At 42.0% G+C, this 144,179-nt stretch overlaps 1 protein-coding gene across 5 annotated transcripts; it reads right to left on the reverse strand.

The window, feature by feature from the left end:
- Window positions 1-51,984: 51,984 nt before the first annotated feature.
- Window positions 51,985-101,010, reverse strand: LOC148010940 (mitogen-activated protein kinase HOG1-like). Of its 5 annotated transcripts, XM_087672262.1 has the most exons (18): window positions 100,721-101,010; window positions 100,506-100,587; window positions 100,320-100,392; window positions 100,049-100,149; window positions 99,840-99,936; window positions 94,692-94,767; window positions 94,476-94,586; window positions 94,294-94,378; window positions 94,124-94,210; window positions 93,966-94,036; window positions 93,814-93,838; window positions 93,640-93,707; window positions 92,401-92,470; window positions 92,165-92,266; window positions 72,837-72,962; window positions 53,524-53,640; window positions 53,232-53,430; window positions 51,985-52,640 (listed from the first exon to the last, which is right to left on the reverse strand). In XM_087672262.1, the coding sequence occupies exons 3-18, from the start codon at window positions 100,384-100,386 to the stop codon at window positions 52,630-52,632; spliced, it is 1,413 nt and encodes a 470-aa protein (XP_087528388.1). In that variant the 5' UTR covers window positions 100,387-100,392; window positions 100,506-100,587; window positions 100,721-101,010; the 3' UTR covers window positions 51,985-52,629. The 5 variants fall into 5 exon arrangements, with proteins under 5 accessions (XP_087528388.1, XP_087528386.1, XP_087528385.1 ...); XM_087672259.1 differs by having other exon boundaries at window positions 51,992-53,430; window positions 100,721-101,005; XM_087672260.1 differs by lacking the exon at window positions 72,837-72,962 and having other exon boundaries at window positions 51,988-53,430; window positions 100,721-101,009.
- Between the last annotated feature and the right edge of the window lie 43,169 nt (window positions 101,011-144,179).

A 144,179-nucleotide genomic window follows, 5' to 3' on the forward strand; every position in this document is an offset into this window, starting at 1 on the left:
GACGACGGACGGGCCAAATGGCAAATTCGAACAAGGTGACTCAGATGGGCCGAATGGCACTTGGGCCGAGGGTCGAATTTGAGGCTCGGACGGGTCGTTTGGACGGGCCGAGGCCGAATGTGCCACGTGGCAAAAAGTTTTGACTCAAACGGCCGAATGGGTTGACTCGGACGGTTTGCTTCGAATGGTTAGCCGAATGGCCGCCGAGTGGCCGGCTGACAAGGGCCGAGGGCCGATTCTAGGACTCGGCCCAGGAAAGGCCACTCGGACGGGCCAAATGCGGCGCACGTAACCCGCACGAACACGATTTTGATCGATTCACCAAATGTAGGCCAGCACCATGGCCATGCACTTCTAGATCCTATCTAGGGGAGTAGAGGGAGAAATTCATATACCTGAACGGGCCGATAAGTGTGTCGGTGATGCGATTGAATCGATGCGGGTTGGAGCTCTCTCTCTCTCTCTCTCTCTCTCTCTCACTGAAATGGCACAAATGAGCTCTCCCTTGGCCTCCTGGCTCTTATACCCCTTCCCAAGTGTGGCATTGATGCCCCCAATCACTCACTTGCCGATCTTAGGCATCACTAGCAAGCATTTTACCCATTTTTGCACGATTTTTGCCCTGTTTTGCCCTGTTTTGAAACAGTAAACCCTACCCTTCTCCGGTTCGATTTCCTAATTCTAACCTACGCTAAATGCAACGAAAATCGAAGGCAAAAAACTGAAATAGATTCTCCATGCTTTCCATCATCAAACAACCAAAATATCCCAAAATACTTACTTGTTTTGAAGATCAAAAACACCCAAACTTTCTACCTATCTCAAGCTCCGTTTCGGGGATGAATCCCCTACTTCGATGCTCGATATGAGGCGCGCAAGTGCTCAAGCTTGAATCCGTTGGTCCCGGCAACGGAACCAAAATGTGGGAGGTTTCGCTCAACCACCAAGACCCACGGACCGCCTATTGCTTCAAGCGTTTCAAGCGAGCTCTAATGGCTATCTCTTACCTAGCCGACGCGCCGTCGATGCTACGAGTGTAGTGAGCTTACCTTGATGCCAATGTGAGTAGCCTCTTCTCTTGCACACCTCGGTAGCTCCACGATTCTCAATGCTAGCTCAAGCATCCTCCATCTCCAAGCTCCATCCTCCATAGCTGCGCGCGCAAGAGAAGAGAGGAGAAGAGAAGAGAAGAAGAAAAGAGGAGATGGTGAAGAGCTTCACCCTCTTGATCCCTCACTCCCACATACTCACTCCCTCACACTCTCACACTCCCTCTTTCAAGAGCACACACAAGCAAGAAGGAGAGAAGAAGAGAGGAAGAAGAAGACTCCTTTTGCCACACACCAAAAGAATGAGTTTCCATTCACTTTTTAAACTTTATATACAAACCCTAAAATCTTATGGGCGCCCATCCCCTTTTTTACATGACCGGCCATTGTGGCAAGGTCCTTTTTCCATTTCCCTCTTCTATCCTTATGCCTCTAGCCTATGCCCATCTAATATTTTACAATTGGCACAGGAGGGAGCCTGGCGCTCTTTTACAAGAGTTTTCCAAGTTTTTTTGAGGCGCCTTTCATTTAAAATCGCGCCTTTGGTCTCGGCTTAGCCTTTAGAGGTCGCCTGCGCGTCTTTGCTCTTCTTCCATGCTTTTTCTAATTTTCCTTCATTTTTCGCCATTTTTTGCCATTTTCCACCATCTCGACTTAGGGTTAACAGGTTGTGGGATGACATCTTCCACGAATCTGTTCACGTCGACTTCGAATTCGGCTTCCTCCCCCTGCTGGTCTTCCTGTGGTGCTCTCTCTTCAAATCCTAGGGCATCCGCTTCCTGGGGGGTTAAGTCGGCCAGCAATAGGTATTTCCGTTGCTCGCCCAGGCTCAGCCTAACCTCTGCAGGTTGAGGTGGCATTTGCAGTCCTGTGCATAGGGCTCTTCATGCAATGTTGAGCTTCCTTTGTGCCACCTCTAATGGCTTTTCTTCCTCTGAGCATGTAGTGTCCATGATGGTGTCGAGGAAGGCTTTTTGTTGGGAATTGAAGGCCACTTGGGCGGCTTCTACTTTGCTCTCTGCAATGATCTTTTCCTTTTCTACCAAAGTGAGGCGCCGTGCCAGTGTCTTCACCCTCTTTTCATTATGCACCGCCCACTCCTCTGCCTTCTTGTTCATGTTCTCCATGCTCTCCCCTTGCTTCAGGGTCAGTATCATAAGCCTTTGCTCTTGGTCCTCCAATTCCCTGATCAGCCTCTCCTATTCTTCTCTTTCAGAGTTCAACTGTCCGGTTAGGCGCTCAATCTCTTCTTGCTGCTCTTCCATGTCTTGCTTCCTTTTCTCATCCTTGGCGTTGAGCTTAGCCATGAGTTCTTCAATTTTAGCAGTTTTTGTAACGAGCTCTTGATATTGCATTATCAAGAGCTTATGTTCTCTTTGCATCTTTACCAGCTCCTATGTTTCGTTCTCGAGCTGCTGCCTCCAGTGCTCCTCTCTGTCATCCTTTGCCTTTATTTCCTATTTGAGATCTACGATCTCCCTTTGTTACATGGCTATCATCGTTGTTTTGTCAAGCTTGAAGGTGGCTATTGATTCCTTCTCAGCTACCAACTCAGCCACCACCGCTACCCTTCGCTCCTCCTTAGCTCTCTCCAACTGCAAGAGTAGCTTAGCAACGTATTCGTCGTAATTAGCCGGCGGTGTCATCATTGTTCGAATGGGTATTGTTGAGGCCTCCACCTTTTGTCACTTGGGATCTTGCCTAGACTCGGCATCTGTGGCCGACCGCTTTTGTCCTGTAGCCATAGTTTCAGTGCTTGTCCCCTGGGCTATCTCCTTGTTAATGAAATACTGCATCCACGCCACAAGATTTGATACGTCTGCACTAGTGGGGATGCTGGGAGTGACGGTGGTCGGCTCGGTGGGAGGCACCAATAGAGTAGGAATTGGGTGGATCGGGGCCTTACCCTTGCCCTCAATGACAGCGGGGCGGCACAATCTCTGGTACCTGTGTGCTTGACCCATGCCTTTCTTCTCTATGTGGGCTCAAACTCCCCAATTCATCAACTCTACATTGTTGTTCTATGGATCGGCGTGTAGCTTCTGCCAGGTCCTCTTCCTCCTTCCTTCTTAGTTCTTCCTCTTCTTCATCAGCCTTCCTTCGCCTTTCCTCTTCTGCTTTTCTCTGCTCTTCCTTCTTCTCTTTTTCTTCCTTTTCCTTTCTTTTTCTCTCCTCTGCCTCCTACTTCGATGCCTTCTTCGCCTTTTTTAATTGCTCCCTTTCCTTTTTTTCTTCCTGTCTTTCCTTCTTCTCCCTCTCTTTGGCCTCCCTAAGGGACTCTCTCTTGGCCTTCTCCAAGTCTTCTTTCTCTTTCTTGCGGCCCTCGTCATCCTTTTTCTTTTTCCTTTGTGATGTCTTCTTCTCGATCTCCTTGACCTGCTTCTTACTTTTCTGTTCCTCCCCTTCGTCCTTGGTCTTCGTCCTATCACTGGACCTCTCCTAGTGTTAATGAGGAGGTGATCTGTCGGGTGTTTCCCCCTCCCCCTCTTCTGTTTCCTTCACGGCCTCCTGGATAAGCACCGTTAAGATGCCCCTGTAGGCGATGAACAAGGATTTGGAGGAGGCCCTCTTTCTTTCTGCGGCCTTCGACACTGGGGATTCTCCTCCTGTTGGCATGCTTCCTAAGGCTAGCGCTCGAGCTGCCTAGTCAATGGTCTCGCGCACGTAGACGTTCCAGTCGACTTCGCGCAGGGTATGGGCCGCTACGTTCTCCCGTATCGGTAAACTGATCCGGTGCATCAATGCATTGTAGCGCTGGCTGGAAAAGAGCGCATGTATGAGTTTCGGTTGCAACCTGGTCTCTGCATTGGGGATGTCCTAGATACTGATGCCATCGTTTGTCAGCACGTCCTCCTTTCTCATCCCCAACATGGCGTATACATCCCTCTTCTGCTTCTTTTCCACCTTCGATTCCAGTCTCAGTGCCTTCTCCACCAAGGCCGGGGTTAGACGAACCAATACTTGCTTAGCATTCTGTCCTCTTCCCACTGTGATAGTGCCGCATTCGCTGTCGGGGTTGTAGGACCTGAGAAATTCCACATAGCTCGTGTGGTCGGGTTCTTGTGCAAAACTTTCCAAGTACTTCTTGAAGTTGCAGCTTTCCACGACTCTCCTGGCCGCCTCTTCCTTGGCCACTAATTCTTCTAAATTGTGAATAGTTCGAAATCTCAATTGATTGTAAGCGCGGCTCTCCAAGTTGATGCTGTACCGCGTTCTCTCCTCTTCCGTGAATGGGAGTCGGTGGGCTTGGTCTTGCTGCGACATTTTTTGTTCCTATCATAAACCGTAATTTTCATTAGTGCTTGCGACATAATAAGTTGCTGAAAAAGAAAAACTCTATGATTTTGAATGAATTCATTAAGATCTAATGCAGATTCCCCTTTTCAGACTTTGACTTTTTGCCCTTTACTTCAAAGTTTTCATGCCCTTTTCCTAACCCATCCGTTTTCCACAATGTATGTCTACGTGCTTCACTGACTTTGATTTGATTTCCTAATTCTGATTTGATTCACCTTACCCCCTCCCCTTCCATCTTGAGAAGAATCCTTCCTAGGATTTATGGTTAAAAGGTGAAGGGCTTTCGGCATGGAGGTGTAGGGGTTACTTGTGAAGGAGCCAAGTATAGAAATTGGGATTGTATTCCAAATGGGCTTCGTGGTCCAGGTCAGAGGGTTTAATCCCCACTTTGGTGCTGTAGGTGAGAACATCGGTTAGGAAGTCACCCGAGTTGACTCGGTTAGCAATGTGTAACTCCTCCTCAGTCAATAAGCGGTCAAGGTAGGGGTGTCCTTTGATGTGTCCTTCTATAGGATGGCCCCGCAGAGTGGTTAACACTTGATATGAGGTTGGCGCGACGTATGTGGGGTCGTACTTTGCTATTTTGATAGCACGCGCTGCTCAACATTGGTCATTATTCGACATCCTTCAACTTCCCATTGCAACCTAAGAGCATACCAATGCCTTAAGAACTGGGATTTCGTCTTAGCAAGTCTTGACAGCTCTGCCACTTCTTGGTGAGTGATGGTAGAAGTGGTTCGCTGATCATACGATGTGATGAGGTGTTGTTTGATTGCTTGCTCTTTGGAGATCTCACTACTGAGCAATTTAGCAGCGGAGGTAGCGACTTTTGTAAATGCGAATTCAAACGTTTCCCAAGAACAAGGCATCGTTTGAACTTCGATTGCGAAGGATTCGTCCAATAGGCCTAAGTCGAGGCGATCGTAGCTCAAAGCTAGTGACACAAAAGTGGTGTCAAGTCGCTTAATGCAATCCACCACGTCATCCCCTATTTCTTCAGCTAAATCAGCTTCTAGGGAGAGAAAGGATTTCCTCTCGTAAGAGGGCCTAAGGCCTGCAGAGGTGGTTGGGGTTTGGTAGGACTTGAGCCTTTGGCGACGAAAAATTGCGGTGATGAGTGTTCTTGAGCTTGCGATTGGGTCGTTGGGACAAAGGCTGGGTTAGCAGCAGCCTCGAGTGACGGCCTGTTGCTTTCAGGATGGATTTGGAAAGTCAGATTGACTCTGGTGGGTGATGACTCTTGGGACGGTGGTTGTCGCTTGGGTCGATAGGCTTGGGTGACTCGCTTGGGTTCGCGCGTGGATGAACTCGATGGTTGCGGGTCATGGAAGCTTTGCGGCTTGTGGTTTTGAGGGTCTACGGTTTTTGGGATGATCAAGCTTGAGGCTAGTGTACGAGTGGTGCCTCTGGCCATGTGGGCTTTAGGTATCCATAGCCAAGGATTGCCCTCATAGTAGCCTTGTGCGTGCAAGAGGGCCTTGGGGACCCATCTTTGATAGATTACACATCTATTCCTGTAACTGCATTTGGGCCTCCTAGGTTTAGAGTTTCTGGTCTTATGAGGGTAGGACCGTCGACTCCTAGGTGGCTGTTGCGGCTGTTTAGGCATCCAGTGAAGGCGAGGCTGTGGGGCCTTAGCTTTGGCTACTATAGGTTGCGGTCTATGAAACTCGGGGAGTGGCGGCTGCGCACTACCCCCTCCTCAGACTTGCCTACATATAATTTTATTGGTGGCTTTGTGGCCCGGATGAGGTTGTGCAGCCCTTGGCTGAAAGATGTAACAATGCGAACGTTGCCTATTGCGAGGTGGATGTGCTGCGATGCGTAGTCAACATTGCAGTGGGTCTGCTTTTTGAAGGTTTGCCCCAGCAGTGACTCTGTGCCTGCGTTTTTAGCATTTGGCAACACGTAAAAAATCATTGCAACAGACTCAGACTCGATAGAAACGGCTACTTTGCACTTGCCGAGTAGTGCGTAGGAATGGGCCCCATATGGGCTTAATTTGGCAGTGGTGGGTTGAAGTTGTGGTTTGCTAAGTTGAGTCCAATGATCGTGGGTTAAGATATTGAAGTCTTCTCTCTCGTCGATCAAGGCGTTGAAAGCACATGTTTGTGTTGCTGTGACCGTGATACGGAGGTATGCGTGTTCTACAGCTTCCTCATCCTCGTCGTCGATTTCAGTGATTGTGGCTACTCGTACTTTGACAAGCGGTTCTAACATCGGTGGCTCATGCAAAGGATGCGTAGGAGGGTAGTACTTCTTGACACGACTGCCATTGAAGAAGCCTATTCCTTCACTGTTTAGGGTCTCAAGTTCGACATTGCCTGTTTGGCTGATCGCACGAACTTTGAAGAGTCCAAGACCTCTAAATTTCATTTTTTGCTTATGCCCCTTAACTGAGTAAAGGAGCACTAAGTCACCATGTTCGAACTCGCGCTGCTTGACGTGCTGGTCAAACCAGCTCTTGCGTCAGGCTTTCTCACAGATCAGTGCATGGGTGGCTAGAAGACGAGTCTCCGAGAGGCGTTCGAGCTCAACTAGGCATTGCGTCCATGCCTCCTTCCCTTCCCACCATTCTTGAAGCGCTATTCTCATGCTAGGAACGAAGAATTCTAATTGTAGAATCGCTTCTGTTCCATATGTCAGCCTAAAGGGGGTTTTACCGACATCCGTTTTATAAGCTGTTCGGTAAGCCCACAGAGCTGCCATCAACTTGTTGTCCCAGTCGCTGCATGAAGCAGAGACAACCTTGGTTAGGACATTGACAAGAATCTTATTCGTTGATTCGGCCTGGCCGTTTGCCTGAGGGTAGTATGGCGAGGATTTGTGATGGATAATGAGGAAGGTGGACAGGAGATGCGCGATCACTTCATTGATGAAGTGCGTGCCTTGGTCACTGACCAATTCGATGGGGCAGTCGAATCGTGAAATCACTTGCTCCCATAAAAACTTAGCCGTCGTTCTAGCATCGATTTTTCGTGTCGCTCGCGCTTTTGCCCATTTAGTGATGTAATCCATGGCCACAATGATATACTTGGCCTGCGAATATTGTGCCACAGGACTGATGGGTCCAATGAAATCAATTTTCCATTTTTCGAAGGGTTGTCGAGCAATAACTAGGGTTAATTCCATTTGATCCTTGCAAATTGGGACCTTCGTCCGCCGCTGGCACTCGTCACAGTGCTTGACGAATCATGCTGCATTGCAGAAAAGCGTGGGCCACCACAGTTGAGATGCAACACTTTTTGTGCTATCGTGTCTCTGCTAAAGTGCCCTTCGGCAATGCCGCCGTGCGCTTCTGAGAGCACATCGTGCATCTCATATTTGCACATGCATCTACGCAACAATCCGTCTTGCCCCAACCTATAGAGTTGGCCTGCAATCAGCTGATAGGGCTGGATCTTAAGGATTAATCGCCTAAGTCGATCTTTTTCTATCGATTGGTCAGCCAGTCCATGCTCAAGCACTTGGACTATGTCATCTGCCCAATACGCCGTTAGATTAGCCTTAAATAGATCTCTCTCGTCGCTGGAAAGGTTAAACAGATGGGCGTCGGGCAGTTCATCAACAACATCTTGTCCAATGGCTTCTCCGGTGGGAATGCGCGACATGTGATCAGCCATGTAATGCCGTTTTCCCTTTCGTACCACCATGGAGAAGTCAAACTCTAAAAGCAGAAGGAGCCATCGAGCTATGCGTCCTGTAGCGCAAGGTTTGTTTACTAGATAGAGCAAGGCTTGATGGTCCACAAAGAAGGTAAAGGGCGTGGCCAAAAGATAATGCCAGAATTTCTTCAGTGCGAATACCATGGCTAATCCCTCTCTTTCCGTCGTCGAGTAGTTCATTTCCATCTCAGTGAGTTGCCTGCTAGCAAAGCTCACTGGATAGTCTAAATTGTGTTCACCAGGTTGGCACAACACTGCCCCCACGGCAAACTTAGAAGCATTGATATGCACGTGGAAGGTAATGGTTCAGTCTGGGGCTCGTAGGATTGGTCATGTGGTTAGAGCCTTCTTCAACTCTTCGTATGCCCGTTGACATGCTTCGGTCCATTCGAAGACAATAAGCAGCTTGTACAAGGGTCTGGCGATCAACGCATAATTTAGTACAAACCGCCGATAGTATCCAGTATGGCCTAGGAAGCATTGAACTCCCTTGTAGTTGTTTGGGGGTGGAAGGTCAACAATGACCCTAACCTTCGAGAAGTCAGTGGCAATGCCGTTCTTTGACACTACATGCCCTAGGATGCATCTGTGCTTCACCCAAAATTGGCAGTTTAAGGGGTTCAAGGAGAGACGATATAAGCGACACTGCTCGAAGACTGCTCGGAGTTTGTTTAAGTGTTCGATCCAGGTCGATGGACACAAAGGTCATCGACAAAGACTTCTAACTCCTTGCGAAGCCTGTCCTTAAAGATGGTGCACATGAGGCGTTGGAAAGTGACAGGGGCATTAGTCAACCCGAAGGGCATGACTATGTAAGCAAAGACGCCCCACTCAGTGGCAAAGGCAGTCCGCAGGATGCACTTGCACCTGGTTGTACCCTGAGAAGCCATCCAAAAAATTGTAGGCTTCCTTGCCTGCCACTCTCTCAAGCATGTGCTCAGTGTACGGCAATGGATAGTTGTCCCTCTTGGTAGCAGCATTTACCTTCTTGTAATTGACTCACACTCGGATTTTTCCATTCTTCTTTATCACGATGACTATGGGCGATACCGAGTCTATGTGCTCAATTTTGTAAATGAATCCTGCTCTCATCAGCTTATCAATCTCTTCCTTGACAACATGAGCATGTTTTGGATTCATAGGGTATGGTCGCTGCTTGACCGGAGTTGTGTCTAGCATGATGGGTATGTTGTGAGTCACAACACTCGGATCTACCCCCTTAAGCTCTTCTAAGGACCAGGCGAACACATCTATGTACTCTTGCAAGAGAGCGACAAGACTCGTTTCTTCTTCATTAGTCAAGTCATCGGCAATGAAGACTGGTCGGGGTGTTCCCCCTTCCTGGGCTAGGTCCTGTGCTTGACGTTTGGCAGAGATCCTAGAGTGGTTTGAAATTTGTAGCTGGATTGCCAGCTAGCTTGTCCGTTAGGTATTCCAGTATCTCCTAGAGTTCCCTTTTGTTGGTTGGGACTTGGGAGTTGACAGGCTTCGGTTTCCCACGAAGGCTTCCTGTCATCATGCAGACTGGTACGGAGGGTGTGTCGTTAGCCTTGCCGATTATTTTGATGGCTTGCTCATATGCCTCGTGATCAGAGAACGGTAGGTCGATTGTAGCAAGGACATGCATCCAATCCCGCTCGTCCTCTAGGCATGGGATATACTTGGTCAAGGGCCCATAGGACTTCTTGACCTGAGCATTACCCTTGAGCATAGCAAAGATGGCATCTAAGTCGACTGGTGAGGTCTTCTAGGTGTCCATCTCTACTCTCACGGCGTCGTCCTATTGCCAAGGAAGATCAATCCGTTACCCCAATCTTCGATGACTTTAGTGTTGTGCATCCAGGGGCGGCCTAATAAGATGTCATAGTCCACTCCCTTCATGACTATAAAGTCAATGGAGAACTGGACACTTGCGATCTTCACTGGCCAATTCTTAAGCACCCTGAATGGCTTGACTCTCATACTATTTGCTAGTGTGACATTAAACCTATCAGTCTCAACAGGTGGGTTTCCCCAAGTCTGAAGCACTGCGTGGCTAAGCACACTAACCCCAGCCCCCATGTCCACGATTCCCTTCCTCGTTGTATTGCCTAGGGCTAAAACCGGTAAGACCGCATGCATCTTGGAACCTTCCCAGAAGGCATTGACGTGCCAGGACTTAGGCATAGAGTGCAGCGTCAAACTCGGTATTTGTGTCTCTGCATCATGGTCATGAGGGTCTGCCGTGACCTACTCTTGTGACCCTTCAACCCACTGCTTAAGATCTTTCCATAGGGTGGGGTGCTGCCTAAGCAGATCTCCCAGCCTAAGTGTTACAAGGGTAGTCACCAACGTGGTCAGGAGATCGTTGGGTGTTCATCTCTCCCCTAACCTGGATTGTCCTGACTAGTGGCCGTGACTGAACTGCGAACCTGTAGTAGCGCCGAGTCTTGGCCTTAGCGGCACCGCTTGTGGTGCAGTTGCTTCTCTTGACTTTGGTTGTGGGGGCGAGGTTGGTGTACTTATGCTGGAGAGATCATCGATCCCATCCTCTATGATGGGCTCAGCGTCTTTTAGATGCTCTTGGGCTTCCTTCACTTTTTCTATGGCCTCTAGTTGTCGCTTCGAATGTAGGTATTTCCCTACCTTAGCGCTTCCCTTTTCGGCCGTCTTAGGGGCTGACGTCTCTACCTCTGCGTCAGAGACCTTCTTTCCAGCAAGCAGAGTTGTAGCACTCTCCGTTTTTAGTGTGATTTTAGCTTTTGACTTCTTCCTCCTCCGTCTACGGATCTTCTTCCCTATCAAGGCTGCATCGAGATTGCTAGGTCCTGGCAGAGAGATGCCGGCCTGCTCCGTTTGGGCACGGGTCATGACCTGCAGTGGGATAGGCGTGGCCTCCCCGTCGTGGTTCTCGACACCAAACAGCCCCAATGGGACAGATGGCTCATTGGCTGAGCTAGACGACGGCTTTCACCTTGGGCAATCGATGAAGAGATGGGTGATTTCGCACTCAGCACACCTTTGGTTAGCCTTGTCTCTGTTTTGCTGCTCCCTTTCAAGGTAGCATGATGAGACATGGCCTGGGTGGCCACAAGTCCAACAGGTGATTGGATCATGCATCTGCCCTCCTAGGCCTTTACCTCATCCTCTTCCTAATGCCATCACTGGTACGGGGCAATAATCCATGAGGACAGTGTTGCCCTCATCGTCATGCGAGATGTAAGGGCATATGTAAGCTTCTTCCTCGTTTGGTTCTTCCACATAGTGGACAGGAGCGTCACTCGGTGGATGGGTTACGTAAGGACCAGGCGGTCTAGGAATGCCTGTAGGATTTATTTCCATCCTAGGAACAGCCGGCTTAATGTTGTTAGGCGCAGGGAGGGCCAATGGGGCCCTCTTCTGAAAAATGGCTGCGGCCTATTCGCTAGGTAAGGCTGGCTGTATGGTTGTGAGTATGGAAGTCTCCTTGGCAATCTACAATGCGCGACGTCATGACCAAACCTACCCCAATTAACGCAAGGTCTTGACCTAGGATCTTGACACTCGACTGGCAAGTGGTTTCCGCCACAGTACATGCATTGGACGTGTGGGCGCGTTGGTCGTCTCAACATGTCTTGCAACTTGGCTAGTTCCATCTTAACTTCAGCCAAGTCATGGTTCGTTTCGGTGGTTTTCCCTTTATCCTGGGATGATGGGGCTGATCACTCACTCAAGGCTGATGCTCTCTCTGAGGCTCGTGAGTTGGTCTCTTCTAAGTTCGCACTTCTGGAGCTCCGCTCCTTCAGTTGATTGTCAACTCGAATGGCTTCCTCAAAGACCCTGGCTAGTGTGTCTCACTGCAAGCTCGAGTTGCCTACCAAAGCCTTGTATAGTTTCTCGTTCTAAATCCCGCTGATGAATACAGTTGATACTGCTCTTTCAGTCGGTTGCTCTCCAGTAGGGATTCTCTTAAAGAGACTCCGCACCTAGGTCACGTAATCGCGAATGTCCTCCTTCTCTTTCTGCTTGACGTTCATCAAGCAGATTATCGAAGTATCTAGGCTCGGAAAATCTCCTAATGAAGAGCTCCTTGAAGCCATCGAAGTTGGCTCACTCTGCGTTATCTAAGCTCGTATACCGCATCCTACCCTTGTCGCCCAAGCAAAGCCCGAACACTTGAGAGCATTGAGTCAGGTCGTTGAGGCCGTTGGCTTCGCAAACTTGCTCGAACTGCTCAACAAAGCTGTATGGATCGTCATGGGATTGGTACTTATCGAGTTGCTTGGCAACAATAGGGATTTTAGACTAACTCTTTGAGCCCTGGTTTGCTCCTAGTCCTGCGAGAGCAGCGATGTCGCTAGAGCCGTGGCACTTTGCTCTGCAGCCGTGTTGTTGAGCAGCCGCTTCATGAGAAGCTCACTCAGCGTTAAATCTCCTTCTAGTGCTCTCTCATGGTCTGTTCGATTTCTGCCAGCCAAGTTCAGCACCCGCTGTACCTCTCGCAACTCCATGCTTTGCCTTTGGCTCCTAGCATGTTGATCCCTATTGTATTCAGCCATGCTTTGCAATGCTTTGTGGGCCAACTTCCTCTCCTCTTCTAGATCTGCAATGATAGCGTCTATTGTCCTACCGCAGTGCTCATACCGAGCATGAGCATCGCAACTGCTGACCAGCTGTTGAATAGCATCTGGAAAGGCTTCTAAGTCAAATTCCTCGTTAGATCTGCGATCTAAACTTTCTTCTGCCATTGTCGAGTTATCGTGCTCCACCAAGCTATCAATCAGGTTCAGTAGACTAGTCAAATCCACTTCATCGGCGTCCCTCGCTTGGTCCTACTTTTGCGCATTGATGGTTTGTCTATGTATTGGGTTCTCTCCTACTGGTGGGTTCCTTGAGTGGTTTATCTGGGTGAGTTCCTTCAGTTATTTAATACAGTCCTCAATTTATGACCACTCAATGTGTCTTTCCCTGTGCACTTGTGCTCAATCAGACTTTCAGTTTTCTTAAGTGTACTTCAAGCAGAAATTCAAGGTGAGTGCAGCAACCAATTTCTAGGCGTCTTACGCACTCTCGCGTTGTTTTGGCCCTAATAGGCTTTTTGGTCAATTTTCTGGCCGTCTTGGCAGGGTTTAGGTTTTCTCTAATATGTTGCCTCGTTTGTTTTTTGTCAATCAGGCTTTTCAACTCAGCGGTTTGCGTCTAAGCCTCTAGGTCTCGCAACTGCCCGCTTCTAGCTGCTAAGCGGTGGTGCCCTACGATTTTGCCTATTCCGTGTGCCAAAATCAAGTTCTATGAGCGTCCTAAGGGCTTTCGACAGTTTGTGCCGCTGAGTTCTAGCCGGGTCAGGTCAAATTTTTAAAAATTTGGTAAAAATCTACACTCGGCCCAACTGGTCCGAATTGCAGGGTCCGAGTGGGTTACTCGAACGGGCCGAGGCGCATGGACCGAGGGCCGAATTTGGGACTTGGACAGGGTGGACTCGAACGGGCCGAGGAGCGGACTCGGACGAAGTCGCTCGGACGGATTGGCTCGGACGGGCCGAGTGGTTGATTCGGACAAGGTTGCTCGAACGGGCCGAGGCAATTGGGCCAAGGGTCGAGTTTGACACGTGGCAGAGGGCCGAATTTGTCCATGGTCCGAATGGTAGGCTCGGACGGGCCGAGTAGGTTTGGGCCGAGTGGGCCGATTAGGGTTTTGGCCAGATGGGCCAAATGGCAAGGGGTCGAGGGCCGATTCTGGGACTTGGCCCAGAAGTGACCATTTGGACGGGCCAAGCGTGGCGCACGTCAACAGCATGAGTTTGATTTCAATCTTTTCTTGTGATTCACTCAATCGTACCAGGCACAAACCTCCAGATCCTACCTAAGGGGGTAAGAGAAGGGAGTCATATACCTGGATAGAGTGGTGGGCTCGTCGTTGGTGCGATCAAATCGAATCGGGCAATAGCTCTCTTTCTCTCTCTCTCTCTCTCTCTCTCTCTCTCTTTGAAATGGTTGCAAATGAGTCCTTCCTTGGCCTCTTGGCTCTTATACCCCTTCTCGGTTATGGTGTTGATGCCCCCAATGACTCACTTCCCGATCTTAGGCATCACAAGCAAGCTTTTTGCCATTTTTGCACGATTTTTTTGCCCTGTTTTGCAACAATAAACCCTACCCTTCTCCGGTGTGATTTCCTAATCCTATCCTACTCTAAATGCAACAAGAATTGAAAGGAAAACACTGAAATGATTTCTCCATGTTTCCTAATCATCAAACAAACAAAATAACCCAAAATACTTACTTGTTTTGAAGATCAAAAACACCCAAACTTCCTACCTATCTCAAGCTTCATTTCGGGGATGAATTCCTTACTTCGATGCTTGATATGAGGCGCGCAAGTACTCAAGCTTGAATCCGTTGGTCCCAGAAACAGAACCAAAATGTGGGAGCTTTCGCTCAACCACCAAGACCCACGGACCACTTATTGTTTCAAGCGTTCCAAGCAAGCTCTAATGGCTATCTCTCACCTAACCGACGCGCCGTCGATCCTATGAGTGTAGTAAGCTTACCTTAGTGCCGATATGAGTTGCCTCCTCTCTCACACATGCCGGTAGCTCCATGATCCTAGATGCTAGCTCAAGCATCCTCAAGCCTCCTCCACCTCCAAGCTCCATCCTCCATAGCCGTGCGCGCAAGAAGAGAGAAGAGAAGAGAAGAAGAGAAGAGGAGATGGTGAAGAGCTTCACCCTCTTGATCCCTCACGCTCACACACTCACTCCCTCACACTCTCACACCCCCTCTCTCAAGAGCACACACCAACAAGAAGATGAGAAGGAGAGAAGAAGAAGAAGACTCTCTTTGCCACACACCAAAGAATGATCTCTTATTCACTTTTTGAACTTTATATATACAAACCCTAAAATCCCATGGGCACCCATCCCTTTTTTACATGACCGGCCATTGTGGCAAGGTCCTTTTTCCATTTCCCTCTTCTAGCCTTGTGCCTCTAGCCTACACCCATCTAATATTTTACAATTGGTACAGGAGGGAGCCTGGCGCTCTTTTACAAGAGTTTTCTGAGTTTTTTGAGGCGTCTTTTCATTTAAGGTTGTGATTTTTGCCCCGATTCATCTTTAGAGGCCGCTTGCGTGTCTTTGCTCTTTTTCCATCTTCCTTTTGCTTTTTCTCCATTTTTCCGCCATCTCGACTTGGGGTTAACAATACTGTTGAAAGGCTACAAATTCCACCATATTGATTGGGAACACCAATTGGATCAAGTTTGGCAACCAATTCTACTCCTATTTAAGGGAAGTTGAATCTTAGAATTGGGGATTACCACGACCAAGAATCTTTTCTACTTGCACACACAGGTAACTGTGATGTTATCTTAGGCATGCCTTGGCATTACAAGATTAGACCTCTTCTCGATTTTGTTGAGAAGACCCTTGCATTTCAATTCAAGGGTTGGAACATATTATGCATTGTTGATGTTGGAGATTGGCATGTGCCAATGGTTAGTCATGTTAGCATTTCTAAAGAAATGAAGAAAGATATTTCTGTGTATATGATTTTTGTGAGAGAGTCAAAAGAAACTAATGATTCAAGGGCACTTGGTGCCTCTGATGAACACACAATATCAACTAATGTTCCTAAATCTCAGACTTTAAAAGAACCCCTCTCTTTGATTGATCAAGCTAGACATGATTTTATTAAACAATATGAAGATTGTTTTAGTGATTCACTCCTAGGAGAGTTACCTCCTAAGCGCCCGGAAGATCACACAATTGATCTTATTCCAGGCAGTTCACCACCTAACCAACCGCCTTACCAAGTAAGTGTAAGTCAGCAAGAGGAGATCCTAACACAAGTAAATGAATTGTTGAAAAAAGGGTTAGTTCAACCTAGCTCTTCTCCATACTACTCTCTAGTCTTACTTGTTCAAAAGAAAGACGGTTCTTTCCATATGTGCATAGACTACAGATCTTTGAACAAGATCACAATCAAGAATCGTTTTCCTATCCCAAGGATAGATGATATCTTGGATAAGTTGCAAGGGGCTAGTATCTTTAGTCGCATTGCTCTCAAGAGCGGCTATCACCAGATACAGATAGCACTTGAAGATGTTCATAAGACAGCTTTTTGTACAACATTTGGACTATACGAGTTCTTATTCATGCCATTTGGTTTGACTAATGCACCCACCACATTCAATCAAATGATGGAGAGAATTTTCAGACCTCACTCAAAGTTCACAGGTGTCTTCTTTGATGACATTCTAATATTTTCACGGTCTGAAGAAGAGCATAGAAAGCATATATCTATTGTTTTTCAAGAACTTTGCAAGCATAGACTACAGGTCAATGCTAAGAAGAGTGAATTTTTCATTTTGGAAATTCATTACTTCGGCCATATTGTTTGTGGGAGCTTTCACTCAACCGCCAAGACCCTCGAACTGCTTATTGTTTCAAGCGTTCCAAGCCGAGCACTAATGGCTACCTCTCACATAGCCGACGCGCCATCCATATCTACGGGTGTAGTGAGCTTACCTTGATACCGTTAGAGTTACCTCCTCTCCCGCGCACTTCGGTAGCTCCACGATCCAAGTGCAAGCTCCATCCTCAAGCTCCACGATCCAAGTGCAAGCTCCATCCTCAAGCTCCACGCTCCAAGCTCCATTGCCGCGAGCAAGACAAGAGAAGAGAATAGAAGAGAAGAAGAGAGGAGACGATGGAGAGCTTCTCCTCCTCGGTCCCTCACCCTCACACACTCACTTCCTCACACTCTCACACTCCCTCTCTCAAGCACAAGCTCAAGCAAGCAAGAATAAGAAGAAGAAGAAGAAGAAGAAGAGGAGAGCTACTTTTGGCCACACACAAGAATGAGCTTCTCATTCACTTTTCAACTTTATATACAAAACCCTAAATCCCTTTTGGGCGGTCATCTCCTTTTTCCCTTTTTACATGGCCGGCCATAGCCTAGGCCCTTTTTCCCATTGTCCTTCTATCTTCCTAGCTTCCTTTCCACCGCCCGTCTACATTTACAAATTGCACGGGTGAGAGCCCGGCGCTCTTTTACAAGATTTCAGGGTGCGCCTTTTTATTTTAAAATGCGTCTTTTCCCTTTTGCCTTCGCCTTAAACTTTTAAGGTTGCCCTTGCGCTTTTGGCCTTTTCTCCTTTTCTTTCTTCAGTCGAGCTACCTTTTTTCCGCCTTTGCCCTGTGTCTTTTCCACTTCCTTTTGCTTTATTCGTGTTGGGGTTAACATTACCCCCTCCTAGACGAGTCCCAGTCCCATGGCACTCACCGTCGTAGGTGGCAGGTTGATGCCTTCGCCTATAAGGCTTGGGCTTCTTTCGTGGTCTTCTACGATATTTTTGAGTCCAAACCCTATTCTTGGCCTTGTCTCCTAACCTTTTTGTCTCAAGTACGGCCTCACTCACTGGTTCTCTCCGTTCAACCTGCGCTTGTATCAACTCTTTCAACAACTCCTTGCTCTCATTACTAGGCTTGCTTGGTATGTCAGAATGCTCCTTTCCCTTCCTTCGAGGTTTGGTGAGGTCACCCTTGCTAAACGTTGTGATTATCCTCACACCTGGTAGTGTTAGGTGTATCCTCTGTGCTATATAGTCGGCTTCACACTTCGTTGCCTTTTTGAAGGGCCTTCCTAGGAGGATTTCCTTTCCACCATTCTCGCTATTTGGAGGAACATAGAACAGGACTGGCAAGCTTTCTGTTTCAATAGTTACAAGGATTCTGCACTTCCCTAGAAGTGCTTGTGGGTGTTCCCCGTAAGGGTTAAGAGTTGCATCAGTCGGTTTGAGCTCTGGTTGACCTAGTAGAGTCCATGCTTCATAAGTCAAGATATTGAAATCTACTCCTTCATCAATGAGAGCATCAACACTATGCTCTCTTTCTGCGGTGAGTTTGACCCTAAGATAAGCAGGTGGTACTATGTCTTCATCTTCGGGGTCCTGGCTTGTAAATTTAAGCCTTCTGACAGATGCCCTTGAGTTCTCGACTGCACGACCAGATGTGGATTCTCCACTGCTGTCTTGGATCATCAGTGCAGTGCTATTCAAGGTACATCTCTCGTCAAGAGTGTCATATCTAGTCATCTCAACATTTGCAACTTGCTGATGTTGCATTCCGTTCTGACTAGACATGGTATGAACACAATGTCTTTGTGTTCTCATGGTGTGGCCATTTTGCCCTTTTTGGCTAGATGGGCCCATTGAAGTTCTAGGGTCTCTGTTTGTCTCTATTCGGGTACGGGCTTTTGGTTGCTCTTTTGCAAGTGAGCATCCATGCTTGTGTAGATCCATTACTACACTAGGGTCCAATTTGGAGGACCTGTCATGGCGCGCGTCTTCTCTCCAACTTACTTGGGGGAGGTGCGGAGGGGGTAGAGCCCCCTCTGCGGGGGTCCAAGGGGGCAGTCCCCCCCGGCCCGCAGGGCCGTTACGGTAGACACCATATGCAATTTGGAGGACCGTTTATAGCCAAATTTTAAACTAAGTGCTCTAAATTTTAGCCCAGTGATTGATCTATCATGTGCCTTTAGCTGTACGTAGCCTTTGGGGTCAATTTCGGGGTTTAGATACGTCAGATTTTGTGTTCTGGATACCTGTCTGATTTTGACAGTTTTTGGTCTGATTCTAAGATGTCCGATTTTCAGGAGTCCGATTATCAGAATCGGACGTCGATTTTGGGTTTGGTCCGATCGGCCCAGTGGTCCGATTTTGGTCACGTCCGATTCTTGGAATCGGATCAAAAAAGTGGTCCGATTCTGGGAATCGAATCGGATAGGGTGGTCCGATTCTGGCTGGTCCGATTTTGGGAATCGGACGGCCTGGTCCGATTGTGAGTGGTCCGATTATGGCTGGTCCGATTCTGACTGGTCCGATTCTGGGTGGTCCGAGTGGCCGAGTCTGACGGGTTGGTCCGATCGGACGGGTTGGTCCGATCGGACGGTTGTCCGAACGTCCGATTCTCAAAATCGGATGTCTGATTCTGGGACTCGGACGGCCTGGTCCGACGGTGCGGACGACGGCCTGCGAGTTGCACGCGATGCCTCTAGACTGACGTCTACTACACCAAATCGTCCAACGCCTTCCAGATAGGTGCAAGACACTACAAGGGGATGCCAGACATGCCTGGAACCACTGTGGTGCTCGAATCGAATGGCACTCCAAGGATCTGTGCCCCTATTTCCCTGCTTTAGCCTGTTATACAGCAACAGAGCACCCTACTGTTTGTTTCTTTTTCTTTGTTTTTTTCCTATCCTAAATACATCCAAATCACAAAGTAAATACCTATACTACTCCATTCCACAACATAAATCACAGAAAGCAAAAAACCTACTTGCCAAGGAGATCGAATACCCTCTTCAACCCCCTCGCTTCCTACCTATCTACCTCAAGCACCGGTTCGGGGGAAACCCCTTACTTTGATGCTCGATTCGAAGCGCGCAAGCGCTCAAGGCTTGAATCCATTTGTCCCGGCAACGGAACCAAAATGTGGAAGCTCTCACTCAACCGCCAAGACCCTCGGACCGCTTATTGTTTCAAGTGTTCCAAGCCGAGCACTAATGGCTACCTCTCACATAGCCGACGCACCATCCATATCTACGGGTGTAGTGAGCTTACCTTGACGCCGTTCGAGTTACCTCCTCTCCCGCGCACTCCGGTAGCTCCACGATCCAAGTGCAAGCTTCAAGCAAGCTCCATCCTCAAGCTCCACGCTCCAAGCTCCATTGCCGCGAGCAAGAGAAGAGAAAAGAAGAGAAGAGAAGAAGAGAGGAGACGATGGAGAGCTTCTCCTCCTCGGTCCCTCACCCTCACACACTCACTCCCTCACACTCTCACACTCCCTCTCTCAAGCACAAGCTCAAGCAAGCAAGAACAAGAAGAAGAAGAAGAAGAGGAGAGCTACTTTTGGCCACACACAAGAATGAGCTTCTCATTCACTTTTCAACTTTATATACAAAACCCTAAATCCCTTTTGGGCGGTCATCCCCTTTTTCCCTTTTTACATGGCCGGCCATAGCCTAGGCCCTTTTTCCCATTGTCCTTCTATCTTCCTAGCTTCCTTTCCACCGCCCGTCTACATTTACAAATTGCACGGGTGAGAGCCCGGCGCTCTTTTACAAGATTTCAGGGTGCGCCTTTTTATTTTAAAATGCGCCTTTCCCCTTTTGCCTTCGCCTTAAACTTTTAAGGTTGCCCTTGCGCTTTTGGCCTTTTCTCCTTTTCTTTCTTCAGTCGGGCTACCTTTTTTCCGCCTTTGCCCTGCGTCTTTTCCACTTCCTTTTGCTTTATTCGTGTTGGGGTTAACATTGTTTCTCACAATTTGGTGAGAATGGATCCTGAGAAGATTTGAGCCATTGTTGAATGGCCTACACCTACTTCTGTACATGAAGTTAGAAGTTTCTTGGGCCTATGTTCATACTATAGGAGGTTCATACGAGGTTTTGCGTATGTTGCATCTCCTCTACATGACCTTACTAAGAAGCGAATGCCTTTTTGCTAGGGATCAAGGCAACTACAAGCCTTTGAAAGAATTAAGTTTCTTGTGACTCAAGAACCATTTCTCATAGTTCCGGATCTTCAAAAACTTTTTGAAATTCACTGCGATGCTTCTGGGGATTGCATTGGAGTTGTGCTTAACCAAGAGCATCATGCAGTAGCATTTGAGATCCGACGCCTCAAGGACCATGAGCTACATGCTCCAGTATATGAGAAAGATCTTATGGTGGTGGTACATGCTCTTCAAGTATGGAAACACTATTTACTTAGTGCATATTTTGTTATTAAAATAGATCACCAAAGTCTAACATACTTTCTCACTCAGAAGAAGCTCTCAAAGAAACAAATGCGTTGGGAAAATTTCTTATCTATATTTCATTTTCAAATCCTTCACACATCTGGAACTAAGAATGTGGTAGCATATGCTCTGTCACGGCGGCCTCGAGTGAATGCAATCATAACTGTTTACCATAATGAGTTCATGGATTTACCCAAAAATTATGCAACGAATTCTGACTTCTCAACCATATGGGATCAGCTTAACTCAGGTCAGACGATTACACCTTACTCGATTCGAGATGGTTATTTGTATCATCATCAAGCAATTTATGTAGCATTACCATTGCGACACAAGGTAATGGATGAAGCACATGCATCTCCATATGCTGGACATAGGGATATTGCCAAAAAGTAAAGTATGATAGGCATAAACCACCTAGTCTACTGAAGCCATTACCTATTCCCAATGAGCCTTGGGAAAGTATAGCCATGGACTTTATCATGGAGCTTCCTCGCACACAAGCAGGCAATGATGCAATCTGGACTATCATTGATAGATTCAATAAGCAAGCTCACTTTTTACCTATGCGAAAGACAATCAAAGCCGATCATATGGCTAAGCTATTCATTGCTCATATTTTCAAGCATCATGGCATGCCTAAGTCCATTATAAGTGATCGAGATCCCCGCATGACCAGCCTCTTTTCGCAAGCTCTCTTCGAGAACCTCGGGACAAAGTTAAAGTTTTCATCCTCTTATCATCCTCAAACGGATGGGCAGAGTGAAAGTGCTCATTCTATTGTTTTGGACCTTTTGAAATCCTATGCCTCTGATATTCAAAGAGAATGGGAAAAGTATTTGCCTTTAGTAGAGTTTGCATACAATAATACGGTGCACTCTAGTACTGGTAAGGCACCCTTTGAGATCATCTATGGTAAGCCTCATTTATCACCCATTCTTCTTACAAAGGATAAGATCTTTGCAGCAGATGAGTTTGTTAGAGACATTGATACAAATTTCACTCAAGTAAAAGCTGCTATCCAAAGGACACAAGAGAAGCATAAACGCGAAGCAGATAAGCATCGTCGTAAGTTAGATCTCAAGTTGGGATAGTACGTTCTTCTTAAGTTTGAGAAGGCTCGCTTGAAGAAGCAGAAATATCAAAAGGGTAAAGTGGTTAAGCTTTCTCATCGCTATTATGGCCCTTTCAAGATCACAGATAAGATAAACAATGTGACTTTTTGTTTGGATCTACCAAGTCATTAGAACATTCATAATGCTTTCCATATAAGTTTGCTACGTCTCTATATTAGAGAACCTCCAATGGAACCAATCAAGGAAGATTTACCTGACATAGAAGAAACAGAAAAGTTCCTTGTGCCTGAAAGAATTTTACACCATCAGGACAATACTCTAAGGTCAGGTAAGGTATTACGAAAGTATCTGGTTAAGTTTAAGAATTATCCCCCATTGGATGCTCAGTTTACGACTAAGAGAGAACTATAAGACTTTCTAGATCTTCTTAAGGACTATGTATCCCCTCTACAGTTGAGGTCAGCTATTTAGAAGCCAGAGGGATGTCACTAAATTGATTGCTTATTACGCATTCTCTATTTAATAAATTCATATCAATAAATTAATGACTCACTTTTCTTTAAGTGTTGATGATGATCTAGCATGGCCATGAGACCATTTAGAGACCAGTATTCCTAGTGCATCACTTAATGGGGTGATCAGAGCACTGTGATGAGGATATCTAGTACAGGCAGTACAAGTTATGAAGGGGGAAAGCAGTGTCTACCAAGTGTAAGAGTGTACACAAGAACCAAGGAGTTACACATAAATGAAGATGGATTGAGTTCTAAGAAGAGAAAGTGCATTAGCATTGTGTATATGTATTTATGTGTGCATCCAGGGACGGCTGGGAATGTTTACTTGTGTGTAATGAGCATTGCATTCATTTGGGGTCATCCTCTCCCCTACAAGTCAAGGTTTAAGGTCTTTTCTTTCATTAAGAAAGACAAGAGAGGGAATTCTCTCACTAAGAAAGACGACATACGTGATCCTCTGGAAGTGAGGAGAGAAGTGATTTTCTCTTTCTAAGGTCTAAAATGACACAAGCTTTTGTGTGGAATTCAATCTTAAGGTTGAGGCCCAAGGCAATCTAATGAACTCTCCTTATCTATGACTCAAGGTGGTTGCATGGACCACAAGTTAAGAGTACATTTAAAAAGCTATTTTTTTGGAAAATCCATTTTAAAATATCTCGCAATAAAAAAATGATCTATAAAAACGGGCCGCTAGGGTTATCGAAAACAATGAGATCTACAACTTTCGTGTTGGACATTTTTTCATCCAAACAACGCACAAAGAGATATATCGAAATCAGTGCTGCAGAGTGGAACAACCATATCTTGCATGAAGATCAACTCAACTCTCTCTCCAAGAAGAGAAGCTCTTGAAAGCCTATAAAAGAGGAGGCTTTCCTTGGGTGTAAGGGAGAGGTTAAGGAAGCATCACTTTGCATGTAACTTGCATGTATCCAAGAGGAGAAGAGAAGGTGCAAGTGCTATAGAAACCCTACTGAAATCAAGTGCTACGAAAGCCCTGGTGAAATCAAGTTCCAAGAGGAAAAGAGAAGGTGCAAGTGCTGCAGAAACTCTGTTTAAATCAAGTTCCAAGAGGAGAAGAGAAGGTGCATGTGCTGTGGAAGCTCTGCTAAAATCAAGCGCCAAGAGGAGAGCCCTACACATATTGTGTAGGAGAGAAGGAAACTCAAGAAGGATCAAAAGGTGCCAACTCCCAAGTTGTGTGCAAGTGTTAGCCGATTGTATTCCGTGCAAGGAACCGTGATCTTGTTTCCAAGATCTACAAGTATGAACTGGCTTATGTGTAACAGAGGAGGTTGCTCCTTGTCAATAATATAACTCCACAAGGGGGGGGGACTAGCCCATCTTCCAGTCCCTAGTGTGTTGCTGATTTCTCTACCTCTCTCTCTACGTCTTTCTTTTCTCTCATCTATTCTCCCTCTGTGCCAACATAATATTCGCCATATATATTTTAAGTATATAAGAAAGTCGAGCATGTATCTCGAATTCTATAATAATTTCCAACTGTTCTTACATGTTTTTTGAATGTGTTTGTAATCTATTTTCCATGTGAATGCACCTTTTCGATGTTAGAAGTGGAATTTGAGGTGTCCATCCATTTGTCTCATCATCTTATCTAACCTTTCCTTTTTTTGCATTGCCATCCAACTTATGAATTTTTCACCATTAAATTTTTAGTAATTTTATGGGTTTTCATCCAATCACGTTCCCGCATGAACGTTCACATTTTTCCATCTTTTCACAACGTGAGGTGTCCTAGTTTCTCCAACGCTCTGTGCCCATTTGGTATGTACCCTCAATATCATTTTTGCTCCCACTGTTGCAAATTTATTTGCCTCCAACCTGTGCATATACATTAGGAGGGGGCTAGGTGCTTATTTTTTCTTCTTCTTTTCCAATTTTTAAAAAACAAAAAAAAACCCTCAAAGAATAAGAAAATTAAAAAAACACACACACACACAAAACTAGACTTTTCCCAAAGACACAAAAGAAACACAGACAACCCATTAGCACCCCAAACAAGAAAAATACATAAGTAAAGAACCACAAAACAAAGAAACACAAATATTTTTTTAAAAAAACAATTTGTTTTTAACTTAGTTGTTGTGCACCTCTTCATTGCTTCTTCTTCTTCTTCATTTTCCTCCATGTCTCCCACCTCCTCCATTCTTCTTCCCCATTCCTCTTTCCTCTCCGCCCCCCCAAGCCTCGCACCCCCCTAAGCCCTATTCCCCCACAGCAGACCCCCTATCTCTTCGTTAACCCCCTAATAAGTCCCCCTTTACTCCGACCTGCTCCACCATGCATAACACTTCACATGCTTCCACTCCACAAGACCCGCCTTATCCCTCATTTCCATGTTGAACCATCACTACTCACAGCTATTTACATGTGGGTGGCTGACATTTCCTAGTTCATGTGCATCATTGGTGGTTGTGGTAGTTATTGTTCACGTGTAGGTGATGTTGTTGCACCTAGCGCGTGGCTTGTTGACCATTGTTTACATATGGGATGTGCATGTTGACTGACCCATATCATGACGCTACTATTCACAAGCATCGAGTTTGGATAGATGTTGTAATTACCCATAATTCACACAACTTTTTCGCCTAACAACATGAAGACAATACATCCCACAAATAAATTAGAACACAAATTACAAACTTTTTTACAAAAAATTACAAATTCAAAATTTCAAACACAAATCAAAAAATAGAAAAAGAAAGGCATAATCAAAAGATGATGGAAAAAATACTAAACCACATAATTTAAAAAAAGAAAACTAGAAAAACAAATATAAGGACCAAAACATCATAAAAATTGAAACAAAAAAGAGGGGAAATATCCTACAAAAACCACCAAAAATTTCTACTCATGGCCCCATCAAATGCCCCCTTAGAAAAAAAAAATCAAAAAAACACACAAATATCAAAAAGAACATACAAACAATCGCAAAAATCATGTTGATAGGTACACGTCTTATGACAAACAAAAAAGCAACATGAAGGGGGGGGAGGGAACTAAAAGTCGCATAAGAGAGCTATATTTTTTTAAAAATAATACAACTACAAACAAAAACAAACCCAACACTTTTTTTTTTAATGTGTTGTGTATGTTGTGTCTTTTTCCTTATACTCTCTTTCTGCAGATTTTTTTGGGTTGCCATTATGACATGTTCTTGTGGATGCAATTCCCCATCAGTCATTTCCACTATGCTATTCCAATTAAGGTGCATTCACACAACCTTTAGGTTTTTATCCTTACCCTTTTTATTTGCACATCCACACATCCCATTGATTATAAAAAATGAACCAACTATCACATTTTTCACGTGCATTTGCACTAAACTTACACCGTTTAAATAATATAAGATGAACTTGATGTTCACAACTACATGTGCTTCATGCACTAAACACACCATTTTAATTTTTAATAAAATCAACTAGCAATCACTTATGCACATGTTGGCAAAAAATCACTCCACACACAATAAATTGTAAAAAATAAAATTGCATTTCGAAACTGTCAGAGTTGAATACGTGGTCTGGGCTACAAAAATACACTAAGATTACCTAATAAAGGCTTAAGGGGGTAATGAACTAAACTTCTATTTTCATTTTAAGGTTTCTCATCTAATTAAATTTTCACCCATTGTAATAATAATTGATCTTTCACTAATATTTTTGTAGAAGTGGTCAAGATGGTATTTGAAGATTCTGTGATACTTGACACTATGTTAATGTTGTATATATATGTTTGTAGTGACCTTATTCCTGATGAGGGGGATTTTTCATGATATGTGGGGGATGTGGTTCTACATGATGCTTCATATGTCCGCATCTAGAATTGAAGATGGATGATGTCTTTCAAGCTTATTCTTCCAAAGTGGCTACTTGTCCAGGAGTGTCTTGTGACATGCAATGGTGGTGGATTTTATTACCTTCAATCAATGCCAATCAAAAACCTCTCCTCGTATACAAACTATTAACAAATTGAGGATAGATTTATTATCTTATATTTCTCAATATCCTCCTTTTGATCATTATTTCTTTAAAGCATATTCCCATATATCTATTTTGGGTTCTAAAGCTCCATTGTTGATGTATTATCAATAACTTTCCCATAGGCTTGATATATATCTTTCCTTACTTCAATCTAAACCTTATATTATTACCCCTCTTATATTCTAGCCTCAATTTGATCCTCAAATTTCCATTTTTATACATTTCCCTTTTATTCATCATACTTTTTCACCTTCCCCTCCTTTTCCTACATCATCTACCCTAATACTATCTACCTTTCTAGCATATTCCTTAACTCCATTTTTATTCAATTTAGTTCATTTTCCTAATTTTCTCTTTTTAGCCCTTTTCTCCTTTTTATGATTTTTCTTATCCATTGCTTCATCCACTAACCCATGTTCCCCTTCATATTTCCACTTCCCTTATTTTGAATCCACCTTAGTTGGTTAGTTACTGGCCACTCAAGGTTTGCTTCACAGATCCCTAGATGTAGAGGATGGAGCTAGAAAGATTCATTGATGGGTCCTCAAATAAATTGGCATGTCGTTCCAGGAGAATGGGACACTCCTATTTAAAAAATTCACAACTATGTGTGGTTTACTAGAATTTATTGCCAATCTATTGATCCTTCAGTGTGTTTGGTTGCATGTGTTTCTTGGCACTTAGTGTTTATGTATCGACATTCTCATAGTGATTCAAAGTCAGTACTAAAGTTGTGTCTTAATTTGAATGTAGATATTGATTATCAGTAATTGGATATCTTATTTTTCATAACCATTGCTTTCCTAGCCACTATATTGTTCTTGTGGAGAGAGTGTGTTGTTTGTAGTTCTTACGAAATCCTCCCAAAACATTTGTTGATGAAACTCTTTCCCTGGAAAGATTTAGGAATCATCAAGCTTTTAAGCATGACCATCTTCATTGATTTGAATGATTGTATCATTTGATAAACTATAATGGAAATATTTCTTTTTCTCTCATTAGGGATGCCATTCAAATGTCTACTATATATTATGTGTTCTATGTTCTGTGTGAATGTTATGTTTCTGATGGAGTATATTAAGGAGTCAAGTTTACAAGTTAAAGATGATCGAGGTTGCTTGATCCTTGGTTATGGATGGTTGCTAGTTTTTAAGGATTGAAGTCGAAATGAAAAATGTATGATATCCTTTATGAGTTTGTTTTAGAGAGCTCTATATTTTTAAGAATTGGTTAATGGTTAGAGGTATTTTTCTTTCATCAATTTTTTTTAGACATAGGTTGGATAGGGGTGTGGTTTTGACATTTTTGAAGATGATGAGGTGTAGCTATTTTAGAGCTTTTATTCTCTTTTTCCAAGATCACGAGGACCTCCCGAGTTGAATTGTGGGAATATGTTGAGGGTGGAAGAGACTACATTTTTGGCGTTTTTGTTGATTTTTTAGTGTTAATTGGCTATTTAATGCATTAATGATTGATTCTGGTTGTTTTGGAGATTTTTGGTTGTGGTTATACAAGTTTGATTAGCTTATGATGGTTTTTGATTGAGTTGTGTTGTAGTGATATGTTCTATTGATGGTCTGATTGGTTCTAATGTTTCTTGATTATGTTTCTTTGGGTTTGTTTTTGGTTCTATTGAGATCATGAAGATGTGAATAATTAGGTTTGAGTATGATTGAATATGTTTTGGATGATTTTTAATGAGTTGGAATGGTTATGATTGAAGTTGAGAGTTTTTATTGTGTTTTGTTGCCTTTCTATGGTGTTTTGTTGAGCTTGTATATGTCTCTTTAAGCCTATGTATGCTTCTATATATGTTACGTTGGATGACTTTTTAGCTTAGGGATGTGTTTTTACCTTGGAAAGAGAAGAATGGAAGTTCTTTGTAGCTCATTGAAGTGAAAGAAGTAGTAGTTGAAGGCTGAAGTGAAGATTGAGAGTGATAGTGTACTAATGAGCTTTGCAAAGTCGCTATAGTGGCTCTAGTCTTTCGGAATATAACATCTCCATGACCAACAGAAGATATTGATCATCCATTCTATTGTATACTATATTATTCCCATGTATGAGTGATTGAGAGAGAGAGAGAGAGAGAGAGAGAGAGAGAGAGAGAGAGAGAGAGAGAGAGAGAGAGAGAGAGAGAGAGTGTGTGTGTGTGTGTGTGTGTGTGTGTGTGTGTGTGTGTGTGTGTGTGTGTGTGTGTGTGTGTGTGTGTGTGTGTGTGTGTGTGTGTGTGTGTGTGTGTGTGTGTGTGTGTGTGTGTGTGTGTGTGTGTGTGTGTGTGTGTGTGTGTGTGTGTGTGTGTGTGTGTGTGTGTGTGTGTGTGTGTGTGTGTGTGTGTGTGTGTGTGTGTGTGTGTGTGTGTGTGTGTGTGTGTGTGTGTGTGTGTGTGTGTGTGTGATTTTAGAGGCTAAAACAATGTATATATGCATGAGATTGAGAGAAGAAGATTGAATTATGATGAATGAAGTCTATGTGATCATTTTCACTCCATCTTGAGTATTCATTTGTATTCATTTCATTGTTGGTTCATGATAATGAAAATATGTGAAGATCCATTGAAGATAAATATGTGAGAGATTATGTCTATGATGTTGCGTGAAGAAGTTCTTGTTTTTCTTATTGTTTCCTTTCTTTAGTTCTATGAAGATTCCACTTGTAATTTTTAGTTAAATATTATATACCCTTCTTATCATTGTAGGGTAGCTAATTGTTTTTACTTAATTTTCAATAATTAAAGGAATGGCTTGAAAAATAGTATTATTGAGATATCCAATTTGTTTACATAGTGATATTTAAGTGTTTATATATTTATTGTTTTTCTAATAACTTTAAGATTAACTCCTAATATAAGAAAATGATTTTTTTTAATTTCAAATATTTTATGTCAAAAATACTATAAATCAATATTTATTTAAATTATTTTCCTAACTTCCTTTTAATTTATCTATACTCATCAGGTTAAACAATGTAAATGATTGCTAACAAAATTCAATGTTATATGAGCTTTCATACTATTTAAGCTTAGAGGTGTCATGAACACCAAGAAATGTATCTTCTAGAAACTTTTAGAAGATTTAAGAAAGTTTTAGAAGAGTATAAGAAGGTTGTAGGCGATGCTTTTGAAGGTTCTAGAGCAACATCCATATCAATGCTTACATCAGCATTGCTTATGTTAGTGATGCTTATATCATCAATGATGTCATTATCTAGAACCTTTCCCTTAAACTCCTCTCGTAACCTCTTTAACTCTAGTATAAATAGGGTTCTTGGGCTACAAGCCCTTCAATCTTGCCAATGCCAATTGTGAGGCTTCTATGAGGTAAGTCCTAGTTCAAATCTAAGCCTTGTATCTCATCTTCTTGTCTTGTCTTGTTTGGCCTTTGATCTACTATTGTATCCAAGATATTGTCTTGTATCGAGTATCTAGCCTCATTGTAAACACCAATGTATCAATCTTGTATCAAGAATATATTGTTGTAACTTCTTGCAATAAAGAATCAACTTTTTGTTCTTCTACTTCGAGTTAATTTCTTATAAATTGTGAGGTAGAAATCATTGTCCTTACCAAGTTCTTGTTGCCCTCATAACAAGAGGGAGGCTCAAACATATTAGATTAAAGGCTTGGCTTATGAAGAGCTACAAAGGATCATGAGACCACCTACTTTTAACTTCAAGTAAGGACTACAACAAGAGGGTATTGGAGGGGTGCATCTATACTACAATACCATTAAGCATTCTTTCTTGCATGAACACCATGAGAGGAGAGTGCAATGGTTTTGAGCTAGAAGGTGAGTGACTACATGAGATATATTCAACAAACTCTTAAACAAATAAGAGATCTGTCCATGTCCCTTTTGTTGAGTACTCATAGAGCCCAACAAAAGAAATTCCTCATAATGAATCCATGAGAAATTTATTTTCTTTGCAATAATATTGTCTAGAAAGTGCACAAAGCTCAAGATCTCAGAGAAAAACAGATGATCTTAGTATGTATTGTCATAATAACCTCTCTTTATGAGAATTAGATCAAAAATAGCATCATATCCTACTATACATTAAGTTATAGAGCTGATTAATGGATTCTCTATGCCAAGAGGAGAAGATTGGCTACTATAATGACTCCATGCATATTGTCAGCTCATGCCTTATAGCTAAAATCTGCAATTTTTACAATAAAAAATATATGCAAATTTTTGTTTCTCAAATGAGAGAGAGACCCTACATAGCTAGGATCAATGTTCTAAATGAGTAACTAGATCATCCTTGATCAAAACTTTAATTTGATTAAGAAATAATCAATCTTTGGTATATTAGTTATAAGTGAGGTGCTCACTAGACCAAAACTTAAGCAATAGGCCCACCTAACAACTTAAGTGAGCTACCTATTTTTTAAAGCTTTCAAATGATCATTAAAAGTTAGAAAAATTGCATGTTTTCCAGGTTCATTTGGAAATTGCATATTTTTCGAGTTTCTTTTGTCTTACCCTTGTACCATATAGCCTTTACTCTTGTCCACTGCATGGTTAATGTCAAATCCTTCACTATACATGTGATGGTCACCATGCAAAGAGCTAAGGGTCCTAGAATTTGAGCTTCTTTTAATTAAATGGTTAAGTTCATTTTTATTTTGGTGATGATAGCTCTCTTCTTGGCTAGCTAGCACATTTTGACTCCTTTGACCATATTGAACCAGCTTCTTGAAACCTTTTCTATTTTGGGTTAATGATGCACTCCAATCTCTAGAAGAAACCATATCCAGAGTCTCTCTAACCTTGCAAGCAAGATACAATGAAACCAAAAGACCTACATGTAGTACTTTTCCAAATGGCATTTATTTGTAAAAGGCTAGCCCTTACTTGTCTTCAATATAGGGATGGGAAAATTTTCCACCAAATTAAAATTCTCAATGAAGTGGACTATTATGGATGTTTCATAATTGTGGGCTGAACTTTTTTTTTTTCAAACACTTTTTTGGCACCCCACAAATGGTTTGTATCTTCCTCCTTACCATGTTCTAGGCCTTCAATGCCCTATTTCTCTTTTGCACCCCATGATTGGTTTCCAACTTCCTCCTTACCATGCTCTGGGCCTGCAATGTCCTTAATGGAAACAGCATGCTCCTTACCAAGTTGCCCATTAGCAAAGTGTGGTGCCTCCTACTGCTACATCCTCAACTTAATCTTGCACAGCTCTCACTTCCCCAATGGCAACAACCCCCCTCCCCTCCCCTCCCAAACTGACAAGGAAAAGGTAAGGATCAAGGCTAGCCTCGCTTCCACTACAACACCCTCCCATTCAATAATGTCACTTGAAAATGGTGACTTGCTTAGCATGATTATTGAGAAATCCCACTTCATAGAAAACCAAACCATGAACCTACAACCCCAATTCTGATGCACTGGGAGGACAAGGATGCACTCTTTAACTAGAAAAAGTACTATAGAAAGTCTAGCATTGCAATATAAGCCTCACCACATACAACTATGTCCTCTATTTTTGGCTAGAAATGGCTATGCATACCTTGGTCCTCTAGGGTAGAGGAGCCACTTTTAACGAACTGCGTCGACTTTCTTCCAAGATACATCAAATGTGAATTTTTTTAAACATAACTCAAGGAAACAATAGCCCCATCATCCACAACAAAGATCTCAGTAGGCAAGCAATACCTCCATTTGAGCAAGTGATACCAATTTGATCACATAAAAGAAAACGGGCCTTTATCATGTGACAAGGAGGCACAACAAAAAAGTCGCAAAAATGTGTGAGTAATGTGATGGGATCTGGATCCCTTGCCAAGCAATGAAATGACTATTCATGATGCCAAGAGGCATATTCCATGGTGGATTCTGTGAGACCATGATGGATTTCGTGAGTTTTTATTCCATGGTGGATTCCGTGAGGTTTTGCGGTGGATTCCAGAAAACTATATTGTCGGGGCTCGTACACAAGGTGGATTCCTTATGTGAAAAGTTGATGGGGACGCCCATCCTTTTTGGGTGTCACGTTAAATTAATGTGCAAGTGGGTGATTCCGCAAAATACATATTTAAATTAATGGAAGTTTATGAGGTTAGAGTGCACACTCGTATTAAATTAAGGTTAGGACAAAGTTCCAACCTATTTATTTATTTTGTAACTGAAGACTGCTAGGTATTCACTTTTTTCGATTTAATTTTATTATTTTCTAACAATTGTGAATGCTTCAGTTGATGTATAGAGCAGGCGGCATTGGCATTAGGAAGCACTAGGCGATAGCCTGTATTCAAGTTACTTAGAATAAATTATCATTTTTTATGGGCGTGCATCTTATCTGCATGGCACTAATATTTATTTAAGCATGCTTATTTATTGAAGCGCTTGACATATATCTATTATTTTATATGTGCATGGATGCACGGTTTAAATATTCATTATTGGACATTGTATTTGGGCATTGCCCGACTCTTGGGCCTCCCAACCGCTTTATTCTTTATTTGGACAAAAGAAAACACAAAAGCTAAAGCATGCTAATTGTAAAATTGGGCTATTTTTTAGCTTTGAGATGAATAAATTTATAAATACATGCTTTGTGGAGCACTCACACAAGGCATGGGGGGAGATTGTACCCAATTGGTCTTTTTGCTACATGTTGTGTACGTCTATTCTCTTGATTTTTGAGCTTAAAGTAGAGTTCTTTGTTCTTAGGGACCTTCTTTGCTCGCTACGTATGCATACAACATCCGATTTGCACACCAATGGTATTAGAGCAAAGCTGAGATGAAAGGCTTCCAATTGTTAAGAAACATGGATCTAGAGCTAGTTAGCTATGGTGGACGCAAATCAAACACAAGATACATTATCAAAATAAGAGATTGTAACTCAAGTGAATTAGATTCCAAGATAGATTAGCTTGGACTCATAAAGACAGTCTTGAGTAACTCAAACTGATAGTTCTATGCATTGAAATGAGTGTCAAGTACATGCCTTTATAGTTTTGTGGATAGTACCACTTTTTCTCTCTATGCTTATGGGATTTTAGACATCTACTCCTGGAGCATACATCATTGTCTCTCTCTCTCATACAAAGCCACTTATGGGCAAGCCTCTTTTGGGCACACATCCAGCCTCTATGGGCATTCATGTTAAGCATCATTTGCTATTCTCAACACCCCCCCTCAAATGATGAGTCTCTACCCTTGTTGACTTTTGCCCCCCCTGCATGTAAACATGGACCAGGAGACTAGCTCTTTGGCAGCCTAGTCAAGTTAAGGCTTGAAACTTTACATCTTGGTAGGCTTTTTTACATCCATTATGGAAAGTAGATCCACTCAGGGAATTTAAGATCCTTTATGGGATTTTTTTTTTTTTGCAAAACATTTTGTTAGTTTTGTAGCAGCGGAGTATTTTGTCTTCTTCGTTTCCTTCATGCTTCTTTGGCATTCTTTGATCTTCTTCTTGGTCTTTTGCTCCAATCTTCTGGCATTTTGGTCTTCATGGTGAAAGATTTCTTTGTCTTCAGTTGTGCTCTTTATCCCTTTTGTCGATACGTGATACATTCCTTTTTCTCCAATCTTCTTGACACGATCTTTGTGCTTTATAGGTACATGGCTTTCTTTTGACAAGCTTTCTTTGCCATACATAGGATTGGTCTTTGGCTTAGCATGGATGTTGCAATGTTTTTTGCATACAAGATGAACATATTTCTCTTTGGATATCTCTCGGATTTGGAGTACATGGCTTGACATGGCATGGTATAAGTAAATCATTTCGATTTTGGGATATGGGAAGGTCTTACCTAATAGCAGTGTCTAATCCCGATTACAAAAATGCTTCAGAGAAATTGAGAAGCACACAATTCGAGTGTCAAAAGACACTTGATGGTAAATATAAGGAAGTGGGAGATCACCTTAATCTCAATAAGGTTTGGAGAGGTAGATTGTGAAAGGGTTTTAGTGAAGTGGTTTGTACCTTAGTGATAAGTTTCTTTACCTTTTAATCTATCAGAGAGAATATCGAGCTGCTTCAGATGGCACTTTCGAATATAGCCACAGCAGGTCGTGTCCATATGCCCGCCAACAATAGGGTGCATAGCAGTGCTACCCTTGAGATGCACGGCATCTGGCAGAGTGCCATGGGTTACAACCATTACGCCCCTGATCAGACCAGAAAACAGCTTGGTGGTGATCGCACCTTGTTGGCCCCGACTTCCTCTCTGACGCCGAATAGAACACCTACGACATCTTCCAAGGTCTCCTTGCCCTTGCTCGCCTCACAGGCTCCAATGCAGAAGAGGCTCGTGGCTCATGTAAGAAATAACGAGTGTTCAGAAATTAAAAAACTTCTACTCTCTTGCAGGCGACCGACGAGCTACTTTCTCTTCCTCTGGCACTTCTTTGAACCCTAAGCTAGCTATGTGAACCTCTGATTCGATGTGCTTAGTATCACCCACAACTCTCTCTCTTTTCTTCTGCAACAATACTCTTGAGCCAAGAGTAGCTATTGGGTAGTGGAAGGATCTCCTATTTCTAATGAATGCACCAGACAATCTTGAGTTCTTCTTGTAGTATCCTGCTGCCACCGTCGTCATCGTCCCTCGGATTAGGTCGTCTTCATGGATGCCTGATCATTTGACATCAAGCTCCATGATGTCGACGGACAGAGCTTTAGATATTGCATCCGAAAGCTTAATAAAGAGATCATGCCAGACATGTCTCGTGTTTTTGTAAACCCAAATAAGCTGGTGATAACTTTGAAGAAGGCGGAGACCGGTGTGGACTAGTCTGCACTCTATTACAAGGAGGATTTGTCAGAATAGGATGCGACTGAAGATGATGAGGCTCTGCAACTGAAACTTGACACCTTCTTCTTCTTTCTCTTCTCTGTCAAACCAAAAAACACACCCTTTCCTTTTCCTTCAAAGAAAAGCCCTTGTTTGCAATTGAAAGCAAGCCCTCAGCTTGGCCTTAAGCAGGCCCCTCTTCTTCTTCTTCCAAATGACAACTTCTTCTTTCTTGAGCTTCTTTACTTCATACACAACACTGGATGTTGGCTTGAAAATTTCAAAATAGAGACAGGCGTGTACAAGGAGAAGAACGAGATGAAAAGGGTTTAGACTATGCAAGGAAGAAGAGAATGTTAGGAAGCTATGCTCATTCGCTATCTAGTTCAGCCATGGCTCTGATACCATGTTAAGAAACATGGATCTAGAGCTAGTTAGCTATGGTGGACGCAAATCAAACACACGATACATTATCAAAATAAGAGATTGTAGCTCAAGTGAATTAGGTTCCAAGATAGATTAGCTTGGACTCATAAAGACAGTCTTGAGTAACTCAAAGTGATAGTTCTATTGCATTGAAATGAGTGTCAAGTACATGCCTTTATAGTTTTGTGGATAGTACCGCTTTTCCTCTCTATGCTTATGGGATTTTAGACATCTACGCCTAGAGCATACATCATTGTCTCTCTCTCTCATACAAAGCCACTTATGGGCAAGGGCACACATCTAGCCTCTATGGGCATTCATGTTAAGCATCATTTGCTATTCTCAACACCAATCGCTTACCATCTTGCGCGAAGGTGAAGCTCCTGGAATAAATGGGCTCTACAATCAATCCCATGACAATTTGTCAATACCAGCATGTTCCTGGTGGTGAAGAACCCTCTGATGTGCTCTTGGATCGCGAAGGACCAGTCTCTGCTGTGACGAAAGACCACCCAGGAAGATCCTTTGTAAGTCTCTTGGGCATAACAAAGAATAGAGAAAAATCTTCATTAAGTTTAAGTTTATTAAGCTTAAAAAGCTTAAGAAAAGCTTAAGCTTTTCAAAAATTCGACGTCGATGGCAGCAGCATGCACTCCCTGGCGGCAACATCAACGTCAACATCCTCTCATCCTGTCGCAGACCAAATGATTAGTTAAAGACTTTTTCTTTAAAAGCTAAAGCTTAAGGTTTTAAGCTATTGCTAAAGTTTCAAAATTTCAAGCTTAAATCTTCTCCATAGTCGGTGTTCACACTGAGTCAATCCCAAACTCGTTTTCAATCTCCCTGCAAGCCTCTGTTCACACTCATGCTATGACAAAGATAATTTCTAGCAAGCAGATTGCTATACGCAGTCTTCACGGGCAAAGTATTAGTTGAAGAAGGATTTCATCAACTTATGCATCTGCAAAGAAGAAAGATCGTTAAAAGCCTCTTTTTTCTTTTAAGAAGAGCAAGCCTTGTAAACCCAACTTTGAGCTACGCTCATTCTGCTAACAAGATTTCGAGTGTGTGAAGTTGTTTGAAATTTTGCATGATGACCGACCAAAATATGAAAGATTTTATGGCCACGAAAAAGCAATCAAACAGTGGGATCTTCTGCAACAAAGAGATCGCAAGCCTATTTCACAATATACTGAGCATTTCTGGAATGCCTTATTATAACTTCAAATGCTCAAAGATGTACCTGAGGCGACCCATAAGCACAAGTTTATGTCTGGTTTGCTTGGTCACTTCTATGCGGAAGTGAACATGTTCAAGCCAATGACTCTCGAGGATGCAATTTCCTTGGCCCATAATGTTGAAGAAAAAATTCAAGGATGAGAGAAGAGACCACAACAATTCCCAACTAACGGTAACTTTGGTACAAAGTAATTCAATTCTAACTTTCAAAGATTCAATCAAAACCACTTTGTTCCATCTTCATTTTGTAAATCTTGGAAATGACCCCTTGCTTTACCAACAAACACAAATCCAAATCCTAAGCCATCTTTCCAGCCAAATCCCAACATTCCTAAATTCCCCACTATTACCAATAATGTTTCCAAAACCAAATCCATAGTCTACTATAAGTGCCATCAACTTGGACATCTAGCGGTGAATTGTTAATCTAAAAAGGCAACTGTTCACATCAACTACTTGGGAGCGACTGAAGATGAAGACCATGAAGAAATGCCAGATTTCACAAAAGACGATGGTGATATCAGTACTACTTCAGGTACTTTACCAAGTATGTCGAATCCCCATTCTTTATTAACGATGAAATGTCTTGTGCAATGGTAGAGAAAAGATTCTTTTACATGATGACGGGAGCACACACGATTTTATTTCTGTAAAAGTGGTCAAAGAATTGAATTTACATACTATTTTGACTCATTATCGCATCAAGGCTGCATTCCTAGGCATTAGACAATGAAACACAAGAAGTTCATGACTTAGAAATTAAATTTAGTGATTAGGTTGAGCGCATAAATTTTTTAGTTGTGCCTTTGTAATCTAGTGACATTATCTTAGAAATGCCTTGGCATCATCAATATAATCCTAATATAGATTATTCCATGCATTCAATGAAGATTCATTCTAATGGAAAACAAATCACATTGCATGGTATGCACACCCTTGATAATTTTCCATTGCTTAGTCATACACAGGCTAAACGTGCATTTAGAAAAGGTAGCAAATCCTACTTAATATGGGTGAATGAAATTGAAGGTAAGGAAATTCAAATGCATCCTAGGCTCACACAATTTCTTTCACAATTTAAAGATTGTTTTACTGCTGACATACCACCTTGCTTACCACCTACACATCCTAAAGATCATAAAATAGACTTAATTCCAGGTTCTCAACCACCATGTAAAGCACCTTATCGACACAATCAAATTGAACAGAAAGAAATCCAAACCCAAGTTGAAGAATTGTTAACCCGAGGACTCATTAGGTCTAGTAGTTCTCCTTTTGGTGCACCTGTCCTATTAGTTAAAAAGAAAAATAACACCTATAGGATGTGCATTGATTATCGTGTCCTAAATAAGATCACTGTCAAGAATAGATATATGATCCCTAGGGTAGATGACCTCATGGATAAACTACACGGGGCTATAATATTTAGCAAAATAAATCTTAGATCTAGATACCATCAAGTACGATTGGACACATCTGATATTTTTAAAACTGCATTTAGGACTCAATTTGGACATTATGAATTCCTTGTTATGCCTTTTGGTTTAACTAATGCATCAGCCACATTCAGTCATATGATGAATCGCATATTTTTGAAGCATTAGCATTGTGTCATTGTTTTCTTTGATGACATATTGGTTTTTAGTAAAAATGAAAACGAGCATTACGAACATTTATCCTTGGTTTTCAAATTATTGAAATAGAATCAATTATATGCTAATCCTGAAAAGAGTGAATTTTTCCAAACCAACATTGAATATTTAGGGCATATTGTTTCATCTAAAGGTATTAAAGTTGATCCTAAAAAGATAGAAGCAATTTTAAATTGGTCGATACCTAAAAATGTGCATGAATTACATTCTTTCTTAGGTCTTGCTAGCTTTTAGAGAAAATTTGTGAGAAATTTTTCATTGCTTGCATTACCTTTGTTGACAAAGAAAAGTATTGTGTATCATTGGTCTGAAAATCAATAAAAGTCTTTTGATTTACTGAAACATATCTTAACACATGCTCCTGTATTGCAACTACCTGACTTTAATAGACCATTCTTCCTAGTAGTCACTGACACTAGTGGATCTGAAATAGGAGCTGTCCTTATGCAATATTCACATCCCATAGCCTACTCTAGCTGCAAACTTAAACCTTATGAACTCAAGTATTCTACCTATGATAAGGAATTGCTAGCTGTAGTACAAGCTTTACGACAATGGAAACACTATTTAATGGGATCTGAATTCATGATCAAAACTGACTAACAAAGTATCAAAAATCTCCTTACTCAAGCCACAAATCTCTGACCGTCATATTAAATGGATTGCTTTTATTCAAAGTTTCCACCCACTTATCCAATATCAACCCAAAAAAGAAAATGTTGTTGTAGATGCCTTGAGTAGAAGACCAACTATTCATAATATCTCTATGATACCTTTTGATTCCCTTATCTCTATGAAAGATACTTATAACTAAGACCCTAGTTTTCAAGCTAATTGGAATAAATTAATTGCAAATAACTGGATTACAATAGATTCATTGTCTTATTCTTATGGATTTATGTTTTATGAGAAAAGGTTATGTGTAACTGTTCCATTTAGATCATTTGTGTTGCACGAAATTCATCATCCTCCATATCAAGGCCATAGAGGCATTATTTCTACTTTACGTACATTGGTTGAAGATTTTTACTGGCCATAGATGGAATCTGATGTTTCTAACTTTGTATCTGAATGCTTAATTTGTCAAAGAGTTAAGCAACATCATGGTAAGCAATATGGTTTATTAATGTCTTTACCAATTCCAAAACGACCATGGGAACATATTTCAATGGATTTTATTACTGATAAGCTAATCATAATATGATTTGGACTATTGTAGATCGATTTAGCAAACAAACATATTTCATTCCATGCAAGAAAATGTTAACTACATCTCAAGCTGCTCAATTGTTTTTGAAAATTGTTTTCACTAACTATGGTTTGCTAAAAGTTATTATTTCTTATCGTGATTGTAGATTCTGCAATAATTTTTGGACTACTTTGTTTGCTAATTTAGGTACAAAGATTGATTTTTCATCTACATTTCATCCTGAAACAAATGGACAAACATAAGCTATAAACAATACAATTTTGGATCTTTTGCGTGCATATACAATTTCAAAACCACAAACATGATGGGATGCACACTTGCATTTACTTTAGTTTGCATACAATAACACACCACATACAACTACATGGAAAGTACCTTTTGAAATCATTTATGGATATAGATTGCTTACATATGTTACCTCATTGTCAAACAAAGTTAAAGCTACTGTTGATATTGCCAATATGCATGCTATTATTTTGGTTGAAGTTAAAGACATGATTGCGAAAGCCCGGCAATCATACACAAAACAAGCTAACAAGAAAAGAAAAGCTATGAGTTTCACAGTTGATGAGTATGTTTGGTTACGCATTGAAAAGAGAAGATTACAAAGTGTTGAGAAACACCCTGTTGTAAAGTTAGCTCCTAGATTTTATGGACCTTTCAAAATCATTCACAAAATCAATGACAATGCATTTAAATTAGAATTATCCCAACACTAGAAAATCCATAATACTTTTCATAACAGTTTGTTATGACCTTTTAAAGGCCAATTACCTATCCACCCTGTCTACAAAAACCCTCCTTTGTTAAAAGAAGAAACTAAAATCCTTGAACCCAAAACTATTCTAGACACTGATTATATGACCACTAGAACTGGCCGTAGATATTCTAGATATTTGGTAAAGTTTAAAAATCATCATGTTGAAGAGGCCCAATGAATGCATGCCATGATCTAAGTGCTTACCTCTCATTACTCGCTCCACATTGAGCTAATAGCAATTGAGGACAATTGCTATCCCACCCCAGGGGTATGATGCCAGGAGGCATTTCCACGGTGGATTTCGTGAGACCACGGTGGATTCCGTGAGGTTTTGCGGTGGATTCCGTAAAACTATATTGCTGGGGCTCGTACACAAGGTGGATTCCTTGTGTGAAAAGTTGACGGGGTAACGTGATGCCCGTCCTTTTCGGGCATCACGTTAATTTAATGTGCAAGTGGGTGATTTCATAGCGAGTGATTCTGTAAAATACATATTTAAATTAATGGAAGTTTATGAGTTTAGAGTGTGCACTCGTATTAAATTAAGGTTAGGATAGAGTTCCAACCTATTTATTTATTTTATAGCTGAAGAATGCTAGGTATTCACTTTTTTTTATTTAATTTTATTATTTTCTAACAATTGTGAATGCTTCTGTTGATGTGTAGAGAGCAGGCGGCGTTGGCGTTGGGAAACACTAGGCGATAGCGTGTATTCAAGTTACTTAGAAGAAATTATCATTTTTTATAGGCGTGCATCTTATCATTAAAGGCATGGCACTAATATTTATTTAGGCGCGCTTATTTATTGAAGCGCTTGACATATATCTATTGTTTTATATGCGCATGGGTGCATGGTTTAAATATTCATTATTGGACATTTTATTTGGGCATTGCTCGACTCTTGGGCCGCCCAAACCGCTTTATTCTTTATTTGAACAAAAGCAAACACAAATGCTAAAGCATGCTAATTGTAAAATTACGCTACTTTTGAGCTTTGAGATGAATAAATTTATAAATACATGCTTTGTGGAGCGCTCACACAAGGCATAGGGGGAGATTATACCCAATTGGTCTTTTTGCCTCATGTCGTGCAAGTCTATTCTCTTGATTTTTGAGCTTAAAGTAGGGTTCTTTGTTCTTGGGGACCTTCCGCGCTCACTACGTACACATACAGCATCCGATTTGCGAACCAATTCACCCAAGTCACTTTGTCACGTTGATGGTTCGTGCTTGAAACAAAAAAGTATCATATTACTGGGCCTTGTTTTTGTTAGAAATGCGGGATCTAGAGCATGACATAACCGGAAGCTATGGAGGATGGAAGGAGAAGTGTAGACTCATGATGGAATGGACACTGTTTGTTACACAAGTGAATTAGGTTCCAAGATTGAGACTTGGACTCATAAACACAATCTTGTGTATGTGGACAATGACATTGACACTTTACTGAAATGAAAAGAGTACTATCATTGCATTAAGAAAGGAAGCAAGTACAATGCTTTATAGGAAAGTAGGAAACTGCAGTAGGCACTATTGTGCATATGGGATAAGTTAGCCTGCATATCCTTGACCCTGAGATTCCATACAAAGAGGCTGTTTGAGTGTGATTGCTGATTCTCAACACCCCTCCTCAATCACAACTAGGAAAGGCACAAAGTGTGTAGAGGCTGTAATGAGAACCACCTGCAAAGTGTGGGTATACCACAGACATGGCAAAACACCAGAGGCTGTTGCAGAAAAAGCTAAGTGTGGGTACCATAAACATGGTGGACATCCAGAGGCTGTAACAGGGGCCTCACAAAGTGTACAGGGACTGTAATGCCAAGTTACATAAGGAGTTTACAAAGCTTATGGCAGGAAACATTAGGGCAAGGAAAATACAAGGCTATTAAAACAGTCTATCAGAATTATGAGAGTACAAGGACTGATGAGTCTTGTCCTTCCAATCCTGGTGGTCTTCATCTTCATCTTCTTCTTCCTTTGCTCCATTTTCTTCTTCTTCTTTGACTGCGACTAGATAGGCCTTTTGGGATCTCTTTCTTGCGTGGCAGAACTTCTCGGTGTGTCCGGTCCTTTTGCAGAAGTCACAAAAGAGCTGATCTTTCTTGCCTTTGTACCTGTTGCCAACATATAATGCATGCTCATCTCTAGAGGTACTTGGTTCTTCTTTAGTTTTTAGCTTCTTTTCTTCTTCTAACAGTGATGCCTGGATATCAACAAGTTCAGGATTTGGCATGTTGATTAAAGTTGTTGATACGTTATTATATTCAGGAGGCAAGCTCTTAAGTAGAACACCGATGCAAACATCTTCATCCATTTTAATGTTGATTCCTGCAAGTTGGGTTAGGAGTCCTTCCATGTAATTAAGATGTGTGGCAAGTGATGTGCTGGACTTCATTTCAAGCCTGAAGAATTCAATTAGGAGACCATACTTTGATGATTTAGATTGTGCACCGAACAGGGTGTCAAGTCTTTTCCATGTATCCTGTGAGGTCTCACAGTTATCCACGTGATGGATATAACTGTCATCTAGCTCCAATTTGATAATGGCCTGGGCTCTGTCATCATTCTTTTGCCAAGTAGTTGCAAGGTCCGCGTCCCGCGGTTTCTTCTCTTTGCCATTTGTGATGGCCCAGAGACCCTTCTTCATCAGGATGAGCTTGATGCGGGTTTGCCAAGTGTGGAATCCGACTCCTTTGAATCGAGCATTTGGCGAGTCTTTGCCCATGTTAGATTTACGGGAACAGTAGCAAATCAACTTCAGACTTTATGAGATTTGAGCAACAGAAGAATTGATTGAGAGACACAAGTGCTAAAAAGCACTAACTGAGTGTCAATGAATACCAAATCTGCAAAAGTCTTTTACTCCAAGTGATCTTCCCCTTCTTGATTTGATGCTGATGTCTTCAGATCTGAGTGACAGTACTTTAACGAACTTTAGAGAGTATTGCTCAGTGATTAAAATCACTGTGATAACTTTAGTGAGAGAAACAGTGAAAAATGTCAAGATTTTTGAAGCTTTTGGCTATGGTGGATTTAGGGTTTCTGAGACAGGGGCCTGGTTTTTTGCTTATTGCAGGAGCTACAGTGCATCATTTTTAAAACTTTTTACATATCTAGGAAGCTTATGTCATGGGCTACCAAAGCCCCATGAAGATTGTGCAGATCGTGGTCAGTATGAGGCGCGCAGGTGCCGCGAACAGAATCGGCGCAGATCTGGACAGCAACTACGAATTTCTGCAATGCTGGAGCCAGGGAGCATCAATGTCATTGATTATTGTGCCAAGATGAAACGCCTTGAGCAGAGGAACAACTCTCCAGAAGAAATCGTGGGCTGAAATGGCCTGGTTGAAGAGTTATGGAAGCTCCAAGCAAGGTAGGTCCTGTCTGGCTATGGCAGACACAGAACAGAGATTTGGGATTTTCACAATGCTGAGCTCCAGATGGTCCAATGTCCTGGATTGATGTGATACAGAGAAGCTTTATGAGTTGGGGAATACTTTTCCAGAAGGAAGCTGTAAGAGATTTGACCTGTGGAGTGAGATATAAGCAGTTCAATCTGATAGGGTGCTGCTGGCTATGGCTGCCATGGAAGCTTCAGTGAGAGTAGAGTTGAGAAGAGAAGTCATACACTGACACTGAGCTGGATGGAGGTTCAGAAGAATCAAGAGAGGCTGGAGAAGCAATGCCATGCCCAACTGGGCTCTGATACCATGTTAGAAATGCGGGATCTAGAGCATGACATAATCGGAAGCTATGGAGGATGGAAGGAGAAGTGTAGACTCATGATGGAATGGACACTGTTTGTTACACAAGTGAATTAGGTTCCAAGATTGAGACTTGGACTCATAAACACAATCTTGTGTATGTGGACAATGACATTGACACTTTACTGAAATGAAAAGAGTACTATCATTGCATTAAGAAAGGAAGCAAGTACAATGCTTTATAGGAAAGTAGGAAACTGCAGTAGGCACTATTGTGCATATGGGATAAGTTAGCCTGCATATCCTTGACCCTGAGATTCCATACAAAGAGGCTGTTTGAGTGTGATTGCTGATTCTCAACAGTTTTTTATTAGCTCCTCTATCCTATAATATACATGCCCATCTTGGTGGATGGATGCCAACAAGGTTCTCTTTCACCAATATGTATGCCACACCACTCTACCTTGCCAAGGTCCCCCTATCATTGTGGCAACAATGTCTTGCACATCCTCGAAAGGGCTAAAGACGAGCAAAGTTAGCAACCCTACTAATCCACTAAACCATCACAGTCCCTTCCTTAATGCATGCATCATGATGCTTGCCAAATGGAATCCAACATGAATATTTCCACTCAGAACAAAGCAATCAACCCCCCATTAACATTTGTTGTCATGTTTAATACATCTTATATCTAATAGATGGAACATATCTACATCTAACATATGCAAAGTTTTAATACCTATGGATTCCCCAACTTCTATCACATCAATATCATGTTTTGGATTCTTAAGGGTAGTATAATATACATACAAAGGAAGGAAAGTGGGATTTTCTTTACACTTAGCAATTACTAGTTGGTGCTACAATGAGGGTTGCTCATGTGGAAAATTTAGGTTTTAGTTGGGATAATTGTCGTCAAATTCTACATGGCATGCTAGCAAACTAGATGGGATCTATTGCAATCAAGATCCATGGTGGCTTTCTCCAAGTAGTACTTGTAGGGTACTAAGGCATGTGATAGAATCTAATTATAGTCCAATGTATTCACCTTATGTATGATTGTATTGATGAGGAGGGATAATGTCCATTATGTCTTTAAATTGAACACATACTTTCTAAGTGAAGTTGACTATCATATCGGAGTTGGGAAGGTTTGGAGGGATACTGGTAGTAAATTCATTGATTTTATGTAAAAATGGAAAGAATCAATTGATGCTATGATAGAAGTTTCCAAGTTATATGGCAAGACCAAGTCTACATCTATAGGGGAGTTGGGAGACTCCACTTGGAGATGTAGAGAAGATAATCTTAATGCTCTTACTCTTGATTTGTGGGTGATGATGTTTTTCTTATTTGATGCATGCAAGGTATTGAGATTTAAATTAAGGGTCAAGAGAAGTTGGAACTAAGTTATCAAAGTTTGATAGAAAGCTAGATGAGACACAATGGGGGATTCTCAATCAAAATAACTTTTTGATTCCCTTAAGTCAAAACAAAGAAGGGAGACTTTAGTGGCAATAAAAAATGGTGAAGAAAATGGATTCACACATGATGAAGACATTGCTAGGGTCTTCAAATCGTAATTGTCATCTATTTTCAATGAAGAGTATAAAATGGAGCATGGTTTATATGTTAGGAATTAGCATCATGTTATTCATGCACTACATAGGCTAACTAGGATTTAGAATCGATAAACTAAGAGAGGATCCCAACATCTACCTTTGTACATGACAATTCGAGTGATAGTAGCACTTGGCTTTTTTATAGTAGCATGGAAACACAAAATATAATCCCTCATAGAAGAAGTTTTGAAATTTTTCCATATGGGAAAAGGGGCTCTTTTCCCTTGTTTCCCTTTTGTATTCAGCATCATAAGCTTTTTCTCAAGTGGTACCACATACTAGCTAGGTGGTATTAGGGGTAGAAGGATGCTAGCTTGGGGTAATGCTATCATAATTGACACTGTGCGAATTATAGTTGGAATTTTTCTAACACTTCTTCTATCAACTCATCACTAATGAAATTCAAAATAACCAACTTTCCCTAGAGCCCTACTCTTCTCTAGCAATCAACCCAAATGCACCAAAATGAGTGTAAAATGTGTAACTCCCAAACTACATCCATAGGCCAAGTGAAACCCCTAAAAGACACATAGGAGACTATAATCAAAGCACAATATACTTCCACAATAATCAATAGGTGTAAAGGAAAATGCTTTTATAGACTACAAAAATTATTGAGTTGGCACAAATTTTGCTCTGAGCCTCTAGACAGGTCACTCTATGCTTGAAATAGACTAGAGTTATGTATGAACTAAATCTATAGCTTTAAAACGAAACTCCCTCCACTCTCCATTGCATGCTTTATTGCTATCAAAAGATTCATAATGACATCATGGATTTTCCATCATGCCACCACAGACCCATATTTGCACTTATATAGTGCCTTCGATAACATGAATTTAATTCTAAGAACCATAGCTTTTTCCATAACCTTATAGGCCTTGTCAAGCACTACTAAGGGAAATCAATACCATATTATCCTCATCTCAGTTCTTTGGAATGGGGTTGACCATCCTTGCCATTGGCATAACCTTGTTGAACATGGATTGATTAAGCAATTTGCAAAAGTCACCACCACACTCCCTAAAGGCATTAGAAGGACTCTACATGCATCCCATCCATCATATAGGTTCTCCTTGCTTCATCGTATTGGCCACTTCTCCACTAGAAAAGGGTTAGTCTAACAAAATACTTTGCTTAAGGGGGAGATTGTGAGAGACAGTTAGTAGAAAAGGAGCTAGTTTATCATTGTTTAGTTAAATTGGTTTTGTCAAAAGAATATAGATAGGTTGATTCTAATTGGAAAAATGGATTGAGGAGAGTCAATTGCACATTATCCATAAGAACTTTTTCCTAATTCAAGATGAATGAAATATTCCCATAGTTTCAATTTGTAAGAGATGGCAAAGGGAAAGCATTACAATTTTAAAGTTATTCAACTGCAATGCTTGAGAAGGTAGAGATTATGCACTTGTGAACTCTTGAATTGCCTATTATGAATTTCTTCCCAACAAGGTTGTATTTAAGTGATGTTTTGAAAAGAACAAGTGTCTTCTCATGAAGTAATAGTATTTTTTAATGAGATTAGTAGAGGGTTTAACCATGTGGATGGTCATTGGCATAATTTCTAGTGTCTCTGATGGGTTTTCAGCTTTATGGTCAACAAAAGGGAGATTAGGTAGAATCTCTAAGTTGTTTCCATAGAATTGTTTGTCTTTGAGGTGATGCATAACAGAAAAAGTTATGAGTCTGGATTTCTTATTGGTTATTTTTTTTTTTCAATTCTTACGTGCCAATTATTTAATCAATTTTAGTAAAACCCTACATGTATATCGGATTTATTATTTCTCTATTATGTTTCTAAGTTGGAGCATTGAAATGCATCATGAATGCAAAAAGTTCTCTATTTTTTGTGTGAAATTTTATAACCAAAAAAAAAAAGAATGGTGTTAATGATGTCTCATTTCTTATGTAGAAATGAAGTGTGAAAATTCAAAACACAAGAGATACCAATTTTCATGTTTAAGGTGAACTACATGAAAAGGTGTAGCAATTGAAGCATTTCCACAAAAATCATAACTAAATAGCAACACATACATCTCCTCAAGTGAACCCAAACTATTTGTCAAATAACTAGAGCGTGTAAGAGGTACCTTTTTGCCTTCTATGCTCTCTATCAAGTTACTCTATGATACATGGGTTACTTTATTGGCATTTGAGCCTCTATTGGGTTATTATAGAGTACAATGATATCCTCACTTTCTCAAAATTCTTAGATGGTAGATTATTTAAGAGCAAATCAAAACTTCTTAGGATATTTATCAAAGGCTATGCTAAACAGAGTGATGTTTGGATTCATCTAGTTGCAAGAAATTGGAAATGCTTATTGTAATAGTTGCTTATTTGAAACTAAAAATATATCCCAAGCCAATTTCATAAAAATGACCCTTTAGAAAGTTGAAATTGTATCTTGAGTTGATATGTAACCTTTTACTCTATTGGAAAAACTAAGTGGTTGATTCATAAAACCTAAAATTAGCATTTCAATGATTGGCACTTTAGTCTTGAGATCATCAACATCAATTATCTAATGTTTGCTAATGTTCAAGTCTTCTAGCTTGCCTATACATTTTGTGATTAATGGGTCTATGATCGTGAATGTTCAAGTCTTATAGTTTCATTATATGGGAAAAGCAATTTGATCATGACTATTGTTAATCCATAAGCATTTAGATACAATTTGAGTAGTTTCTTTCAAGTATTCATGTTAAGAAATTAAATAGAAATCATGAATTGAAATTCTTGGATTGGGGGACACGATTAGAAAAATGAAGATGGCGAAAGACTTAGTTGTAGTTACACATGGGCTCTTCCAATGGCTTTATGTTGGTTATTCCAAATTGCATAATTGTTGCATAGTGCCAATGTTGTTGGAATTTATACAACCATCTACATGGCAACACAAATAGGAGAACCAGTTGACCTAGAAGTGGAGACCATAGAGAGAGGACAACCATGCACATATAATATCAAAACTATAGATGGAACTAACAATATTGATCTTTGAAGCATAAACTTCTTTGACTTCACATCCTAGAGGCAACAATGAAGTAAATTTTCAATCATCATCGTATATGTTGTGCAAGTTAGAATTTCTCATGGTACGAGCTAAATAGGTCCTTATATACAATCACCTCTTTTCCATGAAGGTCATAGTCATTGTTGAGGGGAGCTTCTCTTAGACTAAGCATCAAAATGGAGTGACACGCATGGAAACAATAGGGTATCATGGGATCAACCAACATAATGTTAATCCAACAATCATGGCAAAATACATGAGTAAGCACACGTTAAAACACACTATGGCATCCTTATTGATGCATTTTTTTAAAGAACTTGTTTAGGATACTCTATTTAGAGTTTGACCCAAAGTCGCCTCAATAGTGACTAAGCGGTTTCTCTTACATGTGTCCACTCTCACCTCATGCCTAAGTTGTATTTGGGTGGTGTTTGCTTGAACATTGTTAATAGTTCACTTTGCAAGCATGTCAGTTTGATGTGGAACAATGACATTAATGAAGTTATCCTTTCTTCCAAAGCTTCTTACAAGACATATCGAAGCTTGTGGATTATTTGAAGCAATTGTTGCATGATCTCCTTTCTACATATCATGATGAGGCATTGCATTGTCATGTGTCTAAACCACCCCTCTCAAAGATAGCAGAAGGAGACCACAAGAAATGTGCATTATTGACCAATGGAAGGATGGAGACTATTCATATCACATGCTTTCCAAGGGATTAAAAATACCCTTGGCTTAACTATCGTAAGGTAATAAAATGACACCCTTTTCCTTAAGAAACTTAGAGGTTTTTGTTTAAATTGCAATACAAAGGCCCCTGATATAAATGTAATCATGTAAATTTGTCCAAATTTTGTTATATAAAATAACCCTTATGATTTGGCATGGTACACTCACATATTTTAATGTGCTTCTCTTATGGATTCAAAAGATCGATTATAGGCCACTCACAATACATAGATTGTAAACTCATATGATACTATATGTCAACTATTTATGTGCTACATAGATTGAAAAATAGAGTTGGTTTGTTCAAAACTTGCAAGGATGTGGGACCATCATCATATTGCTTCAAGATGGTATTCTCAAGTGCTAGGCACTTAATTTTCTTCTTGTTTGATTCATAGATGCTAGAATGTCTGGAATTCACTATCGTAAAGGAAAAGCAAATGTCAATATCAAAGGGGTTGTTCCATCTAACTTGTGATTCTAACATCCTTTACAAGCACTTGAAGCAATTCCAAAGTAGGTTGATTAATGTGAACATCAAGCAATGTGTACTTAATGTATTTCCATAGTCTCCCTTAGATCTATTGTCCACATTCCCATATTGGAACAATCGGCCAAATTTAGGCCAACATGTGCACTATACACAAGCCTAACCACACCAATTGTATGTAACATTACTACATTAGGGTGGGTAGATTACTACACAAGATGACATTGAAATTACATTTTCAAACTGAATATCTAATGATTTATGGATCAATTTTGACATTAAAGAGTGCAAGGAATCTCCCAAATCCTTTGGCACTTGCACTATGGAAACAATTGTATTAAATAAGTTTACTCTCATATTGGTAAACCTTACTAACTACAACTTGATAGCAAACTAAAAGTACACTTATAATACTCATTGTAGCGACCCAATAATAAGCAAAAGTGCATTTGTAGTGACCTATGCTTGTGCAAGTCTCCTAAATGAGCCATGCATACCCATATTTTCAATCATGCCTTCTTAGCATGGAACCAACAAAGAGCTTAGCATGCATGTTGGCACCATCTGTGTTGCATGTCCCACACCCAATTAAATGTCATTGTTGTGGATGGATTTTGTAATTACATTCAACTCAGTGGGGGATTTGTCAATGATGATGACTGATTCAAAAACACCCCCCCCCCCCCCAAAAAAAACAAAACGAGGAAGATCAATGGAAAAGTCACTTCTAGTGCAATGTTCTTTGGATATGTACATGTGCCACTTATGCATAGCATGAACCACAATGGAATCCCAACTCTTAAGATGATTTGGTGTTGCAATGGCAAACAAAAGGTCATACACATCGAAGGTGGAGTCCATATTCCATTGCAAGAGGTAACACTTTCCCATCCAATTTAAAATGCTGCCTCAAGGGGTTCTAGTAATGCTTTGTTCGATTGCTTATTTCAAATCTAGAGTTGTGTTATAATGTGAAAATGCTTGAGCAATCTCCATGACTCTACCTCGAATGTGGGTGAAGTTTAGTCCACTATTGTTATGGAGGACCAACATTCCAAGTCCAATTTTGGCCCAACATTAATATCTTGGTTCCAAAACTACAAAAAATAAGTATGTTCTCCAAGCACAATGTATTTAATACACTTGGGATAAATCGTGATATTGCAACGACTACTTGGCCTTTGACAAAATCTTGGGAACCAATCTAGATGCCTTGACCTTGACCATAAGGCATGCAAAACACTTTTGGCTCTATATTATGGGCACCAGATATATACGACGGTTCATCTACTTTAGTTACGGCATTTTCCAACTAGAATTTCTTGTTGACATATCATAGTAGACTCAACCAGTGACTTGTTAATAAAATTTCCACATCATGTTACCTCTCTCTCGTACAAGTGGTTGCTGCATTGAGAGGCTCACCCAAGATGCTTGGTGTGGAAAAGGTATCTTATGAGTCAAGTATGTTGGAATTGTTATGAAATACTATTACATCAATATTGGACATGTAAATGCCTTCTTTGGATCTTGCCTACAAAATTTTCTTTTGCTTGCTACGATCTTTTTGTTCCCAATCCTAAAGATCACTAAGTATTCATTAAGATGCTAAAGTTCTAACCTGAACCAATGCTTTCTACACTTATAATCTTGAGTGTGGCTATCAAGTTAAAACCTACTAGGTCTAGATTTTGCTCAAGCTCATAAAACCAACATGCCTAGATGTGTGTGTGTGTGTGTGTGTGTGTGTGTGTGTGTGTGTGTGTGTGTGTGTGTGTGTGTGTGTGATTTCATAAACTTGTTAACTCCAACACGCCTACCTAGGGTGGGAGAGGGAAGTGTCAAAGGAGGAAGTTCATTTATCCAACGCCTCACACATGGATTATGTGTTATATCAGTATTTCATGATTCCTAGATAGGTGGCAATGATGCCATCAAGGTGGCAAACAATGGTAAATCACTTTGATTCTTGTTTTCCAACTCACAAAGACAACTTGCTGGTGCATTTCCTGTATTATGACCGAGCCGCTGAATTGCTGTGTCTTAAAATTGGTTAATCCACCTTATTCTGTTCGCAGAAGCCTGTGCAATTAATCAAAAAAGCGATGCACTTGATCTGCTTGCAAAGAGAGGCCTCTTTACAAAGGCCAAATTTTCACTGCAGTGATGCCTTATACACGGATATAGTTATCAATCTTAGCAGACTTACATTCCATCAAATCATCGAAGACCTTATGTCTGTAATTTAACAGGTTAGGACATATACTATATTTTATATAACCCAGAGAACATCCACAGAAGTTTTCCATAGTTGCACATGAGTGCTACAACTGTAAAAGATAAAGGAACTGTGTGAGAGAGAGAGAGAGAGAGAGAGAGAGAGAGAGAGAGAGAGAGAGAGAATCACCAGGGATAACTGAGACAGCAGTTTATCAGCGACTCAATCATTCGCTTCTTCAATATACAATATCCGACTTGAGTACTCAAATGGAAGAAGTAATTCAGCATAACCAGCATATGCTGGCTCTTACAGATTGGAAAAACCAGAATACAGTTAATGATTGCTTCTTCCAAGATGGGTGTCATATCTTTTTTAAGGAGATCTTACAAAGATAATACCTACAAGCACGAACTGCAACTCTTTCCGGCATCTTACATCACACCTGGTAATTAACCAGCAGCACATAAAAGAGATTAGAGGGAGTATACAAGGAGAAACTACCCTGCTTGTGTGCGCGCTCTTTTCCCTGTGAAAGGTGCAACTACGTCAACCCTAAATCGTGGAGACCTTCGTACAAGGCTTTCCTCCTCCACACACTTTCCACTAGCAATGGCAGCCCCATTCGTGGTGATAATGCAACCTGCGATTTTCCCCTTGGGAATGGCAATATCTTGGCAACTGTCGGGCTGTTTTGAATGGCTTGGTCTCAATGTACTTGTCGATGATTGTACTAAAAAAGGAATCTCTTCTGCTGCCACCATACCCCTAGTCACGCGAGCAGTTTGAAGTATCTGAGGTGGACGCTTAGCATCAATCTCTATTCTAAGAGACTGGTCTTGTATGATAACTTTTCGTGCTTTCTTTCTACCTTCATCAGTGTCGTTAGAATGTGAGAAATTAATTTTAGAATCGGTCAAACAAGAGGCACACGAACATGAAGTACTCTCTGGGCCAGTAGTAGTTACAGGCCTAAGCTCAGAGTTACATGATAGAGGCATTAAAATTTTAACTGCATGATGCACAGCCTGCTGACCTGGTGCCATCTCCTCCTCAGGCACCACCAAGCTGGAAGCTAGAGTCTCTCTTGAAGAATCATTATGTGGAGGCCATGTGCATAGAAAACTCCGTTTTAAAAGGTTCTGATAGTACTGCTGATGTATCTCGCTATTTAGAAGCATAATTAGCTTCTCTCTCCCACCATCGTGGTCACTTTCTGATGCCTCCAGCTCACGCTGTAAGATAAACCCAAGTACACATTTAGGCTACTGAAAGACAGTTAAACAAGGAGAAGAATTCAGTCAGAATTTGCCACATGCTGCCACTACCTCCAGTTGTCCCAAAGCAACAGATGGATTCTTGATGTTTGAGAGGGATGCAACAGCAATTAGAGTATGGTCTTCCTCTACTTGTCTCATATCAGTGGGCTTTTTCATGTCCTTGAACTGCGAGATAAAGAGTCAACTAACTCAAATAAGCTTTGAAGGTAGCAGGTAGCATGACAGAAAAATGAATGGGTATCAAATTTTTTATATTCAAAAATTTTCAGCTCCATGTAATAAAAGCATAATCTTGGGATAGAGAATAGTAATCTCTATGTAGGAGCAAAGTCATTACAGAATAAGATCCCACAAACAAGATTCTTTTTTAAAAAGTTCAAATGTCTCACATAAAGACAGATTCTGCAAGTTGCAAATCTGTCGAATTGCATACGCTAAGAGCACCATGCTTGGGTCTTGGACTAACGCTCATGAAAGCCCTTGTATGAGCAAGATCCACATTGAACATGCCCCAATATTGTAGTCCATTCATTTAATATCTGTCACTTGTAACTTGAAGGATATTATAGTCAATCCAGATTGATAATGCTGTGACTAAGATGATTCCTCTTTTGAACATGCACCTTCTCATAATACAAAAACCACCCAAAAGAAGAAAATATAAACTGGAATTTGAGCGGAAACTTATCATTGGCTTTTGAACATGCACCTTCTGAACAAAAAACCCACCCAAAAAATGGGGAAGTACTGGAACTTGAAGCCAACACTTGATATTATCACAAGTCTAAGATTGGCACAAGCTTGAGACAACTGCTGCTGTCTGACTGATTTATGGATTGGCCTGCTTATGCCCATCCCTCCAGCCAAACTACACTGGTGCAGTTCTTGTGCATATGCACTGTTCTGTACTGCCTCTTATATCTGGCCTTATCCTACAAGTCTGTACTAGGTTCAAACTTTTGCACATCAGATAACCCTGGAGATGCGCTCAAGGCAGCTTTCTGTTTCAGATTCCTCCACCATGAAGGATACAAAGATGGAGGAGGTCCATGAGGACTTGGCATCCTTTAGGAAGAATATTTCACCAGAGGATATGGTGGTGACTCTTTTGTCCCATCTGCCCTCACCCAAATATGATGCCTTCTAACCAATCTTCTCACCTCTCGGCTGCTGGAAGCCATCACCTGGGAGAAGCTAGTCCCTATGACCTCGGAGCAAGAGACCCAACATAAGGAGACTGTTTTTGCAGCAGGAAACTCTGGAAATGGACAAAAGCAAAAGAAGAAAGGGAAGAAGGTAAACAGAAGCAGTCTGACAAAGGCAAGGATGAGAAATAAAAGATTTTCCCAAGTAACCTAAGTCAGGAAAACCACTCATGCTGAGAAGAAATAATGGAAGAAGCCCTCACCTTCAATTTGGGACAACAAAGAATGGAGTTAAAAGTATTCAAGTCTGCTACATAGAAGTACAGTGAAATTCATCTTTGTCCAGTTGTCTGGGTGGACAACCACATTCCTAGAGTATCCATCACCATATTTCTTTATCTTTCAAGACACCTAAAGAATATTAACCATCATCAATGGTAAAGTTTTCCCACTTGAATTCACAATGACCATCCCTTGACTTTCCATGGGGGCTGCTAAATTCGCATCAGAGCAGTCGAATATGATACGTGCACATTGTGTCTAGTATGCAAGTATGGTGTTTTGTATGATTAATAAAAAATACATAGAAAACTAAGGGTTCATCTACTAACTACAAGAAATGAAGAAAGTAAAGGTGATAAGAGAGAGGTAGAGAAAAAGGAGGTGAAACCAGCCTTCAGAAGCCTACAGGACAATAGACCATATTTTAGCAAACACTTCAATTCATCTTGACAGTAAGTTCACCAAGAAAGATCCACAGAAAAACGAAGCTAGAGTGCCCCTACACATCACATGATGCCTTTTGGCCCCAAAGCTTGGTGCCCCTTTCAGTTTTCTTTAGATTATTGATGTAACTAGTATACAGCCTATGACAATTGTACAAATCCACGGCTCTATCAAAATGGTACTCATTGCACTAGTAAATAACCAAGCATTACTGTAGAAACACATGTGTCTAGTAGGTCAATCATAGACATACCTCTACCGAATCTAAAAGACTCCAAATAGCCTCTAAATATGTGAGCAAGTCTGTATCAAGGAAGTAGAAGCACTAACCCCCTCTTGAGCATCATGCAATGCATTCTAACACCATGTTTTGAGACAATATGTCCTAAGAAGTGAATCTCTAACATAAAGAATTCACTCTTTTTTGCATTAACAACCAGCTTGTGTTTTCTAAGTTCTTCAAATAAAGTAGTCAAATGCATCTGATGTTTTGCTTCATTCTTTAAGTAGACTATGACGTCATCAAAGAATGTGCCAATGAAAATCAGTAGGGTCAAAAAATTCAATCCATCATGTGATTAAATTTTGTTAATGCATGACCAAGAATTCATATAACCCGAAAGTGGTCCTAAAAGTTGTCTTATGCACATCTTTTGGCGTTATTTGTATTTGATAGTATTCACTTTTAAGGTCTATCCTACTAAAGATGACTCTTCCCTCTAACAAATCAAGGATATGATAAATCCTGGATACAAAGAACCTATTTTTTATGGTGTTCTTGTTCAAGGCACGGTAATCAATACACCTTCGCCATAAATGATCTTCTTTCTATAAAGAGAATACAAGTGAGCAAAAGGGTGATGAACTGGAATGCATCAACCCTTTTCTCAACATCTCACTAACCTGACTTAATATTTTCTGCTATTGGACAACACTCACTCTATAGAGTGGTCGGTTTGCATACAAGTGTACTATCACACACTGGGTCAATAGAATGGTCCTTTGGCCTTTCAAGTAGAAATTCTCTAGGCAAGGAGTCAAAAAAAAAAATCTTGGAATTCATTTAAAAATTATGACAGCTCATTATTCAGCATTGAAACGTTAGACTTAGCATCATCTTTACTAACATCTTTTGCCAAAACCAAGTATGGAGAAGCATCATCTTTACAAACATCCTTTGCAAAAACCAAATACACAGAAATATTATTTTTCATTATTAAATTTTTTGTTAAAGTAGACACGAGGAAATGACTTTCTCCCACTTAACATCAAGAACATGTTGCCTTCCTTTGTAAGAGTGATTTTCTTGTTATATATATCAATCATAGCTTGCACTCTATGACACCATGGAATACCCAGTAATACATTGCATGGCATAATGTAAAAATCCTCACTATCCATATATGATTGCCAATGAATACAGAGTTTTCCAATGATAGGGGTTGACTAGCTCTCATGGTCACTTGGGACACGAGACGGGGGTGGGGATGGGGACAAGGGGGACATGGGGATGGAGGAAAATAGGGGATCAAGATGGGGATGGGGACCTAAAAATTACATGTTTTCTAGACATAACTGAAATACTCTATAAAGAAACTAAACAGATACAATAGCTTAACTCAAAAACCTTCTAAAAATATCCCATAAAACCTTAAAACAACACGTGAGCCACAAAAGCTGAAACCTAAATGAATACTCAATACTCAAATTAAAGAGTATAAGTAATAATTGTCAATGCCAAATGGTGACTAAGAAATGTTGTATGACTTGAAGACTGAAGTCCAACAGTAACATAATGAGTACTCACATTGAAGACTATAGGAAATAGTACAAACTACGAAATATAGTAAAAGTTAAACCGGGGTATGATAAATGCCATATGACATAAAAATTAAAGTTCAACAATAACAACTAAATAATGAGTCCTTGGACTGAAGGCTGTATGAAATAGTACAAGCTAAGAAACAATAAAACTAGTGGACTAAAGACTACAAGAAACAATACAAATAGTATAAATCCTATGACATGTGGCGTCCCGTCCCACACGTCTCCCCCCCGTCCCAAGATACAACCCCTTGTGATGGACCACTACATGGAAACGCACCCTTTCCAAGATGCATTAGAGACGGCGGGTCTCGCATTTCAAGATAGGATCCTTGCATTCCGAGCCCGCATCCCTTGCGTCCCCTGCGACTATGCTAGCTTTGCATGTCCATAGTTGCCAAGAAACACGTTTCAAAAGGTTAGGAAACTTGTTTCATACCTAAGCATTTCATAAATGTATGAAACACCTACTTTAGACTTTCACAAATGCCACACTCTAAATGTCTTGGTGCTGTTGTAATCATCATTTATCATGGATTTACTTAACGTGTTGACATGGATATTGGCTTTGATTGTTGGAAGTTTGTTTTGAGTTGTCATATATCGATCATTTTGGTGATTTGGGCCATTTATTATTGGCGGACTGCATATTTATATTGGTCGTGATTTGGGCTGGTTATTGCTGGCCAATTGCATATTTATGCTACCGGACTTGTTATTTTGTTGGCATTATTCTATACCTATATATTCGGCTCCCTCCTCTTCATTCTTTATTATCATCATCCACTTGTAGATTTCCAATGCACATCTTGTTGGAGAGAGAGAGCCGGTGCTAGTGACTCACTGTTGTACGCAATTGTCTTATGTTTAGTATATGGATTCCATTTCCCAAGCATATCTCTGAGTTCTCCCTTTGCAATGTTCTTTTGTTTTCTTCTGTTTTCTCTTTTCTCGTGTTGTGCAATCTATTACAACGGTCTTCTATGCTTCCATCGATGAATCCACTTCTGACATAGTATTAGGCATCCATGTTCGGGCTCTGGGTGTTGTTTGTTTGTTGTGGGCACTCTGCCGTGTTCTTTTTTTTCCTTTTGTTTTCTCTTTTCTCTTGTGTTGTGCAATCTATTACAATGGTCTTCTAAGCATCCATCACTGCATCCACTTCTGACATAGTATTAGACGTTCATGTTCGGGCTCTAGGTACTCTTTGTTTGTTGTGGACAGTCTACCCCCACACCTATCTGCTGCTGATCAGCTTCATACTGTCTATTGCAGCCCAAGCAACCTGTCCTTGCTGCAAATCCGCCTCATTTTTGCCCTTGAAGCTTGTGTTTCATCTCAGCTGCCTGTGTTTTTTATTTTCTGCATAAATCTAATGTTGACGACTACATTTAATGCCTTACCTATCTGCGTTTTGATCTGAGCTGCTGCATTTTCTGCATTTAATGCTTGTGCAAGCTGGGCAACAAGTTTTCCAGCCTTCTCATAGTATGTTTTGACTGTTTTCACCTTGATTATCTTAAATTTTGCAGTCGTTTACTGATCAATTCCTCTTTACACTGCGTGTGAACTTGACATTTGTGACATCTATGTTGTATCCGACCATACCCTCTCTCTATTATTTATCTTCTCTTCCTATCCTCCTCTAGATGGCTCCTCCTTATTGTTCTACCAATGACAAATTTCACACTGGTTACTTAACATAGAGCGTTGTTATGAACGCATGGTTAGTGCAAAAGCATCTATGGTATGTAGTTTCTGGAGCTGTTGAGCGGCCTCAACCTCCCACTCCTATTCCAGATTATTGGGACCACAACCACCACGAAGAAGCTATGCTTACATGGGATTTCAACGATGGCCGTGCGTATTTGTGAGAATGCGCAACAGAAGAGAACCACGAGCACACAGAGAGAGAGAGAGAGAGAGAGAGAGAGAGAGAGAGAGAGAGAGAGTGTGTGTGTGTGCAGGAGAAGGAGAAGGAAGAAAGAAATCTGCAATGACTGAAAATAATGCTGAATACAAAGGAGTGGACTGATCAGTCCCTACACACAGCATGAGGCATCAATGAGGGCACCGGATCAGGTTGAAATGATACAATGGTAATGGTGATGGAGACAGAATATCCAGCCTACTGTCAATACCAGAGACGGAGGAGACTGCAACAACCAATCGAGCACCTGCCAAGGAAGAGAGAAGAAACGATTTGCCCAGCCCACCCCTCAGCTATAAATAGCTGAAAATCAGCTTAACTAGCAACATGCCAATCTGGGGCTAAAAATGGCCGACTGCATCAATCTAACTGCAATAAATGCAGTCAACAGCAGCAAAAATGGTGACATTCCAAGTGCAATGCTGACATGGCCATCATGGGACAGCTACACACTGGCAGGGGCTAGAAACTAACTGGAAATACAAGAAATGCACACAAAACCGGACTGGAAGAAGAAATGTGTCATGAGGATGTAAAATTTTAGAGATGCTTTGTTTTTGCTAGAAACTTTTGATTAGTTTAATAATCAAAGGTACAATGCTGTAAGGCACATGTGATGCACATGGCAATTATTTCATGGTAATAGGACAAGGACCCCGAGGAAGCAGTGGGTGTCAAAGAAAAAAGTTGTGACAAGTTATGCCAATTGGGTTTTGGGTGTCAATTAGTGTCAGTTTGGCCCTAGGACAATTAATTGGCCAATAAGTGTCACCATTGATACTAGGGACTAGGCAAAAATTGATTAATTTGTACCTATCCAAGCATCAATTAAGGCAGGGGACCACTTGGGGTTGGAAATGGCCTAGCCAATTAAATTGTGGATGGGCACATCTAATTTTGGACAGGGTCACAAGAGCTAAAATTATTTTTCAAAATTAATTTATTTTGAAAATTAACTAAATGGCTGAAAATTGCTAGAAAATGGGATTAGAACACTGCCACTTGGCAAAAATACCCATGCGATTGGGGAGAAGGTATTTGGGGGCTCTAGAGGTCCACTCGGTGGATGCAAGCTGTGTGAGAGAGAGAGGAGGCTGCTGATCACATTTTGCAACAGGAAAGAGCCATTTCCAGCAAGCAACAACAGCCAAAGCTCCCCAGAAGGCATGCGACAACAAGTTGGAGCTTCCCAAGGGCTGGTGACTACATTTCCGGGCACTTTGGCACCATGCAACACCATCTTGGCAATCTCCGACAGGGCAGCAATCATTGTCAAGGGTTTTCTTGCATCAAAACTCAAAAATTTCTCTCCTCAACATTCTCTCATCTTCTCTAGCCCATTCTCCGAATATCTCAGCAAACCTCAGTCATTTGAAGGAGTTCTCAGCCAGATTTGGTGGGCAGCTGTGGAATTTCTGCAGCAAACCCTAATATACAGAAGAAATTAGGGTTCAGCAGCTACTTTGGGACCCATGCCAACAATTGGAGGCATATTTCACTAAAATTGACAGCTTGAATTCAAGGAATAGCCAAGGATTTCAGATGCCAGCCCATCACATTTGATTTGGGGCAGCATTTGGCCAATCAAGGGTCCAATTTGTAGAAGTCCTTGGTGAAGATCAAGGGGTGAATTGCCCAAAAGACTTGCTGATCATTTATGATAGTAAGGGCATTTGGATCAGCGGAGGAGATTAAGAAATCTCAATTTGTACTCCATCCAATTGCAATTAAAGTTAAAGAAATATTGCAAGGGGTGCCAGTTTCGGGGCCAACAAGGTGTCCAATGTCCAAGAATGTTACGATAAAGTGTGTATTTTCAGTTTATTGTATTTGTCAAAGCACATGGCAGACATATCAAAGCTTCTAATGTCCCCATCTAACTCAAGAGGTTCACAAGCAGGAGATGATAGTGCATGACAAACCTGACTGCTAACACCCCCTCTCAAATCCTAGATGTGGCTAGAGACCAAAGAAGATGCAGATCCAAGGGTGACACGAAGAGTGCCAATGCTAATGAAGTCGGTCGATATAGGCCACTAATGAAGAAGCTCCTTACGATCCTAGGAATCCCCTTCTAAAACACTTGGATTCAAGGAATCCACAACCGCATCTCCGATATTTTCCCCCTCCAAAAGGAATGGGTTATGAGGGAACCATCGAAAGAGAGGGTGGGCAATGGGAAGGAACCTATGGAGGAGATGGTGCACAAGCAGGAATGGGTGTAGCAATAGACAAGTACCCTAAAGGACCTTGCATAAGAGAAGGAAAATGGATCCTGTAGAGCTCGCTATCCTACCAACTTATCGCTAAAATAGCTCCAAAAAATGAATCCTCAATAAACACGGCTTGCTCGGTGAAGACAACCTAGGTACCAAGTCTAGTCAGGCCATAAATGAAGAGGAGTGAAAAGCCCAAGTCAGAAACATGTAGAACTTCCAACAAGGAGCTAGAGGAACGGTTTGGCAATAATGGCAAAGTGCCAACACCACCAATAGGCAACAAATAAATGTCACCAACAATGACTAAACTCTCAGATGGATGAAGATACTGTAGCATATCACCTCGAGGAGTCATACGTCTCAAAGCACCACTGTCAACAAGCCAAGGGCTCTCTGAAGATGAGTCAATCACAAAAGAAGGCTCCTCCAACACATGGATATGAAGGAACACGAACTTATAGGTAACATCTGGTGTAGAGGTAGAGAAAGGGCCACATGATGTAGCTCCATCTTTCACTCCCGAATGAAGGTGACCTAGTGAGGATACTTCTTCCGACACTTCTCCTTAGGATGTGTCCCCTTCCCACAATGGGCATCGAAGCTTCTCAGAATCTGTGTCAGAGCTTGAAGAATGCTCCTGTATATGCTTCTTGGGCTTGGCCTTTGTTTGCTCCTCCTCCTTTCCCCCTCTTGTACCTGCAGTAAAAGCTTTCATGGAGTTGGATCCACAAGCCACCTCTTTCAAACGCTCATGCTCCAAGACAAGTGGGGCAAGCTCCTCCCATAGAAGAGTCTTTCAGGTCCTCAAGGTAAGAAGGTTGGTGTAGAGGACATCGTATTTCGGAGAGGGCAACTAAGTCAAAAGAATCATGGCTATATCCTCCGAAGAGATGATCTTGGCAAGGAAAGAAAGTTCATACCTCATATCCTCCAACCTATTGATGTGATTCTTCATGGAAGAAGAGTCATCAATCACTCATGAGCATCCATAATTTCTTCTCAAGAGTAATCCATTGGGAAAACTTCTAATTGTACAAAGAAGCAAGCTTCGTCCACACTTCCACTGCCTGCCACAACCTACATACATGCACTAGGACAAAATCTTGTAAGCTCATAAAGAGGAAAGATCGAGCTTTAAATTGAGCCGATCCCATAGCACCGCACGATCCATCGTCAATCCCACTCTAAGATCCTCCACAAGACAAGGAATAGGATGGGTAATAAACTCCCAAAGATCGAAGGTGTCAAGTATACATCCACCTTACAAGACCAAAGTGAATAATTTGATCTGTCCAAACGGTCTTCTTTGGGAAAAGAAGGAAGAACACACAACAGGCACATGTGCTGACAATGTCATCATAGGCATCCGAGGGCCAAAAGGATGGGGCCCTATGGGAGACATGGAGAGAGGGAGGAGAGGATGGCTACTCTAATCTATCGGACTGTGCAAGAGAGGGTTCCCATTTAGAAGGGGGATACGACCTCCAATCTTTGCGATGATCATGCCGCCTTTCAGAGGAATGATGTGAGATCTCCTCGATACTAGAATTAAAGTTCATTTAAATTAAAAAACTTTATGAAGTTTTAATCAAATCATTAAGTTTATTTCTAGACAGGAAATTGGAGCCTAAGAACTTAAAATGAGAGCTTGTTGAGAGATAAGGATGTGAACCCACTGTATCTAAGGGTGGATAATGATAGACGAGTGTGAATGGACTGGACGGCAGAGAAAACCCTAACCTTAGCCATCCAGAAGCTATTTAAACAGCCCTAAGGGTCACTCTCAAGTGCGTGAGAGCACCCCAATTGTACTTGTGAGCAACTTACTAAGTAAGATTTTGATCTTGTACCTTGAGCTCTCTTCTCCCCCTTGTGCAAGCTTCCCATGCTACAACTCTATTATTTCTTCTGGAGACTTCTTCATTAGGTCCAAGCGCAACATCTCATCACCTCACAAATCAACATTGGGGTCATAGCGGCTCAACATTGCGATTTCCCCCAAAATTAGCGTAGCCTAGACAGCAATACACTTTGTAGTTGCTCATAACCTGTATAGGGCATAATGGAGGCGGCTATTGTGGGGCTTCTATAGCCCCCCAAGGGGGCTATCTACACCTGAAAGGGTTTAAAGAAATTCCTTCTCTATTGCTCATACTAAGCAAAACCCTAACTGTGTTTTTTTATAGCAATCATAGCCAAAGCTTCAAAGCTTGGTTTTTTGAGTTTTCTACTCAATGAAGTCATCAGCAGTGATTTTAATCACTGATTAGATTCTGTGGAGTTTATTGCAGACCTGAAAGCTCTAAACTCAGAGTGTCTTCAACCGAAAGTGACTCCTCAAGCCGGTTACAATCAGGGTAATGTCAAGTGCTTCACCTATGCTTGGCAATGAGTGCTTCTTAGCACTAATAATAAATTTATTTAGCACTACCTGCTGATTATTTTCAAAATTTTGAAAAGTTTCAAACCTTAAGCATGATTCAGTAAGTACTTAAGTGCCATCACCCCATTGACCGTCGTAAGGCTATGTGTTAGTTATAAACGCATAGACCATTGTCATCATCTCTTATCTCATCTTGTAGAACATCACATTTGAGTCTACTACTTATTAATGTAAATATCATTTCATTTGCTTCCGTACTTATTGGCCGTTGTGTAAAGGATTAGACACTACCATTGCCTATTGCAATTGGTAAGACCTTCCTATCATGGCCATAGCCTAAGCCGATGTCAGACCTCAAATCTATAAGTTCGATGAAAAAAACTTTCATCTATGGAAGGTATTAGTGAAGTACAAAATGATGGAATGGGAATACTGGCCCTTCATCGAAGGGACCAAAGTTATTAACCCATCCAATCCTACTGATGTAGAAGATGATAAAAGAGCCCAAGCCATAATCATGCTTCATCTGGATGAATCTTTGATTCATCACATTGACCAGCTCTCCGCTACCAAGGAGAAATGGGATGAGCTTGAAAAGCTTTATGGGGCTAAAGGAAAGAACTCTAAAATTTTCCTCAAGATCGAATTTTTTAGCCTAGAGTATAAGCAAGGAGAAGACTTGGGTAAGTTCATCTCCCATATGAAAGGGCTCATGACACAGCTATCCTCAAATCAAGCTCCAATTCATGACGAAGATACCATTGCTATTCTTTTGAAAGCTGTAAAAAAGGTCTTCCCAATCCTTGTAACTACTCTCACAAATATCCCTAATCTAACCTTAGAAAGCACCATCCAATCTTATTTGGATGAGGAGAAAAGAAATCAAAAGGAAAGCAACACTAGTTAGGCATCTACTTCAACAGCCCGTGATTAACTCTTGGTTCAGACTGTTTCCACGAAATGCTGTTTTTGCAATAAAAATATTGTAAGCAATTATTGGAAAAAATATCCTAACAAGATGAAGTGCAACAAATGTAAGAAGATAGTGCTTATCACCAATAAATGTCCTACCACCCCCGAAGTACCAAAAGAATTGGAGGCCAACTATGTCTCCAAAGCACCTAATGATCAACTCTTCTAAATCTATAAATCCTCTACCTGTAAGCACTCCTGTAGCCTGATTTATAAAGGCATTCCATTTAATTGAGGGGAGGAACATTAACATGTCTTGTAATCCAATGTCACTTTGGCATTGAGAGGGGGTGTTGAGAGATAGGCATGTGAACCCACTGTATCCAGTAGACAAGGGTAGATGAGTGTGAATGAACTAGAGGGCAAGGAAAACCCTAACCCTAGCCATCCAAAGGCTATTTAAACAGCCCTAAGGGTCACTCTCAAGTGTGAGAGTATACCCTAGTTGTACTTGTAAGCGACTTACTAAGCAAGATTTTGTTCTTGCACTTTGAGCTCTCTTCTCCCTCTTGTGCACACTTCCCCATGCTACAACCGTGATATTCTAACAGAGCTTTGAGATGAGAACTTGAGGCTTGAGGTGTGGGAGACAAGTGGGAGGAGTCCATAAGAAAATAGTCAAAAAGCATGCATAAGAAACCCAATTTCAAAACTATATTAATCACTTGTTTTGAAGAAAACATGATCAAATCTTTTAACTATTCAAACCATATGAACCCCAAACGAATCATACAAATCCAAAAGGATGGATCCATCCATAGTAAAAGACAACTATGATTTTCAGTGGCTTTCCATATAATGGAATACATCCTTACATTTTTCTTTCTATGTTTCAAGTAGATAGCTAATGAATTGAGTAAAACTTAATTTAGTTATCATATCCATTCTACTAAGAAAATCTACTACAACATTATATTTCTCTTTCCTATATGTCAATTCATAGTTGAACTCTTGAAGAAAATTCAGCCCATCTGGCCTGACAACCCTTCAAATTTGTTGATTGGTAAGCCATCCAATGCTTTTCTAATCAAACACTATCATCACTTTGACACTATACAAAGAACGTTATCATTTCTTCAAAGCATGTACTATTGCATACACATCTCTTTCATAAACAATGCGCTTTTGTTACACAGCCAAATTTCTTACTTTCAAAAGCTAACTAATCACCCCTCTTGTAACAAGAATACACCTACTCCAAAACCACTTATATCAATTTCAACCAAAAAGGGTTTATTGAATCCCCTATATGTAAAAATGGAGTTGTAGCAATATCTTGAGTTTTCAAAATATTCCTTGTAAGGTGTTCCTCATTGAATGTTTTTCCTTTCTCTCTAAGCTAGTCGGTCATGGAAACACCTACCTTAGCATAATCTCGAATGAATTGTCGATGACATCCAAATACACTGATTCACTACTCTTCCAAGTTATGTGGAAGTGACCACTCTAAAATTGCTCATACTTTTTCTAGATGCATCTTGATTTCCTCTTTCAAAATAATACACCCTACATATTTAACCTTTTCTACAAAGAATTCACACTCAAATTCTTCTACAAAAAGAAAATGGGCTTTTAACAATTGAAATACCTTCCTTAGATGTTCCAAATGTTATTCCTTAGTCTTACTATAGATTAGGATATCATCAAGAAAGACTACAACAAAGTAATGCAAATAAGGCCATAAGACACTATTTATGAGTTTCATGAATACAGCTAGCACATTGGTAAGACCAAATGGCATTACTAAAAATTCATACTATCTGTATATCTGATCCTAAATGCTATTTTGGAAACATCCTCAGTCTTAGTCTTCAGTTAATGATAGCTTGATCTAAATCTACCTTTATAAAGATTTCAGACCCCTTTAATTGATCAAATAAATCCTCTGTTCAAGGCACAAGAAACATAATTCTTTACTGTAATCTTATTTAGTGTCCCACGTTGAGCTAAAAATACATTAACTTCACTCCCATAAGCACCAACCCACTTGGGAGGGCCCAAACTTTCTATAAATAGGTATGCTGCCCTCCATTCAGCCTTACTCTCGTTTTTGCAGATTTAGAGTATTTCAGCTTGCTGCCCACACCCCGAACACGGAGGACATCGTGGTCTAAGCTGGCCATTGCTGCCTATATCAATTTGGCGCTTGTTTCCAACCTACCATACACTGTTCGGAGCTGATTTCAGCATGTTGACTACTGCTACTGGTTTTTCCTGCGTTTTTAGTCTTTCTCTCTCCTACAACCTACGTTTGCTGTTTTCTCTCTCCTACAGCCTACGTTTTTAGTCTTTCTCTCTCCTGCACTGCCATCTACATCAGATTCAGCCTTCCTTGGCTGTGTTTGCTAGTGCTCAACATCCGAAGGCTACCTTGCTACGTTTCGGGATCTGTTTGGAGTACGACACACACTCTAGCTCATTATCCTTGCCTTGATCCTTGAGATATAGAAGTTCGAGATACAATATTCATTCACTACATAGTGTGTTTGTTGCATGAGCATTGTATATTCAATAGTCATATCATTTCATTCATTCTCTGTGTTCATTGTCTCTTACTTACCCTAACCCTAAAGTGTTCTTCTATTAGTCTATGCTTTGTCGTACGGTGTTATTTGTGTTTTTGTATTAGGGTATTTCTTCACATCCCATGGTCCATACAAAGTCGTATAGAGCCATCTTTTCCTTCCCCAATAAAATAGCTGAAGCTTAAGGTGAATTCAAAGGTTTAATAAACCCTTCTCTAAATGCTCTTTAGTTTTTATTTCCACTTCTTGCTATTGAGCTTTCACTCAGCCTATAAGGGGTTTAGAATTGGATGTTATCAAGTGTCAGCCCACAAAGTAAATCAGCAAGAAATAAATCTTCAAATTCATCTAACCATCAAATTAACTCATTTTGAGCATGGTGCAACATGCTTATGTCCTACACGAAATACCCTAGCAGGAAAGGAGGCTAGTGTGGTCGCATATGTAGGATGTAAAGTGCATGCACTCATCGTACCATCAAAGAGTTTGGCCCCCTAGATAGTTTGGCTACGTATAGGTAGTTGGTGCTTGACAAGCATTTCATGGTGTGCCCCACACCCATTACATTAGTTAAAGCCTACCGCCACTTAGAAGTATAACAGCACTTGAAATTAAAGTCCCTCATAATCTGTATCCTATAACTATCTAATGGATACATTGATGAGAAATGAAAGGGAGTCTTACTCAGTAGAGGCAAACAGATTGTTTGCAAGCAGGGTTGTGTCAATTGTTAAGACCCCTTACAAACCCTCTTGTTCTCTAAATATCATCAATCCCTTCTCATTTGGGATGATCTCATAGTACTCTATGATGCATGCCAACAAGGATCTACCCCTTTGCGTGACATTAGTTGCTTTCTAATCCATTTTCAAGAATAAATTCCTTCTGGAAAATAAACTCAAATTAAGCTCAAGTTTGAGGAATCTTGTTGGCATATTTAAAAGTCCACCATTTATACGCCTTACGTCTTAAGGATCGCATCACCTACGTCTTGGGTAGTGCATTGCAAATTTTAGACACAACCCATAGGCCGTGCAGTACCACATTGATCTACACACCAGTGCATCTCTGTGTGCATGGCAATGTCCCTTCCCTTGGATGTGTCTTTAAAAAACCTTACATCTATCCATAGGGATCCATTATTCCATAGTAACATTTTGAAGCTCTCATAGGCCGTGCAGTACCATGCTGGTCTACATTGCTGGATAGGGCACATTGCCCATTTTTCTTCCTTTCTCACCTCTAGAACTTATGGCATGTGCTCCTTTCTATGGCCCACTTGGGCATGCATCAAGTCTTCATCCAAGTACACACTTTCCCCCTTCATGCTTTTCTTAGAGAAGAAGGCCTTCTTTAGTTCCACGTTTGAGAATTTCAAGATCAAGGCACCTGTTTTAATGTTTTCTTTGTTCACTTTCCATAGATCTATGATTGAGGTTGCATTCATCACTTGTATTTTGTTAGTAAGCACAGCCTTGTGCTTTTTTACCACAGAAAGATGGAGACCTGTTTCCAGCCTGTTTGCTTGTGATACAGCTTGCATTTACTGCTGATTACTGCCTGCCAGCCTACATTTACTGCACAACAGCATGCATGGATGCTGATGTCACTTTCTAGCTACCATATAGCCTGCCTGCGTCATCATCTTGCTGCATTTTGCTGATAGCAGCACCGCCCCAGCTGCCAAGTCATCATCATTGCTGCATTTTGCTGATTTTACATCGCCCGGCTCCGTCCAACACTGATCTAGCCATCACTGGCTGTATTTGCTGCTACCAAACATATTTGGAAGCTGTCTATTGTGTTTCACAATCTGTTAGAGTACAACACACTCTCTAGCTCATACTCTCTACCTTAGTCCTTGAGACATAAGAGTTCGACAGTTAGTATTTCACCTTTCATAGTGTGTTTGCTGCATTGAGCTTCATATATAATCAGCATTCAATATCCATTCATTATCTTCTTCAATGTTCATTGTCTCTAAGTTACCCTAACCCTAATTGTGTTCTTTATCAATTTGTACTTTGTCGTACGATTGTGTTTGTTATCTGTAGACTGGTGCTTCTTTACATGGTATCTATGCTAGGTACTCATTGAAGAAACCTAGGCTTTCGATTGGAGAGCTCATCATCAAAAACACGTTCAAAGAGGAAAGATGACTTTGACAGACCTTCACCGCTATAGTCTCTAGAGCCTTCTGTGCTGAGAATGAGAGGAGTGGGCCTTCCAGCTTGCCCCACAAGGGTCTAACTTGTATGGGGAGACATCGGACTGCCATGGAGTCCAAAGACCATATGAGATCAAAAGAGCTGAGTACAACCTCAAACTTATATATCAGGCTCAACAACGACTGGAAGATAAAAATGAGTTTTCCCTTTTAGATTTGGTGTACCAATCTACTAATTATGCAAAAAGGGTAGAACCTCCACGTGGGACTAGCCATCCTATTGGAGACACCATCATGGAGTATAAGACTATCTTTTCTTCTCTTCCATCTACTCTTTTGCCAAGTATGCATACATTTGCCTCTCACTCTTTTTGAAATGGGTAACACTCGGGAAGAAGGAACTCTTCAAAGCCATTATTGGTTCATAACTTTCAAGCTTTACACATGGGACACCCTCCCAAGCTTTCCTAAGTGTGGATCATTTGGTACCACAATTCACTGAGATGGCTTTACTTAGTGGACTGCGACTCGTTATGTCCCTATGACTCAACCTACACTTAGGCAAGGCTACCGAGCCTTAGTGCCTCCTCAAGTGGCAGCTTTTGGGCCATTGCAGCGTATTTCTACGTACCCACCTCCTTCTCTTTACTACCCACATTACCCCTCTTATCCGACACCTCATAGTTCCTCCTCATCAAACAAGCATGCATTCACTGATGACTCATTTTAACAAAGCTAAATACACTACTTAGTCAAACCTGACGAAACATATCTTAAGACTCGCAAAACTTGTGGGACATCATCTAGGGGTTTGAGCCCCAACCAGACCCTCACCTTGTTCCATATAAGGTTGTCCATTCTTGGAAGCCTAGAAACACCTTTGCCATTGTTGAGAAGTTGATGCAAGGACAGCATTTTGACCTTGCATTGAAGCAGTGGGAAAGTAGACTAACCAATATGCGGCTAGGGATAGGACCCATCATATAAATGTCGACCATGAGGTCCAGGAATTTAGAATCACAAACCAAGATGACCTTAAGGTCAAGCTGACTGAATATCGACGCTTACTCGGTGAATTCTCCAACACAAGGGCTCCTAAGTCTCCTAGACGACCAGGTCACATTGTTCCTAAGCTTCCTAAGAAATATTTTAATTTCCGTTAGCAAGTGATTTCACAACCGACTGTACCTACGTTTTATGAGTTTGGGTGTCGACTACTACCTTACACTTGGCTGTTGGATCAGTTCCATAGGATGTCCTCCTTAGAGGGGACTCTTGTCACCACCTCTCAGAGGGGGCAGCAAGAGTAAGGCAAGCAAACACAAAACCAATATCAAAATCAAAATCAATCAGTGAATCGCGAGGGAACACCCAGTGTGCTCCAAAACCCAAGTGGCAAAATGTACCTAAGAAAAATAGGTGTTACCAAGCAAATGCCTTGGGTACTTTGGGGTGGGACACCTTAGGGTAAAAGAAAAATTAGGCTTGAGTTATCTTGACAATCTCTTCATGGCTCCAATTTTGGGCCTAAGAGGGGGTATTGAGCTAACAATGTGGTGAGCCCATTCTGGATTTTGTTTTCTGTTTACCGTTTCATTGGTTTAGCCTGGTTTCCATCTAAGGAGGCAGCCCATTCCCTGGTGTGTTTATGTAATTTTTAAAATTTTATATCTTTAGGAGGCATACAGTGGGTTTTGGGTATATTTTTGGTTCATCGATTACTACAGGTGTGGAGCGACTTCTCAATGCCTGTTCATCTGACATTTCTATAAGGGTTAGTGGATTTTGTTTGTGTTTCCTGTTTCGTTGGTTTAGCACTCAGCACTCACTGTATATAAATGAAATCAAATCAATGTCTGCACTTTTTGTAAGCCCCCTGATCTCCAGCAAGCATAGCAATCTATGCCATACAACCATAATCACAGTTACTGTTTACACCAGGCTCATGATTGTGTTCAGTGTTAGTACACTAACGTTCAAGAGTACAGTCACTGTATACTGCAGGATGTGTCCACTGATTCAGTGTTTGAAATGCATCCACAATTAAGTGCAGTATTAGTTTCAGGGCTGCATCACTGTCAATACCGCATTACAGTGCTATCAGTTTGCGTTAGTTTGCTCTTTTAAGTGTAGTATTACTTTCAGGGCTGCATCACTGTCAATACCACATTACAGTGCTATCAGTTTACATTAGTTTGCTCTTTTAAGTGTAGCATTACATTCAGGGCTGCATCACTGTCAATACCACACTACAATGCTATCAGTTTGCAATAGGAGTCATGTGCAAATTCACTGAAATTACTGAGATTTGGACCATGGCTGTCTTTCAGAGATTCATTGACCACATTCTCAGCATTCACACTGCAGTCACTTGCAGGTCATGCAATCCCAAGACATTTACTGTTTACAGTTGCTCACTCAGTGAATGCAACCAGGACCTGTTAGTTACATCAAAGAGCATTAACATCAGAAAGCATTCACACCAGCACATGAGAAAGCATCCTGTCAGTTGTCAGAGGGCATTCATGCCAGCATCTACATCAGAGTTTCAGAACTGCATCATGTAGCTGCCTTTCATGCCAGCACCACACCACTGCCTTTCATGCGAGCTTCACATCAGTGTCTTTTCAGCTTTAAAAAGTGAAGGAACTTGCTTGATTGTTCAAGGATAGAAAAGCTGTTGAATAAGCTGCTCTTTTATAGGGTCCGAATGCAAGAAGTACGAAGTATTGGTGATACAGATGACCACATGATAAAAGTACATTACTTTAAAACAATTTCAAATATTAGTTTACAACCATAACTTGCTCCCTAGAGTCATTAACACTCCTGGTTTGGTCTCCATTGCCTATCCTCTAAGTGAGGCTCACAACTGGACTGGATATGCCACATGTTGCATGCAATTTAGTGCCATGAAGCAGTTAATTGAGTACTAGGTGCGACATTGCACATGAGCAAGGGGACAAAGGTGGTGGAAGTCAAGGAGAGACTTAGTCTTTAGGGACTCAAACTGGCAACACATCACACAAGAAAAGCAGTCTTCCCCCTAAGCCATATCAACGAACACCAAGAGGTCCAGCTTTTACATCACAACAATATTTATGGTTCCATAATGACTTATTGAGCAAGGTCCTACAATTAGAGCTTCTTTTCCATCACAGGGGGATTACCTTACATTTCTATGACATTATAATATCAACTACATAAAAATTTCAAGGTTTCCCTCCATTTAGATGGAAAATTTTTGTCTCCTAGGCATCCCTGTAAGGTCCTCAATTAAGATGTGTTGAAAGTTTGAAGAGTTGACCCCTCAAAACTGGGCAGCAAGATGCATGAAACTTCAAGGGTCTGCTAGTAATGATTATAATATTATTCTTTGCTGTTAATCATCAACATTTTTGGTGGGCATACGAGACCCATTTTGACTAGTTTAATTTGTTAAACTACAATAGTAAACTGCAAGACCTTACATAAACATGAGCCAAAGCTTCCTCTGCAGTGCAACGACGAGCAGGGTTGAATGCAAGCATTCGTAATAGGAGATCAATGGCTTCATCTTCTACAAAACCTATAAGGTTCTTAGCCAAATTTCCAGCCTGCAAGAAAACAGAAAAGTATTGGTCTCCCTCCTTCCCTCTCCCCCTCCCTCCATGCTTGTGCATGTGTATGCATGCATCCATGCGTATGTGTGTGTGTGAGGGTGCTATCATGAGAACAAAAATGTCATTGTAATGCATCATTACCAGAATACAGTCGTAACTCTGAGTTGCTTATGAGACCAGGAAAGCTGTCGTGAATGCTCAGAATCTGTGTGTGAATGCTCAGGCTCATGCCTATAGTACTATGGTGACCATAATCTGAAGCACTGATGTGAATGCAGCATGTAATGCATTATGCAGCCTGTAATAAGTTGTCAATACAACCAGTAAGGCAGACCTATATGTAACACCTCATGCAATCTTGACACAATCTGAAATCCAGTCGAGACCTCTCCCCCTTCAACGCAGTCATAAATCACTCTGAAAATTGTGGCAGCTGTATCTTGGAGATCACATGCACATTTGGAACACTACTTGGAAGGCTGGCCCTGCTTGTTCTATCAGAGTTTGGAGGGAACATCTACATGGATGCAGATGTGGGAATGCCTCAGCAAGCTGTGCAGAGTAGGAGGGTGGAGATCAATGCAATGATCCCTCAAGAGTTGCTCCCCTCCACCCCCCCCCCCCCCCTCCCCCGCCAAAACAAAAACGACAAAGAGTCTATGCAAGCTAGGCCTTGGCTGGGCAGCCTGTTTTCACCACTAGGCATCCCTATCCAAATAACAACATTTAGGAGTAGCAGTTGTGGATCTGGAAGGGTTGAGCTAGAATGGACCCAGAAGAGACGAGCTCACTTGCTTCTTCAGTTTCGCTATGGTGGTGAACTTCTTTGCCTACATGGCACGTATCAGGAAACAATTTTGATGCAAGATGACATAAACTAGGCTCCCACCCATAGACTACACTAGGACCTAGGCACTACATAGAATCATGGTCCCTTCAAACGACCTTCTAGAAACAACTATGGGATGGCTAGTGGCCGAAGAGGGTCTCGTACTTCCTATGGCTAGTGGCCCATGGAAGTCTAGTAGTAGGTAGCTACTTTATTCAAATTAACAAGACAAGGATTGCCAAATTGCTCAAAGCAATGCCTAGCGACCCAAGACATTGTGGCCATGTGAGGTAGCTCACCTGGCACAAAGAGGAGTTTGCAATATCCTCTATCAAGGAGAGTCTAATCTCTATTCTATAACTTAGGGAGCTTTTTGTTGGTAAGCAATGCCTAGCAGCCCCAAGGCATTGTTTGTGGCCATGTGAGGTAGTTCACCTAGCACAGAGAGGAGTTTGCAAGATCCTCTATCAAGGAGAGTCCAATCTTTATTCTATAACTTGGGGAGCTTTTTGTTGGTAATCAATCACCCAGGGCACCACTTACTCTATGATGTAAAGATGCGTGACACGATCTTCATTATTGAAGTGATTCGTGTGCAATGGTAAGCTTGTAGCCATTGCCTAACTAACACGTGGAGCCCAAAGCCCGGCAAAAGTTGTAATTATGCCTAAGAGATACTAGGTGGTACCCGGTGTTAGATTTGGGCCTAGACCAATTTATTGGCCACTAATATCAATGGTGACACTAGAGACTAGGCATTAATTAATTAATTAATGCTAATCTAAGGGTCAATAACTACTCACGAATCCTTGGAAGACAATTTGGCCTAGCCAATTTAATTATTGGTTGGTGGAATTAATTTTTTTTATACTAGAATAATTATTAAAATATTTTTTAAAATTAATATTCTGAAAATTAATTTAATAAGCTGGATAATGCTGAAATGGGATAAGAAGGCTGTCATTCGGCAAGACTTATCCATGCAAGTGGGAAAAACCTTTATAGGGATTGGCGGAAGTCTATTCCAACCATTATGAGAGAGAAGGAGGCTCTTAGAGAGCAAGGAGAGGCTGCTGATGTGATTTACATCCACCAAGGATAAATCCTACAACATGTGACATCAATTTGGAGCCCTCTAGGAGTAGGTGACAACAACCCAAGGTCCTTCTGGTGCAGATGACAACATACAGAGGGCAGTAGTCTTTCTGGTAGTCCTAAGGTATAGGTGATAGCTTCCATGGCTATTTGAACAGGGCAACAGTAGCTTTTCAATGTCTCTCACCGTGAAACTCTGAAATTTCTCTCTCTACAACATTCTCTCTCATCCCCCAGCCATCTCTCAAGTTATCTCAACATTATACAGCAATTTGAGCCATTAGAGGAAAAGATTTCAGCCAATCTCTACTATTAACTCTAATTTACAAAAAAAGTTAGGTTTCACAACCATCTTAGAATACATACTCAAAATTGAGAACCTAAGACTTGAATTCCAATAGCTGAAATTGAGGAATTTCAAGGAGATTCAAGAGGCTAGCCAATCAATATCTGATTTGGGGTTGAATTTGTCTTTCAAGGAGCACAGTGAAAGCCAATCCCCAAGCAAAGCAAGAGGCAAATTGGTTTGGAGGCTTGTTGGGCAGTTTTGACAACAAGAGACACCTGGATTAGTAAAGGAGATCAAAGGTTCTCAGTTATACTCCTTTCATTTGCAATACAAGATAAAGAAATACCACAAGCAACGCTAGTTTTGGGGCCAACAAGATATCCAATATCCAAGATTAAAGTGGTAAAGTGTGCATTTTAGGTTTACAGGGTTCACACACATAAGCACAGCTCTCAGATTTGTGCATATTTATGCCTAAAAATTCGCGGCTTTCCTAGATTTGATGTTGTTTATGCATAAGAGTAACATTAGAAAGAGAAATTGCAGAAATTGTACACATTGGCCTTGAAAAGATAGGTAAAGAGCTTAAGGCTAGCTGGAACAACAACTCTAACTGGGTGAAAGATGAATGATGGATGGCTGTGAAGGGGTTTAGCTTTTATAGCCCGTGAAGGCCGTTAGGTCAACCTGACCGACCTACCATATGAGCCTTCACTAGTTAGCCAGGGAATATTCCCTTTACCATCGGGTCAGGGGCGATGTCCCCGGACCCCAAAATAGGGACCCCTTTTAACTCCCTTACCCCTCAACTCGATGCAATGCACCTCAAGTTGCTACCAGCTTAACCACTCCATCTAACCCAAAGATTAGACCCACAACGGTCACCTGGTGCACATTTGGACCCGAGAAATTTGAGGCTTTTTCAAAATTTTGCTCAATTTTTTTGTTTTATACTCTCAAGAATATATATTAATGCAATTGGAGCAGATTGGTCAGTGAAATTTTGGGGCTTTTGCTGAAATTTGTGAATTTTGGCAAAATTGATGTGTGAAATGCACATTGGCGATATTGTTGAAGCAATCTTGGTACTGTAAGCAGTGAAATTTGAGTTTATTATCTCCAACTTGTGAGATTTTGAAGAAATTGCAGACAATTTTGGTGTTTTTTTGTGTATTAGAAGTGCTTTTGGGTACATATGTATGCAGTACACATGTTTCGCAGCTCCCATTGAGTTGATGTATTGCTGAATATTCATGGTGCAGCAGTCTTAGTGATCATTTGCAGATCTGGTATTGTTGCAAATGTATTTTTGGTGATATTGCTGAAGTGGGAGTCACCTTGCAGTGGTGTACGCATGGATTGTATGCTGAAATCTCAGTTATATTGATGAAAGTCATCCTTTCTACTACTGTACATGTATTTGGATCAAATCTTGCTCTTATCTCCTAAAATTTTGGGCTGAAATTAGCTGAATATTCAGCCTAATATTTACTATCATAAAATACAGCACTGGTACTTGGCACTTTGCTGAACAATGGCCACTAATGCTTCTAGCAACAGTGACACTAAATCCCTTCTTGAAATCAAGAGGTTTGATGGCATTGGCTTTGATTTGTGGAAGGACAGGATGCAAGGTATTTTGTCTCAAGGGGACTATGATGATGCTCTTTTGGAAATCAAACCTGCAGCTATGACAAATGAGGATTGGGCTAGACTCAACAAGAAGGCCATTGCATACATTAAAATAGTTGTGTCTGATGATATACTTACTGACATTAGCGTCTTGATACAGCTTATGCCATATGGAAAAAGTTGATGAACACTTATGAGAATACAGCTCCAGTGAATCAAGTGCATCTCATATGCAAGCTTGTGAACATGGAGTTGGATGAGTCTAAGCCAGCACCTGAGCATTTGAGTGCTTTCACAAGGATTTTGAGTCTGTTGTAGGACTCTCGTTTGCAGCCCTTCAATGATAAATTGAAGGCTATTTTCTTGTTGATGGCTTTGCCTGATAGCGAGGAGTATTTGATTATTTCACTAAGCAACAACCCTGCTTTAACCTTTGATGGTGTTAGGGGCTCTATTCTCAATGAGGAGATCAAAAGAAAGTCCACTAAAGAAAGCATTGATTCAACCTATCATCTTAGAGGCAGGTCACAAAAGAGGGGTAATGCAAGAAATAAAGGCAAAAGCAGAAGTAAAAGCAAAGACAAACAACAGGATGTTACTTGCTATTAGTATGGGCGTAAAGTGCATAAAAAGCCCGATTGTTGCTACTACAAGAAAGAGCAAGAAAGAAAGAAACAGCAAGGAAAGAAAAGGAAGAATGAGACAAAAGATGATGATGGCTCTCCCTCAAAAGAAGTTGCAAAGGCGAATGTTGCATCTAGTGTGGTTATTGAAGAGCTCTCTAACACTAGAGAGATACTTATTGCAGCCTCATGCAATGATATAGATGTTATGGCAACAGCAGGTGATATGCACATCACCAAAAAGGAGGTGATTGATGCCTTACTTTTAGCTCATGATGGGCTGTCCCAATCATGGATAGTGGACAGCGGTCCCTCTTTTCATGTTACTCCCTCTTTGGAGTCATTTTCTGAATACATTGCACGTTGCCTAGGCAAGGTTTACTTGGGCAACAATTATGCACGTGAGATAGAGGGTGTAGCCACCATTCACTTGGCCCTTGAAAATGACCAAGAGTTGATTTTATAGGATGTCAAATATGTACCTGGCATAAAGAAAAGTCTATTGGCACTTGGGCAGCTTGATGCAAGAGGATATTTTACTACCTTTGGTGGTGGATCTTGGAAGGTCCACAAGGGCTCTATGTTGATTGTTAAAGGCAGCAAAAAGGGGACTTTGTACTATTTGCATTGTAAAGCATCACTTGGCAAGTTTTTGGTTATGGCTAAAGTTCATTCACAGATCAAACTTTGGCACAAAAGACTTAGCCATATGAGCCAAAAAAGCCTTTAGGTTCTCTCCTCTTTAGGGAGATTTGATGTAAAATGCGCTGGTCTCGACTTTTGTAACGATTGCATATATGGAAAACATGTTAAGTCTCCTTATTACTCTCGTGTAGTTAAGAAGTCTAATGCTCTTGATTTAGTACACTCTAATGTGAGCACAATGGCAGTTATTTCATATAGGGATGCACGATACTTTGTTACTAGTATTTATGATTTCAGTAGAAAGTCATGGGTGTATGTGTTAAAGAGCAAAAAGGAAGGGTTGGATGCCTTTTAAAAGGTTTCATGCTTTTGTTACCACATAGAAAGAGCTTAAGTTAAAAGCTATAAAAATGGATAATGGAGGTAAGTATGTTTCTAATGAGTTCAAAAAGTTTTGTGAGATGCATGGCATTAAGAGGGAGTTGACAGTCCCTTATAATCTTGCATCAAATGGTGTGGCTGAAAGATATAATCGCACACTTTGTAAGAGAGTTAGATGCATGCTGTCCACAGCTAATCTCCCGCAACAGTTCTGGGGAGATGCTCTTAAAACTGTAGTTCATGTATGCAATCGCTCTCCCAATCGTGCATTGGAAAATGGCATTCCTGAAGAGGTTTAGTCTGGCAAACCTACTTCATATTGCCATTTGTGTGTCTTTGGTTGTGATGCCTTATGTGCATGTTCCTGTAAATCAAAGGACTAAACTAGACATGAAATCCATCAAGGATATCTTCATGGGATATGGAGATGAGGAAGAGATGGGTTATAGAGTTTGGCTTACTCAGGAAAAGAAGATAGTACGCAGCCGAGACGTAGTATTTAATAAAGCAAAGTTGCTGAAAAATGCTACATAGGATGACCTTGACAAAAAGAAGGTCAAATTTCAGCATGAACAGCCAACCATTCAACAACCATTAGCTAAAGATTCTGTTCCTTTTGATGCTGAAAATGAGCAGCAACCTATTGTGCTACAGCTAGAAGATAATGGACAGCAAATAGATGCATGGGATGGAATAGGAAAGCAAGAAGAACATGCTGAAAACAGGTTACAGTAGTAACAAAATGCTGAAAATCAGCCACCAGGTGATGGTGTGCAAATACCTAAGGATGTAGGCCCATTGTCTAACAATACAGATCATTGGGTAAGAAGGTCGACACGTCAAAAGGCACAGAGGTTTCAGCCATCTTTGGATTGCATTTTATTGACTAATGAAGGTGAGCCTCTGACATTTAGAGAGGCACAGTCATGTGAAAACAAGAGAAAGTGGGAGCTTGCTATGCAAGAAGGGATGAGGTGTCACGAGAACGTGAAAATTTGATGCTTTGCTTATGTTTAATTGACATTTGATTAAAGGATTAATCAAATGTGCAATTAAAAGATGCACATGTGTTACACATGTGAGGTGCAAGCTACTTTTTCACAGTTGAAGGCCAAAGGACCCTGTGAAAAAGATGGGTGTCAAAGGCAAAAGTTGTAACAAGTTACACTTGTTAGATTCTAGGTGAATTTTGGTGTCAGTTTGCCCATAGGACCATTAATTGGCCATTAAGTGTCAGTGGTGACACTAGGGACTAGGCATTAATTAATGGATTAATGCTTGTCCAAGGGTCAATTAACGCATGGGACCACTTTGGGTTGCAAATGACCTAGCCAATTGATTTTTGGATGGGCAAGGTCAATTTTTTGGGCATGGATTAAGGGCTGAATTAATTTTCAAAATTAATTAATTTTGAAAATTAATTAAATGGCTGGAAATTGCTGAAAATGGATTAAGAAAGCTGCCACTTGGCAAAACTTTCCCATGCAAGTGGGGGAAAGGTTAAATAGAGCTGAAGAGAGAGGGAAATCTCGTTTTTTCATTTTGGAGCTGTTGGAAAGAGGTGTTGGACTGTTGCTGCCAGCTTCTGGGGCCATTTCCCAGCCACTGGAGACCATTTTGGTGATGGAGATTGCATATTCTTGACCTTGGGAAGCTGGCAATCGCTGTTGATGCACTTCCTCCTGAAGATCACAGTCTCTGATGCTCCTATTGTTGTTGATGCATCTGTTTGGGGCTTGTATAGCAGGGCAGCAGCTGATTTTGGTCAGTTCTTCGCGACAAATCTCAAAATTTTCTCTCTTTACAGCATTCTCTCATCTCCGTCAGCCTATGCTCAGCCATTTTCAGCAATTCTTAGCCATTTGGAGGAGATCTCAGCCATTTTTTTGGTGGGCAGAAATTAGGGTTTAGCAGCCACCTTGGGATCCGTACCAGAGATTGAAGGCTCAAGGGACTAAAATCAGCAGCTGATAATTGAAGATTATCAAGGGATTTCAGGAGCCAGCCCATCCCAAATTGATTTGGAGTAGCATTTGGCCAGCCAAGGGTCAAATTGGAGAAGAAGTCCTGGGTGAATCAAGGGGCAAATGACCCAAAAGGATTGCTGGTCATTTATGACAGCAGTTGTTGGTCATTTATGACAGCAAGAGCAATTGGTTAGCAGGAGGAGATTGAAGAATCTCAAGTTGTACTCCTTCCAATTGAATGAAAGCTAAAGAAATACCGCAAGGGGCACCAATTTTGGGGCCAACAGAGTGTCTACTGTCCAAGAATGTTATGGTAAAGTGTGTATTTCATTTCATGTGCATTTATTTATTGCTGTAATTAACTCTTAAATCAGGTTATCACCACCCATTCCAAGAAGGAAGGCTGGTTTCATGAGGTCTTTGTATGTGAATAACACATGGGAGCTTGTACCTTTGCCCAAGGATAGGAAAGCTATTCCTAACGATGGGTTTACAAGGTGAAATGTGTTGATGGGAAGCCCAAGTACAAGGCACATTTGGTTGCTAAGGGCTATACACAGAAGGAAGGCATAGACTTCTAAGAGGTTTTTTTCACCAGTGGTGAAGATGACTATGCTCCATGTTTTGTTTGTTCTCACTACATCGTTGGATTTCGAGTTGAATCAAATGGATGTGAAGACTGCTTTTCTTCATGGCGACCTGGATGAAGAGTTGTACATGAAATAGCCTGAAAGTTTTGCTATTCCAAGGAAAGAGCATTTGGTTTGTAAGCTAAAACGCAGCTTATATGGGCTGAAACAAGCTCCTAGACAATGGTATAAAAAGTTTGATACCTTCATGCTCAACCATGGATTTAAACATAGTCATGCAAATCACTGCTTATACACTAAAAAAGGCTGATGATGGAAGCCTTATTGTTTTGTTCTTATATGTGGATGGCATGCTGATTGCAAGACAACATAAGAGTACTTTGAATGCTCTCAAAAGGCAATTAAGTTCAACCTTCTCGATGAAAGATTTGGGAGCAGCCGAACACATTTTGGGCATGCGCATTAAAAGAGATAGAGGGCAGCACTTATTTCTCTCACAAGACTAGTACATCAGCAAAGTACTTGACAGATTTAATTAGGTTGATGCTAAGCCTCTTGATGTGCCTTTACCGCCACATACAAAGCTTAGCAAAGCTAATTGTCCAAAGGATGTTGCAGCTGCTAGTGCTATGAAGGGGATACCTTATGCATCAGCTTGTGACTCTTTGATGTATGCCATGGTTGTAACTCACCGTGACATTGCTCATGCAGTGGGAGTTGGTAGTAGATTCATGTCTAACCCTGGCAAGCCACATTGGAAAGCAATGAAATGTATCTTTAGATACTTAAAAGGTACACAAGAAAAGTGTATATGCTATGGAAAGGGTACACTAGAGTTGTAGGGATTCTGTGATTCGGACATGGCAGGAGATCTTGACACTAGAAAATCTACCAGCGAGTATGTCTTTACTTTGGCTGGTAGGGCTATTTCTTGGTGTTGAATGTTGTAGAAAATTGTGGCACTGAGTACTATAGAGGCTAGATATATTTCAGCCACAGAAGCTTCCAAGGAAGCAATTTGGCTTAGCTGTTAGGTAAAGGATTTTGGTTTCTCTTCACGTACTCCAGTGCTTGGTTGTGATAGCCAAAGTGTCATATGTCTAGCTAAGAATGCCATGTTTCATGCACGTACCAAACACATAGATGTTCAGTACCACTTCATTCGACAGGTCTTGGATGATGGTCTTGTCACACTAACTAAGGTCAAAACCCAAGATAACCCTATAGATGTTCTCACTAAGAGTCTTGCAAAGACTCAGTGTGAGCATTGCATCCGATTAGTGGGAGTTGGCTAGCTTAAAGGTACCACTTTGGGCCTTTAAGTGGGAGGTTGTTGGGTGTAAAGTCCCTTCGCGTGTAAAGTCCCTTAATCTCCGTGTGTATATACTTATACGGGTGTGAACACAACCTTATTTGTACCCTAACATATAAATATATTTTATTCTTTGTGTACCATGACTTTTTTGGGTACATTCATCTTGGGATTCACTCTCACTCTCAACACTGTTCCTGTTCCATTTCTGTCTTGTATTCCATTGCACACTCGCCCCAACAAGAAAGACAACACCCCACCTTCACCTTCTTTAGTTTCTCCTGTTCCAAATTTCAGTCTCATGTCGAAGAAGGAGTTTGAAGAGTACTTGCATATCACGCATAGTTGAACTTACACCTCTTCTACCAGCTTTGCTACTCCATCCAAACCGGTTGGTAAGGCTGGCTACCTCTCCAATCATGGAGGACATCCAACATGTGGGATGGCTAGCGACCCATCTTCATCATCTCAGCTAGGCCCAATGTCAGGTTTGTACAACCCCTTTGTACTCGTATGAATCAAAACCCTCTCCTATTTCTCCTTTTGGTTTGTAGGATCCATATGACTTTTTGTATGTACACTTTAGTAGAGGGGGCTCTCGAAGCAAACATCCTTCATCAGGTATATCCACATCTTCTATTTCATTTGAGCATGTAAGCCACTCTTCTCAAATCCCTCCCATCCCACTATCTTCTAGCCCACAGATCGACTTCCTCTCTTCTTCATTCCAAAACCTTGGATTACACTCCACATCCGCATCTTCCACACTAGGAGTTTGGAACCTCTATTTCCACTCCTAGCACATTTTCATTCTCCATTCCATGCTCAAACTTTCCCACCACCTCACATCACGGAGCATCGTTACAGGGAATCCCACCCTTTAACATTGTCCCATTCACCTACCCTCAAGCCACTTTACACCACGGGGCTTCATTACAAGATGTGTCACCCTCTAACACAGTTCCCTCCACCTTTTCGCAAGTGAGAATATCATTTCCCACCGGGACAGCTGTGATGGGCATCCCCCTCAAGACCCCTAGTCACAAACATCCTTTAACCTCTTAGACACAGGGATTTCCATTCTCTGCTTCACATTCAGATCCACTATGCACAATTTCCACATGCATGGTGGTGGGCACTCTAGGACTAATTGCCAGTGTACTCCACTCCCCCACCCTATCCAGCCTACCCTCATTACACACCTTATCCATCTCCTAGCCCTACCACTCCTAGTGCAACAGCCGAGAATTCCTTTAGGCATAAGACTCATTTTAACGGGTCGGATTTCACCACTTGGTCAAGCTTCATGCAACAAGTGCTTGAATCTCAGGGACTTTGGAATGTCATCATTGGTCTCAAGCCTATGCCAAACCCTCGATTATCTCACCCTAACCACATCTGTCAATGGAGAGCCCACAATGCCACAACCAATATTGAGTTAACGTAGGGGGTGCTTCCTAAGTTCCACTCTCAATTACAACATTTTTCCCTCACATCTAAGCGTTGGAGTCATCTCATCGACCACTATGTGGCGTAAGATCGCACTTGGTGTATCAATCTCGATTTTGAGCTTCAGGAGTTTTCCATTAAGAAAGGGGATGATCTGAAAGTCAAGTTGGCCAAATATCAGCATTTACTCACGGAGTTTGCCACTACTGGCTTCCCGACATCAAACGACAATCAAGTCACCTTCTTCTTGAACAAGTTGCATTGCATTAAGCAAGGCTACATGACGAAGTCCACAAGAAATCTTGCACACATACTTGTTCAAAGAGAGAGCTGATTGCATCTTCTTCGCAAGGTCAAGCTAAAGTGGCAAGAACTCGCAAGATGTGAAGGTAAGCTAAACCAAGGATGACTCCCTTTCTTCAAACGGAACCAAAGAAACAAAACCCATTTGGCAACAACTCCCTAAGAAAAATAGATTTTGCACACACTACTAGAGATCGGACCATGTCAACGAGGAGTGTCGTACCAAGGCTCAAGGTCTTCTACCTAGAAAACCACATCAAACAACTGCAACTACCTCCACTCCAGCTGGCCAGTCCAGTGGAGTTATGTCTCCCGCTACTGCCCCATCTAGTCCTTCAGCCCATGCAATTGCTAGACATGTGGCACACGGACCACCCCGGCATGTAGTCTTTCACAGTCCTTGAGAGATTGGCTAATTGGTCTACGAGTTCTAATCCCATTGCACTTTAGGCATCCCTTCACATCCACCTCCATCTAGGACTACCTCACCACCTTGTCATGTGTTTCATTGGTAGAGCCTTGCTAGTGGGCATGTGTCATGGTGGCCACATCCTTAGATTATCTCCATATTCACACTCTTAGGTCTTTGGGCTATTGAGTTGGGCCCGTAGGATTTTGTCCTTGGATTTTCATTCTTAAGACTTCTATTGCATTTACTCACACACATATATACATTTGCATCATTGCATTGTTCATTGAATTAGCTTCTTTTTTTTTTTTTTGGAGTATCTCGCTATTGACCTCTATGCTTACAGATCTTCATCTCTTTTACAAGGTTTCGTTTTTCAATGTAGAGCTAATATGCAAGTTTACACCAGTCCATCCTAGGCTAGAGAGATGGGGATGCACAAATGTTCCTTTTATGGTTTTATCATCCTAGGGGTTTTACTCTTCTTCTAGCATGGAGACTTCCCCTCCTGAGGCAGATCGTACAACGTCTCTCTTTTGATGCTATTAAGGCCATAACGTCTATCTTGTTCTTCCAGTTGGAATGTTTCCTCACATCATGGTTCTCGGCATCACATGAAGACCGACATCCGCCTTTTCTTCCTCCTTTGGTATCGACATCCAAGGTTGAGAGGAGGTTGCTACCCTTCTTGGTATTCTATAGGTTTCGACACTTGTCTTTGATATCAATCTTTCCCCCTGTTGTATCTCCTCCTTTTGCATTGCATTATTTCATCATCTTTGTAAAGGGTGCTTGGACAAGTGAACAATTTTCCCACAAGGGTGGCACCAAGTGCATGAGCATTTCACAATATATAGCATACTTATTGTGTAGAGTAACAATAGACAAATCCTAAGTTGTTTGCGCTAGCCATTTGTACACCACACCACCATTACTTCATCACCCTTCCTTTGTCCTTACACCCTTGAGTAGATGGGTAACTTGTTTGTTTTGTTATGGGTTTATTGTGTAGAGTAATACTAGACAAATCCTAAGTTGTTTGCATTAGCCGTTTGTACACCACACTATCATTACTTCATCACCCTTCCTTTGTCCTCAACACCCTTGAGTAGATGGGTAACTTGTCTGTTTTATGATGGATTGGACCTAACCATCCCTTCTCATTCTCCCATATGGTACAATTACTTAATCAACCGCAAACCATCTCTCAAAAAAAAACACACACACACATATACAATAACACCACCACCACCGCAAAACACAGTTCATTGTGGTTCCATCCGCCTTTGCAAGACTTGGTAGGCCACTGGATAGTTGACATGCATCCTTTGTCCAATGCCTTGTCCTCTTTGGGGTGACTACTTGAACTCCCTTGGTAAAATAACCATTGCCTCTGTAGTCTTGTGTAGTCTTGGTAGGCCATTGGGCAGCCATTGTGCACCCTTTGTTCGATACCCTAGCTGCTTTGAGGTGGAACGCCTTGGTTTGGTCTTTCTTTGTAGCCCTATTTTTTGCCCGAGAGGGGATATTGAGCTAAGAAATGCATTACATGCTAATTAGCCTCTTAAACAGTCCCAAAGCATGCTTATTTAATGAAAAACGCGAAAAACAGTACATGGTTCAAGAGATGTCGGAAGGGTTTTAGTTGAAAGGTCGTATCCACCTAGGATCAGAGAGAGAAGGAAGTCGAGAATAGAAGATAGAATAGAAGAAAAATAATAGACAAGAGGTACACAAGATAAAAACAAAGCTTAGCAAATCGAAGCACTATGTATTGATAGAACTTGAGAAGATAAACCAAATCCTTGTCTAGGACTACTTGGAAGCAATCTCCAAGCATTAGATCTCCTGGAGCTCCCTGGTAGACCAAAAATGTACACCAAACATTTGCTTCTCCTTTGCTACTTAAACCGCAAATTTGATAGTTCTGTTGGCTCCGAAAGGGGGGGTAAAACCCCAAGAAACCTACTCACAATTCTCCTGAATCGCTCTTTCTTCCTCTTCCCAATTCAGAGTGTTGTTTGCTGTCTGAAAACTACGATTGCGTGCCATGCAAATTCAAAAGCTCCTCCTTTTTTACATGAGATCTCCCAAACTGACTGAAAAGCAACTTGCTTTTTACATGTCACCCTATTCTAGAAGTTTTCTACACCTTTTAAGGATATTTACAAAACATAACATCCAAAATATCAAAAATAAGCTAAACTTATCCAAAAATCTCGTATTTTGAAACTATCCATACTATGGACACTAACACTAATGACTAATATGATATTGACTCTCTAGATTAATAAGAAAGTCGGATGATGATACACTCCAGGGTTTTTCACACTGTTTTCACAATTTCTTCACTCCAACATTGTAACATGGATGTGAAATTTTGAGATGCTTTAATCTATGAGAACGGATCGCAAAAGCCTACCAACAGTACTCTATGGTTGAGCAAGGTAGAAGGATAGCCGAGGAGCATCTGAACCACTGGGATAAAGAGAAAACCCAAATGATGGAAATCTAGAGCGAGCAACAACAAATGGTAATGATATTGTCTCAGGAGATGGAGAGGGGTAAGGAAAACATGGAAGAAAAGACACAGCAGTGGGAGGAACGCAACCTTGAAAGAGTGCAGGGATTGACAAAGCGCCTGGCAGCATCAGAATGTGAGAGGGTGCTCGCAGAGTCCAGAGCTGAGGCCGCTGAAGCATGCTCCAACACACAGAGGCAAGCCTTTTTTAGCACTATGCTTCATGTCACACAAGTTGAAGGCGAGGACTCGGTGGAGAGAATGAGGAGGAAGCTGGAATTGACAACCAGAGCTTTAAGATATGGCCTACAAGAGCGGACACTTCCAACCAACACGGACATAACCAAGGAGCAACAACATAGCTACTTGTGATAAGCCAATCTCTCCACCGATGAGCTCAGGGAACTTGGATTCGAGGAACAAGAGTAGCCCCACCCACCCCCAATCCAACTCTCTATGGAACAAAACACAGAGAAAGAGCCTGACCTTGAGCAAGCATTCAAAGAAGAATGGCAAATCAGATAGGCCAGTCCACCCTTACCTAATCTACCCCCAAAAGAGCCGGAGGGTACCCATGTTCTCGAGCGCATTATTTTTGCAAGAAGAAGAGGACGAGAACTTGTGGAACAAGCCCAACAGAGGGAGCAGGCACAGCCACAGCAGCTTCTTGACGAGCCCATGCGGCCACGCGAGGATCATCACCCCGTTAACTGGCCGAAGAAAAAATGACTATCTGGCAACAAGAGTTCTCCTTTCTCTACCCACGGGCCTTAAACCGAGTCTTACCCCTGGAAATAGTGGAATGAATCATTCGTTTAGGCAATACTATAGCAAACCGATGGGTCGAGGAGCGGAGCATCATTATCACACAATGGAGGCGGGAGCCCACGGAATTCTAGTAGAACAAGGTCCATTAGATTCCCAAAACCGTCCAAGGCTACAAGGCATAGCCAAAGTAGCGGAGGAGGATTTGGGACACCAATTTTGATGCATCGATGGCCTTCTGCGGCACGCTACAGGAAGAACGGAATAATTCCGCCTACATGCCCTACCCTCGCAGACACAGAGTGGATTACGATAGGGGAATGCATGGAAGGTATAACTTTTTGAAGATCTACAATGTCAATGTAGCAACTCCCGAGGAATGCATGACCTTTAGAGTAGGGGACTTGCGCCCTTCTATTAGCCGCTTCTTCGAGGATTTCTCTTCCCCCAAACCCACCCTTCATAACCACTTGTAATTACCTTAGGATCATTAGGTTTCTACTTAAACAAAAGCCAGTTGCTGAGGAAGCCTACCTCCCCCCACTCTTTTTTGACATTAACCTAGGAATAGATAGCTGTTCTATGGCTAGGCTCATGATGAGGGCAACCCTGCTTCCCTTGTTTTGCATGAGGATCCTTAAAGACATGAATGATAGCCACTTTACGAGGTGCAACCACCCTTTTTTGTCAACCACACCTCTCAATGTGAGGGCTAACATCAAGGAATACTTGCAGAGCCATGCCTTCTTGACTAAATCCCTAAGACCACCTCGCGACTCGTCCGAGGAAGATCAAGGGAGAGTGTGAGAGCACCCCTGGTATCCAAAAAAAAAAAACACTTTGCATGCCACAAATCACTGCACCTAGCATTTTCATACCTAGCCCCACCTCCCACGACACATGCTTAGGGCACAACAAGGGCAAGACACATCTAGGGAGGTACCACTCACCTATGGTTAGACCTGTCACCCTACGCTACACGCACTGCACCCTCCATCTACACCAACTAGGTCCTCAAGTGTGGGACACCACCAAGGGCTTGCCCAAGATAGACCCATCTCCCAGTTCCACAAGCATCGGCACCACGCACTCCACGGTCAGGTAGACACACCCCAGGTAGTGCACCTTCTTTTCTTTCCAGGTACAAGCAAAAACCTCACCACCAGCTTCAGAGACCCCATCATCCATGCAATGCACTCCCCATCCAGTGCCCCGTGCCATCCGACAACGCACCCCCAAGCAAGGGGCGGATACAACAGCCCCGATCAGAAAGTGAATGAAGAAGGTCATTTGGGATAGTGTAGGCAAACTCAGCCACGGAGAGTTAAATGATGAATTCGTCTAGCACCATCTTAAATTTCAAAGAAGGATCTGTCCACATGCCATCCTCCAAGCGCGGATCCATCTAACACCATTTTGAATTTCAAAGATGGACCCGCCCCTCAACATCCCTTTAACACCCGGGATCATACCCAACGCCAGGGCCTTTCAGTTCCATAAATCCCTCCAACAGGTCCATAAATCCCTCCAATACCAAGGCTCATTCCAAAGTCAAAAGCCTCCCAATTCCATAAATCCCTCCAATACCACGGCTCATTCCAAACTCACGAGCCTTCCAATTCCAGAAATCCCTCCAACACACCCTCAACACGGCATGTCCACAACCTCAAGGTATCTCTAGCCACCCAGCACCACCGTCCTCCTCACCACCCACAAGTACCATGGAACTGGCACTCGTCTAGGAGGAGGATAATGTTAACCCTCAAACGAACAAGGTGGAAATTTGAAAAACTCTAAAGCAGAGGACAATGCCAAGGCAAAAGTAAAACGGAAGACGAAGGCGCGCCAAGAAAAACATGGAAACACAAGAAGCGCAGAAAAGTCCTAAATCAAGGAGAAAGGTGCACAAGAAAAAACGCAAGTCAATACTTTTGTAAAAGAGCGCAAGGCGGCGCACCATGATTTATTTTAAGAGCGCCAGCCTCTCACCTGTGCAAATTGTAAAAGTAGATGGGCGGTAAGAAAGAAGCTAAGAAAATAGGAGGACAATGGGAAAAATGGTCGAGGCCACGGACGGCCATGTAAAAAAAGGGATAAGGGGATGACCGCCCAAAAGGGATTTACGGCTTTGTATATAAAGTTAAAAAGGGAATGAGAAGCTCATTCTTGTATGTGGCCAAAAGTAGCTCTCTTCTTCTTCTTCTTCTTCTTCTTCTTGCTTGCTTGAGCTTGTGCTTGAGAGAGGGATTGTGAGAGTGTGAGGGAGTGGTGTGTGAGGGTGAGGAACCATGGTGGAGAAGCTCTCCATCTTCTTCTCTCTTTTTCTCTTCTCTTCCCTTCTCTTCTCTTGCTCGCGACAATAGAGCTTGGAGCATGGAGCTTGAGAATGAAACTTGCTTAAAGCTAGCACTTGAATCGTGGAGCTACCGAGAGCTCGGGAGAGGAGGCAACTCGATCAGGCATGGAGGTAAGCTCACTACACTCATAGAGATGGATAGTGCGTTGGCTATGTGAGAGATAGCCATTCATGCTCAGCTTGGAATGCTTGAAACAATAAGCGGTCCATGGATCTTGGCAGTTCGCCTCAACAGTGGTGACACTAGGGACTAGCATTACTTAACTAATTAATGTCAACCTAAGAATCAATATAGGTTAGGGACCACTCCAAGTTGCAAAAGGCCTAGCCAATTTAATTATAAATGGGTACATTTAATTTTGGGAAAGGTTAGAAGGGTTGAAATTAATTTTTAAAATTATTTAATTTTGAAAATTAATTCAATGGCTAGATAATGCTAAAAAATAGGTTTAGAAAAATGCCACTTAGCAAAAATGCCCATACAGACTAAGAAAACGTTTTTGGGGGCTAGGTCTTAGCCATTTAGGCAATTTTTCAATTGGTAGAAGAGACAGAGAGAGAAAGAAAGAGAGAGAGAGAGAGAAAGAGAAGGCTACTGATCATTCTTTGAGAGCAGAGAAATAGCAATTGGCTGCAAGCGACAACCATCTGGGACCTTCCAAGAGCAGATGACAACAGGGAAACACCTTCCGAGGGCCGATGACAATATTGTTAATCAATGCGATAGCATTTTGGGGGTGCCTAGTAGTAGGTGACAACACAAGCAGCAAGCAGATTTTAGGGTTTTCTCGCATAGAAAATTAGATTTCTCTCTCATCTTGGGTATCTCTCACCTTCTCCAATCCATTCTCAGGAGATCTCAGCTTATCTCAGCCATTTGGAGCAGATCTCAGCCAGATTTGGTGGATAGCAAAGGGAATTCTGCTATAAATCCTAAATTTCTGCAAAAATTAGGGTTTAGCAACCACCTCGGGACGTTTGCCATTAGTAGAAGGCATCGTACACCAAAATCAGTAACTACAATTTGTGGTATTGACAAGGATTTCAGATGCCAAGCCATCCATTGTGACTTTGGGGTAGCATTTGGCCAGCTGGGATCCAATTAGAGCAAGTCTTGGGTGAAATTCAAGGGGCAAATTGCCCAATTTGCTTGATGATTGCTGAACCAACAAGGGGCTTTTGCATCAATCAAGGAGATTGTGGAAGCTTAGCTTGTAATAAATCCATTGGCAATTGAAGATAAAGAAATGCCGAAAGGGACACCAGTTTTTGGGGCCAACAAGATGTCCATTTTCCAAGAATCTTGAAGGTAAAGCATGCATGTCAATTTATATTTATTTACTGATTGTTGCAATTAAGTTCTTGATCAGGGAATTACCACCCTCTCCAAGAAGGAAGGCTTGTTTCAGACACTCCAACTAGTGGTCACAATACTTGGGATCCGCCTCTGGTGGACGTCACTGCACTCCACCTTGCACGGTCACAACGTATAGTTGAAACCATCAAGTTTATCTTCTTTGGGCAAAGAAGGGAGAACAGAAACCTGAATAGAGGGTTCTTGCATGCGGGTCAACTTCAATGTACATGTACAATCTCTATCAAATCTCCTGTAATTGCTTCAATTCCAGCAGCTACTCTGATCTTTGGACCTCTAGTTAATGGGCATGCTACTCAAGGTGGCTGAAAAAACCTAAATTCAGTAGAAATTAGGGTTTATGACAGAAAATTCAATGTTGTCCTCTTGAATTTGTTGAATACACCATGTTACCTCTCTAAACATTCAGACATCAACCTTATTTTAAAGCTAAATGGATTGAAAACTATTACCATTAGCAAGGAGAAATGTTCCTTGAACCACAGCATAATACAAATGTAATTTACATTGTATAAAGCTAAACATTACATGCTGCATGTATGGCATCTTGTTTGCAACCGTAATTATCCCTCATAACACACAGACCCTATGTATAACACAACTTCTTCCATGTGTCTACAGCACTATTCCAAAAAAATATGTAAGACTGCCATACCCGTCCAGGCAAGCGCTTTAAATATGCACGCCAACTTTCACTAGGAACACTTTGGATGTCCTTCCAACAAGGTGTGCCAATCACATTGAAGATCACATCCAACTGCCAGAAACAACTTGTTAAAATATATTTAATCCATGTCAATTCCTTCCATTAGTGAAGGGCACAAAAAATAATTAGACTAACGTGGAGGATCATAAGTTGAAGGATTCCTTTTAGTTTCATATATTCCAAACCTGTCCTGCTAATTTTGAACCACCATCATTTGCATAATTTTGCCATGCTTCAGGTGTTTGAGGCTCACCTCTGTGCAGATAGCACAACGAATTGCAATAAATAGAAATATAGTAATAGCATTGACATCTCTATGACATTAGAAGACATTTAGAAGACTATGGTGAGGTGTGTAAATTGCGCAACAAAAAATCTCCAAATTTGTAACCAAGAAAATCAATCAAATATGAAATTATGTATTCTTTGCACATTGTTGTTGAGGGTTCTGGAGCCAAATTATCTTTGCTTATGGAAAATAGAGAGACACTTAAGAGTTTGAAAAAGGGGCATAACCAAAAGCTTACTAGATATTTTATCCTCATTTGAGGATATACTGTAAACCATCTTAAAGTGTGAATATCCAAATGGGGTCAAACTGGGGATAGAGAAAAGGAAATTCCCCTATTGTCCCTTTTCTTCTTACACAAACTAAAAAGCCTTATCATTCAGACGGGATCAAGAAGAAATTCCAACGTTGTCCAATTACTTCATGAATAATAGATTTTTGTGGAACCTTGTACATTGGCTCACACAGCCGTTTGAGTAAAAGAAGTATCTGCCAGAGCTGTGCAGCTGGCTTAAACCTAGGAGTGATAAATCAGATCAAGGGAAGCAGATGAGGTCAACCTTTCCTAAGCCCTTACAAGCCCTAAAATCAAAGTAATGGATATCCAGTACCAACATCATCCTACCTCAAAGTGGAAATAGAGTTTTGCCATTAGCTAGACTTAGATGTTCTTGCTCGGATTATTAGCTACAGCAAACTTAAGAAAGGGAGCTGAAACTTATTATCATGCTATACAAGAGCAGACAAGACACAACAGAAGATAGAGGGAACTGTCTGCTACTTTGCCTGCCTGTTTTATGGGCTGGTCAGCCAAACAATAGTACGTGGGATAGAGAGCTTTTAAAGTACCAGTTAATATCACACTACCACTTGAAAGTCCTCTCAAAAGTTTATCTAAAAGATCTACCTGTAAGTTGAAAGAAAGATACTAGAAGAATACGCAAGCGAATCCACTTAAAACTTTGCAAAACATTTTACTCTGTGAAATAAAAGCAAAATAGAAATAGAATGCTTTAAATATTACCAATGCCCAACAGACTCTAACCAAGATTGCTATCATGATGCTTTCCTGGTTAATTAAGCAAACGTAGAGTGAAATTTGAATGATGAATAATTAAATTCCAGTAGGAATTACCTGAAGCCAAAAAGTGGAAAAGGAAGAGGGCCACTTGTATGTTGGCCTAAGCTCCTAACAAGCAGCTCCTAAGTTACAGATCATATCAAGAAAACAGTGTTTATGAAAGTACAAAGCAAGAAACTACAATTCCTTGAACATTGTCATGAAATCATGATAATCAGCATTCCATACCCAAAATATGCAGCCTAGTGACCATCTGTTCATTAAGAGCAAAAAAGAGAATGAGTTGAATATTGAACACTAACACGCACAATGAAGAATTGATTGGACACACATGCATGTCTGTGTCCACATGAACACACCCAAAACAAAACCATCCTCACATGTCAATTGTCGAGTTATATTCCCCTCTTGACATGATAACCTCAGGTGCACGATAGTTTGGTGTAACCACCTATACCCACAGTGATCATCAGATTATGTCACAACCATGTTTTTGACGTCTACACGCACATCTTTGATACACACCAGTCCATCCTACCATTTTTGTGTATTGTCGTGTCAAGACTTTCTTGCCCTGTGATTTGCAATCAAGTGTGGCTTGCATAGGTTCAAAGCCAGAAGCAGCCTGCACTGTCAATTGTGACAAACTTGAGCAAAACCATAAAGGTTATGACAATATGGACATTTAAAGTATTCTTTTTTTTTTACCTCTTCAGCAGACCTGGAAAGGCCAAAATCGCATAATTTTGTACGCATTCTTGATGTCAAAAGCACATTTTCAGACTTAATGTCCCTAAAAGTATAAAGTGCCATAAAACCAATCTATCAGGCCATTGCAAACAAGTCTTACAGAATAAAAATTGCTCAGGAAACACATTCGCAATTACTACCTGTGCCATACTCCACATGAATGCATATATTTCACACCTACAAGAAGCTGCCAAATAAGCAGCTTGACATCATTGGCCGAAATATGTTCTTTAAGATGATACATGTCCCCCCTGAAAATGCACTTATGCAAAAAAGTCAACCAGCAAAAGAATTCAAATGTCTTCAGGGCTGCAAACTATACGCAATAATATGACAAATCATCACATAAGTTCTACCTGTCAGCAAACTCTGTAGCAATGTAGAGGTCAACTTCACCTCTAGCTTCAGATGGAGTTGCAAAAACATCAGTCACTGTCAGCAACAAGAAAATGAATTATTATCAAATGTTTATGTGTTTCCCTTTTGTAATAATTCTTCAAGAAAAAGGTCATGAACAATAAAACTTCCTATGTGTGTGCAATGTTTCATGGATGTATGCATTGTTGATGAACTGCCTTGTGTAACCCATTGCCCAGATCATGAACCTGCCAACTTAGAGTGAGTGCACAATTGAGATTCAGGCAGGAGAAGAGGATGAGAGAGGGGAAGGAAAAAGGCTGACACCTAAAGATGCTGTACACTAAATTCATATGTGCCTGGCTGCTGGCAATGACTAAATCTGTAGGATTGACGACTGACTCACTGACTCAGGACCAAAAGTGACTTTAAAAAGCCAAAAACTCTTGAATAAGTTACACCGCAGGACAAATATTTAAAATTTTACAAAGTTGGCTGGGCCAATTCATTATCTTCACTATCTAACCATTAACACAACCACATGGGCCCATTTTGAATATCCAAAAAATTAGGCAGTTATGTACCCATTGTCTGGGAACATTTTTAATGAGATTCTCTTCATGTTTTTGCCTGAAAGTGTTAGTCTCTAGCATTAGCAGAAAATATCTTGCCACATCAGAGGTGTCTCGCAATGGATTGTCACACAGCAATACTCCTGAAAACTGAAACAGCTCCTTGCCCGGCACTGTAGTTGCTTCACAAAAGATGGTGATGGCACCGCCAATAAGGCCTTAATTTTGTTTGGATCCGCTTCAATGCCCCTCTCACTTACGACATGCCCTAACAAAGTTACACTACTTTCGCCAATACGAAACTTCTCATGGTTTAGCTACCCTCCCATTTGTGCGAGGCGGTTCAAACCTTCATCCACCTTCCCTAGATGTAGAGCCTTAGAACTATAAATACAAAAATCATCAATAAAGACCTTGATGGACTTCCCAAAATATGGCTGGAAGACGCACTAGTACAATAGGTCTCAATACATTCTGAAGGTTGAAAAATGTTGAAACCTGAAATCCTGATCACTCCCCCAATCAATGGGCTGAAGGCTAGGTGGTATTGGAAAACTTTCCCTAGCTGAATAAGCTCTGAATCTGGTTTGGGGATTGCAATCAAAAAAACTAAAACTGATCTGGAGCTATTGACGAAGCAAGGTCTACTGAAGAAGGAACAGAGTGATGTTAGCAATCATGTGTGTCTTGTGCGGTCATCTCCTGCTTGTGTTTCTCATTCGGAGTCAAACGAAGACATTAGGAGCTATGACATTGTATGTCTATCATTTTATGTGCTTTAGGCACTTTAGATGAGGGCACATTAGTGCATTTCTTTATGGGCACTTTTGGCTGTCCTAGGCACTCATATTTTGGAACTAGCCACTTTATTACCCGTTGTGGCCCCAATTTGCCTATATATAGGTGGCCTGCCCTCCCACTCTCAATATCCATCACCGATCCTTCGTGATCAGCCAGAACTCCTAATTCTCTCATCCCCTTGCTACCATGCAGTGCCCACACTGACGTGTAAATTTACGTATTGGAGCTCACTATTGCAGCATTGTACCTTTGGCCATTGCAGTCACATTGTTCCTTCTCTCACCTGCACTCTCTCTCTGTCTCCTATACGTGTTCACTTTCCTTTCTGCTGCATTTTCTCACAAGTGATGCTGCCAGAGAGAGAGCCATAGTAAGAGGGATGGCTGGACAGAGCCTCAGGAAGTTTTGAGTTAGGAAACACATCCCAGATTGGTGGGACCTCCCCTAGGGCCTAAACTGTCCCTCACAGTCATCCCCCTGACCACCCATTCCCAAGATGAGGCAGACCTATTTCATGCTTGTGTCTAGATATTTGTGGCCAACTGCACTTGTTCCTTATGTGCAAGCAACCAAGAGCCTTCGATCATGCTTCTCACTGCAGTAATGCAGATGTTTTTCTATCTCAGCCCATCCTATCATCTTGCAAATCTCTCTTGCCTCAGCCCTCAGCAAATTTCAGGCCATTCTCAGCCGCTTCCAATGCATGCTCAGCTCTTAAATCTTAGCCGCTTGTCATCCTATTTCATCCCATTCTCAGCCATTTGAGCCCATCTTGGCTTTTGTATTTTATATAAATTGCATTTACACTAGCCTGCAGAAATGCAAAACTCAAAGAGAGGAGAATCCCGAACAAAACAAAAACACTACTACTACTTGAGACATTGTAAGACACTATCCATGATAAGAGAGGGATTATTGTAAGGAGACATTAGTGCAAACAAAGAAAAGACACAAAGTGTATGACACACAATAATGCAATTTGATGAATGCTCAATGAAGAGGAGCATATAGAAGAATGATGCATGATACAAAAGGGCTCTTGAGCCACAAGAAATCGCCATTCAATTTATCATATTTAATGGCTCTTAAAACAGCCCCAGAAAGAATTAAATCCATTGAATAAGGGACTTGAGAATAATCAATGGGACAAGAGGCAAAAAAGTTTTCTACAAGGGAACTCAGCTGGCATTGCCACTTTCATCCCTAATCCATGCTTTGCTTCACCAAATCCCCAACCTCTCCTTGCTTCCTCACATGTTGCCACCACCTTCAAAGTTCACTCTCCTCTCCCATCAGCATTGTGATAATTCTTCTCATCTCTTGTTGCTTGTAGGCTGCCAAACTTGCTGCTAATCCCCAACCTACTGTTGTCACCTACATCTCCAACCATTGCAGCTTGTTGTGCTTTCATATCCTGGACACTCCCCAATGCTATGTTTTGTCTACTAGCTGCTGCCACACACTTGTAAGGCTGTCGCCAAGCTCCATATCCTTGTGTTTTGATTGCCCAACCATTATACTCACTGTTTTTGTCACTCCAATATATTGCACCCTCGAAAAGTTCCCCTATGATCCAACCTATGCACAAGATGCAACATAAGCGATATCCACGACATAAAACCACAATGGGGATGGACATCAAACTCACCTGCCACTTGTAGAGCCAAACCGACTTACCCTCAAGCCTAAAGCCAAAGTGTACCAAGCCATGATCACATCCCAAGAGCTGTCATCCCATGGGCCATACCACCATCCCACGCTATCCTAGTGTGGACAGCTATTGGGCCTACAATCTAAAGGTGTTGATCACCCAACAAATGTGCACAATGAGCCCTAAGTGAAGGGCCCCATAAATAGGACTCAGTTGCCCCGATTGTGAAGTGTCCCTAGTGCATTTGCACTAAGTCACTTTACAATCAAACATTGTGACGATGTTGTGAGCACCCATCCAAATGTCCAAGGATGTAATACTTTCCCTCTAATGAATGATTGTTGTCCTTAGAAATATCTTCAATGACAAAGTAGGAAAATAGACTCTTCAATGAACATATCAATTACAAAGTTGCCTCCACATTTATGCAGTTCTTCCGCTTCACTAAATACTTGGGATAAATAGAAGCTATATTAGTAGGAATATTAGTCTATGATGCTATGCACTTCGTGGTACCGAATGTACATACAATTTGTATGGGAATAGCCACTTCTATGGGTTCTTTCCAACGAGATTGTTTTGTCCAACCATCAAAAACCAATTCAAGTTGAAGTGGGATATAACAAGCAGTGTTTGCCTATTGCCGGACTTCTTGATCAGGATAATCAATTTACCTTGTCCTAGTCATTCATTCAAATGACTCACATAGAACACTAGGTGAATTCACATATCAGGAGGTAAATTCAACTGGTAAGACACGCTATTGATCTTCTTGGTAATTTGGAATGATCCACAATACCTTGAAAATAACTTATAAGACTTGTCAGCAATCATTAAAATCGGAGTCCTTTGAGACTTTTAAGGTAGTACAAAACCCTACAAACAACTCATCAATCAAATAAATATGGTCTCATAGATAGATATAAGCTATTTCAAGAAATGTAATAATTTTGTGTGAGAGGTGCATAAGGTTGCTCCATATACACAATAATGAGAAAGTAAAGCATTAAGTGGGAAGAAAGCACCAAGTTTGTCTTCCCCTCCTATCATATCTACACATACAATAAGAAAACATGGGCAAGGAGAGAGAATACACTATGATACCATGTTTTAAGAGAGAGGGACACACACACACACACAAAATCTTAGGCTCCCATGTTTGTCGTAAAAAGGTAGGGGCACACATACACAAAGATCTTAGGCTCCAATGTTTTCAGAATAAACCACATAGATAGTATATGTACATTGGAGGGTATTTAATATCTTATAGATGTAAGCTTTGATAGTTAATACTACATCCCAACAGCCTTATGCATCCACCTCTCACTATATGGATGCCCTTATCCATTTTATGGATCTACCTTTTCCTCAACTACCATGTTCACCTCTTTATCAAACTCTTGTATGTATAAAGACATCGATATTAATATAAGACAAACTTTTGCTTTTTCAAATAACACAAAAATGCTACACTATGATGAATTGGTTGACCACGACCCAGATTGCATCGTGAACTCAATTTGTAGGGGGCAATCCTACTACAAAATCCATAGATATATTGCTCCACTCTTTATAGGGAATTTTTAAAGGATGTAGCATCCCTACCTGTTTGTGCCATCAGCTTTATTTGAGCTGACACTATAAGCATGCACATACATAAGACTCAACCAAAGTCTTCATGTGCAGCCAATAAAAATACCAGCTTACCAAGGCCAAAGTCCCATGAATGCCAAGCTGTCCCACACTAGGCACATCATGACACTCATATAAAATCTTTTTGCGGATATCCTCATCATTTGGCACACATACTTCTTCACAAGCATGAAGAAAAACGCATCAAGCACTCCCTCCCAAGCATGAACAAATAGATAAAATAGGATGGAATAACAATGCAATGCTGAATCAGATTGTTAATTACAATGTTCCCAATTGCAACAGCTTCTCTAGTTTGATGTTATGATGGTGGCAAAAAAGGATAAAGCCACACAAACATATTTCCACAATCTAGCCTATTTTTATGGCAATAAGAATGCTTAAACTTTTTAAAGTCATCCAAAATTAACTCATTAAGTAACTAAATAACAAAGACATCACCAAAAGGAAATTGCTGAGATCTGACTTACAAGTAATGATATATGGATTTGCAAGTCGCCGCATAATGCAGACTTCTCGTAGCACGCGTTTTGCCAATACAGGGCATTGGAGGATATTTGCAACCCTCTGCACAAAAATAATCGAGAGGTAACCAAAGCACACTACAAAAAATATCAACATGCATACACGCTGGAGAAAATTTTACTACAGAACTTCAGAAAGCAGCACATGCATAAACCTTGAGTGCCACTGTTTGATTTGTCTCAAGGTCTGTTGCTCTGCAGACATCGCCATATGATCCAGCTCCAATATGTTCATGCAGAAAGTACTTGCTGCCAACTGGTAAATAAGACAGCAGTTAAATATCCATTGTTTTGTTGACCGTGGGAGAAAGTTCTAAACAGCACCCTTATGAAACCAATCTGCCATGATCGATTGCAAACTTTGGATTGCTAATTAATCTGCCATAATTGATTGCAAACTAAACTAAAACCGTATGTTAGAGGCACCTGTCCATATTTGATTGCAGACTTTAAATTGCCCTGGATTTTTCAAAGGAATGGCTTTTTTGCTCATGTTTGCCTGCGAAAAGGCGAACCAGATAATAGACATCAAAGTCATGGAACTGTGAACTAGAATGCTATTTATTAGCAGAGAATTGTAGGTCGTGATGGACAATTAGACCGAAAAGCTACCGATCTTAGTTCACTCCCGCATGGCCAGGTCCTCTTCTTTCTTCTTCGTCTTCCTTAACTGTAGTGCAGACCAAGCTTTTGGCTGTCCAGTAGGAAGAAAAAGTATTGATAATACGTCGAGATAGCTTTCTTCCGTATTTTATCCAGATCACAAATCTTCTTGCAATGCTTAAGCAAATGCGAAGCAAATTCCAGCTGGTACCGGTTTGACTTACAGGTGTGTCTTCGTCTGCGACTCCTCTGATAGGCGATGGTGAAGCTCTCGGCTGTGGCGGGCGTGGCGTTCAATGTATTTCACATTGTAAGGCGCATTCGACAGAGACGAGAGGAGCAGCACAAGGAACGAGACGAAGGATGGGCACCGAGAGTGATGAAGAAGCGAGAAGAGAAGACGCGACGCATAGAATGGCAACCGGAGACCGGCGACAGACCGGTGACTGGCAACAGCCGGTCGGCCCTTTGCAGTTTGACGGGGAGGATCGGTGTCGTTTTTCCTATCGCAACCTGCGAAACCTTCATTGCGATGGAGCCGATGAAAGTTTTCAGTAACGTGAAACGCACCGCATAGGACTATAATTGGGGTGATGAATGTATGACACACTAATAACATAGTCCTATAATTGGAGTGATGAATGTATGTCACACTAATGACATGAACGTAGGTAAGGACACGCCTAGGTCTTTTGAGACCCAGGCAAGTCCAAAAAGTCTTGGTACATGGACATGAGGAAGCAATACTTCACTTGTGTGGAAGCTCCTTGCCCACTGAACAGCTCTCTTCTCAAGACTTCACGTAAACATTATAGTAACTCTCACAAGCTTCACTATGTAGCAACCTCTCTCTCTCTCTCTCTCTCTCTCTCTCTCTCTCTCTCTCCTGTTCTAGGCTTTTTTTTTCTATTTCTATATCACAAGGTTGTGAATTGTGTTGTTGGGTCCACGTGTGCGAGCTGTTGTGTGGTCACAAGCTTTTGGATGGTGGCAGAGCCCCTCCACGCCGAGTCAATGGCCTTAAGCGTGGCAAGTCTCTCAATCATATCTCATACAATATCTCCTCGGCATGTGATGATGTTGTTAAGCGTCATACGAACAAGGTAGAAAATCTGGAAAAGCTAAAGCAGAAGACAAAGGCAAAGGCAAAGTGAAACGGAAGACGAAGGCGCGCCAAGAAAAATCTAGAAACACAAGAAGCGCAAAAAAGTCATAAATAAGGAAAAAATGTGCATAAGGAAAAGTGCAAGTCAATACTTTTGTAAAAGAGCGCAAGCGCATCATGATTTAATTTAAGGAGCGTCGGGCTCTCACCCGTGCAATTTGTAAATGTAGACGGGCGGTGGAAAGGAAGCTAAGAAGATAGAAGGACAATGGAAAAAATGGCCTAGGCCACGGCCGGCCATGTAAAAAAGGGGATAAGGGGATGACCGCCCAAAAGGGATTTAGGGTTTTATATATAAAGTTGAAAAGTAAATGAGAAGCTCATTCTTGTGTGTAGCCAAAGCTTCTTTTTCTTCTTCTCTTATTTCTTGCATTCTTGCTTGTGCTTGAGTGAGGGATTGAGGGAGTGTGAGGGAGTGAGGGAGTGAGTGTGTGAGAGTGAGAGATCGTGGAGAATAAGCTCCCCATCTTCTCTCTTCATCTTCTCTTCTCTTCTATTTTCTCATGCGGCTATGGAGAATGGAGCTTGAAGGAGAGGGCTTGAGGTTGCTTGAGCTTGCCGCAAGGATCGTGGAGCTACCGAAGTTCAAGAGAGAGGAGGGAACTCGATCAAGCATCAAGGTAAGCTCACTACACTCGTAAGGTAGGCATTGCGCATCGGCTATGTGAGAGGTAGCCATGGCCGCTCGGCTTGAAACGCTTGATCAATAAATGGTCCGTAGGTCTCGAGGTAGAGCTCCCTAGCTCCCCTTCATTTTGGTTCCGTGCCGGGACCGACGGAATCGAGCCTCGAGCTCCAAGCATATCGAATCGAGCATAGAAGTAGGGTTTACAGCCTGAACCGGTGCTCGAGATAGTTATGAGATTTAGAAGGTTTTAATCCTTGGAGCAAGTAAGTATTTTGATTTATTGTTGAATATTAGAGTAGGACCATCCATCTCCATCTCTGTTTTTTATTTTTGTTGCATTAGGTTAAGATTAGGATAGGAAAAAGAAGGAAAACAAAAAGGGTTCTACTACTGCTGGAAACAGGGAGATCCTTGGAGTGCCATTCGATGTGAGCACCACAGTGATTCCAAGTATGTTTGGCATTTCCTTGTAGTGTTTTTGCACCTATCTGGAAGGCACTGGATGATTCCAGGGAGTAGGCGCTGAGCTTGAGTCATCACGCACAACTCGCAGGTTGTCGTCTACGCAGTCGAACCAGCCCGTCCGAGTCCCAGAATCGGACCACCCGATTTCTGGAGTCGGACCGTCCGATTGCGAGAATCGAACCGTCCAACTGCGAGAATCGGACCACCCCGTCCGATCCGATTCCAGCAATCGGACCCAGTACCAAAATTGAACCACATGTCCTAGTCTCAAAATCGGACCAACTGCAAGGATCGAACCACTTTTTCTAGTGTGAGAATCGAACCATTGGTCCTAGCGCCACAATCGGACCGTCGGACCCCCCTGTCTGACTAGGAAAATTGGACCAAAGTAGAAATCGGACTGTCCGATTTTCACAATCAAACCACCCTGTCCGATTTTCACAATCGGACCACCCTTTCCCATTCCCAGAATTAGACCACTCCATCCGACTGCGAGAATCGGACCACCCCGTCCGACTGCGAGAATTCCCAGTCTTAGTGCAAGAGTTAGTCAATGAGTACGACTTGTTGACTAGGACGGTAGTTCAGGGCAGAGCAGTAGAGGAAGTGGTAGCAAGCCTAGAAGAGGAAAGAAAGGCGATTAGAAAGGCTCTAGAGAGCATAATTGCCTATAACCACGAGCAGAAGTCTAGGAAACTCTAACAAGATGTTGACATGTACGAGGCCCAACGTGTGCTAGCCTTGGCTGGTGCAGCCAAAGCAGGGCCAAATGCAGAGAGAGAACGAGCAGTAGAGGCTGACTTATCGTTGAGTGAACTCGTAGCCAAGCGGCTCATGGACAATACATCCGCCGAGCAAAGCGCAACAGTCTTAGCCACTGCATTACTCTTGGGATTGGGGGTCACGCAAGGGGCAAAGGGGCAATCTAGAATCCCTATTGTAGCAAAGCAGCTAGACAAGTATGAACCTAGCAATGACCCATATAGCTTTGTGGAGCAATTTGAACAAGTTTGTGAAGCAAACGATCTCTGGACCTTGCACAATGCTCTCAAGCTTTCGATCTGTGCTTAGGTGATAAGGGGAGAATTTAGTACACTAGTCTAGATGCAGTTGAGCGCACAAACTTTGCCCGTCTTAAGGACCTCTTTATCAAGAGATTCTCTGAGGTAGGGTACTCTAACAATCTCATCGTCCGGTTGATGAATGTCAGTCAGAGGGAAAAGGAAGACGTAAGGGACTATGTCACTCATGTGCGTAGCTTCTTCAAGAGGATCCCTGCAAATGAGCGACCTAATGTGGGAGCTTTCGCTCAACCGCCAAGACCCACGGACCGTTATTGTTTCAAGCGTTCCAAGCCGAGCACTAATGGCTACCTCTCACATAATCGACGCACCATCCATATTTACGGGTGTAGTGAGCTTACCTCCGTGCCGTTCGAGTTACCTCCTCTCCCGCGCACTCCGGTAGCTCCACGATCCAAGTGCAAGCCTCAAGCAAGCTCCATCCTCAAGCTCCAAGCTCCAAGCTCCATTGCCGCGAGCAAGACAAGACAAGAGAAGAGAAGAGAAGAGAAGAAGAGAGGAGAAGATGGAGAGCTTCTCCTCCTCGATCCCTCACCCTCACACACTCACTCCCTCACACTCTCACACTCCCTCTCTCAAGCACAAGCTCAAGCAAGCAAGAACAAGAAAAAGAAGAAGAAGAAGAGAGCTACTTTTGGCCACACACAAGAATGAGCTTCTCATTCACTTTTCAACTTTATATACAAAACCCTAAATCCCTTTTGGGCGGTCATCCCCTTTTCCCCTTTTTTACATGGCCGGCCATAGCCTAGGCCCTTTTTCCCATTGTCCTTCTATCTTCCTAGCTTCCTTTCCACCGCCCGTCTACATTTACAAATTGCACGGGTGAGAGCCCGGCGCTCTTTTACAAGATTTCAGGGTGCGCGTTTTTATTTTAAAATGCGACTTTCCCCTTTTGCATTTGCCTTGGACTTTTAAGGTTGCCCTTGCGCTTTTGGCCTTTTCTCTTATTCTTTCTTTAGTCGGACTACCTTTTTTCCACCTTTGCCTTGCGTCTTTTTTATTTCCTTTTGCTTTCTTCGTGTTGGGGTTAACATTACCCCCTCCTAGATGAGTGCCTGTCCCATGGCACTCACCGTCGTAGGTAGCAGGCTGTAGCCTGTACCGAAGACGTGGGTGACAAGGACGCCTGTGGTTTCCGTGGAGAAGTGTTGGTGGTGGTGTGGCAGAAGGTCCTGGGGGCCTGTTGGTGGCCAAGGTGGCTGGTGGAAGGTTGTTGGAGTTGGTGGTAGGGCTATTCTGTGTTGGGGATTTCATGGATGGCTAGCACAAGTGTGGGTTTGTTGGGGATTCTACACAGGACGATTCTTTGCGGGCTTGTCGGATGGTAAGGGATAAGCATTCAGAGTTGAGTGTTGATGAAGAGCGAACAACACCTTATACCTGCAATTGGAAAACCTCGCATGTGGTCTCTCTTTAAGGGGTAGTGCTAGTCTTCTTATCGTACTCAAGACATATTTTGATTAGTTTGGGAGACAGGTCGAACTCTAAGCAAGCCTAGAGTATTGTCCTGCACTTGAGGAGCCAAACTGTGGATATACTTCGGTGCAGATATTATGTGAGTGCTTGTGCATACTTAGATATTACGTAGTTAGAAGACCGTGGGCTAGTTTCTCATAACAATGCGTGGATGAAGCAAAGTTGTCCATGTGGAGAAGAAGTATATGTGAAGGTAGGAGACATCCTTTGCATTGTGACTGCACGACGTAGCATAATTAAATACAAGGACACCGCACCTTCAGTAGCTGGAAACTATTGGACTTGCTTGATGAGTACGGTGTACTTTTCATGGCCAATCGTGCGGTGCTTATCACCACTGATTGCAATGGTACTAAGGCAGAGTGCAAGAGAGAATTGTTCAAGTGGGTCAGGGTGACAGGTCTAACCATAGGCGAGACAAGCTCCCCAGGTATGTCCTGCCCTTGATGTGCCCTGAACAATTGTGGGTAATGGTAAAGGGCTAGGGGACTAGGGACGGAGCCAGTCGACTAAGGTCACTAGACGTACCTAATTTGAGGACCCCTAGGTGCTGTGCTGTGATCGTGGGTGCTTCTTATCTTTTCATTCGTTTCTTTTTTTTTTCTTTCGGACTTGCCTGAGTACAACCATTACAATATGGTGAGGCTATCAGCTTTTCAATAGGTTGGAAAATGTCAAGCTTCGAAGGGTCAGGAAATGGATAGTACAATGATGGTTGTGCCTTAGCCTCGTTGTTAGAGAAGCAGTTGTTGAGATGGGGAGACACACTTGAGATATTGCAAACCTCCTTGCGACACACGCGATGTTGGTACGATTGAGGTAACGACTGCCGTGGGCCAACTATAGAGCTTGACCCAGCAAGGGAGCGTGGCCCATGAATGTGCTTTGGGCCATGCGATGTGGGCGGTCGGCAAGGGTGATTCGTGCTTTCGGCAGCGTGGCTTTGCCGCGGCTCCTTGTGGGGTCGATGGTCTTGCGGTGATCGGGCATTGAACACTGTCGCACAAGGACCTGCATTATCCTGCATCCACTTGTTACTTCGTGAGAGTATATGCTCGCTTGTGTTAAGTGCATCGAACAAATGCAATCATGATAAGACATAATTTTTTCAGAATTCTATGATGTCTATTGGGATGCCTATTTCATTGCTTGTTAAGGTCACATATATTAACGAGAAGTAATAGGAATGTGTACAAGTGGGGATCTTGCCCCTTTAAAAACAAAATGTTTTGGCATGCTAACTTGTCGAGCTACTTGCAGATCATAGGGATTTAGTCGATAGGTACGAGGCGGGGTGAGTCTGGTTGGCTAGGCGATCGGGGCGGTGCTAGTGCGGGGCTCTCGTGAGGCTGGGCATGGAACATGTCGGCCGGGACATGAATGGTGTAGTCCCGGGCCGCGACCATTTCCAAAATGTCCTTGAACAGTTCATTAAATTCTTCCCTTTCCCGAGCTGCCCTTTCTGCCCTTGAGCATCTGGTGCCCGAGCGTGCGTTGGGGATCTGTGCAACTGGCGTTGCCACATTTTGTGTGCCTATCTGACCGTCTGCTCCCCTGGCCCGCGGATTCTTCAGCCTTCATCCGGGGCGGTGTCGCTTAGGGCCTCGCTTCTTGGCATACCTCTTGAGGGTGGGCACATAGCACTCCGGTGGAGGGGCGCGTGCCACATGCTCCCGTCGTCTGTGAAGAGCGTCCTTGCATGCCAGGTGTCCATGGTTCTCCATGTGTTCCGTCTGGAAGCCTGCAAGATGCAATCCAAGGGTTAGACCTTGATACATGATACAACTGTTCGTACGGAAGGGATTTTAGTGTGGTTTATCAAGTGCATATGACAAGGAGGGGAGGGGTGAGGCATGCAGTGTTTGTTGTAGAGGGATGGCCCCCATGATGATGTTCGCTTTGCCTCTAGTCATTAGCAGATATTGGCTTATGCTAAGTTGTGTGGACTGGTTGTCATGGAGTGGGACAGGGCACATCCTCGGAAGGATAGACCAAAAAGGGAAGAAGGTGTGTAGAAAGGGGCTGCACCCTGTCACACCATCAGTGTTGTTGGTCATGGCTTCCTATAGCGGTAATGTGGGTTGCATGCCCTTTACTTGGAGGTGGGGATGGTCACATGGCTTTTAAATGTGTGATGAGAGGAGGACTTGAGGAGCTTAGCTTGTCAGACCCAACTCTTCTCCCTGCGCTTGACTATCATTACTTGTGTGTGTTGATATTGTTTATACAAGGTGACACAAGAAACAATGTTTATTTATATACATAATGTCACTTCACGAGGATAAGAACCAATTGTAGAACTCGGGGTTGTACTGGAGCGTGGCACATGCATCCAGTATTCGCGGCAGCTTATTTAATACCGATAGATATTTTGCAACGTCGAGTAGCATGGAACCTTGACCGAGTCTACTAGCAATATGCAACTCCTCCTCAGTGAGAACCTTATCAATCAAAGGGCTCTCTAGTCTAGTTCCAGCTAAGTCCGTACCCCGAATGTCAGTTAGCACTCGAAGGGAAGTTGGTGCTAGATAGGTTGGGTCCTTTTGAGACCACCATTTGGCCAATCGCTCCTCTGAGACTGTCATGATCTGAGCCCCTAGTTCGGCCATTTCAATGCGGTTCTCACACCAACGCTGTTCAAATTGACTTCGGCCCTTTGTTAGTCGCTTTAGTTGCTCTATGTCCACAAGATTCGGTCGGCAGAGCACATCATTGAACATGACGGTTAAGCGCAGTTCCTCAGCCTCCTCGTCAGAGATGAGTCGCATGCGTTCATGTAAGAGCTTGTTATAGTGCTCGTCAAGATGGTCTTGCTCTTCCCAGGATAGAGGAAAGGGCAAATAATCTCCAAGCTGCTCCTTTGGGATTGTGCCCACGTCTGCAAGGACATAGACTCGTGCGAACACCTTGAGCTTAGCATCCAACTCAGTTAAGCATTTTGTGACACTTCTACGTTCAATGAAGGCTTGCTCGGTTGCTATCTCATGCAAAGTTCTAAGAGTTTCCTTAGGCTTTAGTATAGCTGGGGGCTCAGGCCTAGATGAGCAAGATTGGTCAACGCTAGGATTTCTTATGCTCTTGGGGTTCTCACGTTTCTCCTGAGGTTTTGCTGCTATTTTGTCATGGTTCTTCTCGGATGTGATTGGTATAGATTTGTCACCTTGTTGTGACGACGTTGTATCCACTCTTGATTGGTCAATGCGAGTTTTGTTGTCGGTGGATTGAGTGTTGCAAGCAACTATTGATGGCAATGGTTGCTTTGGTTTTTCAGAGCACACGGGTGTGTCTGAGGGTTCACCGCTATTAGGAGAGGCATCAACGGGTTCATTGGTGGATGGACTCGATGCTTTATTCATCGGCTCTCCAGTGCTCTTCGTCTCAATGTTCTTGAGGTCTACAACCACCTGCAATTGTTGTTGTTTTCGTTGTTTTCTCCTCTGTTTCCTGGTCCGTGAAGGTGCATCTCTCGTCGACTCAGGATTCTGGATTAGGCCAACCGGTGATGTGCTTGGTTGGGCCTCAGCATTTCCCTTCTCTAGTGTGTCCGCATGGGACACAGCTGTGGCCTGCTGAATAGCAATGCCAGGTTGTGAGGATACAACTGCCTCCCTTTTCGGAGAGTCTAGCCATTCAGCCGACTCCCTTGTGTTTAACCCCTCCAGCCTAGGCTTTAGGCACTTTGAAAGTGCTGGAGTTGTCGAGGAAGTCGGTTGCGACACCTCCTCCATAGGCAAACTATTAAGGACACGTTCCACAAGGGGCATTGTCACGGCCAAGGGCTGTGATTGCTGTGATCCTTGATTTGAAGTAGTAGCGGCTAGTTTAATGGACTTGCTACTATTGGTGGATTGCGGTGCCAAGTCCTTAGAGCAATTGAAAGTGGTCGTGTCTTTTGTTTCCCTTAGAGCATTCACTTGCGTAGATCGAGTATCCGTTGATCTAGCCACGGTGGATTGCACAGGCACATCCTTAGGTTGAGAGCTAAGGGTGGTGTCGCGTCCTGCCTCTTGGACGTTTGAAAGCCTTGATGTAGGTCGAGATTGGGATTTAGTAGCCACTCTTGACGACGAGTGTTGTGCTTCCTGTGTCCGTTCAGGGGAAGAGGGTGTAGGAGACTTGGGACTCCTAAGTGGCTTTGACACTGGCTTGGAGATTTGCTCATGGGGCTGTTAGATGATTTTGCTATTTGCTTTGTTGAGCATTTAACCTTGCCATGAGCAATGTTGTGCCTATGATGCTTGCTATCCTTTTGGGCAGTCAACGGCTCCTTGAGCACTAGTGGTCCTTGTGCACGCTCGACAGTTACCTTTGATATCTGCTTACTAAGCATGTTAGGCTGAGGATCTAATTTTTGATAGGTCACGTTTGGTTTCTTGATTCCAATCGTGAGGGGCTCAATCATTCCAATATTTTTTGTTCGAGACCTGGATTTTCGTTTAGGTTTCCTCCTATGCCTCTTTGCTTTTGACATAATTTGGGCTTCTGTCAGAGGTGGTTTAGTAGGGGGTTTTGGTACCCAAATCCATCGGTTGCCTGCATAATACCCTTGAGCCCGAAGCAACGCCTTGGATATCCATCGTGGCACTGTACTGGCTCTCCATCGACGCCTCCGTCTATAAGGCTTGGACTTCTTTCATGGTCTTCTACGATATCCGTAAGTCCCAACTCCATCCTTGGCCTGTCTCCTGACATTTTTGTTTCAAGCATGGCCTCACTCACTGGTTCTCGTTGTTCGACCTGTGCTTGTATCAACTCTTCCAACAAGTCCTTGCTCTCGTTAATGGGCTTGACTGTTATGTCAGCACCTTCCTTGCCTTTCCCTCGAGGTTTGCTGAGGTCAGCCTTGCTAAAGGTCATGACTATCCTCACACCCGGTAGTGTCAAGTGTATCCTTTGAGCTACATAGTCAGCCTCACACTTGGTAGCCTTTTTGAAGGGCCTTCCTAGGAGGATTTCCTTTCCACCATTCTCGCTATTGGGAGGAACATAGAAAAGGAGTGGCAAGCTTTCCGTTTCAATAGTTACAAGGATTCTGCACTTCTCTAGAAGTGCTTGTGGGTGTTCCCCGTGAGGATTAAGAGTTGCATCAGTCGGTGTGAGCTCTGGTTGGCCTAGTAGGGTCCATGATTCATAGGTCAAGATATTAAAATCTGCTCCTTCATCAATTAGAGCATCGATAGTATGCTCTCTTTTCGCGATGAGTTTGACCCTAAGATAAGCAGGTGGTACTATGTCTTCATCTTTCGGGTCTTGGCTTGTAAATTTAAGCCTTCCGATAGATGCCCTTGAGTCCTCGACTACACGACCAGATGTGGATTCTCCACTGCTGCCTTGGATTGTCAGTGCAGTGCTATTCAAGGTACATCTCTTGTCAAGAGTGTCATGTCTAGTCATCTTCGCATTTGTAGCGTGCTGAAGTTGCATTTTGCTCTGACTAGACATGGTCTGAACACATTGTCTTTGTGTTCTCGTGGTGTGGCCTTTTTGCCCTTGATGGCTAGATTGGCCCATTGATGTTCTAGGGTCTCTGTTTCTCTCTGTTCGGGTATAGGCTTTTGGTTGCTCTATTGCAAGTGAGACTCCATGCTCGTGTAGAGCCATTGCTACACTAGGGTCCAATTTGAAGGACCTGTCAGCGCGCATTTTCTCTCCAACCTACTCGGGGGAGGTGCGGAGGAGCCCCCTCTGCGGGGGTCTGGGGGGGCAGTCCCCCCCCGGCCTGCAGGGCCGTTACGGTAAAAGCCATGCACAATTTGGAGGACCGTTTATAGCCAAATTTGAACCACTTACTCTAAGTTTTAGCCCGATAATGGATCCATGATATGGTTTCGGCTCTATATGGTTTCTTGGTTAATTTCACTGTCTTCAAGTTAAAATTTGAGAAAATCTAAATTCGGCCTAACAGGTCCGAATTGCAGGGTCCGAGTGGGTCACTCGGACGGGCCGAGGCGCATGGGCCGAGGGCTAAGTTCGGATGATTCGGACGAATTCGGACGAGGTCACTCGGGCGGGCCGAGGAGCTTGGGCCAAGGGCCGAATGTGGGACGTGGCCGAGGGCCGAATTTGAGTCTCGGACGGGTCGTTCGGGTGGGCCGAGGCCAAATGTGCCACGTGGCAAAAAGTTTTGACTTGGACGACCGAATGGGTTGACTCATACGATTTTTTCCTCAGACGGTCTGAGGCCGACTAGGGTGTGGCCGAGTGGACCGAGTGGCCTGAGGGCCGAGTCTAGGCCTCGAACCAGAGTCGACGTGACTTGGACGCGCCAAACGCCACATGTGTTTTTTTTTTCACTGAAGCTCGCAAAATTCGTCGTGCAAGGCGTTGGGGGTCTTCCCCCTTGTCGAGCAACTCCAGATTGGTCCTACTACTGTAGGGGGGGTGTAGAATTACCTGGGCTAGCCAAAGATCTCCCTGATGCCAAGATTGAAGCGGATTTCCTCGCTAAGCTTTCCTCTTCTCTCCTGCTCTCCTGAAACCCTGCAATGCACACTGTGGCCTTTCTTGCCACTTATGGCCCTTATACCCTCTTCCGGGTATGGTATTGGCACCCCCAATAACTCAGTTACCGACCTTAGGCATCACAAGCAAGTTTTTTACCCCATTTGCACGATTCTTGCCCTGTTTCTGCCCTGTTTTGCAACAGTAACCCTAATGCTTATTTTCTTTGTTTTTCTTTGTTTTCTCCTACTCTAATGCATCCAAATCACAAAGTAAATACCTACACTACTCCATCTCACAACATAAATCTCAAGATAAACAACAAACCTACTTGCCAAGGAGATTGAATACCATCTTCAACCCCCTCGCTTCCTACCTATCTCAAGCACCGGTTCGGGGAAATCCCTACTCCAATGCTCGATTCGAAGCGCGCAAGCGCTCAAGGCTTGAATCCGTGGTCCCGACAACGGAACCAAAATGTGGGAGCTTTCACTCAACCGCCAAGACCCACGGACCGCTTATTGTTTCAAGCGTTCCAAGCCGAGCACTAATGGCTACCTCTCACATAACCGACGTGCCATCCATATTTACGGGTGTAGTGAGCTTACCTCCGTGCCGTTCGAGTTACCTCCTCTCCCGCGCACTCCGGTAGCTCCACGATCCAAGTGCAAGCCTCAAGCAAGCTCCATCCTCAAGCTCCAAGCTCCAAGCTCCATTTCCGTGAGGAAGACAAGAGAAGAGAAGAGAAGAGAAGAAGAGAGGAGAAGATGGAGAGCTTCTCCTCCTCGGTCCCTCACCCTCACACACTCACTCCCTCACACTCTCACACTCCCTCTCTCAAGCACAAGCTCAAGCAAGCAAGAACAAGAAAAAGAAGAAGAAGAAGAGAGCTACTTTTGGCCACACACAAGAATGAGCTTCTCATTCACTTTTCAACTTTATATACAAAACCCTAAATCCCTTTTGGGCGGTCATCCCCTTTTCCCCTTTTTTACATGGCCGACCGTAGCCTAGGCCCTTTTTCCCATTGTCCTTCTATCTTCCTAGCTTCCTTTCCACCGCCCGTCTACATTTACAAATTGCAGGGGTGAGAGCCCGACGCTCTTTTACAAGATTTCAGGGTGCGCTTTTTTATTTTAAAATGCGCCTTTACCCTTTTGCATTTGCCTTGGACTTTTAAGGTTGCCCTTGCGCTTTTGGCCTTTTCTCCTATTCTTTCTTTAGTCGGACTACCTTTTTTCTACCTTTGCCTTGCGTCTTTTTTATTTCCTTTTGCTTTCTTCGTGTTAGGGTTAACACCTAACGAGAAGGATGTGTCTACTATATTTATAAATGGAATTCGAAGCGAGGAGCTCTACAAGGCTTTGGCTAGTAACTCTACTCTACAATGAGACGTGTTAGCTAGAGTCTTTGAAGAGGCAATAAGGGTGGACAATCAGCTTAGGGAGCGAGCAGGAGAAATACCAGTTGGGACAGTACAAGTCAAAGAGCTCCATAGCAGTCAACATTTTCAGGAGAGAGAGAGAACTCTAGCATATAGGACAAGGGAAAGAGTGTTGACCAAGGCCAGGAGCTAGCTGAGATGAGAATGGAGCTTACATGATTGCAAGACCAAATGAGGAAACCTGTGCGATCGCATGTGCAGTGTATACACTGTGGCGGTAACCACCTCCCAGCCGAGTGCCAAGATCCTAGATCTAGGCCGTGCTCGAACTGCGGTAGGTTCAGTCATGACACATTACATTGCAAACTGCCAAGGAGATTCCCATATGCGCAGCAATACAACCCTCCATACTTAGGCAACAGGCCACTAAACCTCTTTGGCAGGGGAGCCCAGTTGGCGCTTTCAGCACCAAATGACGCAAGACCGGCCATTCCTAGGCTAGAGATGAACCCAATAGGCATACCCAGACCACCAAGGCCCTATATAAAGCATCCACTGAGTGATGCTCCTGTTCACTATGTGGAAGAACTAGTGAAGAGGAGACCTACGTGAACCCATACATATCCTATGATGAGGAAGGCAATCCAGTCCTAATGGACTACCGACCAGTATCGGTGATGGAGCTAGGTAGAGGAAGAGGCAGAGGCTTTGGAGGACCAAGCCAAGATCCAATCTCATGCTGGACTTACGGTCATCCAGGCCATATTTCATCACGCTGCCCGGAAAGGGAACATGCAAACAAGGACAAAGCTGACCTTTGATGCACCGAGTGTGGAATCACACACCTATTTCTTGACTGTCCTAGACGGAAGCCATCAACTATTTTTGCTAACATGCCCTCATTACCCTTGGGGCTGTTCAGTGTGGAAACCTTTAACAGCGAGGATAGGCCCATCCCACTACATGTCATGACGCGAGCACAGACAAAACAGGCAGGCATCTCATTGCCTGGGCCAAGTAACCTGGATGCAGCCTCGTTGGGAAAGAAAAGCCGGAGGAGAAGAAGAAAGAGAACAGACACAAAGATTACCCTTAAGACTAAGGAAGCTACAACGCTAGTGACAGGAAAGAGGGTCACTGATGCAGAGGCAGAGACCTCAGCTCCTAAGACAGCAGAACTAGGGAGTGCCAAGGTAGGGGAATACCCCCACCCCAAACGGCAACTCGAGGCTAAAGCCAAAGTCAAGGAGTGGGTCAAGGACGCCCATGAACACCTTAAGGATGTAGAGCCCATATTGGAAGACCAAATTGAAGATCTCTCTAGTGTGAGTACACCCATTTCACCGTCGCGACCTCAATCGGGGAACACACCCACACCACATGAGATGCCATAGAGGCAAGACCAGGAAGAAGCATGTCAACAAGCTAACCAAGACATATGGCCAAAGAGTACTAACCAAGGAAGAAGGCAACCACCCAGCAACCTCCTCACCATGGCAGTAACCTTGAGCCTAGGAGATCTGCTTTGGCAGCACCCTTCCTTATGGCAAGAATTAAAGCACTAGGTGGAGGGAAAAGAGGAGCACACTGCCACCGACTTGCAAGAGCAGGACACAGTTACACAGATTCCAAACCTAACGCTGCACTCAGTTCTAAGGTCACTGCACGTCAATGATTTCTAGGAAGGCATTGAGATGCATGCAGTCTTACCTATCTTAGCCTTGGGGAATGCAACATGAAAAGGAATCATAGACACAGGCCCCGGTGTCAGTGTCTTGAGCCACGCAGTTCTACAGACCTGGGAAAACCCACCCATGGAAATGGCTAGGTTCAATGTCACATTGGCTAACGGAATGAAGGTCAAACCATTCAGGGTCCTAAAGAACTAGACAATGAAGTTTGCAAGGGTGCAGTTTTCCGTGAACTTCATTGTCATAAAGGGAATGGACTACGACATATTGCTAGGTTGACCCTGGATGAGGAACACTCGAGTTATTGAAGATTGGGGTAACAATCTCATCTTCTTGGGGAATAGAACAGAAGCGGTAAGGGTTGAGATGGATACCTAGAAGACTACCCCAACCGACCTTGATGTTATCTCAACCATGCTAAAAGGTGATGCACAGGCAAGCAAACCCTATGGGTCATTGACCAAGTGCATCCCTTGCCCTGAGGACGAGTGGGATTGGATGCACGTCTTGGCAACCATTGACCTACCGTTCTCAGATGAGGAAGAGCTATATAGGCAAGCTGCTAAATCCCCAAGCATGCTAGCAAGGGAGCCCATCGTGCCACTCTGCATTATGGCAGGAAGCTCACGTAACCTAGGGAAATCGGTCTCGTTCCTTATCCCCACCAGCAAGCTCGAGCTTTTGGAAATCATAGAGTACCTGACCGATAAACTGAAGGGCAACATGGCTGCCAATCTAAAACCCCTAAGTGATCTTTCGGCTAAGCCTGAGTGGAAATGGACCAAAATTCACGATCTGAACCTATTATACAATTGGGCTTTAGTCACTCACGAAAAGGAGATTGGAGAGGAAAGCCTAGGGGATGATGAGCAGTTAGAGGGGCAAGACTCGGATGATGAGGAGTACGAGGACTACCGCTCTATTGGAGACGAGAGTAAAGAAGAGTTAGACACGATAGAATATGACACTGAAGGGAGAACGATCGAACAGATCAAGGCAGACTCTAGGCCTAGAAGGAAAAGGGCAGGCTGGAATGAAAGAGGAGTCATGTGGATGGAGTGCGATAGATCCTGGTTGGAGCACATAGGAGCCATGGATTACAAGCAGGCAGGAGTGGCGCAACCATTGGTAGTTCCAGTGCTTAAAACGGATGCACCTACTGAATTATGACCACCTGGCGAAACTCCTTCATGAAGTGAGGGATGTGAGTTTAACTCGGAGTCAAAAGTTAGTATGAAGAGTGATCCCGAAATACCCCAACCCTCTAAGGTCAGATGCACCAAAGGGGACTTGCCAGTCCAGGGCTAAAGGAGGAGGCCAGGAAGTGAACTAAGGACTTAGAAGCAAAGAGGCAAAAGAAGCCGAAGGATCTCCCCAACCACTTCACAAAGTTTAAGAAGGGTGATAGAGTGGTGATTCTGCTAGAAGCAAAGAGACAAGGGCAAACCAGTGAGCCAATTGAGGGACCCGCCAAGGTCAAGGAAGTCAACTTGGCAGGGAAAGGCGAGAAGCCTCGACCTGTGTTCATTGTTGATGAATTTACCAAGGATGAGGAGGCTAAACTTGTTGCTCTCCTACGAGAGTATGTCAACGTGTTTGCCTGGTCCTTGGAGGAACTTAAAGGAGTTGATCCTAAGGTTGTGACCCATAATATCCCAATGGTTCCAGATGCAGTGCCAACAAAGCAATGACCTTACCCTATGAATCCCAAACACGCCTATGTAGTGAAGGAGGAAATCGATAAGCTCCTGAAGGCGGGATTTATATATGAGATTGAGCACACTGATTGGGTATCACCTATAGTGATCGTTATGAAAAAGAATGGTAAAAATTGAGTATGCGTGAATTACAAGAAAGTTAATGCCGCTACGAAGAGGGACAACTACCCCTTATCGTATACCGAGCACATGCTGGAGAGGGTAGCAGGCAAAGAAGCCTACAGCTTCCTAGATGGCTTCTCTGGCTATAATCAAGTGCAAGTGCACCCTGATGATAGGCACAATAATGCCTTCACCACAGAGTGGGGTGTATTCGCCTACATCGTTATGCCCTTTGGGCTAATGAATGCGCCTGTGACCTTTCAACGATTAATATGCACCATCTTCAAGGATATGCTTAGACGTGAGCTAGAGGTGTTCGTAGACGATTTCATATACTCTAGTCGGGCCGAACATTTAGAAAAGTTGAGAGCTGTCTTTGAACGGTGTCGATTATACAACCTCTCGTTGAACCCCTTAAAGTGCCAGTTCTGAAGCACAGATGTATCCTAGGGCACGTAGTATCAAGGAACGGCATTGCCATTGACTTCTCAAAAGTCAGGGTCATTATCGACCTACCACCACCCATTAACTGCAAGGGCATTCAATGTTTCTTAGGCCATACGGGATACTATCGACGCTTTGTACTGAATTACGCACTAATTGTTAGACCATTGCACAAGGTGCTGATCGTATTCGAGTGGACTGAGGAATGCCAATGTGCATATGAAGAGTTGAAGAAGGCTCTCACCACTACACCAATCTTACAAGCCCAAGACTGGAGCATAATGTTTCATGTACACATAGATGCCTCTAAGTTTGCTATTGGAGTTGTTCTATGCCAGCCTGGTGAGCATAACCTAGATTAACCCATGAGTTTTGCCAGCAGGCAGCTCATTGAAATGGAGATGAACTATTCCACTATAGAAAGGGAAGGGTTGTCCATGGTGTTTGCTATAAAGAAATTTAGGCATTATCTGTTGGCCACCCCCTTCGTCTTTTTCGTTGACCATCAAGCCTTGCTTTATCTCATGAACAAGCCATGCACTACAGGTCACATAGCTAGATGGTTACTTCTCTTGTTGGAATTCAATTTCTCTGTGATTGTATGTAAGGGAAAGCAGCACTACATGGCTGATCGCATGACCCGCATACCCACAGGAGAAGCTGCTGGACAAGGCATACCTAACGACCTACCAGACGCTCATCTCTTTAGCCTGTCTAGCGAAAGAGACTTGTTTAGAGCCAATCTGACACCATATTGTGTCGATGATATAGTTCAAGTACTAGAGAACGTTCTACCTGAGAGACCTATTGAGAAAGCCAGGCTAAGGAGAGTTATCTTAAAGATCCAGCCATACCAACTGATCGCCGGCCAACTCTATAGGCTAGGACAAGACAGTTTGTTGCGTAGATGTGTGTGTGAGCACGAGATGCACAATGTATTGAGAGAAGCGCATGGTGGAATAGCTGGAGGACACTTTAGTGGGGATACAACAGCCCATAAGGTGCTACAATCCCAACTATGGTGGCCCACCCTATTTCGTGATGCTATTAAATTTGTAAAACACTGCGATGAGTGCAAGAGGACTAAGATGCATGTGCACAAGGATAAGATGGAGTTGACCCCCGTAATAGCATGACAACCCTTCGAAAAATGGGGCATTGACTTCATTGGACCTATCAGTCCTGCGGCACAGTACTCCCAGGCACGCTACATCATTGTGGCAATTGATTACTTGACAAAGTGGGCAAAGGCAAGAGCCACTAGGAAGAACGGCGCTAGAATCACTGCGAAGTTCTTGTGGGAGCAGGCCCTTTCACGTTTTGGTTGTTCAATTGAACTAGTAAGTGATCAAGGCACGCACTTCATTAATGAAGTGATATCCCACCTGCTCTCGACCTTCTTAATCATTCATAGAAGGTCCTCGCCCTACTACCCTCAAGCAAATGGCCAAGCAGAATCCACTAATAAAATCCTAGTCAACGTGCTTACGAAGGTGGTATCCACATCACGAAGTGACTGGGATAACAAATTAATGGCGGCCTTGTGGGCCTATCGTACAGCTTATAAGACGGCTGTAGGACATACGCCCTTTAGGCTGACTTATGGAACGAAGGCCATTCTACCCTTAGAGTTATTTGTCCCTAGCTTAAGGATAGTAGCCCAGGAGCGTTGGGAGGGAAGAGAGGCTTGGACCAACAGCTTAGTGGAGTTAGAGCGTCTCATGGAGACTCGACTCTTAGCCACCCACGCTCTGATTTGTGAGAAGGCACGAAGAAAGATATGGTTTGACAAGCATGCCAAACAGCACAACTTTGATCAGGGGAACCTCGTTCTACTATACTTTATGAAGGTTCACAAACAGAAAATGAAATTTCGAGGACTAGGACCTTTCCGAGTACGTATAATTAGTAGAACAGGCAATGTTGAATTGGAGACGCTCGAAGGTGAAGGAATAGGCTTTTTCAATGGCAGTCGCATGAAAAAGTTCTATCCTCCTTCCCATCCGTTGCACGAGCCACCTATGCTTGAAGCCCCTATCAACGTCTGTGTGGCCACTATTACCGAACTGACAAATCAAGCTGAAGAAGCAGTGGCACCCGCCTACCTACGAATCATGGTCACTGCAGAACGGACGTATTCTTTTGATGCCTTGATCGACGAAGGTGCTGACTATAATATCTTGACACATGACCATTGGACACACATTGGTCAACCTAAATTACAGCCCACAAATGCTAAATTCAGCCCATTTGGGGGCAACACTTACTCACTCTTAGGAAAATGTGAAGTGGCTATCTCTATCGAGTCTAAAAGTATACCAATCTTCTTTTATGTGTTGGCAAACACTAAAGGGGCCGGTAATAAGTCACTACTAGGTCGCACTTTTAAAAAGTAGACGAACTACAATGTGGACTATAACCTAGATCGCATCCATCTTGCTATAAGCAATGTGCGCATAGTGACTACTTTCAGCAAGGGTTATCTTGATCCTTCTACAATTGCAAAGCCATCAATAGAGACCCCTACGACTATGCCTATGACCAAGCCTAGGGAGAAGGGCTGTGATATCTCACCCCACGCTCAAACTGCTAGAACCAAGCCCACCAAGGCCATTCACAAGGCCAAGGAGTCCACGCTCATATGGGTGCCAAAACGACAAGGGCCAAACACGACCATGCCGCAATGGATCCCCAAAGATCTCTTGCGAGCACAAGGATACTATGAGGGCAACCTCTGGATATGGGTGCCTAAGAGTGGATATTCAAGAGGCTCAACTCTAAGCAACCTCACTCCAGCTAGAGAGGCTTGCACATACGGAGGAGCCCAGACTGCAAAGCAAGCTAGACCAGCACCGGTTGTGATTAATGAATCCCAACTCATTTATCGTCCAAAGCTAGATGCCCCAGAATTATCCAAGTCAGAGGAGTTGAGCACCCCCATGCTGGCTCAGATAGAATGCATCACACCTTCTATGCCGCTGGAGCCCCCTGCAGCATCTCAAAGTGCTTCTGAGTGCAAAGTCCCATCTGTGACGCCATCAATGGAGTCACCACTGTGTAGCCCAATTGCACCATTACCATCAGCAAGTCTTAGGCCTTCGTATGAAAGACGATCTTTCCTTTCAGTGGCCAAGGATCTTGTTGAGACCTCAGAGATGACGTAGTGACATGCATCAAGGAGTTAGATAACACCTTCACCACATTCGCTAGGAGCTATGAGAGGCTTGATCTAGGACTTCTCCATGAACCCCTTACTTCTAATGTTCATGTGTTGCCATGCACTTGGGAAGACTGTGAATTTATGACCGTCAAATTCCCCAAAATTGCCACCGAATTAATCGCTAATAGAGAATCTCAAAGGAGCAAGCCATTCTCAGAAGACTAATTACCTCGTACCGCAAGCCTGCTTGCTCTGTACCTGAACAAAAACTGGAGGAGCTCATGTAGCTTGCCAACTCTGATTCTTGGTTCTTACAACTGTGGTATGCCTTGCGACTCCAATGGGAGAAAAAAGGCTACTGTATCATGACCAATGCCGAGCAAAGAAGGGCAATCAAAACAATTGAACACGACCCTACTTATGTGACACCTCTTTCGTTTAGGATTTTGGCCATTACACGCAACATACACTTAGATGACCATGTGTTAGCCCACCCTTGCATTGACCAATTCCTTATGGAAGAGAAACTACACGTTGCTAGCCGCCTCAACTCCGGGGACATCTTTCATGATGTCTTGACCTATATCACCCAAGCTTCCATACAACCATGTGAACTTGATCATCATGCCCAGCTTGAATATAACCCTAACCTCTATACTTGGCTGTTGGCCAAGTAACTCGCCCCACAAAGTCCATGTGAGTCCTCCTTCTTCCCTTGCTAATCCTAGGAAGGATTCCTTTAAAACTTAAGGAAGGGAGGGGGGAGCGGAGCAAAGTGAGAGCCAAGTGATGTAGCAAGCTGTAGTGATGGATGAAAATGATCAACTAAATTTAAACAGGAAAGAATGCAAGGAGGAAATAGATGTTGCTTTTGAATTATTTCCAAGTTTCATACCTCTGAAGCAGCATGGCAAATTGTCACACACATTCTTTCTTGGGTTTTTGTTAGTGATGAGTCAATTCATAACGCTAATATTTGCATGGTGTAATGATAGGCACCTACCATGGCAGGACAAGAAAAGGGGGGGTAAACTTCCATTCACTGAAGAGGAGTTGACAAAGTATGGGATCAATGTTGAGACACGTGGATTTAGCCAGTTCACATTCAAACATACCCTGAATTTAGACGATGTCATCCTGGAAGAGCCGACAGTGAAGGAGTTGGTGGATAAATGCAACCTCCGAAAGTATGTGGAAAAGGTCGGACGCATGTGCGCTGACTTTTTAAGGAGCTTTGATGAAGGTAGGAGCTGTGGCACGGTCACAATAAGGATTGGTGACTAGGAAAGAAGGGCGCAAGTGCCCCTTAATGCAGCTATCGTCGAGAAAGCCCTGGGGCTTGTGTCTAAGAAGGAGAGATGCCCAAGAAGAGATGTATATACCATGATGGGAGTCAAAAAAGATGACGTGCACACAGTGGATGGAATCAATTTGGCTGATATTCTAGACCCCGCAACAAAGATGCAAGCTAAAATGGTCCACACCCTTTTCTCAGGACAGAGATACAACGCTTTAATGAACAGAATCGGGGTGCCATTACTAGAAAGCATCGCTGCAGGAGTTCTAGAGGAGGTGGATTGGAACGTTTTTGTGCAAAAAACTATCAAGAGTTCAGCCGCGCTCCTGGCTCCAGCCGCAACACTAGCTGGTGGGGAGTCTCCTGCTTCTACTGCATGATCCGCAAGGAAAAGCCTGCCTCGAAAGCCTCCACAATCAGATATGGCAGTGTCCTGACGGCAATCATCCATGAGGCTATCAAGGATGCTGGTGTAGATGAAGAGCAAGTTGTGCATCAAAGCTCACCTCACTGCGAGGAAGAAGGCTCGAGTGAAAGGACAATAAGCGACAAAGGAGAGCCAGAGGTACCACCTACTCAACCGGCTAAACCACAGGAGCAAAAGAAGACTGACAAGAGCCAGAAGGAGAAGAAAGAAAGATTGAGCAAAGAAGAGCAAGCCGAGATGAAGAGGGCTCAAAGAGAGTTAAGAAGGGTGGAGGAGGAATGAAGGAAAAAAGAAGAGGAAGAACTCGAAAAAATTAGAGAAGAATCAAAGAGGGCAGAAGAAGAGAGGCAAAGAAGGGCAGAGGAGGAAGCCGAAGAACTAAGAATGAAAGAACTTGCTGAGTTGGTAGAGGCCAATCATAGATCTGCCGAAGAAACCCATGGGGGAGGAGAGATCGATCCTTTGAGTCCCCGCTATGAAGCTGAAGCAAGTGGTAGTGTGGAAATGACCCTAGTAGTTGTAGGCAAGGGCAAGTCCCTACTGCACCCCCTTCCTTCCTCCTTTGTGCGAGTACCAACTGACACCACAACCACAACCACCCCGCAACCCACGCCCTCTCTAGACACGGCCCAATTGATGAACATGATGTAGCTACTTGTCAGTAAAGTGGCTGAAATTGTACTAGAAGCCGGAGCAAAAAGGCCCGTTGCCGCAGATGCCGAGTCTAGGCAAGATCCAAAATGACAAAAGCTAGAGGCATCAACCACTACAGTCCCTACTCCCGTGCCATCTGGTGCTGACTATGACACTTATATGACTGAGCTTCTAGCATAATTGGACAAGGCAAAATAAGAAAAGAAGATAGCCCTGGTGGAGTTAGAGAAAGAAAAGGAAACTGCGGCAGCCTTAAGGCTAGAAGTTTCAAAGCAAGGAGCCGATCGAAGAAGGGAAGTGAAAACTCTACAAGATCAGCTGGAAGCAAAGTCCAAGGAAGCCCAGGACAATGAGAGCCACCTAAGACAAAGGCTGGAAGATGAAGAGCAAAACCTGGTGGCAGAATAGCGAAGCTTGAAGTTACTAGTGCAGCAGTATACTGACTTGCAACAGAGAACTGTCGAACTAGAAAGGTACAGATAGATAGAAGCTTAGGAGGGCGAGCTAAGTGAGCAACAAGAAGATGCCATAGCTTTCCAGCTATGGTATGAACTTGAAGAACAAGACAGATTGGAGAGGGAAATAGAGTTCCTAGAATAGGAAAGGCCGAGAGTTCCCACAGAAGGAGCACAAAGGCTGCAGAATGAGGCACAACGATTGCAAGATGCATTGGAGATTACCAAGGGAGACATAGAGGCCCTCATGGCCATGGCGTTCACCCAAAGAAGATTGCACTTCGTAGAGATCCAAAGTCACGAGCAACTTGTGCAAGAAAAGTCAGAGCTATTTGCTGAGGCAGAAAAAAGATTCAGCATTGCAAATTAGGCAAAAGAAATTGGTGAAGAACAACTGGCTCGAAAATCTAGGAAAAGGAACCAACTCTAGTTCTTAACGAATGAGCAGCAGGTTGTGACAACCTTGGCAAGTGAGTTGGAGGAGGGAAGAAAGAAGATGGACAAGAAATCCAATGAGTGGAAAAGAAACATTTTTGAAAGAGTTAAGGATTTAACAGAATGCTTGGCGGTGGCTGAGTGCGAGAGAGTGCTTGCAGAGTCCAGGGCAGAAGCTACTGATGTATGTGCCAAGACACAAAGAAAAGCCTTTCTCAGCACAGTACCACATGTCACCCAGGCGGAGGGCAATGATTCAGTGGAGAAGATAAGAAGGAAGCTAGAATTGACCACCCGAGCACTAAAGTATGGCCTTCAAGAATGGAAGCTTCCAACAGGCATAGGAATCACAAAAGAGCAACAATTTTACTACCTACGCCGTGCTGGCCTCTCCACTGTTGAGCTTAAGGAACTTGGGTTTGAAGAGCATGAGGAGCCACCACCACCACCACAAGCGGTTCCATCAGTTGTCGAGCAGAATGTCGAAGAGGGTCGGGACTTTGAGCAGGATGTCGAAGAGGGTCGGGACTTTGAGGAGAATGTCAAAGAGGGTCGAAGCGGTTCCATCAGTTGTCAAGCAGAATGTCGAAGAGGGTCGAGATTTTGAGCAAGATGCTGAAGAAGAGCAACAAAGAATGCCCAGTCGGCCTCTACTAGACCTCCCATCTGAAGAGCCCGAAGATGCCCATATGCTTGAGCGCATTGTGGCAGCAAGAAGAAGAAGACAAGAGCTAGCAAAGGAAGCCCAATGTAGAGCATGATCACTACCAAGACAATTCCCTGAAGAGCCTGTGCCACTACGGGGGGATCCCCATCCTATCAATTGGCCTTAGGAATTGGTCATATGGCATCAACAGGAGTTCCAGACTAGGCCATTTGAACTTTCATTTGCTTATCCACGCTCTCTAGACCGTGCTTTGCCTCTAGGTATTCTAGCCAGATCAAGGATCTTGCTAATGATCTTGCAAACATGTGGATAGAGGAAAGAAGCTTCATAATAACCAGATGGAGGCAAGAGCCTGAAGACTACTGGCAAGACAAGGTAAACAGGGCTCCCAAAACCATCCAAGGCTATGAGGCACATTTGAAGTGGCGGAGGAGGATTTGGGATACCAATTTTGACGCCTAGACCGCCTTTAGCAGCTCGCTCCCTGAAGAACGCAACGACCCCATCTATATGCCCTACCCCCGTAGGCATGGAGTTGACTATAATCGAAACATTCATGGGGATTTTGACTTTCTTAAAATATATAATGTTAATGCCCGGAGCCCCGAGGAATGCCTAGTCTTTAGGTTAGAGGATCTCCTCCCATCTATCAACCGCTTCCTCGCAGATTTTTCTTCTTGCCCAGATCTAGCCTTCTTAACTACCTGTAATTATCTTAGGCTTATCAAGTTCCTACTAATGCAGAGACCCATAGTTGAGGAAGCCCATCTCCCTCCACTCTTTTTTGACATCAACCTAGGGATAGATAGTAGAGCCATGACTAGACTAATGATGAGGGCAACCCTGCTTCCCTCCTTTTGCCTAGAAATCTTGGAGGATATGAGTGATACCCAGTTCACGAGGTGCAATCATCCTTTCTTGTCATCCACACCTTTGAAGGCCCGGGCCGGTATTAAAGAATATCTACAAAGTCGCGCATTCCTATCCCAATGCTTGCGACTGCCTCATAATCCAGCTGAAGGTGATAGGCATTAGCCAGGACATCTTTCTTGTATGAAATTCTTCAAAAAAAAAAAGAGAAAAGAAAAAAGCACGAGGGCTCACTTCATTAACTACACCTAGGGTTTACACTTAGCCCCTCCCCCACTTCACGCTTAGGGCACATCAAGGACAGGACTTCCAGACCTGTCACCCTAAGTTTTGCACTGCACCTCCAACAACACACGAACTGGGTCCTCAAGTGTGGGACATTACCAAAGGCTTACCCAAGATTAGACCCATCTCCCAGTTCCACTACACATGCACTTACACCACATCGTGAGACAGACACACCCCTTAGGGAGTGCACAGCTTTCTCTTGCAGGCTATGATCGTAACTCCGTGAATGGCTACCCAGCTAAAGAAGATCATCCACGACATCTGCTAATGACCAGGAATTTTTCCCTGAGTCGGACAGGACACCACTACAGCAGCTTCAGGAGCTTTTGCATACTCCGATGGTTGGATGGACCAACATGCTTGATGTAGCCAACCATCTGCCTGTTGATGGCTACCATGACTGAACCAAATCAAGCAGAAGGAAAACTCAGTAATGGACCCACCATTGGCATAGATTTTGGAACCTCATATTCTCCAAATGTATGTTCAAACCCCTAGACCTACAAATTGCTTATTGATTAAGTGCTTTCGGATCAACACGGGATGCACGGCTACATGGTTCTCAACAGCCAGCTTGCAATGAACAGGATTAGAGATGCCCATGCAAAACCTTTATCAATCGTCGCAGAATGGGAGCTACAACTGTGTGAGAAATGCTGAGCATCTTCATGAAGTCTAAAGCATGCCGGAATCTCTCCCGGTCATTGTTAATCAAACTCCATCACCTCTCATTCACAACAACACCTTTTGATTGTGGTCATCTACCCACCAGTTCCACTTAGCAACAACTCCAACTACCCCACTACTCCCCACCACAGCGCCATGGGATTGGCACTCGTCTAGGAGGAGATAATGTTAACCATCATACGAACAAGGTGGAAAATCTAGAAAAGCTAAAGCAGAAGACAAAGGCCAAGGCAAAGTGAAACGGAAGACGAAGGCACGCCAAGAAAAATCTAGAAACATAAGAAGCACAGAAAAGTCCTAAATAAGGGAAAAAGGCGCACAAGGAAAAGCGCAAGTCAATACTTTTGTAAAAGAGTATATTCACATCATGATTTAATTTAAGGAGCGCCGGGCTCTCACCCGTACAATTTGTAAATGTAGACGGGCGGTGGAAAGGAAGCTAGGAAGATAGAAGGACAATGGGAAAAATGGCCTAGCCAGCCATGTAAAAAAGGGGATAAGGGGATGACCACCCAAAAGGGATTTAGGGTTTTGTATATAAAGTTGAAAAGTGAATGAGAAGCTCATTCTTGTGTGTGGCCAAAGCTTCTTCTCCTTCTTCTCTTGTTTCTTCCCTTATTGCTTATGCTTGAGTGAGGGATTGAGGGAGTGTGAGGGAGTGAGTGTGTGAGAGTGAGGGATCGTGGAGAAGAAGCTCCCCATCTTCTCTCTTCATCTTCTATTCTTCTCTTCTCTTCTATTTTCTCGCGCGGCTATGGGGGATGGAGCTTGAAGGAGAGGGCTTGAGGTTGCTTGAGCTTGCCGCAAGGATCGTGGAGCTACCGGAGTGCAAGAGAGAGGAGGGAACTCGATCGAGCATCAAGGTAAGCTCACTACACCCGTAAGGTAGGCATTGCGCGTCGGGTATGTGAGAGGTAGCCATGGCCGCTTGGCTTGAAACGCTTGATCAATAAGCGGTCCATAGGTCTCGGGGTAGAGCTCCGTAGCTCCCCTTCATGTACCGTTACCTTTTTCCATTAACTCATCAAGGTAGAGTTACGATAGAAACTTCTATCGTTATGGTTGTTTTGACATATCTCAAACATGGAGACATTTGATCGAGCGATCAACAAAAAAATGTCTCTATAAATGATGATGGCTACCAAACAAGTAAACAATATCATTTCTCTCTTTGATGTGTGCTGACATCATATGATCATAAGCATTAAATTCTTACTCCTTTGTTTACAAAGAATCTCGTGTATGTAGGTTCTCCTAGTGCAATCATATGCAAGTTTGCAAGTATTGAAATTCACATGACCCCATCATCGCCACTAGAGAGAACATAAACTTATACAAAAAGAGAAAGAGGGAAGATAACATTTTCCACCAATTGGCACCTTGCACCTCTTATGGACTCTAACAAGTTTAGTGAGTACTATATTTTTTTCAAGGTACTCCATGGACTTATCCTGAGTCCTGACACATAAGTTCACTTCATTAAGTATACCATCCACATGTCAAGTTTACTAGACTACATAAACTCACACAAGTAGATTTTGCATGCACGTGTGCTTGCTCTCATGTTGTCAAAAGGACTATCACTATGTATTTAATGGTGTATGTTTAGTTGTTTATTGAATGAATTATCTTTGCTCTTACACACAAAATGCTCTCTTATAAGGGGGATCTAGGTTGATATATTGTGAGCTAAAGCATCCAAATCCCCTTAATTGCACAACATTGCACCACCTTAATCCTTAAATATTTGGTCCATTTAGAAAGCTTAAAACATATGCATAATATGTAGCATGACATAGCATTTTAGAAATTTCTCTCATATACACTCTTGCACATGTACTTGCACAATTGTGGTCACTTACTCACCATTAAGACAAATATGCACTTCATGGCCTTGGTGCAACAACTATGGCTATGCAAGCTTTTATATTTATATATATATATATATATATATATATATATATATATATATATATATATATATATATATATATATATATATATATATATATATATCTCGTGGGAACATTCAGCCTTGTAATCTCCAACCAATGGATACATGCTCACCTACCACAATATGAAACCACTTGGTTGAGCATATCCATTTTGCAACTTGTTTGATATCTTTGCTATACTTGGTACTAATTGTTGTGCCTAAATTGTCCCTACAATTTTTTAATAGAAATACTTTTATCATAATAATGCTTTTGAAAAGTATAGCCTAAGCGGAAGCACACAAGCGAAAGTAAGAGCTATGGTGGATGGAGCAAGAGAGCAAGAAAGAGAAACACTATATGTGGGAACTCCAACAATAACAATGTGTGACTAGCCTTCCCTTGTTCAAATGTCACTGAAAGAATAAAAAATGAAGTGAGGGTGATGGGTGCCCACTATCTATAATGTATAAGTTTGTGGGTACTGCTTAGTATGTGCCTTTATCCCCAACAACCTCCCACTTAAAGGCAAATGTGTTGATGTCATCTCATCTTATGCCCATCATCTTCCTAAGGAAGGCAAAATGTTTCACTGAGAGACTTTTAGTGAGCAAATCTATAGGATTCTTATCACTCGAGATCTTGACAAGCTCAACAAACTTTTCTACTACCACATCCCTAATGAAGTAATAGCACACCTCAATGTGCTTTTTCTTTGCATGAAACACCGGATTCTTGGCCAACTAAATGTCACTCATAGAATCTGAATGTAATGTAAGGACCACATCAGTAATACCAAGGTCTATGAGACCACGTGACCTAACTAGAGAGCCCTCTTACAAGCCTCAATAACTGTAATATACTTTGTCTCTATAGTGGAAAGGGCCATGCAATTGTACACCTTAGACATCCAAGAAATGTACCTCCAATAAAGATGAAGACATAGCTAAAGGTGGACTTTCTATTGTTTGCATGTCTTGCATAATCATAGTTAGTGCATTGCACGACTGAGGCCTATCCCATGTTCTTCATCTCAAAGCTCTTCTTGTGTTGATTTTTCAAGGCATCTAGCTCATCACAAGTGCTCCCAACAATCAACATATCATCAACATAGAGTACCAAAATCATAAGGCTACCATCAGGAGCCTTCTTCGTGTATAAGCATGGATCCATATCACTACAAGTATATCCCTAGAAATAAATGAAAGTATCAAACCTATGATACCATTCCCTAGGTGCTTGCTTAAGGCCATAAATGCTCTTTCTCAACTTGCATACTAGGTATTCGCTGCCTTTTTCTTCAAAGCCCTTAGGGTGTTGTAAGTCCCCATATAAGAAAGCCATCTCAATATCCATTTGATAGAGGTCCAGACTAAGCTATGCAACCAAAGCCAAACCAAGTATAGGGTAGTGATCTTGATGACATGAGAGTCAACACCATACTCCTACTTAAAATCCTTAGCAACCAATATGGCCTTATAGGCTAGCTTGGGGCATCCAAGGATACTCTTCAATATGTATACCCACTTGCATGGTAAAGTACATTTTTCACTAAGAAAAGGAACCAAATCCGACCTATGATTTTTTTGCAATGAGTCATACTTTGGCTACATAGCCCTCTCCCAAGAATAACTATCACCTCTACGCATGGCCTCATAATAGGTAACAGGCTCACTAGCATCCGTCACCCCATAACATGATCCATGGAGGGCGCAAACTGATCAAGCTGACATCTATCTCTAGTAGACCACTACAAAATAGGCTGTGGGACCTGTATCTCTTGTCTAACATCATGGTCTTGGGCCATTGGAGCATCAACAGCTCATCCCATTTTTCTTTAGCAGTGTTTAGTTGATCAACATGATGAATCAGGGACCCATCTAAGTGTAACATTATGATTGCTTGGGCATGTTGGTCATCCTCTATATCAACCAGATTTGCAAAGTTTACAACTCTAGTGCCTTGAATGAGAGGCCAATACCCTCTCTCCATCATTTTATACTTTATAAGTACCTACCATGGGTGGAAATCTTTGCCATCAAACTTTCGAATTTGAGGACGGACATCAGCATATGTTGTGGCCATTGGGAAAGTCTTACCATTTGTTAGGACAAGGGCAGTGTCTAGTCCCTTATAAATTTTCCATTGAATGCGGAAGCAAATCAGACAATTTGAAATCAAAGTTGCAATGAAGAGAAAGGCTGAAAATCATACAGATGTAATATTTCAAGGTATGACTGTGGTGGTCCTTTCTTATGTGCAATCTTCTTCCGAGGTTTAATAGTCTTTTTCGGTTTTAATGAAGTAAACCTAGACTGGACTTCAGGCTCCTCCTTGTGGTATGGCTTAGTGGATGAAGCTTTGGTCTATGATCTCAATGCTTATTGCTGATGATTCCGAGGAGAGTACAATGACACTCATCCTTTTGATTTCATTGACCAGTGTACTTGAAACAAAGTCACTCAAGATATGCAATACACTTCTAGTGTATGATGGTCTATGTGTTTATAATTGTACACATAACCTTACAACAATATAAGAAGAGGAAGTTGACAAGATAACACTCACTAGATTTAGTAAATACCCAGCAAGCAAATGATTAGATGATTAATGATTAGTGTTTAGAAACACTAATGTCAAGCTTAGTGAAATGCTTGAATGAAAGCAGGTTGGAAGTCGGCTTCCCAATGCACTTAGTGATGTCCATCGAGCATGTCTGAGAGCTTTTAGATTTCAAATAAGCTTCAGAGAAGATGCTTTAGTGATTAGAATCACTGTTCAATAAAGCTCAGAGTGAAAAAAGTGAAAAATGCCAAGCTTAGAGCTTACTGGCTATGGATACCACAATATACACAGTTAGGGTTTGTTAGAGATCTCTCTCTGTAGGGCAAATTTCTAGGAACCGTTGTAGATGAGGATAGCCCACTAGGGGGGCTATCAAAGCCCCAAGATGGTTGCTGGGATCGCGTCGCCTGCTGCTGCATGCACATTAGTATGAATTCCACGCTGACAGAAAACTGCGCCTATTCTGGAAAACATGTAATGCCGGGCTCAGTCGTGGACAATGTTGGGGGCAAAATTGACGAGGAGTTGTACCCTGATGTGGGAAAGAGATCTCCAAAAGAAAGTAGGAGCTGATATGGCCTCCTTTGTCCTCCCCAAGTCCTCCATCAAAGGTGGGTCTGGTTTGGCTATGGAGGCAAGAGGTAAAAGATGAAGATGATGAACAATCATGTGCACTTAGTGAGGCTGAGGGTACAAGAAGCTGAGGCGATCAAAGGAGACTCTGATACCATGTTAGAAAGCAGAGTTGCAGCATTGGAATGTGTGCACAAGAGGGAGAAAGAGGCTCAAAGTATAAGAACAAATTCTTGTTTAATAAGTTGCTCAAGGTACAACTTGGGTACACTCTATCTCACACTTGATAGTGACCCATAGGCTGTTTATATAGCCTCTTCCAAGCTAGAGTTAGGGTTTCCCTTGCCCCTAGGGCTATTCACACTCATCTGCCCTCATACTCCCTTGCTTATAGTGGGTTCCTATGCCTATCTTCTAACATTTGCACCATGATTTTTAGGCTGAAATAGAGCGCCTACTGATGTATGCTTTTTTACTAGGATTGGATGCTTTTGCTCTAGCAATCACTAAAAAGAAACATGGCATAATTGATGTAAACTAAGGAAGAATGATTATGGTTGTTGGATGTATGTGAAAGGACTGATATGAGAGTCTTTAAATTGCTATGGATAGATCTGAATAGAAGATATTAGGTTATTCACTACTTATCTAGGAGGTTCTACCATGATTCGGGGTGATTCTATTGGTTGTTGTGCTCCTGATTGAGGGCTTTTTGTGGAGAAATCTTGGATTTGTCTTTCTCACTGCTTACTAATCGAAATCAAGGATTTTAGGATGAAAACATGGATCGTTTGAAGAGAACAAAATTTTGAAGGATATTAACGGCTTTGGTTTTGATATGATTTATGCATGTTTAAAGTATTTTAGGTCAGAAGTACATTGTTTTGAGCCATGACTGATTGACAACTGACTTAGATGTTTAGGCTGAATCAATTCAGGATTTCTATGAACTATCATCTTAGATTAATTGTCTAGAAGGGATTGTATATGCTACACTAAGTCTGAGCCAAAGCTTGAATATGATAAATACAAATTACAATTGGATTCTTGTCCATTCCCTATTTTTCAATTGTTTATTATCTTGTTCTATGTATTCTCTTGCTTTCCATTTGTAAGTTGTTTTTACTAGAACCCTAAAACGATATAGCCAAACATGACAAATCTCTCAACATCTTTGGTGAATCCAATGTGAAAGCCCGCATAAGGGTTTAGCAAGATGGGAGGTGCTATAGGTGAATCCAATCTAAAAGGCCGCATAAGGGTTTAGCAAGATGGGAGGTGCTATAGGTTCTACAAATGATGTAACACAATTGTTGTAAACTTTTACTACCTAGTTGCAATAAGAGCAACAATAATAGTAGTTGGATTCTGTCTCCAAGTATGAATTTTTTGTCTTGCTAAAGCTTTGTAGGCTATGGAAAGCTAGTTGAAATTGTTTGATGGCAGAAATATTTCTAATCGTCTAAAAGTCCATGGTGAAAAGATGGATTTCTACGTATTTCCTTTGTATAGGGTGAGCTAGTGTTTTGTGTGGCTTGTAGTGCATGAGTTGAAGTAGGTTGGGATGAGTTCAAGAAAGCTTTGAAGGAGGAGTTTTTAATTGAAGACACAAGTTTGGTGACTTGGAAGACTTTCATGGAGTGGTTTATGAGACTTGACAAAGATCTTGTAGCCACCATAGAGCTTTTACGTGAATTTAAGCAAATTTTGGGTAGTTAGATACTGTAGAGTAGTTGGCTCATGAAACCAAGAAGATATAATTATTCTTACAAATTGGAAAATCCTACTTTGCATTTAAGCTTATAAGAAATTTTAGAAGATTGAGTAGCAAGACATCAAAGATACTATCTCTATGTTGGTTAAGAGACAAAGGAGATGGACTAGGATGCATGTTGGTCCTATGCCTTCAACATCTAGTAAGGTTATAGAGCATGTAGGAAAGCAACATGTTTCTATAGTTGTTCTAGTTAAAGAGGATGTAATGGATGAACTAGTTAAGGGCATGCATGATCTACAATTGAAATTTGCAAGGATGGAAGAAAATGGTAAGTTTGTTATACCAATAACCTTGATGCGGAAAGGAGCACCAATGTATTTGGTGTGATTGTACAAAACATGAGCATAGGGATTGTAAAAATTACATGCATTAGGAAATAACTTGATTTTCTTTAAAGATGACAAGATTCACTTGCGTGAGATTGGTCTACTACTTTTTATGAGCTTTGGGAAGGGTGAGATGCATATGTTAGTGGTGGATGAGATGGCCATATGGAATGCATATGTAGTAGTAGAAGTTGCTAGTTTTGGTCTTCAAATTAAGAAAAACCTAGTGTATTGCTATTTCTAGTAAGAAAGCTGAATTTTGGTCTCATGATGTCTTGATAGATCATAGAATATAGATGGTATTAGGAAAGAGAAAAGAAAGAGGAGTGGTGGCAATCCCAGTACATCTAAGAGTGTCACCAAAGGGAATGGTAGATTTGATTCACATTAGCCATCTCCTACACCTCCTAGGAGGTCTACGCCTAAACATATCATGGAAGATATTGCAAAAGAGAAAAAGCAAAAGCATGCAAAGCTTAAGGGGAAACAACAAGGATACAAATTGTAGTCAAACATTGAAATTGCAACAAAATTGAAAAAGGTTCTTGAGGAGCGCATCATGAATAGCAAAGTTGAATTCACTTTTGGTGAGATTATTGGCATTGCCAAAAGAGAGAGTTTCATGAAGAAATCATTAATATTATCAAGAGAAAGAGGCAAGTTGTTGGAGAGCCTATGCATACTATGATGTAGGGCGAGGAAGCAACAATACACATAGTCAAGTGAGAAAAATACACTATAGTAATGAGGAGGCCTTAGATTATGATACCTAAAAGTCATTACACATGCAATCATTGGGCTCGTGCCACTACAAAGACAATTGTTAAGGTTGGGGATCTTAAAATTCCTTGAATTGTGCTCATTGATCATGGTTTATAAATAAATATCATGGGTTATAACTTGTATGAGAACATCAAATGGCTGATAGATGTTGATCATGGATGGAGTATGAAGGCAACCAAAAATTCTCTAGGGGATTTGTATGCAACATGTCCAAATATCAAGGTTTACTATAGGTGATGCCCAAGATGAGCAATACTTTTTTGTGCAAGACTTCTCTTCTTATTCCATTATTCTTGGACAGCTATACATCAATGATGTACATATGGAGATGAAAGTCTTAGGTGATGGTTCAGCCTATGCACAAATCCGGAGCCAAGATGGTAATAGGGTTGTTTTGACTGCTTGTGTTAATCATACTTGGAATTAGGATCCATTGAGAGATTATCAATTACCATTGGACACAAAAGAATTTAAAGTGTTAGATTTTCGATGAGTACCATTGTAAAGCAAGACCATAATGGTGTTAAGTGGAAAAAGCTCTTGCCTCCTTAAGTAGACTTGGGTCATTTTTCTTCAGGCTTCATTAGATTTTTAGCAGGAAGTTATGTATGGTTTTAGAGGGTTGAGACCTTATTATATTTTTGTGAGCCTCTTAGCACAATGAATTTGTGGATGCTCATGTGCAATTTATTTATTTGGACATAATTGTTTTGTAAGGTATAGGAGACTTAACTATTATTATTTTGTAAATCTTAGTTTATGTGTATTTGATAGGAGTTACAAGTATTGGTGCAAAGGCATGGTGTTTATGCAAGAAAAAAAAAGGCCTAAAAAAGAGATGCTTTTCAATTTTTTTTTTTTTTTGTAGAATGGCTTAATACAATTCATAAATACATGCATGGGAGAGGTGCTCATCTATACATGGGGGGAGATTATACACAATCTTGTGTCATGCGAGTTTTGTCTCTCTTCTCTTTTGCAATTTGTTCTCTCTCAAATTTCCATCAATATTTGGTCATTATATGATCTGCCACATTCCACCTTTTTTGTCATCGCATCAAACGAAGAGCCTGTGTGAAACAACACTACCCTTCACCACTTTGATTTGAAGGGCAACAAAACGTATACGTTTAAAGCTTTAAAACTTATAAGATATTTTAAAATGCTTATTTAACCTTTAGGGGCAACCATTTTTTAATAATGGGAGGAGGACTCTCTTAAATGTCCTTACACATAGCTTCAACTCTCCTTACACACACACATACTTCTCCCCCTTTAAGCCATAGGCACCATTATATACCCTACTCTTTGTCCCTACAACTCTCCACTACTAGCTTATGAAAGGCAATTTCTATGCGAGGAGTGTAAGAATTATTTATCGAGCTTGAGAGGAGTATTTAAGCCCTTGTTTCTACCTAGGGCACTTATAGTAGATAATATTCAATAATCTAGAACCTATTTACATGCAAGAAATTCCACTCTGCAAGAATTCCTAAATGCTTGTTCCTTTGCACAACTTATTTACAACCATGTTAGGACCTAACATAGATGAAGCAAATATAGAATTGCCTAGTTCAAAGATTACTTTGCAACAACAAATTGATCTTCTTCAACATAATTTGAATGAAGTTACTAAAGTACTTTAAGAGTGTGAATGACAAAAAAATCCAATTGCTAAAGATGAAGACAATTGTATTGCTTGGATTTTGAAATGCATATTTGAAGTGCAAAATCCAAGAAGAATAAAAAAAGGAATCGTAAGTCCTTTTAAATTTTTAAATTTGATGAAAAAAATGATGAAAAAGTTTTGTAAATTGCACTAGTTTGATGATTAAATCAATAAGGATTTTTTTTTCGAGGAGGATAAAATCAAGTATACTACAAATTATTTGATGGACAAAGCATCACTTGATGGAATGCACAATACCCAGCCGGTTGAAGACATGCAATGACTTTCGGAAAAAGTTGAAGAATCTTTCTTACTATCTCAATTTCATCTTCAATCAAGGCAAAATTGGTCAATTTTATATTAACAAGAAGGTGATAATGTGTCTACATAGATCTAAGGTCTTTGCCAAAGACTTTTGTTGTCACACGTGCTTGACAAAGTTCTTGAGAGCATGTTACAATAAACATATGAAGACGGGGCATCTAGGCTTATTTGAATTCTCTTAAATCCACTTCACTTCATGATGCTATTTCCTATGCCCATTGTGGTGAAAAGAATTCCAACCCATTGCTTAGATTCTTTATGGTCAATAAACTCATGCATCCCAATCTTTCAATAACAACTACAACCAAAAGAGACCTTTCATTCCTTATTGTCCTAATTTTTTCCTACCAATAGATCTTCCAATTTCTGACCAAAAAGTGGTAGTACACAAAGATATGCAAACTTCAATACAAAAAAAAGGTAAAATCTCAAACCGTAAGCTTAAATGTTTAAAATAAAAGGCTCAAGTTTACTTGTCATCGATATGGAAAACCTATATATTTTTTATTGGACTGTCGAGTTCAACTTCAACCCAACAACAACTAGAACACAGCCTAGTTCCACAACATTAAAGAGGTAATTGACTACACTCCTGATTGAACTATAAACGCATTGCAACAAGAGGTATCAAGTAAAGAAAAACTAGGTGCACCTATTCATTTACATGCTTTGCTTGAGATGAAAGGTTTTGTGAGCGATTTTGATGCTACCATCTTGTATAACAATGGCAGTTCTCATGACTTTGCCTTGAAAATTTTCATTAGGAGATTGCAACTAGAGACTAATCCTTCATTGTACAAGGTAAAATCTGTAGTTCAAGGCATTAGATATAATGAAATATGAAAAATGAAAGGGTTAGAAATTTGTATGGGTGCATATAAAGAGAAATGTAATTCCCTAATTGCATCTCTTCAATCATCAAACATAATCCTTGGTATGCCATTTAGGTATCAATTTTATATTGACGTTAGCATAAAAAAGAAATACAAAGACAAGTAACTAAACTATTGTGAATAAGGGTCTGATTCATTTTAGCTCTTCTTTATTTGGTGCACCTATCCTTTTAGTTGGAAAATAAAAGTATAACATGTGCATTGATTATCCAATCTTAAACAAAGTGACTGTTAAAAATTGATATGGTTTTCCAACAGTAGATGATTTGCTTAATAAACTTAGGGAGGCTAAAATTTTCAACAAGATAGATCTCAAATTAGGATACCATCAACTTTATATGGATTCAATTGATGTATTTAAGTCCACATTTAGGACACAATTTGAATTTTATGATTTTATTGTTATGTCCTTTGATTTGACAAATCACTATCTATATTTGCATGGTTGATGAATAAAAGTTTTCTCAGTTATCAAGGTTTTGTGATTGTTTTCTTTGAGGATATACTTATTTTTAGTACATCAAAACAGGAAAATAAGAAACATCTTAGTATTATGCTTAACATACTGCATAAAAATCACTTGTATACAAATCTTGATAAGAGTTTGTTCTTTCAAAATTAATTGAATATTTAAAACACATAGTTTATGCTGAAGGTATCAATGTTGACCCTAAGAAAATTCAAACAATCAAAGATTGGCCTAATCCTAAGAGCTTTACAATTCGATAAGAACAACCTAGGGAACTTTAGTGTTCAATCCCAGCACCATGTGTGGTGGCTCGCTGCATTTGAAGTTCCTAAGGAAACATTTGAGGTGCTGCAGCTGTTCTTTATGCACATAAACATTCCAAGTTTTATCAATCATCAGGAACATGGTGAGATGCTCTCGGTTGAAGGGTATGGTCAATACTTGGTTGAATGGAAACTTGCAAGAGACTTGAAAACTTTAAAATGCATGTGTGGAATCTCCAATGATGCCTATATTGCTTGACAGAGAGGGTGGAAGGAAAGAAGAACTGGCACAAGGGGTGACAAGTGCTGCACCAACGTGCAATAGAGAATATCCTAGCCCATCTTCAACATTCCATTGGATTGTATTCACATTTTTTCATTACATACTTTTGTCAGAATCATGGAGAAACTTGTATATGAATACATTTGCTTTACTTATAGGATGCAAGCAAAAAAAGAAGCCATTGCAACATGTAGGAATGTGGATCGAGTGCTATCAGAAATTGGGCTACACAAGCATCAAGTGACGATTGAAAAAGATAAGAAGACTTGCCAAAAAAGCCTTGCTTTGGAGGAGCAAAGGCTAGGAAGTTTCTCTTAGTACCCATCAATGAGGAAGGAAATGTCATGGTTTGTAGGCCACAGGACTACGATGGGTGGAAAAAGTTACATTCTGCAGTTTCTGATCAAAGTAATGGAGGAAAAACAAGGTTGGCCAAAGCTAAGGTTTGGATAAGCCTTGACAAATTGGCTCCCTTAATTCTCAAGATGGTGTTTAACAATGAAGATAAGCAAGAATTTAGAGATGTTGTGCATAACTTCTATGAAAACATGGTGAAAGCATGGGGTAAAAGCTGTATCACACATTACATGGTGCGTACCAAGTTAATATTTTAAAATTGTATGAATTGTATATACTATTAAGCATAGTTTTACTCATGTGTGATATGTGTCTTTGTAGCATATCCTTGAGGCACATGGACCATATTTTGCAGAAAAGGGAAGCATTGGAGTTTGATCTACACAAGGGATGGAAAATTCACATTGGATAGCATGTGATGCATACCAAAGAAAAACCGATCATGGTGGAGGGGTGAATGGTAGCAATCTGATGATCCAATTGCTATCTTGATGGTATAGAATTATAGTACCAGATGAAGCTAAACTCTCGCAAAACAGAGCAAATGAAATGCTGAGGAATCGGCTTTGCAGACATGATGGAATCACATTGTGTCACTAAAAGAGTGCATTATGAAGCCTCAAGTGCCAAAGAAAACCATGCCAAGTGGTTAGAAACAAGGCTTCCACAAGGTAGCAAATGGGTTCGAAGAGAGCTAAGATAGTAAGATAAAAAAATGTATTCAGTGTGAATGCAATTCATAGTTTAAGAGAGAAAGAGAGAGTGTGCATCTATGTGAACAAGTCTTACAGTTTAGGGTTATATAAAAGAGGGTTTTACTTTCTATCTTATTCTTTTAGTTCTCATATCTCTTGTGCAAGAAAGATGGTTAGGCCTAAGACAGTTGCAAATAAGCTTCCGCTCAGAGCCCCATATCGTGTTTAGCCCCTTGGAGTCTCTACTAGCTCAGATGCATCCCCTTCTCAACCTAACCCAGCTTCCTCAAGCCACCCTCACAAGGGTCCTTCTTAACATCCCCACAATAAACGCAAGTGGAATCAAGGTACAGTGGCCCTGGGAGAAATCACGAGGTATCAATGCTCTTTTGATCTCATCATTCCGAAGGCGAGCTTCTCGAGACTTGTTTGTGAGATTGTGCAAGACCTCTACTGCATAGAAAGTATGAGGTAGTTTTTGGCACAAGCTCAGGATAGACCTGATTGCTTCACAAAAGAATGTCTTTATATTCTACAATGTGTTGCAGAGGCCTTTTTAGTTGACTTGATGAGACTGATGCTCAACATTGTGCAATACATGGGAAGCACATCATTGTAACTCCCAAGGACTTCCAACTTGTAAGAAATCTTCAAGCAGTGAAGGATGCATTCATTCCAATGGAATTATCACAATTTGTAATGTTATATTTTTTGGCATAGTGTTCTCCTCACACATTGGATATATGACTATGTCCCGATGCAAAACTATTGTATGCGCCCTTAAAATATGAATTAAATTTTTACTCTTGTCCATCGCTCTCAACTTTGACTGTGCATCTTTGCTGTATTTTCAACTCTTTTTTACAGTTTTTTCTAGCATTGTCAATTTCAATAAGAAAAACATGTAAAAAGTTACCATTTCTTGTTTCAGACTTTACTCCTGATGCCTCTGGATAGTCTATGTGGTGCGAAGTTTCTAAGGGTCAGTAGTCGCGATGTTGATTTCTCGATTATCAATCCATCCATAATTTTGGTGTGGGGTGATTTTTAAAATACTAAACTGTATCAGAATGCGACAAAACTTTACACAGGCACTCGTTAGGTGGCCAAGAGTCCAAATTATTTTTTTAGGAAAAAAATGCTTGCAGACTCCTAGTCCAAAGATTGGCATCTGGAGCCACTTTCCTGCCGCCACACTCCAGATGCCAAGCTTCGGACCAAGGGTTTGCAAGCATTTTTTTTCCAAAAAAAAAGGGCTCTTGGCCACCTAACGAGTGCGCATGTGAAGTTTTGTCGCATTCCAATAAAAGGTTATGGATTTACGATCACACGATGGATAGTGCGTATGAAGCTGCATTAACCCAATTTTGGGGTTTAAATGGGTTAAAAGTTCATTCTTCTTCTCATTTCTACATCTTGCTTTCTTTGCTTCCTCCATTCTCACATCCCCAACCTCTGTCTCTTCTCCATCTTGCCCTCCTCGAGCTTGCGTGGCATGCACCAAGCAAGCATGTTGTTGTTTTGTCCATGGGAAGGCCTCACACCAAGGCCCACACCCCATAGAGCACAACGACCATCAAGAAGAAGAGGAGATGGAAACCGGGTACTATTGCCCTTCGGGAGATAAGGAGAATCCATTCAAGGAAGTTACTATATGTATATCCTCTACATCACCTACATTCAATGCCTATTTATAAATATCATTATTTGTGAATTTTTCCTAAATAAAACATAACTCTTTTCTATTCAATCTGTAATAATCCCTTTATATTACATCCTTTTGTATGTAAAAAATGTATAAAAATGGTATTTTAAAAATACCTTATTTTGAACCCATGTGATGCACACATATTTTTATAAGTAACTTACTCGAGAGAATCCAATGCAAATACAAGCTTCTCATCCCAAAAAGATATTTTCATACGGTTGTTTGAGAATTCATGCAAGACTTAGAGCTGAAAGGGATGAGAAGATTTTGGGTGTGAGTGTGGGATGGCCCACCAATAGGAAGGTGGGCAACTATAGCTATGGAGGCCTTGCAAATGGTTGCAGAGGGGTTTCTCATCGACTTGTTCAATGATACACAGCTAGCGGCCATCCATGCAAAGTGCATCACAATCATAGATAAAGACATGAGCTTTGTCATTCAGCTTCAACACAGCAAGGCGACTCCTCCATAGGTTATGGGATTAATGATGCAAGGTTTTGTAATGAGTATTATAGCACCATAGCATCTTGGAAGGCCAAAACATTTTGTATCCTCTGCCACATTGGAATATTTATATATATATACATAATATCTTATGCGATGTGTATTGAATTCAAATAATTGAGTAAAGTTGTTTTTGTTTTGTTTCTTGGAACGTACAACTCTTAATTTTTGTTTAACATATGCACACATTGAAAGTAGTAATATGTACAAATACGAGTTACATTATTGGCTATGCACAATTGCAAGTGTAGTACTACACATTGACATAATTAAATTGGATTACATTAACGTATGCGAATGTGTCATTCACGTACCACACATTATCGTCACACTTACGCGAACCACACATTTATTCAATAAATACTTATTTATAGGGACAAAGTAAAATATCTTATATTCATCAAGAAAAATATATGCGATGGTTGATAGTGATGGCAGATACAAAAAGCCGATGGCCAATAAGAACTCTCATTCGTTTCTTGGCTTTTTCATCGGTGGAGAGGAGGAGCTAGCTTCTAATGAAACTAGAAGTTAATTCTTTGCTTAAAAAATGACACGCTCCTCCTTCAGCTCTTTCTCCAAGAGAAGTGGATCTGACACTTTAGCAAGCTCACCTAATGTAGCAAGCACACACATTACTCCACCATGCGTTTGGTCAAACAAGTAAAGAAGCTTTGACCGCTTAACTAGCACCACCTTCTCCAAGCTAGATGTCACAGGCATCGCTCGAAAAAGTCTAAACTTGGTCAAAGCATGAATTTTCATGATTTTTTATTGCCCTCGTGGTGAGCACTTCTTATGGAAGACTGCCAAGTATGCAACAAGGTTGCCAATGTACTCCTTTAGAGCTGAATTCTTCCGTCGATTTGCATTTAGCAACTAATTTAGAGTTATCAGAAAGCAATGAAACTTGATGGTAGGGTGCATCAAGTCCCCCGAAGTCCACTGGTGAGATCTTGGCAAAAAATGATGCCTACAACTGCCCTGTCTGGCGTCTGGGGCTGCCCTCTCCGAAGTCTTCGGAAAGGGTAGCTGCAGGCCAAAAATCCTATTCGAAGTCTGGTGCATGCATCATTTTTGGCAAAGATCTCACCAATGTGGACTCCGGGGGACCTGATGCACCCTACCATCAAGTTTCATCACATAAAAATATATGATAGTTAGAAATCTCACCTTCTCCAAATCATCTTGTATCTTCATTTCCTCGTGTGTTAGTGAAGCACCTCTTTGGGCAGAGGGATCTACAAACTCCTTGGTAGGAAGGTGGGGCCTTGGTCCGAATAGATCATGTTGCAGTGCTTCAAATTCAGCATCCAGCACAAGGTAATCTTCTTCAACCGAGGTAATATGCTCATGTGCTACTATGATGGCACTCACTGTATCTAAGCTTGTGCCATCGTATCTTCCAATCTCAGCCATCATCGGATGCAAATCCATGTAATCATAATCAATCAGGTCTTCCATCAAATCCCTGACTTGGATGGAAAACATATCTTCTTCCTTTATTTCCAAGTATTTCAGCACATCTGACACAAGCAAGTATTGTACATCGTCTACTTCAATGGGTGTCAAGGAGGCAAGGTTGGGTTTGTCAACTTCTGGCTATTTTGAAGAAGATGGCACCATGAGAGCCAACCCTTACGCTGCCACCACTCGATGTTTCTCTTCACCATTTATGAGCTTTTCAATTGGCTCTTCTTCCATGTATGTGATAGCAATAACTTGTGGAGTTGTATCTTCATCGCTCTCCTCCTCTAGGGATGTATCCAATGCAAGGAGGTAAATTGCTAATGTGCAATCATACTCCACAAGATCCAAAGGTGTTATACCTGGTGCACTGCCCATGGGAATAGTGCATACTCTATGCAAATGATCCATGTGGGCCATACTCTATGCGAAGGATCCACATGGGCCATACACCTATTCACCACTTTTTGGTGATTCTTCCCTGCTCGAAATACCATGAGCTATTCCAGAGGCACCCAAGTCGAATCCCTCGATGGACTATGTGCAAGTAGCAATGGTGCTCACAAAGTCTTCCAAAACTTAAAGGGGGAGATCCAACGATGAGAAGATGCTTTCAAGGTTGAAGTTCTTAGAGAAAACCTGAAATATCTCATCACCTTGACTAGCAAAGATAGTCTTGTGGATCCACTCGTCAAAGTGTGTGCAAGCATCCATCATAGCAGGTAGGAGGGATGTGGTGGATACAAAGAGATGAAGAGAGAAAGTGTGAAATAAAACAATGAAACAAGAACTAAACTAGTTCTACCTTAAAAACCTTAAGTTTTAAACCATTAAAGATTGTTCGCATATGATATTTAGTTATGGCTTTACTTACGTTCTTGTGAAGTTTACATGCATATGTAAATGTGTTGATATGAAAAGTTTATAGCAAGTGTATGATTTTGCATAAATATTATAATTTTTAAATATTGTAAGTTTGTAAGCGACAATATTCTATTGGCCAAGCGTTGGATACTACAACTTGTGGTGTTGGGATTTTTAGGGAAAATTTACAATTTCTAAAATATGTGAAGTCACACACATTCCACTGGTAATAGTATCCTCAGCTCAGCTTTCAATTTTCCTACCATCTAGTTTAAAATAGAAGCTAACAAGTGGATTTTGTATTAACATTGTAATTTCCTAGCGCATTATACTCAAGAACCAATCATCCTCCATTTGCAACACTTGGCCCTCATAAATGACTGTAGAGGTGAGCAAAAGCTCAACCGCCAAGACCCACGGACAGCTTAGTGTTCAAGCATTTCAAGCGAGCACTAATGGCTACCTCTCACATAGTCGATATGCTATACCTCTCTACGAGTGTAGTGAGCTTACCTTGATGTCCGATTGAGTTGCTTCCTCTCTCAAGCACTTTGATAGCTCCACGATTCTTGATGCAAGCTCACGCATCCTCAAACCTCCACCTCCAAGCTCCATCCTCCATAGCCATATGCGAGACGAGAGAAGAGAAGAGAAGAAGAAGAGATGAGATGGAGGATGGAGCTTCACCTC

Source organism: Lygodium microphyllum, chromosome 29, assembly GCF_053477565.2.
Source record: "Lygodium microphyllum isolate KBCC chromosome 29, Lygodium_microphyllum_v1.1.10, whole genome shotgun sequence".
NCBI lineage: Eukaryota > Viridiplantae > Streptophyta > Polypodiopsida > Schizaeales > Lygodiaceae > Lygodium > Lygodium microphyllum.

Coding starts and splice junctions, on each gene's coding strand:
- LOC148010940 (XM_087672259.1), bottom strand. CDS start 100,386: ATGAGCAAAAAAGCCATTCCTTTGAAAAATCCAGGGCAATTTAAAGTC. Junction 94,211..94,293: donor TTTCCAGGTCTGCTGAAGAG/GTAAAAAAAAAA, acceptor TTGACAGTGCAG/GCTGCTTCTGGCTTTGAACC. Junction 92,471..93,639: donor TTTCCACTTTTTGGCTTCAG/GTAATTCCTACT, acceptor CTATCTGCACAG/AGGTGAGCCTCAAACACCTG.